At 45.8% G+C, this 129,946-nt stretch overlaps 3 protein-coding genes across 4 annotated transcripts in view; 1 reads left to right on the top strand and 2 right to left on the bottom strand.

The window, feature by feature from the left end:
• Positions 1-40,055, bottom strand: part of LOC311100941 (AT-rich interactive domain-containing protein 4B-like) — a 241,961-nt gene extending 201,906 nt beyond the window's left edge. The window contains exons 1-3 of the mRNA XM_084141917.1: positions 39,908-40,055; positions 32,339-32,398; positions 452-562 (exon numbers count right to left, since the gene is read on the bottom strand). Of these exons, the coding sequence (XP_083998043.1) occupies positions 452-562; positions 32,339-32,344 (117 nt within the window). The 5' untranslated portion in view covers positions 32,345-32,398; positions 39,908-40,055. The remainder of the gene's footprint in view (positions 1-451; positions 563-32,338; positions 32,399-39,907) is intronic.
• Positions 40,056-73,376: 33,321 nt separating this feature from the next.
• Positions 73,377-112,798, bottom strand: LOC311100663 (prolyl hydroxylase EGLN3-like). Its single transcript, XM_084141596.1, has 5 exons — positions 111,746-112,798; positions 90,054-90,173; positions 82,670-82,806; positions 77,937-78,004; positions 73,377-74,686 (listed from the first exon to the last, which is right to left on the bottom strand). The coding sequence occupies exons 1-5, from the start codon at positions 112,493-112,495 to the stop codon at positions 74,583-74,585; spliced, it is 1,179 nt and encodes a 392-aa protein (XP_083997722.1). The 5' UTR covers positions 112,496-112,798; the 3' UTR covers positions 73,377-74,582.
• A 14,725-nt stretch (positions 112,799-127,523) lies between these two features.
• The window catches only part of tsnax (translin-associated factor X), a 28,299-nt gene continuing 25,876 nt past the window's right edge, over positions 127,524-129,946 (top strand). The window contains exons 1-3 of one of the 2 annotated variants that reach the window (XM_084141707.1): positions 127,524-127,658; positions 129,399-129,491; positions 129,726-129,840. In XM_084141707.1, the coding sequence (XP_083997833.1) occupies positions 127,643-127,658; positions 129,399-129,491; positions 129,726-129,840 (224 nt within the window). In that variant the 5' untranslated portion in view covers positions 127,524-127,642. The remainder of the gene's footprint in view (positions 127,659-129,398; positions 129,492-129,725; positions 129,841-129,946) is intronic. The other variant, XM_084141708.1, reaches the window with a different exon arrangement.

Consider the following 129,946-nt stretch of genomic DNA (forward strand, 5'->3'; position numbering starts at 1 on the left):
GCCTGGTCCCACAACTAGCCTGGTCCCACAACTAGCCTGGTCCCACAACTAGCCTGGTCCCACAACTAGCCTGGTCCCACAACTAGCCTGGTCCCACAACTAGCCTTTTCCCACAACTAGCCTGGTCCCACAACTAGCCTGGTCCCACAACTAGCCTGGTCCCACAACTAGCCTGGTCCCACAACTAGCCTGGTCCCACAACTAGCCTGGTCCCACAACTAGCCTTTTCCCACAACTAGCCTGGTCCCACAACTAGCCTGGTCCCACAACTAGCCTGAACCCACAACTAGCCTGGTCCCACAACTAGCCTGGTCTTACAACTAGCCTGGTCTTACAACTATCCTGGTCCTAGAGCCATTTGTGCTCCATTGCCAATGTTATGGTCATTGTCATACCAAACGAAGACAGGACCAACTACAGCTCCTTATCATTAACAGTGTTGAACAGTTACCTTGGCCTTGACCAGTCTCCTGGCAGTCTTAATCTTGGCCTCACAGAAAGCCCCTCTGTACTTGGCGCTGACATCAGTGCCCACTGCCAGGTAGGGCGGCTCCTCCGGGGTCTGAAGAGAGAGAGAGGGAGGGGAGAATATGAGTGGAAGGGAGTCAATGATGGCATTCAGATTAGTGGAGATGAACAAGAGATGAGTACAGGGCAGTGAGAGAAGAGGCAGAGAGGGAATAATACCATCTGTCATGAGCAAGAGATGAACTAAACTTAGGGTTGTATTCATTAGTGCACAATGGAACAAAACTTAGGGTCGTATTCATTAGTGCACAATGGAACAAAACGTTTCGCAATGGAAAACATAAACAAGCATTTGATATTGGACAAAGTCATGTAGGCCCCTCCCTGTTTCAGCCCATTTGCTTCTGTTTGGCTCATACTAGTGTACACGGCCAAGGACTACAGGGCCAAGGACTACAGGGCCAAGGACTACAGGGCCAAGGACTACAGGGCCAAGGACTACACGGCCAAGGACTACACGGCCAAGGACTACAGGGCCAAGGACTACACAGCCAAGGACTACAGGGCCAAGGACTACAGGGCCAAGGACTACAAGGCCAAGGACTACAAGGCCAAGGACTACAGGGCCAAGGACTACAAGTCGGGACTGTCTGAGGGAAAGTGAACCCAGTCAGTACTATAGGAATCCCCAGGTATATCCCCAGGTGTGAAAGTGAACCCAGCCAGTACTATAGGAATCCCCAGGTATATCCCCAGGTGTGAAAGTGAATCCAGCCAGTATTATAGGAATCCCCAGGTTTATCCCCAGGTGTGAAAGTGACACCTAAAAGACTCTCAGACCATGAGAAACAAGATTCTCTGGTCTGATGAAACCAAGATTGAACTCTTTGCCCTGAATGCCAAGCGTCACGTCTGGAGGAAACCTGGCAACATCCCTACGGTGAAGCATGGTGGTGGCAGCATCATGCTGTGGGGATGTTTTTCAGCAGCAGGGACTGGGACACTAGTCAGGATCGAGGCAAAGATGAACGGAGCAAAGTACAGAGAGATTCTTGATGAAAACCTGCTCCAGTGCGCTCAGGACCTCAAACTGGGGCGAAGGTTCACCTTCCAACAGGACAACGACCCTAAGCACACAGCCAAGACAACGCAGGAGTGGCTTCGGGACAAGTCTCTGAATGTCCTTGAGTGGCCCAGCCAGAGCCCGGACTTGAATCTGATCGAACATCTGGGAGAAACTCCCCAAATACAGGTGTGCCAAGCTTGTAGATCATACCCAAGAAGACTCGAGGCTGTAATCACTGCTAAAGGTGCTTCAAAAAAATACTGGTTAAAGGGTCTGAATACTTATGCAAATGTGATATTACAGTTCTTTATTTTTTATAAATGTGCACAAATGTTTTTAACCTGTTTTTGCTTTGTCATTATGGGGTATTGTGTGTTGATTGATGAGGGAAGGAAAACAATTTAATCCATTTTAGAATAAGGCTGTAACGTAACAAAATGTGGAAAGAGTCAAGGGGTCTGAATGCTCTCCGAAGGCACTGTAAATGATTGGCATTCAAGCAGGCAGAAATCCGGCTGGTATGATGTAGCACCGTGATAAAGTCGCTCTCCCTACACTGGAAGTTAATAGGAATACGACTTTTAGATTTCAATACTGGCCGATGTCATAACTCGGGAGGATGTCTTCGCTCGAATTTGCAATTTATCATATTCTTTGCGATATTCCTACCTCGAGAAATGTGTAATTTAACCGAGGGTCTACCACATTTTTCCAATTGGTCTGCCTCTTTAGTCCAGGGTGCATTGCACGGTGCCGTTGACAGAGATTATAGAAAGGAAGCCAATAAATGAAGGAACGTATAAACGCCCCACCCAGCAGACTGTTGACCAATCACGTTGTCTTGCTGCGTCACGCGGTAGTTAAGCTAATTGTCACGCAATCCCTGCTCAAAGTCAGTGTGACGGAAACGTGCCTACAGACATGGCAGCTCTGCTTCTAGCTCCTAAGCAACTTTGCAGTATTCTGTTATTTGTGTTATTTCTTCCATTATTAGCCCAGAATGTTTTTTGTGTTATTACATACAGCCGGAAATAACTTTTGGATATCAGAGCGGTGACAACTCACCAGCATGCCTACCAGAAATACCACATTCCTGAATTGGATCATTTGTTTGTACGCCGCAAAGCAATTTAACTTATCCCAGAGGCTGCTTCAAGACGCCGCCGGCGGAGAAGAGGTATTCGGAGTGGACTTCTAGTCCGACTCAGGAGGCGTGCACAACATCCACTGCTTCCGAGTATATTACTCACAAATGTTCAGTCCCTGGACAATAAAGTAGACGAGCTCAGGGCGAAGATCTCATACCAGAGAGACATCAGGGACTGTAACATACTCTGTTTCACAGAATCATGGCTCTCTCCAGATATACTGTCCCCGTCCATACAGCCAGCTGGGTTCTCAGTACATCGCGCAGACAGGAATAAAGAACTCTCCAGGAAGAAGAAAGGCGGAGGTGTATGTTTTATGATTACCTAATCATGGTGTGATTGTCATAACGTGCAGGAACTCAAGTCCTTTTGTTCTCCCGACCTAGAATACCTCAATCAAACGTCAACCACATTACCTCACAAGAGAATTATCTTCAGTTATAGTCACAGCCGTGTATATTCCCACTCAAGGAACTACAATGGATTTTTGTGCAAACTGGAAGCAACATATCCTGAGGGCGCATTTATTGTAGCTGGGGATTTTAACAAAGCAAATTTGAGGAAAATGCTACCGAAGTTCTATCAACACATTGCCTGTAGTAATCATGCTTCAAACACTCTTCACCACTGTTACTCTCCCTTCCAGGATGGCTACAAGGCCCTCCCCTGCCCTCCCTTCGGCAAATCAGATCACGGCTCCATTCTGCTTCCTATAGTCAGAAACTCAAACAGGAAGTATTCGTGCTAAGGTCTATTCAACGCTGGTCTGACCAATCAGAATCCATGCTTCAAGATTGTTTCAATGACCTCTGAACTCTGTTTTGACTTTCTAGTGTGGCTTGATCATCCACACTGCTAATTCTAAAGGCATGAGATGAGTACTTTAAGATAGTTTATTTTACCGAGTTGAGGGTAATTTATAATACTGAAAATTGTGAAGAAGTTTATAATTTGGTAATAATATATGTGATTCGAACCATAAAATATCAAAAGATAGAGAGAGCTTTCCCTGAATGAGGGATACCTGTCCCTAGTCAATTGTACTAATCTTGGATTACTTTACGGGATAGAAGTAAGTTGAGGTATTATCAAATTATGTCATTTTAAATTTAGGCAATGGTGGTGTTTTGTTTTTGAAAGCATTAATCACGTTGTGACTCGTGTTCAGAAAAGGGAGTAGTAATGATGGTAAGAGGATTTATTGGTACATTTGCATATTGTAGTAAGAATATGAGCAGTAGTAATCAATGTGTTATGGGTTAGATTCAATGTTTTAGGTGAAAATGTATTTGTGGTATAAGGTAGAATGTAGTGGAGTCTATGGAAACTAGTGACTATAACAAGATGCAAGAATGTGCACTTCATAATCGAGGCTTTTAATGACTGATTGATAAGTAGACTGTGTAAAGCAGCATACTGTGTCTCAACTAACAATGTTATGCAGACTTTCTTTCAAAAAGGTGAAGGCAACTCTGCCAACATGAAAGGAGAATCCGGGAGACTGTGACAGTAGAGGACTACAGAGGGAATCTTGAATCCGTATTGGTACTACGTGGCAGTAGAGGACTACAGAGGGAATCTTGAATCCGTATTGGTACTACGTGGCAGTAGAGGACTACAGAAGGAATATTGAATCCGTATTGGTACTACGTGGCAGTAGAGGACTACAGAAGGAATCTTGAATCCGTATTGGTACTACGTGGCAGTAGAGGACTACAGAAGGAATCTTGAATCCGTATTGGTCCTACGTGGCAGTAGAGGGCTACAGAAGGAATCCTGAATCCGTATTGGTACTACGTGGCAGTAGAGGACTACAGAAGGAATCTTGAATCCGTATTGGTACTACGTGGCGGTAGAGGACTACAGAAGGAATCTTGAATCCGTATTGGTACTACGTGGCAGTAGAGGACTACAGAAGGAATCTTGAATCCGTATTGGTACTACGTGGCAGTAGAGGACTACAGAAGGAATCTTGAATCCGTATTGGTACTACGTGGCAGTAGAGGACTACAGAAGGAATCTTGAATCCGTATTGGTACTACGTGGCAGTAGAGGACTACAGAAGGAATCTTGAATCCGTATTGGTACTACGTGGCAGTAGAGGACTACAGAAGGAATCTTGAATCCGTATTGGTACTACGTGGCAGTAGAGGACTACAGAAGGAATCTTGAATCCGTATTGGTACTACGTGGCAGTAGAGGACTACAGAAGGAATCTTGAATCCGTATTGGTACTACGTGGCAGTAGAGGACTACAGAAGGAATCTTGAATCCGTATTGGTACTACGTGGCAGTAGAGGACTACAGAAGGAATCTTGAATCCGTATTGGTACTACGTGGCAGTAGAGGACTACAGAAGGAATCTTGAATCCGTATTGGTACTACGTGGCAGTAGAGGACTACAGAAGGAATCTTGAATCCGTATTGGTACTACGTGGCAGTAGAGGACTACAGAAGGAATCTTGAATCCGTATTGGTACTACGTGGCAGTAGAGGACTACAGAAGGAATCTTGAATCCGTATTGGTACTACGTGGCAGTAGAGGACTACAGAAGGAATATTGAATCCGTATTGGTACTACGTGGCAGTAGAGGACTACAGAAGGAATCTTGAATCCGTATTGGTACTACGTGGCAGTAGAGGACTACAGAAGGAATCTTGAATCCGTATTGGTACTACGTGGCAGTAGAGGACTACAGAAGGAATCTTGAATCCGTATTGGTACTACGTGGCAGTAGAGGACTACAGAGGGAATCTTGAATCCGTATTGGTACTACGTGGCAGTAGAGGACTACAGAGGGAATCTTGAATCCGTATTGGTACTACGTGGCAGTAGAGGACTACAGAGGGAATCTTGAATCCGTATTGGTACTACGTGGCAGTAGAGGACTACAGAAGGAATCTTGAATCCGTATTGGTACTACGTGGCAGTAGAGGACTACAGAAGGAATCTTGAATCCGTATTGGTACTACGTGGCAGTAGAGGACTACAGAAGGAATCTTGAATCCGTATTGGTACTACGTGGCAGTAGAGGACTACAGAAGGAATCTTGAATCCGTATTGGTACTACGTGGCAGTAGAGGACTACAGAAGGAATCTTGAATCCGTATTGGTACTACGTGGCAGTAGAGGACTACAGAAGGAATCTTGAATCCGTATTGGTACTACGTGGCAGTAGAGGACTACAGAAGGAATCTTGAATCCGTATTGGTACTACGTGGCAGTAGAGGACTACAGAGGGAATCTTGAATCCGTATTGGTACTACGTGGCAGTAGAGGACTACAGAGGGAATCTTGAATCCGTATTGGTACTACGTGGCAGTAGAGGACTACAGAAGGAATCTTGAATCCGTATTGGTACTACGTGGCAGTAGAGGACTACAGAAGGAATCTTGAATCCGTATTGGTACTACGTGGCAGTAGAGGACTACAGAAGGAATCTTGAATCCGTATTGGTACTACGTGGCAGTAGAGGACTACAGAAGGAATCTTGAATCCGTATTGGCACTACGTGGCAGTAGAGGACTACAGAAGGAATCTTGAATCCGTATTGGTACTACGTGGCAGTAGAGGACTACAGAAGGAATCTTGAATCCGTATTGGTACTACGTGGCAGTAGAGGACTACAGAAGGAATCTTGAATCCGTATTGGTACTACGTGGCAGTAGAGGACTACAGAAGGAATCTTGAATCCGTATTGGTACTACGTGGCAGTAGAGGACTACAGAAGGAATCTTGAATCCGTATTGGCACTACGTGGCAGTAGAGGACTACAGAAGGAATCTTGAATCCGTATTGGTACTACGTGGCAGTAGAGGACTACAGAAGGAATCTTGAATCCGTATTGGTACTACGTGGCAGTAGAGGACTACAGAAGGAATCTTGAATCCGTATTGGTACTACGTGGCAGTAGAGGACTACAGAGGGAATCTTGAATCCGTATTGGTACTACGTGGCAGTAGAGGACTACAGAGGGAATCTTGAATCCGTATTGGTACTACGTGGCAGTAGAGGACTACAGAGGGAATCTTGAATCTGTATTGGTACTACGTGGCAGTAGAGGACTACAGAAGGAATCTTGAATCCGTATTGGTACTACGTGGCAGTAGAGGACTACAGAAGGAATCTTGAATCCGTATTGGTACTACGTGGCAGTAGAGGACTACAGAAGGAATCTTGAATCCGTATTGGTACTACGTGGCAGTAGAGGACTACAGAAGGAATCTTGAATCTGTATTGGCACTACGTGGCAGTAGAGGACTACAGAAGGAATCTTGAATCCGTATTGGCACTACGTGGCAGTAGAGGACTACAGAAGGAATCTTGAATCCGTATTGGTACTACGTGGCAGTAGAGGACTACAGAAGGAATCTTGAATCCGTATTGGTACTACGTGGCAGTAGAGGACTACAGAAGGAATCTTGAATCCGTATTGGTACTACGTGGCAGTAGAGGACTACAGAAGGAATCTTGAATCCGTATTGGTACTACGTGGCAGTAGAGGACTACAGAAGGAATCTTGAATCCGTATTGGTACTACGTGGCAGTAGAGGACTACAGAAGGAATCTTGAATCCGTATTGGTACTACGTGGCAGTAGAGGACTACAGAAGGAATCTTGAATCCGTATTGGTACTACGTGGCAGTAGAGGACTACAGAAGGAATCTTGAATCCGTATTGGTACTACGTGGCAGTAGAGGACTACAGAAGGAATCTTGAATCCGTATTGGTACTACGTGGCAGTAGAGGACTACAGAAGGAATCTTGAATCCGTATTGGTACTACGTGGCAGTAGAGGACTACAGAAGGAATCTTGAATCCGTATTGGTACTACGTGGCAGTAGAGGACTACAGAAGGAATCTTGAATCCGTATTGGTACTACGTGGCAGTAGAGGACTACAGAGGGAATCTTGAATCCGTATTGGTACTACGTGGCAGTAGAGGACTACAGAAGGAATCTTGAATCCGTATTGGTACTACGTGGCAGTAGAGGACTACAGAAGGAATCTTGAATCCGTATTGGTACTACGTGGCAGTAGAGGACTACAGAAGGAATCTTGAATCCGTATTGGTACTACGTGGCAGTAGAGGACTACAGAAGGAATCTTGAATCCGTATTGGTACTACGTGGCAGTAGAGGACTACAGAAGGAATCTTGAATCCGTATTGGTACTACGTGGCAGTAGAGGACTACAGAAGGAATCTTGAATCCGTATTGGTACTACGTGGCAGTAGAGGACTACAGAGGGAATCTTGAATCCGTATTGGTACTACGTGGCAGTAGAGGACTACAGAAGGAATCTTGAATCCGTATTGGTACTACGTGGCAGTAGAGGACTACAGAAGGAATCTTGAATCCGTATTGGTACTACGTGGCAGTAGAGGACTACAGAAGGAATCTTGAATCCGTATTGGTACTACGTGGCAGTAGAGGACTACAGAAGGAATCTTGAATCCGTATTGGTACTACGTGGCAGTAGAGGACTACAGAAGGAATCTTGAATCCGTATTAGTACTACGTGGCAGTAGAGGACTACAGAAGGAATCTTGAATCCGTATTGGTACTACGTGGCAGTAGAGGACTACAGAAGGAATCTTGAATCCGTATTGGTACTACGTGGCAGTAGAGGACTACAGAAGGAATCTTGAATCCGTATTGGTACTACGTGGCAGTAGAGGACTACAGAGGGAATCTTGAATCTGTATTGGTACTACGTGGCAGTAGAGGACTACAGAAGGAATCTTGAATCCGTATTGGTACTACGTGGCAGTAGAGGACTACAGAAGGAATCTTGAATCCGTATTGGTGCGATGCAAGAAGGACGCTACACAGAGCGATGTGAACAGAAATTGGGAAGTATATTAGAAATTGGTATTAAGAATAATTGTTAAAACATAATGATTTGTCATATGGTCAATGTTTGTATGGATTTATTGGATTAGAAATGTAATCAATTAAACCGTTATGTTTGTCTTCTAGTGAGATAAATACAGATGCTGTCTTGATGCATGGCAGGGATAATTTGGACTAGCATGGTGTGAACCTAAATAAATACAAGTAACAAACTATGAACCGGCTGAAGATTAATATCAGAGGCGTTGAAGATATTTTTGTAAAATATCACTTCTACATGCAACTGGCCTACAACAAACAATCTAATTTAGGGATGTAATGATTTAACAGGGAGTGATAATAGTGTTATAATGTGTATCTATCTCAGGAATAATAGGAGAACAAAGTCAGAGTTGAACATTGTATCTTTTAACAATCATAAGGTTTTTAAGCAATTGGGTCTGAGATGTTACTCATTAGATCATATAAGTGATAATCACATAGCATTGCATGCTGTTATAGTAGATAAAGAGGGAATGTATGTGATTATATGGGGGATACATGTTGGCCATTAAGATTAGGAAGGTATTGGGAATTTAAATAAAGCTATGGGAAATATTAGAGACATACAGGAAGTATTAGGAGTATGAATAGAGATGCATCAGTCAATATAAATGCAAGGAGAGAAAGGATAAATTATTAATCTGTGTGTTATTCCAGTTTAGAGTCCATTAATAATGTTGATTGAGGAATGAGGAATGTTAAGTTGGAAATGTATAAAGTGGAATGAGGTTTACAGGATTGAAGATGTGGAAAGAAGACTGTCTCGGTAGATCAGATAGCGCCCCAAGTGACCAGTGACAAGCTTAGGGTTCATCTGAATGAAGAAGATTGAAGTTGTTTTATTTTAATATATTCATTTGAATATATTGTAATATCCATGGAACTTACAAAGTGTCATGTATCTTTGTATTTGTGGGGATGATGTCATGATGGTCACAATTTATTTCTATGGATGTTTTTCTTGGTAGCATGTCTAAGATGATGGGTCAGTTATCTAGCATAGTTAAGAATCTAATCATACAGTGAGGGAAAAAAGTATTTGATCCCATGCTGATTTTGTACGTTTGCCCACTGACAAAGACATGATCAGTCTATAATTGTAATGGTAGGTTTAATTGAACAGTGAGAGACAGAATAACAACAAAAAAATCCAGAAAAACACATGTCAAAAATGTTATCAATTGATTTGCCTCAGGCCTCTACTCTACTACTGCATACATAACACTAAATCCATGTATACGTGTGTGTATAGTGTGGATGTTATCGTGTGTGTGTATGCATGTGTCTATGTTTGTGTTGCTTCACAGTCCCCGTTGTTCCATAAGGTGTATTTTTACCTGTTTTTTAAATCTGATTCTACTGCTGGCATGAGTTACCTGATGTGGAATAGAGCTCCATGTAGTCATGGCTCTATGTAGTACTGTGCGCCTCCCATAGTCTGTTCTGGACTTGGGGACTCTTGTGGGGTATTTTACATTTTACGTCATTTAGCAGACGCTCTTATCCAGAGCGACTTACAGTTAGTGCATAAATTATTATTTTTTCTTCTTTTTTTTCGTACTGGCCTGGGTTTGAACCCACAACCCTGGCGTTGCAAAAGCCATGCTCTACCAACTGAGTTCCCTCCCCTACCCTGGACCAATTGTGCGCTGCCCCATTGGTCTCCCGGTTGCGGCCGGCTACAGCAGAGCCTGGATTCGAACCAGGATCTCTAGTGACACAGCTAGCACTGCGATGCAGTGCCTTAGACCACTGTGCCACTCGGGAGGCTTGGGTGTCTGAGCTGTGTGCCAGTAGTTCAAACAGACAGCTCGGTGCATTCAACATGTCAATACCTCTCACAAATACAAGTAGTGATGAAGTCAATCTCTCCTCCACTCTGAGCCAGGAGAGATTTACATGCATATTATTGTTAGCTCTATGTGTACATTTAAGGGCCAGTCATGCTGCCCTGTTCTGAGCCAATTGTAATTGAAAACAAGGACATTTCTAAGTGACCCCATCATTTTGGGGGATGGTAAACTTGACTAAAACCAGATAATGAAAATACAATGGAGCGCAGGGATTCTTGAAAGGGACCACTTCTTTCCCCCCACAAATATCTTTAATATTAACAAAATTTGAAATCTATATTTTGATAGACCAAAGTATCAGCTATCACCCCATGTAAAGCAACAATTTGTATATTTATTAAATGCAATAAACTGGATTTGTTAACTCTGTCAGATAAAATAAATTAGATTGACAATTATTGTCCAACAAAGTGGTTTAAAGACCTTGATTGTTTCATTCTAACATCAGATTATTCAAATATGTAACACCACCATCTGCAACCTTCTATTTGTTTTATAGCACTTATTTTGCTTCAGGGCTAATTTAAAACCATAAAATATTAATAATGTAAACATTATCCCTCAGGTCTAGCGCAGCAAATAATTCAATAGTTTAAGGCCACTGGTTCCCAAACTGTTGGGCGAGGGGTGGTTTAAAAAAGTTTAAGGAACTCAGTCCAGCTTTCAACTTACTCCTGAAAGTTGTAATAGTAGAATGCACAAGGTGCAATTTAGAAATTGTGTAGTGCATCATCAGTTTCTCTTGTCTTGTCAGTCATTGCAGACCTTAGAGAGCTACTAATGCTACTAATACTAGTGTAAAACTGGTCAGAAATGTCCAGATCAACTAGCCCATGTCAGCTAGCGTTTTTTAGCTGGGTTTTTTAACCCATAAACTGTTGTAATGTTTGAGTCACTTAAATATCACATGAAAACAAATCAGACATAGTGAAATGCATAGAATAGCAAGAAAAGCAGCTTTACATTTTATTTTAATCTGCACCTCATGACAAAATGTGTAGAATTGCAGGAAATAAGCTTTAAACCTGCTAGATTATCTCCACCAACAGGAGGGGTGGGAACAGTTTGTGTCATGAACAGTGCTTGGGCCCGTAGAGATAGACGTTGGCGTGGGATGGGAGGTGGGATGGTTCCCAACGCTGGAAGACGTTGGCGTGGGATGGGAGGTGGGATGGTTCCCAACGCTGGAAGACGTTGGCGTGGGATGGGAGGTGGGATGGTTCCCAACGCTGGAAGACGTTGGCGTGGGATGGGAGGTGGGATGGTTCCCAACGCTGGAAGACGTTGGCGTGGGATGGGAGGTGGGATGGTTCCCAACGCTGGAAGACGTTGGCGTGGGATGGGAGGTGGGATGTTTCCCAACGCTGGAAGACGTTGGCGTGGGATGGGAGGTGGGATGGTTCCCAACGCTGGAAGACGTTGGCGTGGGATGGGAGGTGGGATGGTTCCCAACGCTGGAAGACGTTGGCGTGGGATGGGAGGTGGGATGGTTCCCAACGCTGGAAGGGGGCCTGAGTTAGAACCCCTGCTTTAAGCATGTTGCAGAAGAGTGATTCAATTATTTATTCAGAATATTGACCTTTCTTCAGCTTTCTAACACACGCCTGAAGGTTTTGTGCCAAAATTGCCTGGTATTTGGAACTGTTCATTATTCCCTCCACCCTGACTAAGGCCCCGGTTCCAGCTGAAGAAAAACAGCCCCAAAGCATGATGCTGCCACCACCATGCTTCACTGTGGGTATGGTGTTCTTTGGGTGATGTGCAGTGTTGTTTTTGCGCCAAACATACCTTTTTCAATTATGGCCAAAAAGTTCAACCTTGGTTTCATCAGACCATAACACATTTTCCCACGTGCTTTTGGGGGACTTGATGTTTGTTTTTGCAAACTTCAGCCGGGCTTGGATGTTTTTCTTTGTAAGAAAAAGCTTCCGTCTTGCCACCCTACCCCATAGCCCATTCATATGAAGAATACGGGAGATTGTTGTCACATGTAGCACACAGCCAGTACTTGCCAGAAATTCCTGCAGTTCCTTTAATGTTGCTGTAGGCCTCTTGGAAGCCTCCCCGACCAGTTCCTTTAATGTTGCTGTAGGCCTCTTGGAAGCCTCCCCGACCAGTTCCTTTAATGTTGCTGTAGGCCTCTTGGAAGCCTCCCTGACCAGTTCCTTTAATGTTGCTGTAGGCCTCTTGGAAGCCTCCCTGACCAGTTCCTTTAATGTTGCTGTAGGCCTCTTGGAAGCCTCCCTGACCAGTTCCTTTAATGTTGTCATCCCCCCCAGTTTGTTTTTCAATTGAATTGTTCCCATTATAGGTCACATTAACAGAGGAAAAAGTTCTGACATGATTTATCTTTGTCTCATTCTTTTACATCACATAAACCTGGCATTTTAACAGGGGGGTGGAGACTTTTTATATCCACTGTATATGGAAAATTAGTCATTTGAAAATCCCCAATAAAAACAACTACTCCATCAGATCTTTCATCACTGATGGAGTTGACGTTAGACAAAAATCTGATGGAGTTGATGTTTTACTGAGTTGACCAATATATTTTTCTTAATTATTCAAGTGGTATAATTAGTAGCAATTTAGTTTCCTCAGTTTCTTTATGACTAAAACATTGTTAAAATAAATATATCTCAACCATAACTCATTCTCTTTACCTACAAGGTAGATGGAGTTGACAGGTTACGGTTGTGACCATGGTAATTTCAATATTGTTTGTTTAAATCTATCAAAAGGTTGAGGACTTTCAGGACCATGTGTTGTCTTGTTGCGTGTAATCAGGGCCATGTGTTGTCTTGTTGCGTGTAATCAGGACCATGTGTTGTCTTGTTGCGTGTAATCAGGACCATGTGTTGTCTTGTTGCGTGTAATCAGGACCATGTGTTGTCTTGTTGCGTGTAATCAGGACCATGTGTTGTCTTGTTGCGTGTAATCAGGACCATGTGTTGTCTTGTTGCGTGTAATCGGGACCATGTGTTGTCTTGTTGCGTGTAATCGGGACCATGTGTTGTCTTGTTGCGTGTAATCGGGACCATGTGTTGTCTTGTTGCGTGTAATCGGGACCATGTGTTGTCTTGTTGCGTGTAATCGGGACCATGTGTTGTCTTGTTGCGTGTAATCGGGACCATGTGTTGTCTTGTTGCGTGTAATCGGGACCATGTGTTGTCTTGTTGCGTGTAATCGGGACCATGTGTTGTCTTGTTGCGTGTAATCGGGACCATGTGTTGTCTTGTTGCGTGTAATCGGGACCATGTGTTGTCTTGTTGCGTGTAATCGGGACCATGTGTTGTCTTGTTGCGTGTAATCGGGACCATGTGTTGTCTTGTTGCGTGTAATCGGGACCATGTGTTGTCTTGTTGCGTGTAATCGGGACCATGTGTTGTCTTGTTGCGTGTAATCGGGACCATGTGTTGTCTTGTTGCGTGTAATCGGGACCCTGTGTTGTCTTGTTGCGTGTAATCGGGACCCTGTGTTGTCTTGTTGCCTGTAATCGGGACCCTGTGTTGTCTTGTTGCGTGTAATCGGGACCCTGTGTTGTCTTGTTGCCTGTAATCGGGACCCTGTGTTGTCTTGTTGCCTGTAATCGGGACCCTGTGTTGTCTTGTTGCCTGTAATCGGGACCCTGTGTTGTCTTGTTGCGTGTAATCCGGACCATGTGTTGTCTTGTTGCGTGTAATCCGGACCATGTGTTGTCTTGTTGCGTGTAATCCGGACCATGTGTTGTCTTGTTGCGTGTAATCCGGACCATGTGTTGTCTTGTTGCGTGTAATCCGGACCATGTGTTGTCTTGTTGCGTGTAATCCGGACCATGTGTTGTCTTGTTGCGTGTAATCCGGACCATGTGTTGTCTTGTTGCGTGTAATCCGGACCATGTGTTGTCTTGTTGCGTGTAATCCGGACCATGTGTTGTCTTGTTGCGTGTAATCCGGACCATGTGTTGTCTTGTTGCGTGTAATCCGGACCATGTGTTGTCTTGTTGCGTGTAATCCGGACCATGTGTTGTCTTGTTGCGTGTAATCAGGACCATGTGTTGTCTTGTTGCGTGTAATCCGGACCATGTGTTGTCTTGTTGCGTGTAATCCGGACCATGTGTTGTCTTGTTGCGTGTAATCCGGACCATGTGTTGTCTTGTTGCGTGAAATCCGGACCATGTGTTGTCTTGTTGCGTGTAATCCGGACCATGTGTTGTCTTGTTGCGTGTAATCCGGACCATGTGTTGTCTTGTTGCGTGTAATCCGGACCATGTGTTGTCTTGTTGCGTGTAATCGGGACCATGTGTTGTCTTGTTGCGTGTAATCGGGACCATGTGTTGTCTTGTTGCGTGTAATCGGGACCATGTGTTGTCTTGTTGCGTGTAATCGGGACCCTGTGTTGTCTTGTTGCCTGTAATCGGGACCCTGTGTTGTCTTGTTGCGTGTAATCGGGACCCTGTGTTGTCTTGTTGCCTGTAATCGGGACCCTGTGTTGTCTTGTTGCCTGTAATCGGGACCCTGTGTTGTCTTGTTGCGTGTAATCGGGACCCTGTGTTGTCTTGTTGCGTGTAATCGGGACCCTGTGTTGTCTTGTTGCGTGTAATCGGGACCCTGTGTTGTCTTGTTGCGTGTAATCCGGACCATGTGTTGTCTTGTTGCGTGTAATCCGGACCATGTGTTGTCTTGTTGCGTGTAATCCGGACCATGTGTTGTCTTGTTGCGTGTAATCCGGACCATGTGTTGTCTTGTTGCGTGTAATCCGGACCATGTGTTGTCTTGTTGCGTGTAATCCGGACCATGTGTTGTCTTGTTGCGTGTAATCCGGACCATCTTGTTGCGTGTAATCCGGACCATGTGTTGTCTTGTTGCGTGTAATCCGGACCATGTGTTGTCTTGTTGCGTGTAATCCGGACCATGTGTTGTCTTGTTGCGTGTAATCAGGACCATGTGTTGTCTTGTTGCGTGTAATCCGGACCATGTGTTGTCTTGTTGCGTGTAATCCGGACCATGTGTTGTCTTGTTGCGTGTAATCCGGACCATGTGTTGTCTTGTTGCGTGAAATCCGGACCATGTGTTGTCTTGTTGCGTGTAATCCGGACCATGTGTTGTCTTGTTGCGTGTAATCCGGACCATGTGTTGTCTTGTTGCGTGTAATCCGGACCATGTGTTGTCTTGTTGCGTGTAATCCGGACCATGTGTTGTCTTGTTGCGTGTAATCCGGACCATGTGTTGTCTTGTTGCGTGTAATCCGGACCATGTGTTGTCTTGTTGCGTGTAATCCGGACCATGTGTTGTCTTGTTGCGTGTAATCCGGACCATGTGTTGTCTTGTTGCGTGTAATCCGGACCATGTGTTGTCTTGTTGCGTGTAATCCGGACCATGTGTTGTCTTGTTGCGTGTAATCCGGACCCTGTGTTGTCTTGTTGCGTGTAATCCGGACCCTGTGTTGTCTTGTTGCGTGTAATCAGGACCCTGTGTTGTCTTGTTGCGTGTAATCAGGACCCTGTGTTGTCTTGTTGCGTGTAATCAGGACCCTGTGTTGTCTTGTTGCGTGTAATCAGGACCCTGTGTTGTCTTGTTGCGTGTAATCAGGACCCTGTGTTGTCTTGTTGCGTGTAATCCGGACCCTGTGTTGTCTTGTTGCGTGTAATCCGGACCCTGTGTTGTCTTGTTGCGTGTAATCCGGACCCTGTGTTGTCTTGTTGCGTGTAATCCGGACCCTGTGTTGTCTTGTTGCGTGTAATCCGGACCCTGTGTTGTCTTGTTGCGTGTAATCCGGACCCTGTGTTGTCTTGTTGCGTGTAATCCGGACCCTGTGTTGTCTTGTTGCGTGTAATCCGGACCATGTGTTGTCTTGTTGCGTGTAATCCGGACCATGTGTTGTCTTGTTGCGTGTAATCCGGACCATGTGTTGTCTTGTTGCGTGTAATCCGGACCATGTGTTGTCTTGTTGCGTGTAATCCGGACCATGTGTTGTCTTGTTGCGTGTAATCCGGACCATGTGTTGTCTTGTTGCGTGTAATCCGGACCATGTGTTGTCTTGTTGCGTGTAATCCGGACCATGTGTTGTCTTGTTGCGTGTAATCCGGACCATGTGTTGTCTTGTTGCGTGTAATCCGGACCATGTGTTGTCTTGTTGCGTGTAATCCGGACCATGTGTTGTCTTGTTGCGTGTAATCCGGACCATGTGTTGTCTTGTTGCGTGTAATCCGGACCATGTGTTGTCTTGTTGCGTGTAATCCGGACCATGTGTTGTCTTGTTGCGTGTAATCCGGACCATGTGTTGTCTTGTTGCGTGTAATCCGGACCATGTGTTGTCTTGTTGCGTGTAATCCGGACCATGTGTTGTCTTGTTGCGTGTAATCCGGACCATGTGTTGTCTTGTTGCGTGTAATCCGGACCATGTGTTGTCTTGTTGCGTGTAATCCGGACCATGTGTTGTCTTGTTGCGTGTAATCCGGACCATGTGTTGTCTTGTTGCGTGTAATCGGGACCATGTGTTGTCTTGTTGCGTGTAATCGGGACCATGTGTTGTCTTGTTGCGTGTAATCGGGACCATGTGTTGTCTTGTTGCGTGTAATCGGGACCATGTGTTGTCTTGTTGCGTGTAATCGGGACCATGTGTTGTCTTGTTGCGTGTAATCGGGACCATGTGTTGTCTTGTTGCGTGTAATCGGGACCATGTGTTGTCTTGTTGCGTGTAATCGGGACCATGTGTTGTCTTGTTGCGTGTAATCGGGACCATGTGTTGTCTTGTTGCGTGTAATCGGGACCATGTGTTGTCTTGTTGCGTGTAATCGGGACCATGTGTTGTCTTGTTGCGTGTAATCGGGACCATGTGTTGTCTTGTTGCGTGTAATCGGGACCATGTGTTGTCTTGTTGCGTGTAATCGGGACCATGTGTTGTCTTGTTGCGTGTAATCGGGACCATGTGTTGTCTTGTTGCGTGTAATCGGGACCATGTGTTGTCTTGTTGCGTGTAATCGGGACCATGTGTTGTCTTGTTGCGTGTAATCGGGACCATGTGTTGTCTTGTTGCGTGTAATCGGGACCATGTGTTGTCTTGTTGCGTGTAATCGGGACCATGTGTTGTCTTGTTGCGTGTAATCGGGACCATGTGTTGTCTTGTTGCGTGTAATCGGGACCATGTGTTGTCTTGTTGCGTGTAATCGGGACCATGTGTTGTCTTGTTGCGTGTAATCGGGACCATGTGTTGTCTTGTTGCGTGTAATCGGGACCATGTGTTGTCTTGTTGCGTGTAATCGGGACCATGTGTTGTCTTGTTGCGTGTAATCGGGACCATGTGTTGTCTTGTTGCGTGTAATCGGGACCATGTGTTGTCTTGTTGCGTGTAATCGGGACCATGTGTTGTCTTGTTGCGTGTAATCGGGACCATGTGTTGTCTTGTTGCGTGTAATCGGGACCATGTGTTGTCTTGTTGCGTGTAATCAGGACCATGTGTTGTCTTGTTGCGTGTAATCAGGACCATGTGTTGTCTTGTTGCGTGTAATCAGGACCATGTGTTGTCTTGTTGCGTGTAATCAGGACCATGTGTTGTCTTGTTGCGTGTAATCAGGACCATGTGTTGTCTTGTTGCGTGTAATCAGGACCATGTGTTGTCTTGTTGCGTGTAATCAGGACCATGTGTTGTCTTGTTGCGTGTAATCAGGACCATGTGTTGTCTTGTTGCGTGTAATCAGGACCATGTGTTGTCTTGTTGCGTGTAATCAGGACCATGTGTTGTCTTGTTGCGTGTAATCAGGACCATGTGTTGTCTTGTTGCGTGTAATCAGGACCATGTGTTGTCTTGTTGCGTGTAATCAGGACCATGTGTTGTCTTGTTGCGTGTAATCAGGACCATGTGTTGTCTTGTTGCGTGTAATCAGGACCATGTGTTGTCTTGTTGCGTGTAATCAGGACCATGTGTTGTCTTGTTGCGTGTAATCAGGACCATGTGTTGTCTTGTTGCGTGTAATCAGGACCATGTGTTGTCTTGTTGCGTGTAATCAGGACCATGTGTTGTCTTGTTGCGTGTAATCAGGACCATGTGTTGTCTTGTTGCGTGTAATCAGGAAATGAAGAAGGGGTTGTCATGGTATAGCTGACCCTGTTCATGTCTTTATACATTTTATTTAATGTCAGAGGACTGTTGCAAGAAACCACATTAGATCCTTTATCAGTTAGTTATTATTGACATTAATTTCTTTGTAAACACTTTTGGGGGAGTTTTAAATTGTGATCCTTTGCTCTAGACAAGGGCATTTCCTGGCACAGAGCCGACATAGAAATTAATAATATGTCGAAAATATCTAGAAAATTTAAATGTACAAAATCCCTTAAAAAAGTCCCCTAAATGAAAATTGTAATCTTAAATAAAGAATAAAAAAATACTAGGTATAAAATTCAAGTTCCCCTGCCGGACGAGGATTGTCTCGACTTGAAAATCCCTGAGCTATATCTTTTAAAATAAGATCTAGAGAATCTAAAATAGAGAATCTAAAATTCAAAAATTGTCATGGCATGTTACAATCTTTGAGTACTCCAATAGCATAAGAACACAGCATTAGCAATGGAAAAATTTGCAGAATTGCAGGAAATTAGCTTTAAAACTGCACTTCTCTCAGCCACGTGGCAAAATGTGTAGAATTGCAGGAAATTAGCTTTAACAGATAAAAAAAAATATCACTGCAGCCAAGAGGGCGGCTTCTAATAATTTAACTTGTAGGCCGGCGCCACACCCACTAACCCCGCCCCCCACGCCAACTTTGCCACCGCTGCTGAAAACAGTACTGCTGTTCCCTATATAGTGCACTACTTTAGACCAGGACCCATTGGCCAGAGCCCATTGACCAGGGCCCATTGGCCAGGGCCCATTGGCCAGGGCCCATTGACCAGGACCCATTGACCAGGGCCCATTGACCAGGGCCCATTGACCAGGGCCCATTGACCAGGGCCCATTGACCAGGGCCCATTGGCCAGGGCCCATAGGGTATAGGGTGCCAGGGCCCATTGACCAGGACCCATTGGCCAGGGCCCATTGACCAGGGCCCATAGGGTATAGGGTGCCAGGGCCCATTGACCAGGGCCCATTGGCCAGGGCCCATAGGGTATAGGGTGCCAGGGCCCATTGGCCAGGGCCCATAGGGTATAGGGTGCCAGGGCCCATTGGCCAGGGCCCATAGGGTATAGGGTGCCAGGGCCCATTGACCAGGGCCCATTGGCCAGGGCCCATAGGGTATAGGGTGCCAGGGCCCATTGGCCAGGGCCCATTGACCAGGGCCCATTGACCAGGGCCCATTGGCCAGGGCCCATTGGCCAGGGCCCATTGGCCAGGGCCCATAGGGTATAGGGCCATTTGGAACACAGCCAGTAATGGTAGTAAGGGACTGACTACAAGCCAACAACACAAATACAAGACACGTGTCACAGTGAGAGGAAACCCTGGTCAGCAGAGATGGTGGCCTGACCCTAACCCTAACCCTAACCTGACCAGGGTTTCCTCTGTGTTCATTGGTCAGCAGAGATGGTGGCCTGACCAGGGTTTCCTCTGTGTTCATTTAAGTGTTGCGCTGCGCCACGGCAGAATCATTGCCGCCACACCAAAATAAACATCCTATTTCTACCAAACATAGTTTCAATAAAGTTCTGTAAAGCACATTCGCTTTTCTTGGTATATAGATAACCTGTCTGGGTTCAACACGGTTCTGAAGGTTATGTAGCTCTGTGAGCTATGGCAGGCAGCCTGCAACTCAACAAACACAGCGCGCCAGTGACCATCGCTCCATACAGACGCTCTGCGAGCTATGGCAGGCAGCCTGCAACTCAACAAACACAGCGCGCCAGTGACCATCGCTCCATACAGACGCTCTGCGGAGCGAAACACAATTCACTTGAATCACCTCAGAGTGCTCCTGCGTGAGAAACTGCAAGAAAAGGTACGTTAAGCTTGTTTGTTTGACTAACGTTCGCTAGCCAGCTAGTTAACTACATAAGCTAGCTATAACATAAAAACTCTCCTAACATCATTTAGATCTATAATATTGCTGCCACAATTGTAAAGGCAATTATCTATCCAATATCCACAAGTATGTTGATGATAGTAACATGGTAACTAACGTTACTAGTCTAGCAAGTTAGCTAGTTAGATTGTTTGGAACTGTATTAAGAGCATTATTATACAGCTACATTTATCTGTCTTCGATTTTACAGAAGAGAAAGGGGGAGCAGGGACAAGAGTCAGGTAACGTTAACTTAGCTAGCTAACGTCAAATCAGACTGAATTAAATGAAACTTTCTTTAGTTAGCTAACTCTTTTTTATAACAAGTGTATGGCTTACTTTACTAGACAGAGAAGAGGCAGAATCTCGGGACAGAGAGACAGAATGGAGGAGAGGAGAGAGCCAGGAGGGGAGAGGAGAGGAGATGGGAGAGAAGGAGGGAGGAACAGAGGAGAGGAGAGTGGAACAGAGGAGAGGAGAAGAGAGGAGAGGAGAGGAGAGGAGATGGGAGAGAAGGAGAGAGGAACAGAGGAGAGGAGAGTGGAACAGAGGAGAGGAGAAGAGAGGAGAGGAGAGGAGAGGAGATGGGAGAGAAGGAGAGAGGAACAGAGGAGAGGAGAGAGGAACAGAGGAGAGGAGAGGAGAGGAGAGGAGAGGAGAGGAGAGGAGAGGAGAGGAGAGGAGAGGAGAGGAGAGGAGAGGAGAGGAGAGGAGAGGAGAGGAGAGGAGAGGAGAGGAGAGGAGAGGAGAGGAGAGGAGAGAGAAGGAGAGAGGAACAGAGGAGAGGAGAGTGGAACAGAGGAGAGGAGAGGAGAGTGGAACAGAGGAGAGGAGAGTGGAACAGAGGAAAGGAGAGAGGAGAGGAGAGAGAAGAAAGAGGAGTAGACAATAGGAGAGGAGAGGAGAAGGAGACAGGAGGAGAAGAGAGGAGGAGAAGAGAGGAGGAGGGAGGAATAGAGAGAAGGAGAGAGGAAGAGAGATGAAGATGAGAGAGTTGGAGAGAGAGGAGGAGAGGAGAGGAGGAGAAGAGAGGAGGAGGAGAGGAGGAGGAGAGAGGAGGAGAGAGGCGGAGAGAGTGGAGGAGAGAAAGGAGGAGGAGAGAGGAGGAGGAGAGAGGAGGAGGAGGGAGGAGGAGAGGAGGAAGAGAAAGGAGGAGGAGGAGAGAGGAGGAGAGAGTGGAGGAGAGAAAGGAGGAGGAGAGAGGAGGAGAGGGGAGGAGGAGAGGGGAGGAGGAGAGGAGGAAGAGGAGAAAGGAGAGGAGAGGAGAGAGGAGAGAGGGGAGAGGGGAGGAGAGGGGAGGAGGAGAGGGAGGAGGAGAGAGGAAGAGGAGAAAGGAGGAGGAGGAGAGAGGAGGAGAGGAGTAAGGCCACCAATCCAGATGGGACCCAAAGTGGCTTAAAATGGACAGACTGAAGCCCGTGGCTATATAATACACCCCATGTTAGTCAGATATAATACACCACATGGTTAGTCAAATTTCCTTGAATTAGGTTAAGGGCTACAAATGTTTGTGCATATTTAGTCTGTACTAGTCTACAGAATTATGTGTTTATTTCTGAGCCAACTCCACCAGGACCTCGATGACCCAATGGGTCTGGGCGCATTCAACATCAAGGAGGAGGAGGAGGAGGAGAGGGAGAGGGAGAGGCCAGCTGAAGAAGACCAAGACCAGGGAGCAGTTCTGGGCTCGGTTCAGAGAGGAAGTCAAAACATTTGTTTTCAAATGCTGTAATGAAACCAATGTTACATTATGTGGGTTGGATTAACTAAAACAAACAGCTATTAATGACTTATTTTCTGTTATATGCTGTAATTAGGTTATGGATCCATATCTTGTTGACCTCCAGGACAGCCTAGACTGGAGGTTTCAACACCTGGAGATTCTGGGGGCCTTCAGTGTGTTGGGACCTCAGGCTGCGTTCTCTAGTGAGAGGATGAACACCTTTAACCTTTAACCTTTAACCTGACCCTCCTCTCCAGGCGCCAGAGGCTGCTGTACCTCTTACAAGCAACATGCTAGTTGGAGCATTCAAGGTATGGCATGAGTGTGACAATCTTTTGAAGAGAACATTTTAGGCCAGTGTTGCCCAACCCTTTTTCCTGTTGAACTACCACTCTGTTGGCTCTTCTTTAATGTTGTACATCTTTTTGTTTAATCATGTATTTCAGGGATTGGACCAGCTGACGGCAATATAACAATGACAAAGCTGGCCTCTCAGGGGTTGGACCAGCTGACGGCAATGACAAAGCTGGCCTCTCAGTTTGATGAGTTGGGGCAGCTCTATCCCTGCCTTAGCCAGCTGGCAGCAATCGCACTGACTATCCCAGTGTCTTCCGTTAATTGTGAGAGGGACTTCTCTGCAATGAAACGAGTAAGAACATTTAAATGTGAAAGTAGATCCTCTTTGTCCCTCTCCCTTCTTTTATTATTATCTCTGTTACTGCAGGTCAGAACAGACTTCAGGAACAGACTGCAGGGAAAGCATCTAACCACCTGCATGCGGCTCGCCATCAACGCCCCCCCCCCCACCCCCATCAACGCCCCCCCCCCCCCCCCCCCCCCCCCCCCCCATCAACGCCCCCCCACCCCCATCAACGGCCCTCCCATCAAGGCGCTCAATTAAAGGAGGGCTTTGGAAATCTTTTTCCAAAAGCCCAGAATAATAAAATGCTCTGAAAGTTTACAGCGTATGTCAGAACTAGGTTATCAGAACCTGGAAAGAGATTTCCAACGCCCTCCTTTTGTGATGAACATTAATTAGTGGGCTCTAATTCATGTTCAGTAAAATGTTCCGCTGTTAATTTTGTCAAGATGAACTTTTTCAGAAAGGTCTCTGTTGTGTTTCTTTAGATAGCTGCAGCACTCAACCTTAAATTGCATCCTGTATAGTATAATCATTTTTACGTTATTGAGCTAATTTCTGGGGGTGGAAATTATATTTTAGATATTTTATTTGAGTTTTTTTCCCTTTTAAAAAGTCACCAGAAGCTTTTCAGTACTTATGCAGATACAGTTATATCTGTCTAATTATATAGCTGTCTAGTATATACAGTGAGGGAATACATGTAGGTAGAGGTGGTCTGTCTATACATGTACAGTGAGGGAAAAAAGTATTTGATCCCCTGCTGATTTTGTACGTTTGCCCACTGACAAAGAAATGATCAGTCTATAATTTTAATGCTAGGTTTATTTGAACAGTGAGAGACAGAATAACAACAACAAAATCCAGAAAGACGCATGTCAAAAATGTTATAAATTGATTTGCATTTTAATGAGGGAAATAAGTATTTGACCCCTCTGCAAAACATGACTTAGTACTTGGTGGCAAAACCCTTGTTGGCAATCACAGAGGTCAGACGTTTCTTGTAGTTGGCCACCAGGTTTGCACACATCTCAGGTGGGATTTTGTCCCACTCCTCTTTGCATATCTTCTCCAAGTCATTAAGGTTTTGAGCCTGACGTTTGGCAACTCAAACCTTCAGCTCCCTCCACAGATTTTCTATGGGATTAAGGTCTGGAGACTGGCTAGGCCACTCCAGGACCTTAATGTGCTTCTTCTTGAGCCACTCCTTTGTTGCCTTGGCCGTGTGTTTTGGGTCATTGTCATGCTGGAATACCCATCCACGACCCATTTTCAATGCCCTGGCTGAGGGAAGGAGGTTCTCACCCAAGATTTGACGGTACATGGCCCCGTCCATCGTCCCTTTGATGCGGTGAAGTTGTCCTGTCCCCTTAGCAGAAAAACACCCCCAAAGCATAATGTTTCCACCTCCATGTTTGACGGTGGGGATGGTGTTCTTGGGGTCATAGGCAGCATTCCTCCTCCTCCAAACACGGCGAGTTGAGTTGATGCCAAAGAGCTCGATTTTGGTCTCATCTGACCACAACACTTTTACCCAGTTCTCCTCTGAATCATTCAGATGTTCATTGGCAAACTTCAGACGGGCCTGTATATGTACTTTCTAGAGCAGGGGGACCTTGCGGGCGCTGCAGGATTTCAGTCCTTCACGGCGTAGTGTGTTACCAATTGTTTTCTTGGTGACTATGGTCCCAGCTGCCTTGAGATCATTGACAAGATCCTCCCGTGTAGTTCTGGGCTGATTCCTCACCGTTCTCATGATCATTGCAACTCCACGAGGTGAGATCTTGCATGGAGCCCCAGGCCGAGGGAGATTGACTCTGTTCAAACAAACCTACCATTAAAATTATAGACTGATCATTTCTTTGTCAGTGCGCTCCAAAAAAGGGGTGCTGTGAGTTACGGGGCATTTCTTGGAAGGTCCGACAGACAAACGCATGTATGGCATATTCATTCAACTAGTCCATCCAAAAACACTTCCCAGAAGCTGTCAACAAGCTGAAAAATACTTGGATCCTTGAGGAGAGGAGAGCTGCAGGGCCACCATGTTGTGCAACAATGAACAGCTTGTACGGCCAACAACGGAACATGCTGGAAAGAATTAACTTGCCTCCCAAACGGCACCCTTTTCCCTTAGTGGACTTTGACCAGAGCCCATAGTGGGGCCTGGTGGCTACGGTGGAGAGATGAAACCCACAGGGCTCTGGTCAAAAGTAGTGCACTATGTAGGGGATAGGGTGCCATTTGGGACGTGTAGAATAAAGCTCCCCCCCCCGTTGTAGAATAATCCTGCACTGAATCAGCACCTTGTCCACTATGTCAGGCTGGAGTCACTTCAATACCACTCACTACTACCATACCCACCAGGAGTCACCTCAATACCACTCACTACTACCATACCCACCAGGAGTCACCTTCAATACCACTCACTACTACCATACCCACCAGGAGTCACCTTCAATACCACTCACTACTACCATACCCACCAGGAGTCACCTTCAATACCACTCACTACTACCATACCCACCAGGGATCACCTTCAATACCACTCACTACTACCATACCCACCAGGAGTCACCTTCAATACCACTCACTACTACCATACCCACCAGGAGTCACCTTCAATACCACTCACTACTACCATACCCACCAGGAGTCACCTTCAATACCACTCACTACTACCATACCCACCAGGAGTCACCTTCAATACCACTCACTACTACCATACCCACCAGGAGTCACCTCAATACCACTCACTACTACCATACCCACCAGGAGTCACCTCAATACCACTCACTACTACCATACCCACCAAAAGTCACCTTCAATACCACTCACTACTACCATACCCACCAGGGATCACCTTCAATACCACTCACTACTACCATACCCACCAGGAGTCACCTTCAATACCACTCACTACTACCATACCCACCAGGAGTCACCTTCAATAACACTCACTACTACCATACCCACCAGGAGTCACCTTCAATACCACTCACTACTACCATACCCACCAGGAGTCACCTTCAATAACACTCACTACTACCATACCCACCAGGAGTCACCTTCAATACCACTCACTACTACCATACCCACCAGGAGTCACCTTCAATACCACTCACTACTACCATACCCACCAGGAGTCACCTTCAATACCACTCACTACTACCATACCCACCAGGAGTCACCTTCAATACCACTCACTACTACCATACCCACCAGGAGTCACCTTCAATACCACTCACTACTACCATATCCACCAGGAGTCACCTCAATACCACTCACTACTACCATACCCACCAGGAGTCACCTCAATACCACTCACTACTACCATACCCACCAGGAGTCACCTTCAATACCACTCACTACTACCATACCCACCAGGAGTCACCTCAATACCACTCACTACTACCATACCCACCAGGAGTCACCTTCAATACCACTCACTACTACCATACCCACCAGGAGTCACCTTCAATACCACTCACTACTACCATACCCACCAGGAGTCACCTTCAATACCACTCACTACTACCATACCCACCAGGAGTCACCTTCAATACCACTCACTACTACCATACCCACCAGGAGTCACCTTCAATACCACTCACTACTACCATACCCACCAGGAGTCACCTCAATACCACTCACTACTACCATACCCACCAGGAGTCACCTCAATACCACTCACTACTACCATACCCACCAGGAGTCACCTTCAATACCACTCACTACTACCATACCCACCAGGGGTCACCTACAATACCACTCACTACTACCATACCCACCAGGAGCCACCTTCAATACCACTCACTACTACCATACCCACCAGAAGTCACCTTCAATACCACTCACTACTACCATACCCACCAGGAGTCACCTTCAATACCACTCACTACTACCATACCCACCAGGGATCACCTTCAATACCACTCACTACTACCATACCCACCAGGGATCACCTTCAATACCACTCACTACTACCATACCCACCAGGGATCACCTACAATACCACTCACTACTACCATACCCACCAGGAGTCACCTTCAATACCACTCACTACTACCATACCCACCAGGGGTCACCTTCAATACCACTCACTACTACCATACCCACCAGGGGTCACCTCAATACCACTCACTACTACCATACCCACCAGGAGTCACCTCAATACCACTCACTACTACCATAGCCACCAGGAGTCACCTCAATACCACTCACTACTACCATACCCACCAGGAGTCACCTTCAATACCACTCACTACTACCATACCCACCAGGAGTCACCTTCAATACCACTCACTACTACCATACCCACCAGGAATCACCTTCAATACCACTCACTACTACCATACCCACCAGGAGTCACCTTCAATACCACTCACTACTACCATACCCACCAGGAGTCACCTTCAATACCACTCACTACTACCATACCCACCAGGAGTCACCTTCAATACCACTCACTACTACCATACCCACCAGGAGTCACCTCAATACCACTCACTACTACCATACCCACCAGGAGTCACCTTCAATACCACTCACTACTACCATACCCACCAGGAGTCACCTTCAATACCACTCACTACTACCATACCCACCAGGGATCACCTTCAATACCACTCACTACTACCATACCCACCAGGAGTCACCTCAATAACACTCACTACTACCATACCCACCAGGAGTCACCTTCAATACCACTCACTACTACCATACCCACCAGGAGTCACCTTCAATACCACTCACTACTACCATACCCACCAGGAGTCACCTTCAATACCACTCACTACTACCATACCCACCAGGAGTCACCTCAATACAACTCACTACTACCATACCCACCAGGAGTCACCTTCAATACCACTCACTACTACCATACCCACCAGGAGCCACCTTCAATACCACTCACTACTACCATACCCACCAGGAGTCACCTCAATACCACTCACTACTACCATACCCACCAGGAGTCACCTTCAATACCACTCACTACTACCATACCCACCAGGAGTCACCTTCAATACCACTCACTACTACCATACCCACCAGGGGTCACCTCAATACCACTCACTACTACCATACCCACCAGGAGTCACCTCAATACCACTCACTACTACCATACCCACCAGGAGTCACCTTCAATACCACTCACTACTACCATACCCACCAGGAGTCACCTTCAATACCACTCACTACTACCATACCCACCAGGAGTCACCTTCAATACCACTCACTACTACCATACCCACCAGGAGTCACCTTCAATACCACTCACTACTACCATACCCACCAGGGGTCACCTCAATACCACTCACTACTACCATACCCACCAGGAGTCACCTCAATACCACTCACTACTACCATACCCACCAGGGGTTACCTTCAATACCACTCACTACTACCATACCCACCAGGGGTTACCTTCAATACCACTCACTACTACCATACCCACCAGGGGTTACCTTCAATACCACTCACTACTACCATACCCACCAGGAGTCACCTTCAATAACACTCACTACTACCATACCCACCAGGAGTCACCTTCAATAACACTCACTACTACCATACCCACCAGGAGTCACCTCAATACCACTCACTACTACCATACCCACCAGGGGTTACCTTCAATACCACTCACTACTACCATACCCACCAGGAGCCACCTTCAATACCACTCACTACTACCATACCCACCAGGAGTCACCTTCAATACCACTCACTACTACCATACCCACCAGGGGTCACCTCAATACCACTCACTACTACCATACCCACCAGGGGCCACCTTCAATACCACTCACTACTACCATACCCACCAGGAGTCACCTTCAATACCACTCACTACTACCATACCCACCAGGGGCCACCTTCAATACCACTCACTACTACCATACCCACCAGGAGTCACCTTCAATACCACTCACTACTACCATACCCACCAGGAGTCACCTTCAATACCACTCACTACTACCATACCCACCAGGAGTCACCTTCAATACCACTCACTACTACCATACCCACCAGGAGTCACCTCAATACCACTCACTACTACCATACCCACCAGGGGTTACCTTGGCAATGACATGACTATGTTCCTACACTAGTTGGGCATGAGGGAAATTAATTCATCAACGCTAATATGTTGCTTGAAATGGGATACAATGAAAAGGTTACCAGTACCACTCTGCTTTCTGCTCCAATGTGAGAGCTGACAATCATACTTCCCAAAACAAACAATCTTTCACACTAAATCAGTACCTAAAGCGGTTGTACTCACAGTGTCTGATGCTTTCATCATGGATGACACACACTGTGTTGGACCCCAATCACATATCCAAATGTCAGACCCATCACTCAATGCCAATAAGCAAAACACTTGTAATAAAACTTGGTCCTCTGTAGCTCAGCTGGTAGAGCATGGCGCTTGTAACGCCAGGGTAGTGGGTTCGATCCCCGGGACCACCCATACACAAAAATGTATGTACACATGACTGTAAGTCGCTTTGGATAAAAGCGTCTGCTAAATGGCATATTATTATTAAAACCTATTCTTCAACCTCCTCTCCTCTGCTCACATCAGACACCAACAATAATATATGCCATTTAGCAGACGCTTTTATCCAAAGCAACTTAGTCATGAGTGCATACATTTTATGTATGGGTGGCCCCAGGAACAAGCAACTCTCTGGGTAAAACCCTGTAGATGGGCAACAATCTGCAGAGATGGTTACCATAGCAACAAGAGGAGAGGCTGTCACAACACAAAAGTCAAGGGAAACAGCGGCACAGCTTTGCTCCATTGAGACAAAGTGGAGAGAAATGCAGGGCAATTCCCCAAATCCTTCCCACAAATAGCACCGTTTTGGTTGTGTGGAGTGTTTGAAGTAGTTGCACAGAATAAATCAGCAAGCATGGAGTAGGGCAAATTATTAATATTAACAGCATAAATTCCCATACAGTGCAAAAAGGCTTTTACTTCATGAAAATCACTCATCCAGCGATGTACATCCCTGCATCAATTTCTAACTTCAAATATAGTCCAAGGGCCACCCACCCACCAATCATTTTATGAATATGAACACTGTGGTGCAAAACTTGTAAAAGTTACACATTAATTAAATATATATATTTTTTAAAAGGTACAATTTCAAAATCAATGCATTTTGGGTAATTTCCCCTAGCAACATTATGAGGTTTCCACGTTAGCCTAAATCATGGTTACAATTGCTACACACGTTCCATTGTCCATGTATGCAGAAAGCAACGTATGTATCAGACCGGAGGAATCCCCAAATAATACAAGAAGCTGTTTAAAAGGTGCTAAATGGATTGTTCTCAGATGCCAGAATGGAGCTTTACGTAGCTTGCAGAACCTTGAATGTTTTGAGAGCTGTGTTTTCTAGCAAACATTGTGCTGTCTTTAGTTTGGCTAGCAGGCAAAAGCAATGAGGCCCTTGTAGGCTAAATACAGCTGCCAAAAACGTCTTCTATTAACTGAGAAAACCACTGCACATGTTTAAAACATATTTCCTTGTTTCGGGGTTCATCTGGATCAGTGAAGGACCGGTAACGTGTTCCTTGAGCTTATGCAAGGGTGAACACCAAACGCACAAACAGTTCTGTGTGCGACAAAAGTAACCACCAGGAGTAACCAACGTGAAACAGCAACGGCGGAGCTAGGGCTGGCACAATTACCCTATAATCCTGTAGTTATGGATGAAGACCATCATGAAAATAAAATGTCATGGTTATGAATCAGCTCAAGCCCGAATTACGGTTGTAATTAAAATAAATAATAATAATAATAATAATAATAATAATGCAACGAACTGACTTAAGACGGGACGGTCGGTCATTCTTGTGGTTGAGTCAGACAGCATGACTCCTAATGTGATGAAACTGTTGCTAAGCTACCTGCGTCTTGCTGAAACCATAGAAATAGAATGAATAGAACAGGCTCGGAACCTCTAACCCTGACAATTAGACTGGTGAACTCGTAGGGACACTGGTAACGGCTGCCTGGTGTTTGACTGGTGAACTCGTAGGGACACTGGTAACGGCTGCCTGGTGTTTGACTGGTGAACTCGTAGGGACACTGGTAACGGCTGCCTGGTGTTTGACTGGTGAACTCGTAGGGACACTGGTAACGGCTGCCTGGTGTTTGACTGGTGAACTCGTAGGGACACTGGTAACGGCTGCCTGGTGTTTGACTGGTGAACTCGTAGGGACACTGGTAACGGCTGCCTGGTGTTTGACTGGTGAACTCGTAGGGACACTGGTAACGGCTGCCTGGTGTTTGACTGGTGAACTCGTAGGGACACTGGTAACGGCTGCCTGGTGTTTGACTGGTGAACTCGTAGGGACACTGGTAACGGCTGCCTGGTGTTTGACTGGTGAACTCGTAGGGACACTGGTAACGGCTGCCTGGTGTTTGACTGGTGAACTCGTAGGGACACTGGTAACGGCTGCCTGGTGTTTGACTGGTGAACTCGTAGGGACACTGGTAACGGCTGCCTGGTGTTTGACTGGTGAACTCGTAGGGACACTGGTAACGGCTGCCTGGTGTTTGACTGGTGAACTCGTAGGGACACTGGTAACGGCTGCCTGGTGTTGTGATGCAACAATTTCCATGGTAATGTTCATTCAAATGATGTTAACTGATGTGGCTCATGCAATGGAGTGTATTTTTTTGTAATGTCAGTTGAATCAACAAATCACAGCACATATTGATGGAACACTTCCTGCTTTGCTCCTATGGGTACACTTGCAATGGCCACCAGTCCAACAATTATTTCATAATTGACTTGAATGGGGACACCCGTTCTATTAATTATAAATTCTATGGCAGAACATGCAGCCAGGAGCGGACGTGAGGAGAAAGTGTCCACAAAAATAAAGTATAAAAAGGAGACCTTGTTGCCCTAGTCCGAACGTTGCTAGGGGAAATCACCCAAGATTTGCGGGGATTGATGCTAAACATCGTAACTTTGATCAAAGATTAAAAATGAACGTGCAACTTTTAAAAAGTTGAATCAGACAGTGTTCATGTTCATAACATTATCTATATAATGGCGTTAAATTTGGCAGTTTAGTTCCGTGTGATGGATGGGTGGCCCTTGGACTAATACAGATGGGTGGCCCTTGGACTAATACAGACGGGTGGCCCTTGGACTAATACAGACGGATGGCCCTTGGACTAATACAGATGGGTGGCCCTTGGACTAATACAGACGGGTGGCCCTTGGACTAATACAGACGGATGGCCCTTGGACTAATACAGACGGATGGCCCTTGGACTAATACAGACGGATGGCCCTTGGACTAATACAGACGGATGGCCCTTGGACTAATACAGTGTGATGGGTGGCCCTTGGACTAATACAGTGTGATGGGTGGCCCTTGGACTAATACAGTTTGATGGGTGGCCCTTGGACTAATACAGACAGACACAAAAGGTCCCTTTAGACATGAACATCTGGGAGGAAATGGCACATCTCAAAAGTAAATAGGAGTAGAAGTAACATTTAAATCATGTGTAAAGTACGGGAATGCATTACCTTCATCTCGATCCCAGTCCTCTAGGCTCCTCTTGAGTGACCAGCGTAACGATTCTGTGGCTGGAAATGAAGTTGTGAAACAATGTCAGTCAGGGCCTAATCGGAGGTCAGGCCTAATCGGAGGTCAGGCCTAATCGGAGGTCAGGCCTAATCGGAGGTCAGGCCTAATCGGAGGTCAGGCCTAATCGGAGGTCAGGCCTAATCGGAGGTCAGGCCTAATCGGAGGTCAGGCCTAATCGGAGGTCAGGCCTAATCGGAGGTCAGGCCTAATCGGAGGTCAGGCCTAATCGGAGGTCAGGCCTAATCGGAGGTCAGGCCTAATCGGAGGTCAGGCCTAATCGGAGGTCAGTTCATGGCACCATTTGGCCTGACTTCCATGACTCTGTACTAGTGCTGAGCGATTAACAGACATGTCGGTTATTTTTCATTTTTTAAACAACTAATTGACCGACGTCGGTTCAATTATTTAATAATAATAATAATAATAATAATAATATGCCATTTAGCAGACGCTTTTATCCAAAGCGACTTAGTCATGTGTGCATACATTTTTACGTATGGGTGGTCCCGGGGATCGAACCCACTACCCTGGTGTTACAAGCGCCATGCTCTACCAATTGAGCTACAGAGGACCACATAATTTTTAAAAAATCTGTGAGCTCAATGCAGTTTCTCTAGAGATGAATCAGCTCAAGCCTGAACTGGGTGATGTAGTAGGGAGTTGTAGTTTCCAACAGGCCAATATTCTACATAGTTTAGCGCATAAAACGTGGTAATTAGATACAATGACCATAATCCATTGTGTGCCTACTTATCCAGTCTACAGCACTGTGTGGGGCAGACAGAGAGAGGGATAGAGAGCAGTTGCTTCGCGAGGCATCGCTACCTGAAAATACATGATCCAAGTGATTGATAGTTGGCATTCAGCAGTCAAAAGTATGCCTTATTTACTTTGAATTACTAAAATAGTGATTTAGTCAGACAGCATAGGCAGCAGCTACAGTGGGGGAAAAAAGTATTTAGTCAGCCACCAATTGTGCAAGTTCTCCCACTTAAAAAGATGAGAGGCCTGTAATTTTCATCATAGGTACACGTCAACTATGACAGACAAAATGAGGGGAAAAAATCCAGAAAATCACATTGTAGGATTTTTAATGAATTTATTTGCAAATTATGGTGGAAAATAAGTATTTGGTCACCTACAAACAAGCAAGATTTCTGGCTCTCACAGACCTGTAACTTCTTCTTTAAGAGGCTCCTCTGTCCTCCACTCGTTACCTGTATTAATGGCACCTGTTTGAACTTGTTATCAGTATAAAAGACACCTGTCCACAACCTCAAACAGTCACACTCCAAACTCCACTATGGCCAAGACCAAAGAGCTGTCAAAGGACACCAGAAACAAAATTGTAGACCTGCACCAGGCTAGGAAGACTGAATCTGCAATAGGTAAGCAGCTTGGTTTGAAGAAATCAACTGTGGGAGCAATTATTAGGAAATGGAAGACATACAAGACCACTGATAATCTCCCTCGATCTGGGGCTCCACGCAAGATCTCACCCCGTGGGGTCAAAATGATCACAAGAACGGTGAGCAAAAATCCCAGAACCACACGGGGGGACCTAGTGAATGACCTGCAGAGAGCTGGGACCAAAGTAACAAAGCCTACCATCAGTAACACACTACGCCGCCAGGGACTCAAATCCTGCAGTGCCAGACGTGTCCCCCTGCTTAAGCCAGTACATGTCCAGGCCCGTCTGAAGTTTGCTAGAGTGCATTTGGATGATCCAGAAGAGGATTGGGAGAATGTCATATGGTCAGATGAAACCAAAATAGAACTTTTTGGTAAAAACTCAACTCGTCGTGTTTGGAGGACAAAGAATGCTGAGTTGCATCCAAAGAACACCATACCTACTGTGAAGCATGGGGGTGGAAACATCATGCTTTGGGGCTGTTTTTCTGCAAAGGGACCAGGACGACTGATCCGTGTAAAGGAAAGAATGAATGGGGCCATGTATCGTGAGATTTTGAGTGAAACCCTCCTTCCATCAGCAAGGGCATTGAAGATGAAACGTGGCTGGGTCTTTCAGCATGACAATGATCCCAAACACACCACCCGGGCAACGAAGGAGTGGCTTCGTAAGAAGCATTTCAAGGTCCTGGAGTGGCCTAGCCAGTCTCCAGATCTCAACCCCATAGAAAATCTTTGGAGGGAGTTGAAAGTCCGTGTTGCCCAACGACAGCCCCAAAACATCACTGCTCTAGAGGAGATCTGCATGGAGGAATGGGCCAAAATACCAGCAACAGTGTGTGAAAACCTTGTGAAGACTTACAGAAAACGTTTGACCTGTGTCATTGCCAACAAAGGGTATATAACAAAGTATTGAGAAACTTTTGTTATTGACCAAATACTTATTTTCCACCATAATTTGCAAATAAATTCATTAGAAATCCCACAATGTGGATTTTTTTTCTCATTTTGTCTGTCATAGTTGACGTGTACCTATGATGAAAATTACAGGCCTCTCTCATCTTTTTAAGTGGGAGAACTTGCACAATTGGTGGCTGACTAAATACTTTTTCCCCCCACTGTATATAGAGATGAGATGATGACTTGGAATAAAATAGACATTAAATAAAACAAATGTAATATACTCAACTGTAATATTTGATTAAAGTAAAGTGAATAACTGATGGTTAAGTGATACATTAGTCACGGGAAGTCACTGCCATCATGGGACTTATGGTTTTATTCTGTGTTTTTACAGCATCCAACCCACATAATGCATAGTGCATGTAATGTCTAAAACAATCATCAAAGCCAAAATCGAAAACAGTGATTTATTATTTTATAATAATCGAACAGAAACCGAACCGACCTCAAAAAGCACTAATCGCTCGGCACTATTGTGTACCCTAGCCTGAGTGCCAGTCTACGTGCCATCATGCCAAGTCCTTCACTTATTGTCATGCCAAATATTGTTTACATGATGGCACAAGCAGACTGGCACTCAGGCTAGTATACAAAATGCTTCTTACATCAACATTAGGGTGTACACAGTGGCGGTTTTACACGGAGGCCGGGGGAGGCCCGTGCCTCCCTGGAAATGTCCCTGGCCACCCCTGTGGCCCCCCCGTGCTGACCAAATAAAAAATTATGAATTTATAACTATTTTACACGCGAGCGCCAAAAGCGGAACTAATGCAACGCTCTACACGGCAACGTTCTACACGGGTAAATTAGAGTGGCGCACCCGAAGGTCGAAGGTAAGCAAAACGATTTAATATCATAAGTGACTTGTTGTTCTTGCACATAGCCTACATGTTCCTTTTGTTCCTCACACATAAATCAAATCAAGTTTTTAAATGTCTGGTCTCGATTTGTTTAGAAATGTAATCATATCTAAGCAAACTCATCGAAGCAGAAGCAAATATCCAAATGTTAGTAGGCTATCCTTGCTAGCTCTACACAATGTTGTGATGTTAACCACGTAACTTCATCCGTCTTGGCTGTTGCATCGCGATAACAAATACATTTTTAGTAAAGTAATCAACAGGTTATCTGCCAGTGTTAAGTAGGGAGGGATGGTTAGGTAACAAAATGTAATGCATGCCCCTACGTTTTTTCTTCTTCTAATAGTTATCATGAAACGAGGAAGGGACATAAAGTCATTTTTTGCCCCAGCAAACAAAAAAGTTAGATAGAGTTTATGATTTTATTCTTTTGAATTATCTCTGCCAAACATCTATCTACTACAAATCTTCAAGCTCCACAGATGTTTTATGGCATCCACTAAACCTCTTTAGATATTTGTAAATTATACAGTGTGATACCTTTCAACGAAAGTTTATTTTATTTTTTACCAACTATGATTTTTCCTTTTGAAAACAAGCAAAGCAAGAAAAAAAAGAAACAAAATCACTCCAATCATTGCACACTTGTGTCGTTCAGACTTTGCAGGTCCAGCTTTGACATGATGATCTAACTAACACTAATATTGTAACTAATATTGTAACTGAAATATGTATGATCCTATGATGAGCGATTGCTTACTTCCCTTTCACTCTTAAAAAATTACTGAAAAAAAACGTGTATAAAAAGGTATATGTAGTATATGTTTGTTTAGTGAGCATTCATGCTGTCATTTTTTCCTAATGTGAACTATGGTGGAAATGTGCTGTCCTAAATGGACTTGCCCATATATGTTGTAAAGCCTTTTTTTGTACACCTGCTCATCAACTGACAGTGAAGTACACAAAGACACAGACACACACACACACACACACAGACACCTGTAATATTCTTGTTTTCATGTTGTTGCTGATATCCATCAGTGTTGTTCATATTGCTACATTGTGTTGACATGATTGTTGCTTTTAAACGAATGTTAACTTAATGTTTATTGTCTGCATCCTATTGGACTACTGGATGTTAATGTGTAACACGTTTCCCTGTTTATGTGCTTTAGCAATACTGTATGTCAATATGGTCATGCTAGTAAAGCCTCTTTGAATTGAATTTCTTTTCTGATTTGGTTTATTTTACCTAAATGGATACAGGGTAGTGTGTTTTGTTTATAAATCACTCAGAAAGTTTTCTTTCTTAAAACAAAATGTGGAATCAACTGTCCACAGTAGTGGGGCTTCCATAAATAGGAAATGGCACATTGTTGTACCCTTTGTTGTATCCTGGAGTTTTGTTCACATTGAATATGAACCCTGTATTTGTACCCTGTACTTTTTATTTTATTTTTATTTTTTTATTTTTTCATTTTTATGGCACTATCTCTCTTGCATCTGCACTCTTGTACAAAATACGTGTTATAATAAATGTCATATGATTTTAAAGTAAAATAAAGTTTATAATCTTTGAATATCATGTGTTGCCAGTTTTTTTATGTGTGCCCCCCTGATTAAACACTGGCCCCTCCTTGGCCCCCCTAGTAAAATGTGTCTAGAACCGCCACTGGGTGTACATAACAATTATGAAGTTTTGAAAAATATCGTCATAACGGTCTTAATATATTCATTTTAGGAGAAGAGGGGTTTCAACTATAGTTTACCCAATAGCAGTTTAGCTTATCTTTATATTTTCAGCTGAAGTGGGTCAAGTTGGTAATCATTTTACCAGAACGACATGGTCGGGAGGAGAAGCATCATTTCCAAAAGTTCCCGGCGGTCAAATCCATTCATTTTTTAGACAGGGTTGTCACCAAAGCTGTGTTGTATTCATTAGGTATGTCGTGGCTAATTTTTTTAAATATATGTTTTATACACTACAAGGTCAAAACATTAACAAAAATGACAATTATGACAATAACGTGACTATTTGCATGACAATGATTCGTTACCCGAAATGCCATAATCATTACAACCCTAACAGTCACACAATCCACCTCCACATCAAGTCATCATACAGAGCTCTGGACTAGTCACAGGAGAGTCGCGATATCAGGGAATAGGGCGTCTCTGGACTAGTCACAGGAGGGTCGCGATATCAGGGAATAGGGCGTCTCTGGACTAGTCACAGGAGAGTCGCGATATCAGGGAATAGGGCGTCTCTGGACTAGTCACAGGAGGGTCGCGATATCAGGGAATAGGGCGTCTCTGGACTAGTCACAGGAGAGTCGCGATATCAGGGAATAGGGCGTCTCTGGACTAGTCACAGGAGGGTCGTGATATCAGGGAATAGGGCGTTTTAGGTCTTCAATGGGACAATGTTGGCACAGTTACTTTGAAGTCTTATTGTGAACCGTAGTAAGATGGTCGTTCCCATTAGAAGACGTTATAGACGTTTATGTAATGCCCTTGTCGAGTCTGCGTGTTTTCTATGGCGGCAGGCAGCCGACAGCATGACACCACACTAACCTCTCCCCTTATGGATGACAACAACACCCAACAGTCCCGACCGTTGAGGAAAAGTTACAAACGGTCGGAGAAGGAACTGGAAATCATGCAGTGAGGGATAAGTACAGTAACGTTGGGAGAACAGGTCAGCAGCAACGTCTCCTCTAGTCTGCTGTCTATCCTGGAATAACTACAGCGATATGACGCCATTTCTGTAGCCGCCAGCCCCGTCTGCCACACAGCACAAACACTTTCAACAGGCGACCCAAAACGTGCACAAATAATCACATTCGGAAATATATATATAAAAGTCGGAATTCACCTGTGCTTCTCCGAATCATCTCTCTTCGATGTGACATTGTTCTTGGACATCGGGAACAAACTGCTTGTTTACTAGACGTCATTATTCCAGTAAGTGTCTCTCTCCACCGAGTCTCCGTAGACAAATAGTGCGATAAAACAAAGGTCCAAACCCTGACCAAGAACTGACACGAATCATTCTACTTCCATGAGAGCAAAGCACGGTAAAGTTATAGAAAGTAACAGTGCTGCGGGACGATTGAAAACAGATTTATTCACTCAAGTCTGTGCGAGCAGGGATCTGTCGTGACGGTCGAGTACATCCGCTTGTGCCTCTCTGACAAAGAAACTAATTGACAACAAGGTCAAGCCCAATAAAGTAGTTTCAAACACTGAATTGTAAACAAATAATCCTCGCCAAGGAATAAATCATTGTTTAGGAGGCTGGATAGATTCATTCACCCCAGACAACACTGCTGGTCCAGTCATTGCCCCCACCAGCAAGCTGTCTCGACATGTCAATGCACAAATGAATAGCATGTCCAATATCTCCCTCGTCCTGCAACTTGCTGAACACTGCAGCTTGGATGGGTTAGTCTGTCGTTTCTGTTCTGCTCACTTCTTTTTGTCATTTTTGACAACGCAGGCAGGGGAAGGGTCTACCCGGAATTATCAGGCAACAAAAACGACGGAATCACGTCGCCGAGGTGGAACATCTCAATAACAATGTGTCAAGCAGCCACTACAACTAGCGACTTCTGATTCAACAGTCATTGTTTCTGAGCTAAAAAATAAATGTAGCCTAGCTCAGATTGGCAACAGACTTGTTGTGAAACTCCAGAGACGTATTGGTTAGTCGACGCAAAGGCGAGGAACAATTTATGAATCGAAAATCCTTCCATCACCATGAAGCCGTAGTCTTACGTAAGGACTAGCTCCGACTCCAAGCCAGCATTTTCTCCCAATATGTTACCTATTTGATGCCTACCAAGCAGCCACACCACCCGAAAGTGTTCGTGTTTTAAATCCCACCACAACAGTCGGTTTCTAGCCCGGTAGAAAGTGATCCTCTCAGTACGATTATGAAACAAGTCCGGTTACATGGCAGGTTACAGTGAATAACGTTAGCAAGCTGCATTGTTCAGCACGAAATAAAGTAAGAGATGTTGAAACGAGCAAATAGGTTACCTTAACTGTTACACTATTCATAAAATAAACTGATTCACCGGAGGAAATGTTATGTTAACTTGTGCATTTAAGAGTTACGATACCATGTTCATGATTGATGTTTCATTAATTACTCTAGCTTCATTTTGATCACAGTTCAATACGTGTTTTTCCTTCTTTCAGGCATCGAAATTCAATGTATTCAGTCGTTAAACGTTTCATCGTCCTAAGGCATGCAAAAGCACAATCCCTTACCTATGAAGTCAATTTGAGAATGTTTTCTTTCGACGAAGGAAATATTCAGATGGATCCATAAAAATCATTTAATCCTACAATTGTCCAGGTTTTGCGTTTGTCCGCTGACCCCTGTTCTGTTTGATGTTGGGATGTGAATTCGACCAAGTCTTCCACCGTATTCCGCTTTCTCTATGATGTTCTCTCCCCTTCTGAAAAGGACTGACGGATTCACCAAACCACCCACCGCCATCAATATGTTCGCTCATTGGACACCACATTGAGGTTGCCGCCCTTTAGCTTGTATGATTGGCTGGTTTTTTTATTCAATTTTTCCAATATATTTTAATGACGGCATTGGGTAGGTGGGATATGTAGTCATACAGGAGTTATTTACACCTGCATAGGCAAGGAGAGTGACAAGAAAAGGAACGATGCAAAAAACGACAGCTCCCACAATTCCCACCGAGGCGGACTCGAAAATAGGTTGTCGAGTGCCCCACCTACTCCTGTGTGTGCTCTGTGAAGGAGCCGTGGGGTTTATAGGCTTCCCTTGTTACAACAGCCACCTACTCCTGTGTGTGCTCTGTGAAGGAGCCGTGGGGTTTATAGGTTTCAACAGCCACCTACTCCTGTGTGTGCTCTGTGAAGGAGCCGTGGGGTTTATAGGCTTCCCTTGTTACAACAGCCACCTACTCCTGTGTGTGCTCTGTGAAGGAGCCGTGGGGTTTATAGGTTTCAACAGCCACCTACTCCTGTGTGTGCTCTGTGAGGAGCCGTGGGGTTTATAGGTTACAACAGCCACCTACTCCTGTGTGTGCTCTGTGAAGGAGCCATGGGGTTTATAGGTTACAACAGCCACCTACTCCTGTGTGTGCTCTGTGAAGGAGCCATGGGGTTTATAGGTTACAACAGCCACCTACTCCTGTGTGTGCTCTGTGAAGGAGCCATGGGGTTTATAGGTTACAACAGCCACCTACTCCTGTGTGTGCTCTGTGAAGGAGCCATGGGGTTTATAGGCTTCCCTTGTTACAACAGCCACCTACTCCTGTGTGTGCTCTGTGAAGGAGCCATGGGGTTTATAGGCTTCCCTTGTTACAACAGCCACCTACTCCTGTGTGTGCTCTGTGAAGGAGCCATGGGGTTTATAGGCTTCACTTGTTACAACAGCCACCTTCTCCTTAAATGAAGACCAAAAAGGTCATTGTTTAATAGCCATTTTTTACTTTGTGGCTGTGGTAACTAACTAGTGACGACACGGTAGTAGCGGGTTAGCAGATCATTTTTCCACCAAATCATCGGAGCTTCACAGCCTACTTTGCTCAGTGTATTGCAATCATGGTGTGGTTTGGAGAACTATATGACAATATTTGATGGTACAGTTTACTTTACGTCAATTCGTAAGTTCATACTGAACAATGATGATCTTCTGAATGTTTTTTGGATGATCTGGAAAAAGCTTGTTGACCTAATGTTAGTAAATTGTCTAGCTAAGAAAAGGGGCTGAAATGGGGAAGTTCACGGATACTGGCTGACAAGGAGGGTGGAGCGATGTATTTACTGCCTGGACAAAACCACACTTGTTTCTTATGACTGACTAGACAACAAAAGAAAGACTCGCAAATAAGTTAATATTTTTTTATATAGTTTCATGGATGTTTAGTGACTTGTGCGGTTGGCATTTCAGTTGGAGCTGACGTTATAAGCAGCACAATCATTCTTATTTGTATGCGCATTGAAGAATATTGGTTGCATTGTTGATTGTTGTGCCATCTACAGTTAGATTCTCAACTGACGCCATAATAATTAATCAGTTTGTCATTGTTTCACATCAAATTAGAATGAACAGTATTTTATTATTATAGCTAGCCATCCATGGTATTTCTACTGCAATGAAGGCATCGTGATTCTCTGCCTTCTATTTGAAGTGTTGGCGCTCTGAGAACAAGATCCTGACAACCGACTAACGTTAAAAGTGCATTTTAGCGCAACCCTGCACACTGTGTTCATATTACATTTGACTTACAGTATGTGAAACTACCAGTAAGGTCCAGACCCTAAAGTAGAAGAGCTCGTTGTGTAAATTGACCACCTGTAGGTAAATTGTTAACGTATAACATAAATAGCCTTTGTGTCATAATGTGAGTGTAGGTGGGGGTGAAGTCAGGGGCAGGACACCGAGGCTTAGTCCAAAACGTTTACTAAAGTCCACAATAATCAAAGTACAAAACACGATGTACGGCCACAAAACAAACAAGGTGGCTCAAAGCGCAATTACGCAAACCACGCGTAATTACCAAAATTACAAAACACGAAACGAACACAACACGACAGGAAAAACAACACACAACTAATCCATACAAACACAGGGAACTTATAGGACATGTAATCAACGTTAACCAGACACAGGTGAACAGGACAGACAAAAGCAATCATACATGAAACATCCAACGATGGCAGCTAGTACTCCGGGGACGGCGAACGCCCTTGCCTGCCCGAACCAGGAGGAGGAGCAGTCTCGGCCGAAACCGTGACAGTACCCCCCCCTTGACGCGCGGCTCCAGCCGTGCGCCGACCCCGGCCTCGGGGACGGCCAGGAGGACGCGGACCCGGGCGCGTGGGATGCCCATGGTGGAACTCAGTCAGGAGGGATGGATCAAGGATGTCCCTCCTGGGCACCCAGCACCGTTCCTCCGGACCGTACCCCTCCCACTCCACGAGATATTGGAGACCACTCCTCCGGCGCCTGGAGTCCAAAATGGTCCGGACCCTGTACGCCGGGACCCCCTCGATGTCCAAAGGGGGCGGAGGGGTCTCTCCTATCTCCTCTTCTTGGAGTGGGCCAGCTACCACCGGCCTGAGAAGAGACACATGGAACGAGGGGTTAATATTTTTATACTCAATAGGCAGTTGTAATCTGTAACACACCTCGTTCAATCTTCTCAGGACTTTGAAGGGCCCCACAAACCGCCGACCCAGCTTCCGGCAGGGCAGGCGGAGGGGCAGGTTTCGAGTCGAGAGCCAGACTCGATCTCCCGGTGCATACACCGGCCCCTCACTGCGGTGGCGATCGGCGCTCGCCTTGTGTTGACGGATGGCACGCTGCAGATGGACATGAGCAGCGTCCCACGTCTCCTCCGAGCGCCGAATCCACTCGTCCACCGCAGGGGCCTCGGTCTGGCTCTCGTGCCACGGTGCCAGGACCGGCTGATACCCTAAAATACACTGGAAAGGTGTTAATCCGGTGGAGAAGTGGCGGAGAGAGTTCCGAGCCATCTCTGCCCAGGGGATATACCTCGACCACTCCTCCGGCCGGTCCCGGCAATAGGACCTCAAAAACCTACCCACATCCTGGTTCACACATTCAACCTGCCCATTGCTCTCTGGGTGGTACCCCGAGGTAAGGCTAACCGAGACCCCCAGGCGTTCCATAAAAGCCCTCCAGACTCTGGAAGTGAACTGGGGACCTCGGTCGGACACAATATCCTCGGGGACCCCATAGTGCCGGAACACGTGGGTAAAGAGGGCCTCGGCGGTCTGCAGGGCAGTAGGGAGACCCGGCAGTGGGAGGAGACGACAGGCCTTAGAAAACCGATCCACAACGACCAAAATGGTGGTATTACCCTGGGAAGGGGGTAGATCGGTCACAAAATCCACCGAGAGGTGGGACCATGGTCGCTGTGGAACGGGCAGAGGATGTAACTTACCCCTGGGCAAATGTCTAGGTGCCTTACACTGGGCACACACCGAGCAGGAGGAGACATAAACCCTCACATCCCTGGCTAACGTTGGCCACCAGTATTTCACGCTAAGGCAGTGCACCGTCCGACCAATACCAGGATGTCCAGAGGAGGGTGATGTATGAGCCCAAGAAATAAGCCGATCACGAACCTCGAGCGGAACGTACGTCCGCCCCACAGGACACTCGGGGGGAGTAGGGTCGGTACGCAGCGCCCGCTCGATTTCCGCATCGACTTCCCATACTACCGGGGCCACCAGACAAGACTCCGGAAGTATGGAGGTGGGCTCAATGGACCTCTCCTCTGTGTCATACTGCCGGGACAGTGCGTCCGCCTTACCGTTCTGGGACCCAGGGATGTATGTGATCTTAAAAACAAACCGGGTCAGAAACATGTTCCACCTAGCCTGACGAGGGTTCAATCTCCTAGCTGCCCGGATGTACTCCAGGTTACGGTGATCAGTCAGAATGAGAAAAGGGTGTTGAGCCCCCTCAAGCCAATGCCTCCACACCTTTAGGGCCTGGACTACAGCTAACAACTCCCTGTCCCCAACGTCATAATTGCGCTCCGCCGAGCTGAGCTTCTTAGAGTAGAACGCACAGGGGCGGAGCTTAGGTGGCGTGCCGGACCGTTGTGATAGGACTGCCCCAATACCGGTCTCGGACGCGTCCACCTCTACTTGGAAAGGCAAAAAGCGAAAAGCAAAAAGCGAAAAGGTTCTTAAGCTTAACAAATGCCCTGTCCGCCTCAGCTGACCACTGCAAGCGCACCGGACCCCCCTTTAGCAGAGACGTAATGGGAGCTGCAACCTGTCCAAAGCCCCGGATAAACCTCCGGTAGTAATTAGCAAAACCCAAGAACCGCTGCACCTCTTTTACGGTGGTTGGAGTTTGCCAATTACGCACAGCCGATACCCGATCTACCTCTATCTCCACGCCAGACGCGGACAACCGATAACCCAAAAAAGAGACGGACTCTTGGAAAAACAAGCATTTCTCTGCCTTGACATATAAGTCATGCTCCAACAGTCGTCTCAATACTCGGCGCACCTGGGCTACATGCTCGGCTCGTGTAGAAGAATACACTAGAATGTCGTCAATGTACACCACTACACCCTGCCCATGCATGTCCCGGAAAATCTCATCAACAAAGGATTGGAAGACTGAAGGAGCATTCATTAACCCATACGGCATGACAAGATACTCGTAATGACCCGAGGTGGTGCTAAATGCTGTTTTCCATTCATCCCCCTCCCTAATGCGCACCAAATTGTACGCGCTCCTGAGATCCAACTTTGTGAAGAAACGCGCTCCGCGTAATGACTCCGTCATCGTCGCAATCAGTGGAAGTGGATAACTGTATTTTACAGTGATCTGATTGAGACTACGGTAATCAATACACGGGCGCAATCCCCCATCCTTTTTCTTCACAAAGAAGAAACTCGAGGAGACCGGAGAAGTAGAGGGCCGTATGTATCCCTGTGCCAAGGACTCGGCTATGTAAGTCTCCATAGCCGCAGTCTCCTCTTGAGACAGAGGATACACATGACTCCTGGGAAGAGCTGCTCCGGTCTGGAGATTTATCGCACAGTCCCCCTGTCTATGAGGCGGTAGCCGTGCTGCCCTAGCTTTGCTAAACGCTAATGCTAAATCCTCATACTCGGGGGGAATGCGCAGTGCGGGCACTTGGTTCGGACTCTCTACCGAGGTCGCCCCTATGGAAACACCTAGACATCTCCCTACACACTGGGCAGACCACTCCGTAAGAGCCCTCTGTTGCCACGCTATGGTAGGATCGTGGGTGCTTAACCAGGGAAGCCCCAACACCACTGGATACGCAGGAGAGTCAATCAGATAAAACTGAATGATTTCCTCATGACCCCCCTGCGTAGTCATCGTCAGCGGCGCTGTGACATCCCTGATCAGACCTGACCCCAACGGCCGGCTGTCTAAAGCATGGACAGGGAATGGAACTTCTACCGGCCGAAGGGGAATTCCTAACCTAGCACAAAATGCCCTATCAATAAAATTCCCAGCTGCGCCTGAATCTACTAGCGCCTTATGCTGGGAATGAGGTGCCACCTGTGGAAAACGCACAGGAATGCTCATGTGACCAACAGAGAGCTCTGGGTAAGTGGGGCGTCTACTCACCTGAAATGACTCCCCAGTGCGTGACCTGTTGTCCCCTCTCTCAGAAAACCTTCCCCAGCACCTGGCCGCGGTGTGTCCTCCACGGCCACAGTTGGTGCAGGGGTTGGCCCTCCTCGGGTTCTCCCTCCTCCTCTCTCTAGCGCCAGCACCCCCGAGCTCCATAGGAATTGGCTCAGAGGTGCTGGAGGATGGAATGGACGACCCCCACTCGGGACGTCCGCGGGTGGCCAGCAGGGTGTCAAGCCTGATGGAGATGTCCACCAGCTGGTCGAAGCATAGATTGGTGTCCCTGCAGGCCAGCTCACGACGGACGTCCTCTCGCAGGCTACACCGGTACTGGTCGATGAGGGCCCTCTCATTCCATCCCGAATCCGCAGCTAACGTCCGGAACTCCAGTGCGAACTCCTGTGCGCTCCTCTTCTCCTGTCGGAGGTAGAACAGACGCTCCCCCGCCGCCTTCCCCTCAGGTGGGTGATCGAAGACTGCCCGGAAGCGGCGGGAGAACTCAGCGTAGGTGATAGTAGCTGCGTCCATTCTCCTCCATTCAGCGTTGGCCCATTCCAACGCCTTGCCGGATAGACAGGAGATGAGGGCGGAGACGCTCTCGTATCCCGAGGGCGCTGGGTGTATAGTAGCCAGGTATAGTTCGATCTGCAGGAGGAACCCCTGACACCCGGCTGCAGAACCGTCATATGCCCCCGGGAGCGAGAGCCGAATGCCACTGGGTCCCGGTGTAGAGAGAGGAGGACTGGTCGTTGGTGATGGGATAGTGGGTGATGGCGTGAGCACTTCCCTAGTCGCCAAACGACACAGCTTGGTGGACACCTCGTCAAGGGCGGCCTCAAGTTGCTGGAATAAACTGTCTTGATAACGTAATTGTTCCTCCAGCAACCTGGGTGCCGCCTCTGCTCCTGCTGACTCCATAATGGTGTGTTGTTCTGTCATAATGTGAGTGTAGGTGGGGGTGAAGTCAGGCGCAGGACACCGAGGCTTAGTCCAAAACGTTTACTAAAGTCCACAATAATCAAAGTACAAAACACGATGTACGGCCACAAAACAAACAAGGTGGCTCAAAGCGCAATTACGCAAACCACGCGTAATTACCAAAATTACAAAACACGAAACGAACACAACACGACAGGAAAAACAACACACAACTAATCCATACAAACACAGGGAACTTATAGGACATGTAATCAACGTTAACCAGACACAGGTGAACAGGACAGACAAAAGCAATCATACATGAAACATCCAACGATGGCAGCTAGTACTCCGGGGACGGCGAACGCCCTTGCCTGCCCGAACCAGGAGGAGGAGCAGTCTCGGCCGAAACCGTGACAGTACCCCCCCCTTGACGCGCGGCTCCAGCCGTGCGCCGACCCCGGCCTCGGGGACGGCCAGGAGGACGCGGACCCGGGCGCGTGGGATGCCCATGGTGGAACTCAGTCAGGAGGGATGGATCAAGGATGTCCCTCCTGGGAACCCAGCATCGTTCCTCCGGACCGTACCCCTCCCACTCCACGAGATATTGGAGACCACTCCTCCGGCGCCTGGAGTCCAAAATGGTCCGGACCCTGTACGCCGGGACCCCCTCGATGTCCAAAGGGGGCGGAGGGGTCTCTCCTATCTCCTCTTCTTGGAGTGGGCCAGCTACCACCGGCCTGAGAAGAGACACATGGAACGAGGGGTTAATATTTTTATACTCAATAGGCAGTTGTAATCTGTAACACACCTCGTTCAATCTTCTCAGGACTTTGAAGGGCCCCACAAACCGCCGACCCAGCTTCCGGCAGGGCAGGCGGAGGGGCAGGTTTCGAGTCGAGAGCCAGACTCGATCTCCCGGTGCATACACCGGCCCCTCACTGCGGTGGCGATCGGCGCTCGCCTTGTGTTGACGGATGGCACGCTGCAGATGGACATGAGCAGCGTCCCACGTCTCCTCCGAGCGCCGAATCCACTCGTCCACCGCAGGGGCCTCGGTCTGGCTCTCGTGCCACGGTGCCAGGACCGGCTGATACCCTAAAATACACTGGAAAGGTGTTAATCCGGTGGAGAAGTGGCGGAGAGAGTTCCGAGCCATCTCTGCACAGGGGATATACCTCGACCACTCCTCCGGCCGGTCCCGGCAATAGGACCTCAAAAACCTACCCACATCCTGGTTCACACATTCAACCTGCCCATTGCTCTCTGGGTGGTACCCCGAGGTAAGGCTAACCGAGACCCCCAGGCGTTCCATAAAAGCCCTCCAGACTCTGGAAGTGAACTGGGGACCTCGGTCGGACACAATATCCTCGGGGACCCCATAGTGCCGGAACACGTGGGTAAAGAGGGCCTCGGCGGTCTGCAGGGCAGTAGGGAGACCCGGCAGTGGGAGGAGACGACAGGCCTTAGAAAACCGATCCACAACGACCAAAATGGTGGTATTACCCTGGGAAGGGGGTAGATCGGTCACAAAATCCACCGAGAGGTGGGACCATGGTCGCTGTGGAACGGGCAGAGGATGTAACTTACCCCTGGGCAAATGTCTAGGTGCCTTACACTGGGCACACACCGAGCAGGAGGAGACATAAACCCTCACATCCCTGGCTAACGTTGGCCACCAGTATTTCACGCTAAGGCAGTGCACCGTCCGACCAATACCAGGATGTCCAGAGGAGGGTGATGTATGAGCCCAAGAAATAAGCCGATCACGAACCTCGAGCGGAACGTACGTCCGCCCCACAGGACACTCGGGGGGAGTAGGGTCGGTACGCAGCGCCCGCTCGATTTCCGCATCGACTTCCCATACTACCGGGGCCACCAGACAAGACTCCGGAAGTATGGAGGTGGGCTCAATGGACCTCTCCTCTGTGTCATACTGCCGGGACAGTGCGTCCGCCTTACCGTTCTGGGACCCAGGGATGTATGTGATCTTAAAAACAAACCGGGTCAGAAACATGTTCCACCTAGCCTGACGAGGGTTCAATCTCCTAGCTGCCCGGATGTACTCCAGGTTACGGTGATCAGTCAGAATGAGAAAAGGGTGTTGAGCCCCCTCAAGCCAATGCCTCCACACCTTTAGGGCCTGGACTACAGCTAACAACTCCCTGTCCCCAACGTCATAATTGCGCTCCGCCGAGCTGAGCTTCTTAGAGTAGAACGCACAGGGGCGGAGCTTAGGTGGCGTGCCGGACCGTTGTGATAGGACTGCCCCAATACCGGTCTCGGACGCGTCCACCTCTACTTGGAAAGGCAAAAAGCGAAAAGCAAAAAGCGAAAAGGTTCTTAAGCTTAACAAATGCCCTGTCCGCCTCAGCTGACCACTGCAAGCGCACCGGACCCCCCTTTAGCAGAGACGTAATGGGAGCTGCAACCTGTCCAAAGCCCCGGATAAACCTCCGGTAGTAATTAGCAAAACCCAAGAACCGCTGCACCTCTTTTACGGTGGTTGGAGTTTGCCAATTACGCACAGCCGATACCCGATCTACCTCTATCTCCACGCCAGACGCGGACAACCGATAACCCAAAAAAGAGACGGACTCTTGGAAAAACAAGCATTTCTCTGCCTTGACATATAAGTCATGCTCCAACAGTCGTCTCAATACTCGGCGCACCTGGGCTACATGCTCGGCTCGTGTAGAAGAATACACTAGAATGTCGTCAATGTACACCACTACACCCTGCCCATGCATGTCCCGGAAAATCTCATCAACAAAGGATTGGAAGACTGAAGGAGCATTCATTAACCCATACGGCATGACAAGATACTCGTAATGACCCGAGGTGGTGCTAAATGCTGTTTTCCATTCATCCCCCTCCCTAATGCGCACCAAATTGTACGCGCTCCTGAGATCCAACTTTGTGAAGAAACGCGCTCCGCGTAATGACTCCGTCATCGTCGCAATCAGTGGAAGTGGATAACTGTATTTTACAGTGATCTGATTGAGACTACGGTAATCAATACACGGGCGCAATCCCCCATCCTTTTTCTTCACAAAGAAGAAACTCGAGGAGACCGGAGAAGTAGAGGGCCGTATGTATCCCTGTGCCAAGGACTCGGCTATGTAAGTCTCCATAGCCGCAGTCTCCTCTTGAGACAGAGGATACACATGACTCCTGGGAAGAGCTGCTCCGGTCTGGAGATTTATCGCACAGTCCCCCTGTCTATGAGGCGGTAGCCGTGCTGCCCTAGCTTTGCTAAACGCTAATGCTAAATCCTCATACTCGGGGGGAATGCGCAGTGCGGGCACTTGGTTCGGACTCTCTACCGAGGTCGCCCCTATGGAAACACCTAGACATCTCCCTACACACTGGGCAGACCACTCCGTAAGAGCCCTCTGTTGCCACGCTATGGTAGGATCGTGGGTGCTTAACCAGGGAAGCCCCAACACCACTGGATACGCAGGAGAGTCAATCAGATAAAACTGAATGATTTCCTCATGACCCCCCTGCGTAGTCATCGTCAGCGGCGCTGTGACATCCCTGATCAGACCTGACCCCAACGGCCGGCTGTCTAAAGCATGGACAGGGAATGGAACTTCTACCGGCCGAAGGGGAATTCCTAACCTAGCACAAAATGCCCTATCAATAAAATTCCCAGCTGCGCCTGAATCTACTAGCGCCTTATGCTGGGAATGAGGTGCCACCTGTGGAAAACGCACAGGAATGCTCATGTGACCAACAGAGAGCTCTGGGTAAGTGGGGCGTCTACTCACCTGAAATGACTCCCCAGTGCGTGACCTGTTGTCCCCTCTCTCAGAAAACCTTCCCCAGCACCTGGCCGCGGTGTGTCCTCCACGGCCACAGTTGGTGCAGGGGTTGGCCCTCCTCGGGTTCTCCCTCCTCCTCTCTCTAGCGCCAGCACCCCCGAGCTCCATAGGAATTGGCTCAGAGGTGCTGGAGGATGGAATGGACGACCCCCACTCGGGACGTCCGCGGGTGGCCAGCAGGGTGTCAAGCCTGATGGAGATGTCCACCAGCTGGTCGAAGCATAGATTGGTGTCCCTGCAGGCCAGCTCACGACGGACGTCCTCTCGCAGGCTACACCGGTACTGGTCGATGAGGGCCCTCTCATTCCATCCCGAATCCGCAGCTAACGTCCGGAACTCCAGTGCGAACTCCTGTGCGCTCCTCTTCTCCTGTCGGAGGTAGAACAGACGCTCCCCCGCCGCCTTCCCCTCAGGTGGGTGATCGAAGACTGCCCGGAAGCGGCGGGAGAACTCAGCGTAGGTGATAGTAGCTGCGTCCATTCTCCTCCATTCAGCGTTGGCCCATTCCAACGCCTTGCCGGATAGACAGGAGATGAGGGCGGAGACGCTCTCGTATCCCGAGGGCGCTGGGTGTATAGTAGCCAGGTATAGTTCGATCTGCAGGAGGAACCCCTGACACCCGGCTGCAGAACCGTCATATGCCCCCGGGAGCGAGAGCCGAATGCCACTGGGTCCCGGTGTAGAGAGAGGAGGACTGGTCGTTGGTGATGGGATAGTGGGTGATGGCGTGAGCACTTCCCTAGTCGCCAAACGACACAGCTTGGTGGACACCTCGTCAAGGGCGGCCTCAAGTTGCTGGAATAAACTGTCTTGATAACGTAATTGTTCCTCCAGCAACCTGGGTGCCGCCTCTGCTCCTGCTGACTCCATAATGGTGTGTTGTTCTGTCATAATGTGAGTGTAGGTGGGGGTGAAGTCAGGCGCAGGACACCGAGGCTTAGTCCAAAACGTTTACTAAAGTCCACAATAATCAAAGTACAAAACACGATGTACGGCCACAAAACAAACAAGGTGGCTCAAAGCGCAATTACGCAAACCACGCGTAATTACCAAAATTACAAAACACGAAACGAACACAACACGACAGGAAAAACAACACACAACTAATCCATACAAACACAGGGAACTTATAGGACATGTAATCAACGTTAACCAGACACAGGTGAACAGGACAGACAAAAGCAATCATACATGAAACATCCAACGATGGCAGCTAGTACTCCGGGGACGGCGAACGCCCTTGCCTGCCCGAACCAGGAGGAGGAGCAGTCTCGGCCGAAACCGTGACAGTACCCCCCCCTTGACGCGCGGCTCCAGCCGTGCGCCGACCCCGGCCTCGGGGACGGCCAGGAGGACGCGGACCCGGGCGCGTGGGATGCCCATGGTGGAACTCAGTCAGGAGGGATGGATCAAGGATGTCCCTCCTGGGCACCCAGCACCGTTCCTCCGGACCGTACCCCTCCCACTCCACGAGATATTGGAGACCACTCCTCCGGCGCCTGGAGTCCAAAATGGTCCGGACCCTGTACGCCGGGACCCCCTCGATGTCCAAAGGGGGCGGAGGGGTCTCTCCTATCTCCTCTTCTTGGAGTGGGCCAGCTACCACCGGCCTGAGAAGAGACACATGGAACGAGGGGTTAATATTTTTATACTCAATAGGCAGTTGTAATCTGTAACACACCTCGTTCAATCTTCTCAGGACTTTGAAGGAACCCACAAACCGCCGACCCAGCTTCCGGCAGGGCAGGCGGAGGGGCAGGTTTCGAGTCGAGAGCCAGACTCGATCTCCCGGTGCATACACCGTTCCCTCACTGCGGTGGCGATCGGCGCTCGCCTTGTGTTGACGGATGGCACGCTGCAGATGGACATGAGCAGCGTCCCACGTCTCCTCCGAGCGCCGAATCCACTCGTCCACCGCAGGGGCCTCGGTCTGGCTCTCGTGCCACGGTGCCAGGACCGGCTGATACCCTAAAATACACTGGAAAGGTGTTAATCCGGTGGAGAAGTGGCGGAGAGAGTTCCGAGCCATCTCTGCCCAGGGGATATACCTCGACCACTCCTCCGGCCGGTCCCGGCAATAGGACCTCAAAAACCTACCCACATCCTGGTTCACACGTTCAACCTGCCCATTGCTCTCTGGGTGGTACCCCGAGGTAAGGCTAACCGAGACCCCCAGGCGTTCCATAAAAGCCCTCCAGACTCTGGAAGTGAACTGGGGACCTCGGTCGGACACAATATCCTCGGGGACCCCATAGTGCCGGAACACGTGGGTAAAGAGGGCCTCGGCGGTCTGCAGGGCAGTAGGGAGACCCGGCAGTGGGAGGAGACGACAGGCCTTAGAAAACCGATCCACAACGACCAAAATGGTGGTATTACCCTGGGAAGGGGGTAGATCGGTCACAAAATCCACCGAGAGGTGGGACCATGGTCGCTGTGGAACGGGCAGAGGATGTAACTTACCCCTGGGCAAATGTCTAGGTGCCTTACACTGGGCACACACCGAGCAGGAGGAGACATAAACCCTCACATCCCTGGCTAACGTTGGCCACCAGTATTTCACGCTAAGGCAGTGCACCGTCCGACCAATACCAGGATGTCCAGAGGAGGGTGATGTATGAGCCCAAGAAATAAGCCGATCACGAACCTCGAGCGGAACGTACGTCCGCCCCACAGGACACTCGGGGGGAGTAGGGTCGGTACGCAGCGCCCGCTCGATTTCCGCATCGACTTCCCATACTACCGGGGCCACCAGACAAGACTCCGGAAGTATGGAGGTGGGCTCAATGGACCTCTCCTCTGTGTCATACTGCCGGGACAGTGCGTCCGCCTTACCGTTCTGGGACCCAGGGATGTATGTGATCTTAAAAACAAACCGGGTCAGAAACATGTTCCACCTAGCCTGACGAGGGTTCAATCTCCTAGCTGCCCGGATGTACTCCAGGTTACGGTGATCAGTCAGAATGAGAAAAGGGTGTTGAGCCCCCTCAAGCCAATGCCTCCACACCTTTAGGGCCTGGACTACAGCTAACAACTCCCTGTCCCCAACGTCATAATTGCGCTCCGCCGAGCTGAGCTTCTTAGAGTAGAACGCACAGGGGCGGAGCTTAGGTGGCGTGCCGGACCGTTGTGATAGGACTGCCCCAATACCGGTCTCGGACGCGTCCACCTCTACTTGGAAAGGCAAAGAGGGATCCGGATGCGCCAGCACCGGGGCCGAAGCGAAAAGGTTCTTAAGCTTAACAAATGCCCTGTCCGCCTCAGCTGACCACTGCAAGCGCACCGGACCCCCCTTTAGCAGAGACGTAATGGGAGCTGCAACCTGTCCAAAGCCCCGGATAAACCTCCGGTAGTAATTAGCAAAACCCAAGAACCGCTGCACCTCTTTTACGGTGGTTGGAGTTTGCCAATTACGCACAGCCGATACCCGATCTACCTCTATCTCCACGCCAGACGCGGACAACCGATAACCCAAAAAAGAGACGGACTCTTGGAAAAACAAGCATTTCTCTGCCTTGACATATAAGTCATGCTCCAACAGTCGTCTCAATACTCGGCGCACCTGGGCTACATGCTCGGCTCGTGTAGAAGAATACACTAGAATGTCGTCAATGTACACCACTACACCCTGCCCATGCATGTCCCGGAAAATCTCATCAACAAAGGATTGGAAGACTGAAGGAGCATTCATTAACCCATACGGCATGACAAGATACTCGTAATGACCCGAGGTGGTGCTAAATGCTGTTTTCCATTCATCCCCCTCCCTAATGCGCACCAAATTGTACGCGCTCCTGAGATCCAACTTTGTGAAGAAACGCGCTCCGCGTAATGACTCCGTCATCGTCGCAATCAGTGGAAGTGGATAACTGTATTTTACAGTGATCTGATTGAGACTACGGTAATCAATACACGGGCGCAATCCCCCATCCTTTTTCTTCACAAAGAAGAAACTCGAGGAGACCGGAGAAGTAGAGGGCCGTATGTATCCCTGTGCCAAGGACTCGGCTATGTAAGTCTCCATAGCCGCAGTCTCCTCTTGAGACAGAGGATACACATGACTCCTGGGAAGAGCTGCTCCGGTCTGGAGATTTATCGCACAGTCCCCCTGTCTATGAGGCGGTAGCCGTGCTGCCCTAGCTTTGCTAAACGCTAATGCTAAATCCTCATACTCGGGGGGAATGCGCAGTGCGGGCACTTGGTTCGGACTCTCTACCGAGGTCGCCCCTATGGAAACACCTAGACATCTCCCTACACACTGGGCAGACCACTCCGTAAGAGCCCTCTGTTGCCACGCTATGGTAGGATCGTGGGTGCTTAACCAGGGAAGCCCCAACACCACTGGATACGCAGGAGAGTCAATCAGATAAAACTGAATGATTTCCTCATGACCCCCCTGCGTAGTCATCGTCAGCGGCGCTGTGACATCCCTGATCAGACCTGACCCCAACGGCCGGCTGTCTAAAGCATGGACAGGGAATGGAACTTCTACCGGCCGAAGGGGAATTCCTAACCTAGCACAAAATGCCCTATCAATAAAATTCCCAGCTGCGCCTGAATCTACTAGCGCCTTATGCTGGGAATGAGGTGCCACCTGTGGAAAACGCACAGGAATGCTCATGTGACCAACAGAGAGCTCTGGGTAAGTGGGGCGTCTACTCACCTGAAATGACTCCCCAGTGCGTGACCTGTTGTCCCCTCTCTCAGAAAACCTTCCCCAGCACCTGGCCGCGGTGTGTCCTCCACGGCCACAGTTGGTGCAGGGGTTGGCCCTCCTCGGGTTCTCCCTCCTCCTCTCTCTAGCGCCAGCACCCCCGAGCTCCATAGGAATTGGCTCAGAGGTGCTGGAGGATGGAATGGACGACCCCCACTCGGGACGTCCGCGGGTGGCCAGCAGGGTGTCAAGCCTGATGGAGATGTCCACCAGCTGGTCGAAGCATAGATTGGTGTCCCTGCAGGCCAGCTCACGACGGACGTCCTCTCGCAGGCTACACCGGTACTGGTCGATGAGGGCCCTCTCATTCCATCCCGAATCCGCAGCTAACGTCCGGAACTCCAGTGCGAACTCCTGTGCGCTCCTCTTCTCCTGTCGGAGGTAGAACAGACGCTCCCCCGCCACCTTCCCCTCAGGTGGGTGATCGAAGACTGCCCGGAAGCGGCGGGAGAACTCAGCGTAGGTGATAGTAGCTGCGTCCATTCTCCTCCATTCAGCGTTGGCCCATTCCAACGCCTTGCCGGATAGACAGGAGATGAGGGCGGAGACGCTCTCGTATCCCGAGGGCGCTGGGTGTATAGTAGCCAGGTATAGTTCGATCTGCAGGAGGAACCCCTGACACCCGGCTGCAGAACCGTCATATGCCCCCGGGAGCGAGAGCCGAATGCCACTGGGTTCCGGTGTAGAGAGAGGAGGACTGGTCGTTGGTGATGGGATAGTGGGTGATGGCGTGAGCACTTCCCTAGTCGCCAAACGACACAGCTTGGTGGACACCTCGTCAAGGGCGGCCTCAAGTTGCTGGAATAAACTGTCTTGATAACGTAATTGTTCCTCCAGCAACCTGGGTGCCGCCTCTGCTCCTGCTGACTCCATAATGGTGTGTTGTTCTGTCATAATGTGAGTGTAGGTGGGGGTGAAGTCAGGCGCAGGACACCGAGGCTTAGTCCAAAACGTTTACTAAAGTCCACAATAATCAAAGTACAAAACACGATGTACGGCCACAAAACAAACAAGGTGGCTCAAAGCGCAATTACGCAAACCACGCGTAATTACCAAAATTACAAAACACGAAACGAACACAACACGACAGGAAAAACAACACACAACTAATCCATACAAACACAGGGAACTTATAGGACATGTAATCAACGTTAACCAGACACAGGTGAACAGGACAGACAAAAGCAATCATACATGAAACATCCAACGATGGCAGCTAGTACTCCGGGGACGGCGAACGCCCTTGCCTGCCCGAACCAGGAGGAGGAGCAGTCTCGGCCGAAACCGTGACACTTTGGTAGTCTGCCCCTTGGGTTGTTGCGTTGACAGAACCAGTGAAGATTACAGTCGCTAGTTTTGCTATGAGCTGGAGGAGCCTCAATTTAGAATCTCCATAGACAGAAAACGTTCTTGAAAATCCACTGTACTTAAAAAGCATTGTGTGCAATATGGTGCCTGCCTAGTGCCTAACTTAAGGTTACTGATGAATTGTCCCTTCCTTGGAAATTGTGTATGATGTACACCATTCTATCCTGTTTTATGAGAAATTGTGGTCTCTGTTGCTATGATAATTTATTCTGGCATTTGTGCCTTGAGTAATCCATGTGAGGAATTGGAATGGTGGACCTTGATTGATCATAAAAGCACCGGGCACATGCTAGTGAATTAAATAAGAAGTCTGAATGACAGGTGAATTTGTTTATCCACCTGTGACCTGCCAGGCACAACAATGGTTGGAGCCAAACTGTCAGCGCAGATTTAACACATCTAATATCAGGTGGCTAGCTAACTAAACTCAGCCAGTATCTCTGGCTAGCTAGCTAACTAAACTCAGCCAGTATCTCTGGCTAGCTAGCTAACTAAACTCAGCCAGTATCTCTGGCTAGTTAGCTAACTAAACTCAGCCAGTATCTCTGGCTAGCTAGCTAACTAAACTCAGCCAGTATCTCTGGCTAGCTAGCTAACTAAACTCAGCCAGTATATCTGGCTAGCTAGCTAACTAAACTCAGCCAGTTTCTCTGGCTAGCTAGCTAACTAAACTCAGCCAGTTTCTCTGGCTAGCTAGCTAACTAAACTCAGCCAGTTTCTCTGGCTAGTGTTAAGTTGTGTCAATTCAAATCTGGTATTAGGAACAAAAGAGGTCAATACACGTCTTCTAAAATAGACTAGTATTTTAATTAATGCAAACCACTTCAATGGTAAATACTGAAATACCACGCAGGGCACTCGGAGAACTGATCCATTGTTCTAAGTTCTTCTTCAAATACTCTGACAGAGATAGTTCCCACTCTCTGCTGGCCAATCAGAGTAGAGACTGAGCGTGGTTTAGACTTACTCAGCCTATCGTTGGCGCACAGGCTGGTCCCAGCCCCTTGGCGCTTCACTGTTGCACACTGTTGCCAGGCATAAGTTGTTATCATCACAACTTGTAGAGTCAGCACCTTTTTGCAGTACACGTCCTTGAGCGCGGTTTAACAAAGAGGCAGTGTGTATGTGTCTGTGAGAAATACAAGTCTGTCTCACCCTACTCCCTAACATTCCTCACATGAATCACAGCTTGTTATGTTAAACAATTCATATCAGTACAGTACAAACCTATTATGTTTAATCATTAATGCATTCTTTCTAAGCTAGGCATCACATCCAGTTATAAGAAAATAGAACCCCACAATCCCCCTTTTCACACCCACTGGGTGTGAACCCAAAACAAGAAAACCCAAAATAAGAAATTTCAGGGAAATTCAGGAATCCCCCTTTTGACACCCACTAGGGTGTCACTCATTAAAATACAATACAAACAAAAAGAATCACACTTTTATTAATAGGCAATAATGATAATAAAAAGGCCTTCAGTCCTACCATCTACACCCAACTTGTCCTAGGTTGGCTACCAGCCACCCAGGAACTTCAAACCTTCACATAAGGAAAGATAAACATTCACAATGGTTAACTTGATTAATAAAGCATAAAACACAGGATTAATAGAACACAAAACACAAGATTATTAAAACATAAAACACAAACAGGGAAGTACATTTTGACCCCCTTTATACACCCTCTAGGGTGTCACTCCACAAAGCCTGGTAGGTCATATCCTTCATTCCTAAGGTCGGAGTCCGGGGTTGGGCCGTATCTCACCATCTGTTGGGAAACCGCCTTCTCCATCGTCTTGCTCCTCGGACACAGGGAATAAGACAACATCCACAAAGAACAAGTATACCCATAGAAGCTATAACTTCTCCCAGAATAGTTACAACAATAGTTTTCCATTTACCAAATATGTTATCAAACCAACCGTTTAGGGAGCTATCAATACCAGAGTTCTCAGCCAGTTCGTTCGCCAGCGTGGTCAGTCCCTGAAGCGCTTTGGTCACGGACCCGTCCGGTGCTGTATTGTTGGGGATGAAAGTACAGCACATAGATCCAAACAGAACACAAACTCCGCCCCGCTCAGCCAAAAGCTATTCTATTCTGCCATGCCATTAAGCTAGTTGCCGCTGTCTGCTCAGCCAAGCCCTTTATTGCATCACAAGTGTGGTTTATAAATCTTTGCTGGTTATAGTAAATATAATTTATCCAATCTACGTTTTTATTAATTGTTGACCACCAGAAAAGACTTGATTCAAACCCAGCTGCGACCTGATTCCTAGCTTTGAATTGTTCTGGAACCCCTCGAGGTACTCCTATCCCATCAATATATATATCCTTTCATCAAAGGATCCCGGGAGGAGGTTCTACTTTCTACGTGACAACTCACCAGTCTCTGACACGTTTGATTGTTTGCGTATGTAGGTGAGTTCACAATCTGTTATCACCACACAACCATCAGATGTCAGCACGGGCCTGGTTTTGGTTCCTAAAATCCTCTGGCTGCAACAAAGAGGAGAGATTAGTCATGGTCTCTTTAGTTGTGACATTCTCTGTGTGGGAGCAGGAGCTAAGATGCCCTACCCTGTATCCTATCTTATTAGTCCTAGAAAAACAATAATAAGAATCCCCTGAGACTTCAAACGGAGGCAACCTAGGTCGGGGTGACTTTGTTATCGGGGGATACAGATAGTGCAAGTAACTACAAGACTCCTTCACCACATTCCCAGGTGGCTTGAACAATTTAATAATGGAGGATAAACCTGACAGAGAATTAAAGCCTGTCAAGGGGAACGGAGTAGTTGTTAACCTTGGTTTGGCTGTCCCACAGGCATAACAGTCCTCTTTAGACATAGTTCTTGCCGTATACTGAATCCATTCCAACCACAGGTTAAGATTTCCACACCCCGTCCTACCTGTCCTACTTTCTTCAGGTCTATAGTTTGCACTATCTTCACCACAGCCCCGGTCTCACTACCTCCCTCAGAGAGGTTTACTCTATAGGGTGCCCCAGTTGAAGAGGATATCTCACTTGTTCAGGTCTGTAACCTGTTTTAGCGTAATTCAGACTTTCAGACAGTACCTACCCTTATATGGGTCGCACTGCCATTTCTGGTAATTCCCTACTTTCACAATACTACACCTGTCCTTAAACTGTGTATGGAGATTGACATATCCCCCCCCCCCCCGCTTGGTATGAGCAACTACATAGTCCCAGGATGTACATGGTGACATACATATGGTGATGTCCTTCCCTAAAGTCCCTAGTACTTCCCCTTTCCCTACGTCTAGCTGTCTCCTATGCCTTCGTAGACTGTGCTCAGGTATTATTTTATCAACTTGTGTTAGGTTAACTACTACTTCTGGCTGATCAGGAGGGTTTGAGTGTGTTAGGAATATGGCCCCCACAATCAGACAGCTACCTACCGTCGGGAGACCTGTGAATCCCCACCCTCGCCCTGAGAACATGTCAGACGCCAGAGACCAACCCATTGCTTTACCTTCTATCGAACTCACACAGGGATGATCAGACAGGGTAAGGGAATCTTCGTTAAGGAGCCAACCCCCGAGCCCTAGTGGTGATCGGTTTTTTCTCCTAACTCTGTGTTTGTTCATCAGGTGTAACTGGGTTTACCTTTTTGCAGTGTGTGACATGCACCCAGGTGGATCTAATAGGACTTGGTAGGGCCCTTCCCAACAGGCCTGCTTCCAGTTTTTCTTCTTTTAGGGACTGGATCCACACCCAGTCTCCTGGTTAGATAGAGTGGGTCACCTTCTCCTTTAGTTCACCTGTGAGCACAAAACCTCGGACATACGGGTGTGGTTAATAAACTATCTTCACACATACATGTTCAGCTCTCAATTTCTATTGTTGTTGTTTTTTTGTTTTTTAAAAGTATTTTGTCATCTCCTTCGTATATATTTATTATTTAATCCTACCATCTCCTACCATCCATCCCCCATTTGACACATGATTTGCCCATGTGTCAATATTACCACCTATCCAAACAATCACTTAGGTAATATTGGTAATTCATTATCCAATTGCCATCCCTCCACTCTCTCTTCTGTTATTTTATGGTTTAAATCATATATATTATTACCAAATTATAATCTTCTTCACACTTTTTCATAAATGTTAGTTATCCCAAGTGTTCATTAAGTCCTCATGACATTCATTCTCATAAGAAATCATATATACCCCAAACTCAGCCAAAACCTAAAAAACTCCATAAAATTCACTGTGTGCTCCTCTAAGACCTATCACCCTTGACCTGCTGAAAACCCCCCAAAATTGAAACAACAAGGCTTTATAAACATCATACTAGGTGTGTTGTTTTTTGTTTAAAAAACCCAATTTGAAAAACAACAACCACAAATAGCCAGGCCTCACTTAATTTGGTAGCTCACTTTTATGACCTAAATACTGCCTAACTTCACTACTGCTTCCCCCTAGCCCTGGGCAACATTCCAATGAGATTAGCTAATCTCTTTCTCCTGGTTATAATCTAAAGATGGTAGTACACACAAAACATGATACAGATATCCCCAGTCTTAACCCATCAATAATTGTTTGTATCAATCTAATTCCTCATAACTAATCCATAAAACCACTCAAAATTCCCAGAGTATACAATGATTATTTAATTGATTACCCTAAATCTGCTACATGTGATCTCATCTCAAATGATCCATTATCAATTATTTGTTCAACCCCCTAGGAAAATCTGTCTCCCCTTCTATTGTTCCTGTCCCCCCTGTAAATGTCATATTTCAGTTTTTAGCCAATACAATCACGGTTACATCAAATGTTCCCTCAGTTAATGGTATTTTCTTCCTAATATAACTTCCCTAAATGAGATTTAATCCCCTGCCTTTACTCTACTGTCCTTCTATCATTACTGGATCAATGATAATAACTGTAATAACTATCAATAATAATTGTAATAACTATTTCACATTAAATTGTGCCTTTTTTCTGATAATGTTATAATTGTAGCCTATTCCATCACTTTAGTTTAAAATATAAGTTTGTTTATGTAACAAATCCAGAACCCACCACAGGCTGGCGCTATTCCCCCAGCACAACAGCCAATGCCACTTGCATCCCCGTAACCAAAATAAATTATCGTTCTAAAATGTACCAACTATTTATATTTTCCCGCTAACCCATTTCAATTCGCTATTCAATTTCTTTAACTGTTCTCTCTGATTAGGCCCTAATTAATAAAACAAATACTTGCTATCGTTGATAAGCATACATTTAATGATGTTCCTATCATTTGAACTATCTCTCACCCCTCCCCTTGCTCCTTCGGGGAAAGCGCATGGGGACCTTATAACATATTTTCATAGACCTTTCTAGAATACTTCTACTTAAGCTATCTAATTCAACCTTTCACATTTCTCAATCCACATAGTAATCTAGGTCTATAGCCCCAATGCGAAAGCTTTACCCACTGTCCCTACCTGTGTTCGAACCAGGGACCCTCTACATACATCGCCAGTCACTCCACACCATCTCCGATTCTCTCAAAGTAAATACTTTCATGTCGCACATCCAGCCACGTCATCCCTCCCCGTCTAGCCAGCCCTTCCGTCTCAAACTCCCTAGTAGCAAAAATAAAACACACTCTCTAACAGCGTTCTGCATTTACCTCTATCATCGGGTTTAAAAACTAACGTAACAACATTAACCATCCTCTATTGCTGTAGTAACGTCTTGTTTGGTTCAGTTTATTTATTACGGAGTGTCCATAATACTATAATAATACATAATCGAATTCCCCTCATGCATACAGATTTCACCTTATGCCATTGAAATGCCAAATAAACCATAATAGTTCAATGGAGCCCCCTATTGGCTCTCCCCTACCTATACATTACTTCCATAACCACATTAGTTATGGTCCGATTACCATTAAACCTTATCACATGATCAAACAACGCCACAACCTTAAACTCATATGGGGCGGCAGGCAGCTTAGTGACCAATAGCGCCGCGCCAACAACCGAGAGGTCGCCGGTTCCAATCCCCGAGCCGACCAGGTGAAAAATCTGCCGATGTGCCCTCGAGCAAGGCACTCAACCCCAATTGCTCCCATAAGTCGCTCTGGACAAGAGCGTCTGCCAAATTACCAAAAATGCAAATGTAAATATTCTCTACTTGCTCACCCATGATGTACGTCTACGTTCGGGTGAGCAAGTTCATACATATATATCGTCAGAAACCCACAGGCACCTCTCAAACAATGCCCCGTGGTGTTCCCAGCCAACTCCGAGTCTATCATGGCTCCAAAAGCCACACTTTCGCTGTCTCCAGCCCCTCCCCTCGCAACTCTACTTTCCGTGTCCAGTGGGAGTAGGCTCTTTTCCATGTCCAGTGGGAGTAGGCTCTTTTCCGTGTCCAGTGGGAGTAGGCTCTTTTCCATGTCCAGTGGGAGTAGGCTCTTTTCCGTGTCCAGTGGGAGTAGGCTCTTTTCCGTGTCCAGTGGGAGTAGGCTCTTTTCCGTGTCCAGTGGGAGTAGGCTCTTTTCCATGTCCAGTGGGAGTAGGCTCTTTTGAGGAGCTGTTTTTTGTTTTAGTGTTTTCAATATTCTGCCGTTAATTAAGGTACTTTAGTCTATTTATTTAAATCAAATCATTCCCACCTAATTAGTTAAAGTTGGTGCATGTTTATATTTCAACGATAAACCGAATTATTTCAGTCTAATTGTTTAACCAGTATTTTGCAGGGTCAAACATCAAACGTTACATCAAATAATCAACCAAAAAGCCTCAACCCAAGCACCTAAAACCAGTATTATGCTATGTCTAACATCAAACGTTACAGTTCAATTATATCAGTTCAAACGTTTCAGTTTAGTCATACTAGTTATTCATTATTTTACCTTTATGTTCCCAATTGTTATTAACGGGTTATACGGTTTAAGCAACCACAAACCCAACAGTTATTCACAAATTATACAGTTTGGACAGCCACAGACGTCTTTAATTCCTAATTAGTTTTCTATCAAGGTATACAGGTTTATTAATTTTAATAACCCCAATTCACTCTTTTATTTCATTTGTGATCATTTGCGCACTCATGCATACAACAACACCCAGTGTCCCCCTGATCCTAGCCGTATCTAGCCTTCTGATACGTGTCAATAGCCCAACACTTTTAAGACAATAATTCCCTACGCCTCCAGTTCTCACCACTTGTGATCCTAGCCTGGAGTCGACAAAAATTTAAGTGCCCGTTATGATCCTAGCCGTATCTAGCCTTCTGATACGTGTCAATAGCGCAACACTATTAAACCAATCATTCCCTACGCCTCCAGTTCTCACCACTTGTGATCCTAGCCTGGAGTCGACTAAAATTTAAGTGCCCGTTATGATCCTAGCCGTATCTCAGTGGATATGTGCCACAACGTTACACTTTGATCAATTAATCCCTGTATCTCACAGTTCCACAATTGGTGGTCCAGAGACTTCAGTATGCTCCTTGATCCTAGCCATATCTCTCTGAATATGTGTCAAAGGAACAATACTCAACAAAAATGTTGCCGCTCCTCTGATCCTAGCCATATCTCGATGAATATGTGTCTGTAGCCAACGCCCTTGGCCAATATTTCCCTGTGTCCCCAGTTCTCACCCCCGGTGATCCTAGCCTGGGGACTTCAGTATTTTCTCCGAACCTAGCCATATCTCTCTGGATATGTGTTGGTAGAACAATACTCAACTCTAAAATGTTAAATGTCGCTCAACATTTTTATCAATTAGTCCCTGTATCCCCAGTTCCCACCTCTTGTGGTACCTAGCCTGGGGATTTCAGTATTTTCCCTGAACCTAGCCGTATTTCAGCGAATACGTGTCAGTGGAACAATACTCTATGGTACCAAGGTTTAACATCACATTCACCACAGGTTTACATATCACAATATGGTGCTTATCTACTCATAATAGTTTCATAATTTAGTTCACTTACATCAAACAGGTGTTTCACAAAATTAATTTGGATAAAGCCAATGTGCAGAACTTTAGTTATATAACAATAGGTGTCTGCTTACCTGTTTTAGTAGTCCGGACTCTTTGTGAAACACACCGTCCAATGACAGAGATGTCCAAATGGGCCGGACAATACCCAGCGAAGTCCCTTCTACCAGATCAGTCGGTGGTCACCAATTGTTAAGTTGCATCAATTCAAATCTGGTATTAGGAACAAAAGAGGTCAACACGACTTCTAAGATATACTACTATTTTAATTAATGCAAAACCTTCAATGGTAAATATGATGCTCGTATATACGGGTCCACTGAAATACCACGCAGGGCACTCGGAGAACTGATCCATTGTTACAGGTTCTTCTTCAAATACTCTGACAGAGATATTTCCCGCTCCCTGCTGGCCAATCAGAGTAGAGACTGAGCGTGGTTTAGACTTACTCAGCCAATCCGTTGGCGCACAGGCTGGTCCAAGACCCTTGGCGCATCCCTGTTGCCAGGCATAAGTTTTTATCATAACAACCTGTGGAGTCAGCACCCAAAAGACTGTACGTACCTACGTCTAAGGACGGTTCACAGACAACGGTTCACAGACAACAAAGAGGCAGTGTTCGTATCTGTAAGAAATACAAGTCTTATCTGTCCTTCCCCCTAACGTTCCTTACATGAATCACAGCCTGTTATGTGAAACAATTTATATCAGTATAGTACAAACCTATGCTTATCATTAATGCATTCCTTCTAAGCTATTCATCACATACAGATCCAATTATGAGAAAATAGAACCCCACACTAAGTTGTTGGACAAGTGGAAAACATTTATGTTGTTTATGAACAATTACAGAAAATGTTGTTGATGCTGTTACTAAAACAGATGTCACTTTTTATCGGAATAATATATTTTCGTTCCGAGTTCTGAGTTGAAAAGCAGAGAAGTAGAGGAAGATGTCATATGCTCTAGCTTTTTGTCTAAGTTGTTGGCAAAGTTGTAAAAGTAGCTGATTTGTGTCAAAAGGTGCATTGTTGCGTTTACAGTGAATGGAATGTTGGAAGTGAAGATGTAACAATTGGGCTCTTTAGAATGTTGAAAAAAGTCCAATGATAGTGAATGAATATGGACAACAAAAAGTAGAAAATATATCAAAAAATGGTATACAACCAACTCAATCCAGACCAGCAGAGAAGGAAAGGAAGATTTCATACCCCCTCTAACTTTTTGTCTAACTTGTTCGAAAGTGGTCAAAAAGGCAGTTGTTTCAAAAAATATATTTCTGTTCCGATTCCAGATGTGAATAGCAGAGAAGTAGACCAAGATGTCATACATATACCTAACCCTAACCCTAACCCTAACCCTAACCCTAACCCTAACCCTAACCCTAACCCTCTTAACCTTCTGTCTAACCTGTTCGGAATGTGGCCAAAACGGCAGTTGTTTAAAAATAATTGATGAAAATGTGTTGATGCGGTTTCTAAAACATCTGTATCGTTAGCTAGATTGGTACAGGATATTCCGATTCCGATTCCAGATTTAAATACAGTTAGGGAAAAAAGTATTTGATCCCCTGCTGATTTTGTACGTTTGCCCACTGACAAAGAAATGATCAGTCTGTCATTTTAATGGTATGTTTATTTGAACAGTGAGAGACAGAATAACAACAAAAAAATCCAGAAAAACTCATGTCATAAATGTTATACATTTATTCCCAGATCCTCAAAAAGTTCTACAGCTGCACCATCGAGAGCATCCTGACCGGTTGCATCACCGCCTGGTATGGCAACTGCTCGGCATCCGACCGTAAGGCGCTACAGAGGGTAGCTGGGGCCAAGCTTCCTGCCATCCAGGATCTATATACCAGGCAGTATCAGAGGAAGGCCCAACATTTTTTCAAAACTCCAGCCACCCTAGTCATAGACTGTTCTCTCTGCTACCGCACGGCAAGCGGTACCGGAGCACCAAGTCTAGGTCCAAAAGGCTCCTTAACAGCTTCTACCCCCAAACCATAAGACTGCTGAACAATTAATAAAATGACACCCCCCCCCCCCCTTTGTTTTTACACTGCTGCTACTCGCTGTTTATTATCTATGCATAGTCACTTTACCCCTACCTATATGTACAAATTACCTTGACTAACCTGTACCCCCGCACATTGACTCGGTACCGGTACCCCCTGTATATAGCCTCGCTGTTATTTTGTGTTACTTTTTATTTAATTTTTTTACTTTAGTTTATTTAGTAAATATTTTCTTAACTCTATTTCTTGAACTGCATTGTTGGTTAAGGGCTTGTAAATAAGCATTTCACGGTAAGGTCTACACCTGTTGTATTCGGCGCATGTGACAAATAAAATGTTATTTTACAGTGGGGGAAAAAAGTATTTAGTCAGCCACCAATTGTGCAAGTTCTCCCACTTAAAAAGATGAGAGAGGCCTGGAATTTTCATCATAGGTACACGTCAACTATGACAGACAAAATGAGATTTTTTTTCTCCAGAAAATCACATTGTAGGATTTTTTATGAATTTATTTGCAAATTATGGTGGAAAATAAGTATTTGGTCAATAACAAAAGTTTCTCAATACTTTGTTATATACCCTTTGTTGCCAATGACACAGGTCAAACGTTTTGTGTAAGTCTTCACAAGGTTTTCACACACTGTTGCTGGTATTTTGGCCCATTCCTCCATGCAGATCTCCTCTAGAGCAGTGATGTTTTGGGGCTGTCGCTGGGCAACACGGACTTTCAACTCCCTCCAAAGATTTTCTATGGGGTTGAGATCTGGAGACTGGCTAGGCCACTCGAGGACCTTGAAATGCTTCTTACGAAGCCACTCCTTCGTTGCCCGGGCGGTGTGTTTGGGATCATTGTCATGCTGAAAGACCCAGCCACGTTTCATCTTCAATGCCCTTGCTGATGGAAGGAGGTTTTCACTCAAAATCTCACGATACATGGCCCCATTCATTCTTTCCTTTACACGGATCAGTCTTCCTGGTCCCTTTGCAGAAAAACAGCCCCAAAGCATGATGTTTCCACCCCCATGCTTCACAGTAGGTATGGTGTTCTTTGGATGCAACTCAGCATTCTTTGTCCTCCAAACACGACGAGTTGAGTTTTTACCAAAAAGTTCTATTTTGGTTTCATCTGACCACATGACATTCTCCCAATCCTCTTCTGGATCATCCAAATGCACTCTAGCAAACTTCAGACGGGCCTGGACATGTACTGTCTTAAGCAGGGGGACACGTCTGGCACTGCAGGATTTGAGTCCCTGGCGGCGTAGTGTGTTACTGATGGTAGGCTTTGTTACTTTGGTCCCAGCTCTCTGCAGGTCATTCACTAGGTCTCCCCGTATGGTTCTGGGATTTTTGCTCACCGTTCTTGTGATCATTTTGACCCCACGGGGTGAGATCTTGCGTGGAGCCCCAGATCGAGGGAGATTATCAGTGGTCTTGTATGTCTTCCATTTCCTAATAATTGCTCCCACAGTTGATTTCTTCAAACCAAGCTGCTTACCTATTGCAGATTCAGTCTTCCCAGCCTGGTGCAGGTCTACAATTTTGTTTCTGGTGTCCTTTGACAGCTCTTTGGTCTTGGCCATAGTGGAGTTTGGAGTGTGACTGTTTGAGGTTGTGGACAGGTGTCTTTTATACTGATAACAAGTTCAAACAGGTGCCATTAATACAGGTAACGAGTGGAGGACAGAGGAGCCTCTTAAAGAAGAAGTTACAGGTCTGTGAGAGCCAGAAATCTTGCTTGTTTGTAGGTGACCAAATACTTATTTTCCACCATAATTTGCAAATAAATTCATAAAAAATCCTACAATGTGATTTTCTGGATTTTTTTTCCTCAATTTGTCTGTCATAGTTGACGTGTACCTATGATGAAAATTACAGGCCTCTCTCATCTTTTTAAGTGCGAGAACTTGCACAATTGGTGGCTGACTACATACTTTTTTCCCCCACTGTATTTGATGTAGCACACGCTTTTATCCAAAGCGACTTACAAGCAGGGGACCAGGGAGCTGACTTCTGGGGTATGCCTGACCCCCTGGTCTGCTGGGCCTCTATGTGTGGGACCTGGGTCTCCTCCACAGGGCTGACCCAGCTAGTGGTCAACGACCAGCCCAGCGCCAGGAAGGTCCTTCAGCAGGGAGCCGCTCCATCTCAGGGAACTCTGCCTCGGTTCCCAATAGACAAGCTGCAGTCAAAATGTACCATATCGTAAAATGTATGAAAACAAACATTTGCTTTTTGGTCTTCATTTAAGGTTATCCAGGCTCTGTCGCAGCCGGCCGCGACCGGGAGACCCATGGGGCGGCACACAATTGGCCCAGCGTCGTCCAGGGTAGGGGAGGGAATGGCCAGCAGGGATGTAGCTCAGTTGGTAGAGCATGGCGTTTGCAACGCCAGGGTTGTGGGTTCGATTCCCACGGGGGGGGCAGTATGAAAAATATAAAAATTAATGTATGCACTCACAAACTGTAAGTCGCTCTGGATAAGAGTGTCTGCTAAATGACTAAAATGTAAAATGTTATGATTAGGCATAAGGAAAGCAGTGTGGTTAATGTTAGGGTTCAAATCAGATTTTAAGAAGATCAAATGTAGTAGTAGTAGGTGGGGTTTCCAACTTGGCCAGATATCCTGCTGGAAAAACAGGAAAAAGAAGAAAAAACTCTTTAAACCATTTGTTAACATTTTGAATGTACTGTACATCTCTCTAATTACAAATGGTTTCATATGATTTATTTCTCACCAAGTGATTTCTGACAAAAAAAGAGTAGATATTACTACTGAGGTGCTCTATAGGCACTCTTAGTTGTCATTAGCAGGGCTGTGGCGGTCATGGGGAACTGGATTAGTAGGGCTGTGGCGGTCATGGGGAACTGGATTAGCAGGGCTGTGGCGGTCATGGGGAACTGGATTAGCAGGGCTGTGGCGGTCATGGGGAACTGGATTAGCAGGGCTGTGGCGGTCATGGGGAACTGGATTAGCAGGGCTGTGGCGGTCATGGGGAACTGGATTAGCAGGGCTGTGGCGGTCATGGGGAACTGGATTAGCAGGGCTGTGGCGGTCATGGGGAACTGGATTAGCAGGGCTGTGGCGGTCATGGGGAACTGGATTAGCAGGGCTGTGGCGGTCATGGGGAACTGGATTAGCAGGGCTGTGGCGGTCATGGGGAACTGGATTAGCAGGGCTGTGGCGGTCATGGGGAACTGGATTAGCAGGGCTGTGGCGGTCATGGGGAACTGGATTAGCAGGGCTGTGGCGGTCATGGGGAACTGGATTAGCAGGGCTGTGGCGGTCATGGGGAACTGGATTAGCAGGGCTGTGGCGGTCATGGGGAACTGGATTAGCAGGGCTGTGGCGGTCATGGGGAACTGGATTAGCAGGGCTGTGGCGGTCATGGGGAACTGGATTAGCAGGGCTGTGGCGGTCATGGGGAACTGGATTAGCAGGGCTGTGGCGGTCATGGGGAACTGGATTAGCAGGGCTGTGGCGGTCATGGGGAACTGGATTAGCAGGGCTGTGGCGGTCATGGGGAACTGGATTAGCAGGGCTGTGGCGGTCATGGGGAACTGGATTAGCAGGGCTGTGGCGGTCATGGGGAACTGGATTAGCAGGGCTGTGGCGGTCATGGGGAACTGGATTAGCAGGGCTGTGGCGGTCATGGGGAACTGGATTAGCAGGGCTGTGGCGGTCATGGGGAACTGGATTAGCAGGGCTGTGGCGGTCATGGGGAACTGGATTAGCAGGGCTGTGGCGGTCATGGGGAACTGGATTAGCAGGGCTGTGGCGGTCATGGGGAACTGGATTAGCAGGGCTGTGGCGGTCATGGGGAACTGGATTAGCAGGGCTGTGGCGGTCATGGGGAACTGGATTAGCAGGGCTGTGGCGGTCATGGGGAACTGGATTAGCAGGGCTGTGGCGGTCATGGGGAACTGGATTAGCAGGGCTGTGGCGGTCATGGGGAACTGGATTAGCAGGGCTGTGGCGGTCATGGGGAACTGGATTAGCAGGGCTGTGGCGGTCATGGGGAACTGGATTAGCAGGGCTGTGGCGGTCATGGGGAACTGGATTAGCAGGGCTGTGGCGGTCATGGGGAACTGGATTAGCAGGGCTGTGGCGGTCATGGGGAACTGGATTAGCAGGGCTGTGGCGGTCATGGGGAACTGGATTAGCAGGGCTGTGGCGGTCATGGGGAACTGGATTAGCAGGGCTGTGGCGGTCATGGGGAACTGGATTAGCAGGGCTGTGGCGGTCATGGGGAACTGGATTAGCAGGGCTGTGGCGGTCATGGGGAACTGGATTAGCAGGGCTGTGGCGGTCATGGGGAACTGGATTAGCAGGGCTGTGGCGGTCATGGGGAACTGGATTAGCAGGGCTGTGGCGGTCATGGGGAACTGGATTAGCAGGGCTGTGGCGGTCATGGGGAACTGGATTAGCAGGGCTGTGGCGGTCATGGGGAACTGGATTAGCAGGGCTGTGGCGGTCATGGGGAACTGGATTAGCAGGGCTGTGGCGGTCATGGGGAACTGGATTAGCAGGGCTGTGGCGGTCATGGGGAACTGGATTAGCAGGGCTGTGGCGGTCATGGGGAACTGGATTAGCAGGGCTGTGGCGGTCATGGGGAACTGGATTAGCAGGGCTGTGGCGGTCATGGGGAACTGGATTAGCAGGGCTGTGGCGGTCATGGGGAACTGGATTAGCAGGGCTGTGGCGGTCATGGGGAACTGGATTAGCAGGGCTGTGGCGGTCATGGGGAACTGGATTAGTAGGGCTGTGGCGGTCATGGGGAACTGGATTAGTAGGGCTGTGGCGGTCATGGGGAACTGGATTAGAAGGGCTGTGGCGGTCATGGGGAACTGGATTAGTTCTCATTAAAACAAATATTTTCATCCCTCTAAATGAATGCCATCTTTCATTTAATGAGATTACACAGTACAGCAGTGGTGGAAAACTCCTGGAAGGCTGAGTGGAGGGCTGAGTGGATGGCTGAGTGTCCGTGGATTAACTCCAGGAGGGCTGAGTGTCTGTGGATTAACTCCAGGAGGGCTGAGTGTCTGTGGGTTAACTCCAGGAGGGTTGAATGTCTGTGGATTAACTCCAGGAGGGCTGAGTGTCTGTGGGTTAACTCCAGGAGGGCTGAGTGTCTGTGGGTTAACTCCAGGAGGGCTGAGTGTCTGTGGATTAACTCCAGGAGGGCTGAGTGTCTGCAGGTTAACTCCAGGAGGGCTGAGTGTCTGTGGGTTAACTCCAGGAGGGCTGAGTGTCTGCAGGTTAACCCCAGGAGGGCAGAGTGTCTGCAGGTTAACCCCAGGAGGGCAGAGTGTCTGCAGGTTAACCCCAGGAGGGCAGAGTGTCTGCAGGTTAACCCCAGGAGGGCAGAGTGTCTGCAGGTTAACCCCAGGAGGGCCGAGTGTCTGCAGGTTAACCCCAGGAGGGCAGAGTGTCTGCAGGTTAACCCCAGGAGGGCAGAGTGTCTGCAGGTTAACCACAGGAGGGCAGAGTGTCTGCAGGTTAACCCCAGGAGGGCAGAGTGTCTGCAGGTTAACCACAGGAGGGCAGAGTGTCTGCAGGTTAACCCCAGGAGGGCAGAGTGTCTGCAGGTTAACCCCAGGAGGGCAGAGTGTCTGCAGGTTAACCCCAGGAGGGCAGAGTGTCTGCAGGTTAACCCCAGGAGGGCAGAGTGTCTGCAGGTTAACCCCAGGAGGGCAGAGTGTCTGCAGGTTAACCCCAGGAGGGCAGAGTGTCTGCAGGTTAACCCCAGGAGGGCAGAGTGTCTGCAGGTTAACCCCAGGAGGGCAGAGTGTCTGCAGGTTAACCCCAGGAGGGCAGAGTGTCTGCAGGTTAACCCCAGGAGGGCAGAGTGTCTGCAGGTTAACCCCAGGAGGGCAGAGTGTCTGCAGGTTTTCACTCATCCTTTGCACTTGATTGATCATTTAAGGTCATTGATTAGTTAGGAACTCCCCTCAACTAGTTGTCTAGGTCTTCATTAGACATGAATTGAAAGGAGAAAAAGCAGACAAATCCCTCTACCAACTGAGTTTGATACTCCTACACTACAGTTTGTTCCCAGACAGGTTTGATTCTACCAGTAGGATGCAGTATGGGACAACAAACTAAAGGAACTCTTATGTCAGGGGTCCCCAACTGGTGGCCCGTGGGCCGAATTCGGCCCGCAGGTGGTTTTATTTGGCCACCCATATACATGGGGAAGAGGTGATGCCGAGCCCTGTGTGTTTGGACCATGTTAAGTCCTTAGTGATATGGACTCCAAGGAATCAACCAAGCATCATTTATTATTACATATTTCACATTTAAACATTTGCGTCATTTAGCAGATGCTCTTATCCAGAGCCACTTACAGCAATCACGGTTAAGTGCCTTGCTCGAGAGCACAAAGACAACATGTTCGGTTATTGGCCCAACGCTCTTAACCGCTAGGCTACCTGCCACCCAAATACAGACAGTTAGAGAGAGAGAGAGAGAGAGAGAGTGAGCGAGAGACAGACAGAGAGAGAGAGACGAGTGAGCGAGACAGAAAAAGAGAAGAGTGAGCGAGTCAGAGAGAGAGAAGAGTGAGAGAGAGAGACAGAGAGAGAGACGAGTGAGCGAGACAGAGAGAGAGAGAGAGCGAAGAGTGAGTGAGACAGAGAGAGAAGAGTGAGAGACAGAGAGAGAGAAGAGCTTGCGAGAGAGACAGAGATGAGTGAGCGAGACAGAGAGAGACAGAGACGAGTGACAGAGACAGCACAGTGACTGAAGACTAAATAAAACCAGAGAACTGTCAATGTGTTGTATTTATTCAGATCGTCATGTTATCCCAGAACATCATTTAGCAAACAGCTTTGAACAGCTCATTCCATGTGAAACGCATCAACACAACAAGCGTCTGCAAAACACTGTGGGAGACATTATCAATGTATTCAATTACCATAAACCTCTGGCACTGTAATCTGTAACCGTGATTTCATTTGAAACTTTTTCTTCAACAATGTGCGCTATAAGGAAGTAATTATTTAACTAGAGTTTAGTAAACTGAGCATTAAATAAATAGCTGCCGCTTTACAATGCATATTGCTGTAGAAAAGTCTCAAATTAACATTTTTTTTACATTTAGCAGATGCTCTTATCCAGAGCGACTTACAGTAGTGAGTGCATACATTTTCATACTTTTTTTTCGTACCGTTTTTTTTTTTTAAATAATCATGCTGCTCGATTAAAATGAGGTTTATGGTAAATGTTGCACATAACAAACTGCCTTTGCTCTACGGAAATGTCCCCCTGTAACGTTAAGGAATCAACTGCAAAACTAGAACATGTTAAAAGACAACAGAAGAACAGTCTCTCAGGGGTCGGTTGGTTCCTGATGCTCGAAGCGTTCTCTAAATGTCAGCTTCTTTTGTCTCAGTATTCCGTCTTCACCAAAAAGCCATAGTCTTCATTCCAAATGGTACTCTATTCCCACATGGTACACTACTGTTGACCAGGGCCCATAGCCTAGTCCTGGAATAAAATGCTATTTTAATTCTCCATTGAGCACTCTGGCACACTACGTAGAGAATAGGATCCCATTTGGGCCACAGCCAGAGGAGGAAGAGAATCTCTCCTTCCAGTACTGTGATATCATCAGGACATTTAAGGTCAGTTGAGGAGTCAGTAGAGCTCCAGGGGAAGTGAAGAGGAAATCACTTTCCTTTCTCCATCATCTTCCATCCACACACATCATGGCTAGCCCTGGGCCCTGCCCTGCCCTGCCCTCTCCTCTCCTCTCCTCTCCTCTCCTCTCCTCTCCTCTCCTCTCCTCTCCTCTCCTCTCCTCTCCTCTCCTCTCCTCTCCTCTCCTCTCTCAGGGCAGGACATCATGGCTAGCCCTGGGCCCTCTCCTCTCCTCTCCTCTCCTCTCCTCTCCTCTCCTCTCCTCTCCTCTCCTCTCCTCTCCTCTCCTCTCCTCTCCTCTCCTCTCCTCTCCTCTCCTCTCCTCTCCTCTCTCAGGGCAGGACATCATGTCTAGCAGTGGGCCCTCCCCCCCATCCCCTCTCACTAGGGTCTGATGGTTTGTTCAGTTCAACCTTCACTCCTTTCTCTCCAGCTCCTGGAAACAGAGACACAGACTTAGAGTAGAGGACTGACAGTGAGATGATTCTCCTAGAACCTTGTGGTTTACTGTAAAACTTCCATTAAACCCAGAGTCTCAAATAGCCGCATGTCCGTTTTAGTATCCAGGCATCAGCACACCTGATTCCAATAGACACCGGGTCTAAATTCATTATTTACACATCTCTGATATTCCCACGGTCATGTGCATTAAAAACATTAGTAAAACATTTCTACAGTGTCTCATTATTCAAGTGTGTTAATGTGTATGCAACATGAGTGTGGAGCTAACATGATGCAAACCAGACTCCCAGTACAGGCTTGCAATGAGTAAAAGCTCAGACATGCTAGTAGGATTGTCAAACGTTTGCCTGACGACAGTACTTCGGCACCTCTGAACAGAGTCGGTAGTCAATCTCTATTATGTTCACACAGCAAAGACCTTTAAGTGATCAGTTACTCAGCCTTGATAAAATACTCCAAACCAGAAGGTGGCAGTAGCGTTGTTTGGCAATGCATGCATGTCCGTGTATGTTGGTTATGGTCTAGATCACTGAGGTGTAATATGAACTGGAGACTGCATCCAAGATGTCCGACTGTTGTTTTCAAGGTAATCTACTCACGTTCGCATACGTCGATTCACGGACGTCTATATCCGGGTTGCATCCGGTTTATTCGGACATCAAATGCACACTAGCACTCAGTGCACACAGGACGCAGCGCGATCAGTGACGAGGTCATCCAAAAACATTGGATGAATATAAAAATGTTAATATCTTCAGCTGTGAGTGATACAATTTTAAAACAAATCTGCCTCAGCAACAAACTTTTGAATAATTCAATGGATGTTTTTCATCAATGGTGATGACTAAAGTGTCTTGAGAATGTTCTAATCTGGCTTCTCTGTGGCCTGTATGGAGATGGGAAACTCCATGGTGATGTAATGTGATGGCTTCTCTGTGGCCTGTATGGAGATGGGAAACTCCATGGTGATGTAATGTGATGGCTTCTCTGTGGCCTGTATGGAGATGGGAAACTCCATGGTGATGTAATGTGATGGCTTCTCTGTGGCCTGTATGGAGATGGGAAACTCCATGGTGATGTAATGTGATGGCTTCTCTGTGGCCTGTATGGAGATGGGAAACTCCATGGTGATGTAATGTGATGGCTTCTCTGTGGCCTGTATGGAGATGGGAAACTCCATGGTGATGTAATGTGATGGCTTCTCTGTGGCCTGTATGGAGATGGGAAACTCCATGGTGATGTAATGTGATGGCTTCTCTGTGGCCTGTATGGAGATGGGAAACTCCATGGTGATGTAATGTGATGGCTTCTCTGTGGCCTGTATGGAGATGGGAAACTCCATGGTGATGTAATGTGATGGCTTCTCTGTGGCCTGTATGGAGATGGGAAACTCCATGGTGATGTAATGTGATGGCTTCTCTGTGGCCTGTATGGAGATGGGAAACTCCATGGTGATGTAATGTGATGGCTTCTCTGTGGCCTGTATGGAGATGGGAAACTCCATGGTGATGTAATGTGATGGCGGTTAGTGTTGTGTGACTGGCTCATCCGCGGATCAGAGAAAATGGCCTCTTTTCCTTTTTGTTGTCACTCCTGTTGGCTCCGTCACGTGGGGGTTCGGGCTCTCTGATTGGCTTAAAGTCAAGTACAAACGGTAGGTTGGTCGCTATCGGGTCGCCACGCAACAGCTACAACAATTGTTCTAGTAAGAGAAGGACCGGCCTCCCGCAGTGATAAGAACCAATCGGCAGTCTGAGTGGAGCACAGCTACTATGATGTTTAATAAACACTACTACTATGATGTTTAATAAACACTACTACTATGATGTTTAATAAACACTACTACTATGATGTTTAATAAACTCTACTACTATGATGTTTAATAAACACTACTACTATGATGTTTAATAAACACTACTACTATGATGTTTAATAAACACTACTACTATGATGTTTAATAAACACTACTACTATGATGTTTAATAAACACTACTACTATGATGTTTAATAAACACTACTACTATGATGTTTAATAAACACTACTACTATGATGTTTAATAAACACTACTACTATAATGTTTAATAAACAATACTACTATGATGTTTAATAAACACTACTACTATGATGTTTAATAAACTCTACTACTATGATGTTTAATAAACACTACTACTATGATGTTTAATAAACACTACTACTATGATGTTTAATAAACACTACTACTATGATGTTTAATAAACACTACTACTATGATGTTTAATAAACTCTACTACTATGATGTTTAATAAACACTACTACTATGATGTTTAATAAACACTACTACTATGATGTTTAATAAACACTACTACTATGATGTTTAATAAACACTACTACTATGATGTTTAATAAACACTACTACTATGTTTAATAAACACTACTACTATGATGTTTAATAAACTCTACTACTATGATGTGTAATAAACACTACTACTATGATGTTTAATAAACTCTACTACTATGATGTTTAATAAACTCTACTACTATGATGTTTAATAAACTCTACTACTATGATGTTTAATAAACACTACTACTATGATGTTTAATAAACACTACTACTATGATGTTTAATAAACACTACTACTATGATGTTTAATAAACAATACTACTATGATGTTTAATAAACACTACTACTATGATGTTTAATAAACACTACTACTATGATGTTTAATAAACACTACTACTATGATGTTTAATAAACACTACTACTATGATGTTTAATAAACAATACTACTATGATGTTTAATAAACACTACTACTATGATGTTTAATAAACACTACTACTATGATGTTTAATAAACTCTACTACTATGATGTTTAATAAACATTACTACTATGATGTTTAATAAACACTACTACTATGATGTTTAATAAAAACTACTACTATGATGTTTAATAAACACTACTACTATGATGTTTAATAAACACTACTACTATGATGTTTAATAAACACTACTACTATGATGTTTAATAAACAATACTACTATAATGTTTAATAAACACTACTACTATGATGTTTAATAAACACTACTACATTAGTTTGGGTATAGCGTGGTAGTGTTCATCATTTTATTGAACAAAAGCATTAAGGAAATAGACGCCTGTCTCTAATACCGGCGGTCGTGTTCAGTGATTAAAGCAAATACGTTTTACGGTATATACATTGATATCCTCATAGTAAGAGATTTACCTGTTAGATATTTCTCTTTAGCCCTGGCTCGTTCATCAGCATCAAAATACCACACTGTGATGGCATACCTGGACAGAGGAGAGGCAGGGAGAGACCAGAGATCAGAGACAGAGTTCTGGACAGGTGGGACAGGTGGGACAGGTGGGACAGAGGAGGGTGTGTTATAAGGGTCTGTTACTAGATGTGGTATAAGATGCATTAAAGGAGTGTTATAAGATGTGTTATATAGGTATCTTATAAGATGTTAAAGATGTTATTAGGCGTTAAAGGCATGTTATAAAGATGTTATAAGATGTGTTATAAGGTGTGTTATATAGGTATCTTATAAGATGTTAAAGATGTTATTAGGCGTTAAAGGCATGTTATAAAGATGTTATAAGATGTGTTATAAGGTGTGTTATATAGGTATCTTATAAGATGTTAAAGATGTTATTAGGCGTTAAAGGCATGTTATAAAGATGTTATAAGATGTGTTATAAGGTGTGTTAGATGTTAAAGGTGTGTTAGATGTTATAAAGGTGTGTTAGATGTTATAAAGGTGTGTTAGATGTTATAAAGGTGTGTTAGATGTTATAAAGGTGTGTTAGATGTTAAAGGTGTGTTAGATGTTATAAAGGTGTGTTAGATGTTATAAAGGTGTGTTAGATGTTATAAAGGTGTGTTAGATGTTAAAGGTGTGTTAGATGTTATAAAGGTGTGTTAGATGTTAAAGGTGTGTTAGATGTTATAAAGGTGTGTTAGATGTTAAAGGTGTGTTAGATGTTAAAGGTGTGTTAGATGTTATAAAGGTGTGTTAGATGTTAAAGGTGTGTTAGATGTTAAAGGTGTGTTAGATGTTATAAAGGTGTGTTATATGTTAAAGGTGTGTTAGATGTTAAAGGTGTGTTAGATGTTAAAGGTGTGTTAGATGTTAAAGGTGTGTTAGATGTTATAAAGGTGTGTTAGATGTTATAAAGGTGTGTTAGATGTTAAAGGTGTGTTAGATGTTATAAAGGTGTGTTATATGTTAAAGGTGTGTTAGATGTTAAAGGTGTGTTAGATGTTAAAGGTGTGTTAGATGTTAAAGGTGTGTTAGATGTTATAAAGGTGTGTTAGATGTTATAAAGGTGTGTTAGATGTTAAAGGTGTGTTAGATGTTATAAAGGTGTGTTAGATGTTATAAAGGTGTGTTAGATGTTATAAAGGTGTGTTAGATGTTAAAGGTGTGTTAGATGTTAAAGGTGTGTTATATGTTATAAAGGTGTGTTAGATGTTAAAGGTGTGTTAGATGTTATAAAGGTGTGTTAGATGTTAAAGGTGTGTTAGATGTTAAAGGTGTGTTAGATGTTATAAAGGTGTGTTAGATGTTAAAGGTGTGTTAGATGTTAAAGGTGTGTTAGATGTTATAAAGGTGTGTTAGATGTTATAAAGGTGTGTTAGATGTTAAAGGTGTGTTAGATGTTATAAAGGTGTGTTAGATGTTAAAGGTGTGTTAGATGTTAAAGGTGTGTTATATGTTATAAAGGTGTGTTAGATGTTAAAGGTGTGTTAGATGTTATAAAGGTGTGTTAGATGTTAAAGGTGTGTTAGATGTTATAAAGGTGTGTTAGATGTTAAAGGTGTGTTAGATGTTAAAGGTGTGTTAGATGTTAAAGGTGTGTTAGATGTTAAAGGTGTGTTAGATGTTAAAGGTGTGTTAGATGTTATAAAGGTGTGTTATTAGATGTGTTATAAGGATGTGTTAAAGGTGTGTTACAATATGTTTTAAATGTGTGTTATATAAGTGTTAAAATATGTGTTATAAGGGTGTTATAAAGATGTGCTATAAGGTGTGTTAAAGAGATGTTATCAGGTGTGTTATAAATAATTGTTATAAGGTGTATTAGATGTGTTATAAGGTGTGTTATAAAGGTGTGTTAGATGTTATAAGGTGTGTTAGATGTTAAAGGTGTGTTAGGATGTTATAAAGGTGTGTTAGATGTTAAAGGTGTGTTATAAGATGCGTTAAAGGTGTTGTGTTATAAGGTGCTATAAAGATGTTATAAGGTGTGTTAAAAGGCGTTATAAGGTATCTTATACGATGTTAAAGGTGTTATCATAAAGGTGTTATAAAAGTGTTAAGGTGTGTTATAAGATGTGTTATAAGGTGTGTTATAAGATGTGTTATAAAGGTGTGTTTTAAAGGTGTTATATAAGTGTTATAAGGGGGTGTTATAAAGTCCCTCAGTGGAGGTGTCATAGAGGTGTCATAATACCCATAAAACCTAGCGGATAAACAGAGAAATGGTTCAAAAAAAAATCCAACATTTATTTTTCCCATAGGGGATTTTAGAAACACTTAAAATAAGGGCTGTGTTTCCACTGGCGTGAAGTTTTGATAACCATTTAAATCTCTTTCGGACAAGGTGACTTATCAATATATTCGGTTTTATTTACTCTCAGATTCAAAAATGCTAATTAGCATCAAAGCAGTCAAAACTGTTCGCAAAAGATTCTTACCTTTGCCTTGATTCGGCAGTCTCATCAACATCATCATGGCATTTGTAGTTCTTTATGATAGCCACATTAGCAGCGAATTAACATTTAATTTTGGGGGAATAAATATATTGATAAGTCACCTTATCCTAGAGAGATTTAGATGGTTATCAAAACGTCAAGCCAGGGTAAGCCTACACGAAACACAGCCCTTAATTGATTTGTTTCTAAAATCCCCCTGTGGGAAAAATAAATGGTGGAAAAACTATTGGAACCATTTTCCTGGTTGACTGCTAGGTTTTATGGGTATTATGACTCATCCTGTGCAACAAGGTGTTATATAGGTGTGTTAATTGGGGGTGTTATATGGGTGTGTTAATTGGGGGTGTTATATGGGTGTCATAAAGGGTGACATTTTACATTTGTTTTACATTTTAGTCATTTAGCAGATGCTCTTATCCAGAGCGACTTACAGTTAGTGCATACATTATTATTTTTCATACCCCCTGTGGGAATCGAACCCACAACCCTGGCGTTGCAAACGCCATGCTCTACCAACTGAGCTACATCCCTGTAGGGTTGAGGGCTTCTGTTCTGGACAGGTGTTCTAAGTCTGTAAGGTACTGACCTAGTAGCGTGGGCCGGCTGGACCTCGTGTGTTCTGGACAGGTGTTCTAAGTCTGTAAGGTACTAACCTAGTAGCGTGGGCCGGCTGGACCTCGTGTGTTCTGGACAGGTGTTCTAAGTCTGTAAGGTACTAACCTAGTAGCGTGGGCCAGCTGGACCTCGTGTGTTCTGGACAGGTGTTCTAAGTCTGTAAGTAGCGTGGGCCGGCTGGACCTCGTGTGTTCTGGACAGGTGTTCTAAGTCTGTAAGGTACTAACCTAGTAGCGTGGGCCAGCTGGACCTCGTGTGTTCTGGACAGGTGTTCTAAGTCTGTAAGGTACTGACCTAGTAGCGTGGGCCGGCTGGACCTCGTGTGTTCTGGACAGGTGTTCTAAGTCTGTAAGGTACTAACCTAGTAGCGTGGGCCAGCTGGACCTCGTGTGTTCTGGACAGGTGTTCTAAGTCTGTAAGGTACTGACCTAGTAGCGTGGGCCGGCTGGACCTCTTCTGTTCTGGACAGGTGTTCTAAGTCTGTAAGGTACTAACCTAGTAGCGTGGGCCAGCTGGACCTCGTGTGTTCTGGACAGGTGTTCTAAGTCTGTAAGGTACTGACCTAGTAGCGTGGGCCGGCTGGACCTCTTCTGTTCTGGACAGGTGTTCTAAGTCTGTAAGGTACTGACCTAGTAGCGTGGGCCGGCTGGACCTCGTGTGTTCTGGACAGGTGTTCTAAGTCTGTAAGGTACTGACCTAGTAGCGTGGGCCGGCTGGACCTCTTCTGTTCTGGACAGGTGTTCTAAGTCTGTAAGGTACTAACCTAGTAGCGTGGGCCGGCTGGACCTCGTGTGTTCTGGACAGGTGTTCTAAGTCTGTAAGGTACTAACCTAGTAGCGTGGGCCAGCTGGACCTCGTGTGTTCTGGACAGGTGTTCTAAGTCTGTAAGTAGCGTGGGCCGGCTGGACCTCGTGTGTTCTGGACAGGTGTTCTAAGTCTGTAAGGTACTAACCTAGTAGCGTGGGCCAGCTGGACCTCGTGTGTTCTGGACAGGTGTTCTAAGTCTGTAAGGTACTGACCTAGTAGCGTGGGCCGGCTGGACCTCTTCTGTTCTGGACAGGTGTTCTAAGTCTGTAAGGTACTGACCTAGTAGCGTGGGCCGGCTGGACCTCGTGTGTTCTGGACAGGTGTTCTAAGTCTGTAAGGTACTGACCTAGTAGCGTGGGCCGGCTGGACCTCTTCTGTTCTGGACAGGTGTTCTAAGTCTGTAAGGTACTAACCTAGTAGCGTGGGCCGGCTGGACCTCGTGTGTTCTGGACAGGTGTTCTAAGTCTGTAAGGTACTAACCTAGTAGCGTGGGCCGGCTGGACCTCGTGTGTTCTGGACAGGTGTTCTAAGTCTGTAAGGTACTAACCTAGTAGCGTGGGCCGGCTGGACCTCGTGTGTTCTGGACAGGTGTTCTAAGTCTGTAAGGTACCGACCTAGTAGCGTGGGCCGGCTGGACCTCGTGTGTTCTGGACAGGTGTTCTAAGTCTGTAAGGTACTAACCTAGTAGCGTGGGCCGGCTGGACCTCGTGTGTTCTGGACAGGTGTTCTAAGTCTGTAAGGTACTAACCTAGTAGCGTGGGCCAGCTGGACCTCGTGTGTTCTGGACAGGTGTTCTAAGTCTGTAAGGTACTAACCTAGTAGCGTGGGCCGGCTGGACCTCGTGTGGGTTCCGTCTGTCTGACCAGAAGAACAGCAACCGGTCAAACTTAGGCTCGATGTCGGCGAACTGAGCTTTACCCTCTGGGAAGATACGCAGAACACCACCATGCTCCTGGAAAAACAGAACAATCAATTAATCAATCAATTATTCAATCAATCAGAATATCCCAATGTTCCTAGAAAAAACAGATCAATAAATCAATCAATTATTCAATCAGAATATCCCCATGTTCCTAGAAAAACAGATCAATAAATCAATCAATTATTCAATCAGATTATCCCCATGTTCCTAGAATAGAACCAAACAACACAAGCAGAGATGAGAACAGACCACAACAATAGAATGACAGATGACAGCCACAGCTATTTGAGGAAGAAAGGGGTTTGACAAAAAGGCCAACAGATCAATCACAGCAGCATTGAGAGCAACAACAGATTGAAATCACAATCCGTTACAAACATGAAACTGGAAAATCAGAAAAGAAACATTGTTGCCTCTTCAGGGCAGCGTTCCACATGGCTCTTTGTCCCTTTATAGTGCACTACGTTTGACCAAGGCCCATAAGGAGCTGGTCAAAACAAGTGCACTGTATAGAAAATAGGGAGCTATTTGGGAAACACAAACTAAGTCTAGGAGACCTAGTGGAGTAACACACTAAGTCTAGGAGACCTAGGGGAGTAACACACTAAGTCTAGGAGACCTAGGGGAGTAACACACTAAGTCTAGGAGACCTAGGGGAGTAACACACTAAGTCTAGGAGACCTAGTAGAGTAACACACTAAGTCTAGGAGACCTAGGAGAGTAACACACTAAGTCTAGGAGACCTAGGAGAGTAACACACTAAGTCTAGCAGACCTAGGATACCTAGTGGAGTAACACACTAAGTCTAGGAGACCTAGGGGAGTAACACACTAAGTCTAGGAGACCTAGGAGAGTAACACACTAAGTCTAGGAGACCTAGGGGAGTAACACACTAAGTCTAGGAGACCTAGGGGAGTAACACACTAAGTCTAGGAGACCTAGGAGACCTAGGAGACTAACACACTAAGTCTAGGAGACCTAGGAGAGTAACGCACTAAGTCTAGGAGACCTAGGAGAGTAACACACTAAGTCTAGGAGACCTAGGAGAGTAACACACTAAGTCTAGGAGACCTAGGGGAGTAACACACTAAGTCTAGGAGACCTAGGAGAGTAACACACTAAGTCTAGGAGACCTAGGGGAGTAACACACCAAGTCTAGGAGACCTAGGAGAGTAACACACTAAGTCTAGGAGACCTAGGAGAGTAACACACTAAGTCTAGGAGACCTAGGAGAGTAACACACTAAGTCTAGGAGACCTAGGAGACCTAGTGGAGTAACACACTAAGTCTAGGAGACCTAGGAGACCTAGTGGAGTAACACACTAAGTCTAGGAGACCTAGGAGAGTAACACACTAAGTCTAGGAGACCTAGGAGAGTAACACACTAAGTCTAGGAGACCTAGGAGAGTAACACACTAAGTCTAGGAGACCTAGGAGAGTAACACACTAAGTCTAGGAGACCTAGTGGAGTAACACACTAAGTCTAGGAGACCTAGGAGACCTAGTGGAGTAACACACTAAGTCTAGGAGACCTAGGAGAGTAACACACTAAGTCTAGGAGACCTAGGAGAGTAACACACTAAGTCTAGGAGACCTAGGAGACCTAGTGGAGTAACACACTAAGTCTAGGAGACCTAGGAGACCTAGTGGAGTAACACACTAAGTCTAGGAGACCTAGGAGAGTAACACACTAAGTCTAGGAGACCTAGGAGAGTAACACACTAAGTCTAGGAGACCTAGGAGAGTAACACACTAAGTCTAGGAGACCTAGTGGAGTAACACACTAAGTCTAGGAGACCTAGGAGAGTAACACACTAAGTCTAGGAGACCTAGTGGAGTAACACACTAAGTCTAGGAGACCTAGGAGAGTAACACACTAAGTCTAGGAGACCTAGTGGAGTAACACACTAAGTCTAGGAGACCTAGGGGAGTAACACACTAAGTCTAGGAGACCTAGTGGAGTAACACACTAAGTCTAGGAGACCTAGGAGAGTAACACACTAAGTCTAGGAGACCTAGTGGAGTAACACACTAAGTCTAGGAGACCTAGGAGACTAACACACTAAGTCTAGGAGACCTAGGAGAGTAACACACTAAGTCTAGGAGACCTAGGAGAGTAACACACTAAGTCTAGGAGACCTAGGAGAGTAACACACTAAGTCTAGGAGACCTAGGAGAGTAACACACTAAGTCTAGGAGACCTAGGAGACCTAGGAGACCTAGGAGAGTAACACACTAAGTCTAGGAGACCTAGTGGAGTAACACACTAAGTCTAGGAGACCTAGGAGAGTAACACACTAAGTCTAGGAGACCTAGGAGAGTAACACACTAAGTCTAGGAGACCTAGGAGAGTAACACACTAAGTCTAGGAGACCTAGGAGAGTAACACACTAAGTCTAGGAGACCTAGGAGAGTAACACACTAAGTCTAGGAGACCTAGGAGAGTAACACACTAAGTCTAGGAGACCTAGGAGACCTAGTGGAGTAACACACTAAGTCTAGGAGACCTAGGAGAGTAACACACTAAGTCTAGGAGACCTAGGAGAGTAACACACTAAGTCTAGGAGACCTAGGAGACCTAGTGGAGTAACACACTAAGTCTAGGAGACCTAGGAGACCTAGTGGAGTAACACACTAAGTCTAGGAGACCTAGGAGAGTAACACACTAAGTCTAGGAGACCTAGGAGAGTAACACACTAAGTCTAGGAGACCTAGGAGAGTAACACACTAAGTCTAGGAGACCTAGGAGAGTAACACACTAAGTCTAGGAGACCTAGTGGAGTAACACACTAAGTCTAGGAGACCTAGGAGACCTAGTGGAGTAACACACTAAGTCTAGGAGACCTAGGAGACTAACACACTAAGTCTAGGAGACCTAGGAGAGTAACACACTAAGTCTAGGAGACCTAGGAGACCTAGTGGAGTAACACACTAAGTCTAGGAGACCTAGGAGAGTAACACACTAAGTCTAGGAGACCTAGGAGACTAACACACTAAGTCTAGGAGACCTAGGAGACCTAGTGGAGTAACACACTAAGTCTAGGAGACCTAGGAGAGTAACACACTAAGTCTAGGAGACCTAGGAGAGTAACACACTAAGTCTAGGAGACCTAGGAGAGTAACACACTAAGTCTAGGAGACCTAGGAGAGTAACACACTAAGTCTAGGAGACCTAGGAGAGTAACACACTAAGTCTAGGAGACCTAGGAGACCTAGGAGACCTAGGAGAGTAACACACTAAGTCTAGGAGACCTAGTGGAGTAACACACTAAGTCTAGGAGACCTAGGAGACCTAGTGGAGTAACACACTAAGTCTAGGAGACCTAGGAGAGTAACACACTAAGTCTAGGAGACCTAGGAGAGTAACACACTAAGTCTAGGAGACCTAGGGGAGTAACACACTAAGTCTAGGAGACCTAGGAGAGTAACACACTAAGTCTAGGAGACCTAGTGGAGTAACACACTAAGTCTAGGAGACCTAGGAGAGTAACACACTAAGTCTAGGAGACCTAGGAGAGTAACACACTAAGTCTAGGAGACCTAGGAGAGTAACACACTAAGTCTAGGAGACCTAGGAGACCTAGGAGAGTAACACACTAAGTCTAGGAGACCTAGGGGAGTAACACACTAAGTCTAGGAGACCTAGGAGACCTAGGAGAGTAACACACTAAGTCTAGGAGACCTAATGGAGTAACACACTAAGTCTAGGAGACCTAGGAGACCTAGTGGAGTAACACACTAAGTCTAGGAGACCTAGGAGAGTAACACACTAAGTCTAGGAGACCTAGGAGAGTAACACACTAAGTCTAGGAGACCTAGGGGAGTAACACACTAAGTCTAGGAGACCTAGGAGAGTAACACACTAAGTCTAGAAGACCTAGTGGAGTAACACACTAAGTCTAGGAGACCTAGGAGAGTAACACACTAAGTCTAGGAGACCTAGGAGAGTAACACACTAAGTCTAGGAGACCTAGGAGAGTAACACACTAAGTCTAGGAGACCTAGGAGACCTAGGAGAGTAACACACTAAGTCTAGGAGACCTAGGGGAGTAACACACTAAGTCTAGGAGACCTAGGAGACCTAGGAGAGTAACACACTAAGTCTAGGAGACCTAGGAGAGTAACACACTAAGTCTAGGAGACCTAGTGGAGTAACACACTAAGTCTAGGAGACCTAGGAGACCTAGTGGAGTAACACACTAAGTCTAGGAGACCTAGGAGAGTAACACACTAAGTCTAGGAGACCTAGGAGAGTAACACACTAAGTCTAGGAGACCTAGGAGAGTAACACACTAAGTCTAGGAGACCTAGGGGAGTAACACACTAAGTCTAGGAGACCTAGGAGAGTAACACACTAAGTCTAGGAGACCTAGGAGAGTAACACACTAAGTCTAGGAGACCTAGGAGAGTAACACACTAAGTCTAGGAGACCTAGGAGACCTAGGAGAGTAACACACTAAGTCTAGGAGACCTAGGGGAGTAACACACTAAGTCTAGGAGACCTAGGAGACCTAGGAGAGTAACACACTAAGTCTAGGAGACCTAGGAGAGTAACACACTAAGTCTAGGAGACCTAGTGGAGTAACACACTAAGTCTAGGAGACCTAGGAGACCTAGTGGAGTAACACACTAAGTCTAGGAGACCTAGGAGAGTAACACACTAAGTCTAGGAGACCTAGGAGAGTAACACACTAAGTCTAGGAGACCTAGGAGAGTAACACACTAAGTCTAGGAGACCTAGGGGAGTAACACACTAAGTCTAGGAGACCTAGGAGAGTAACACACTAAGTCTAGAAGACCTAGGAGAGTAACACACTAAGTCTAGGAGACCTAGGAGAGTAACACACTAAGTCTAGGAGACCTAGGAGAGTAACACACTAAGTCTAGGAGACCTAGGAGAGTAACACACTAAGTCTAGCAGACCTAGGAGACCTAGGAGAGTAACACACTAAGTCTAGGAGACCTAGGATACCTAGGAGAGTAACACACTAAGTCAAGGAGACCTAGGAGAGTAACACACTAAGTCTAGGAGACCTAGGAGACCTAGTGGAGTAACACACTAAGTCTAGGAGACCTAGGAGAGTAACACACTAAGTCTAGGAGACCTAGTGGAGTAACACACTAAGTCTAGGAGACCTAGGAGAGTAACACACTAAGTCTAGGAGACCTAGGAGAGTAACACACTAAGTCTAGGAGACCTAGGAGAGTAACACACTAAGTCTAGGAGACCTAGGGGAGTAACACACTAAGTCTAGGAGACCTAGGAGACCTAGGAGAGTAACACACTAAGTCTAGGAGACCTAGGGGAGTAACACACTAAGTCTAGGAGACCTAGGAGACCTAGGAGAGTAACACACTAAGTCTAGGAGACCTAGTGGAGTAACACACTAAGTCTAGGAGACCTAGGAGACCTAGTGGAGTAACACACTAAGTCTAGGAGACCTAGGAGAGTAACACACTAAGTCTAGGAGACCTAGGAGAGTAACACACTAAGTCTAGGAGACCTAGGAGAGTAACACACTAAGTCTAGGAGACCTAGGGGAGTAACACACTAAGTCTAGGAGACCTAGGAGACCTAGGAGAGTAACACACTAAGTCTAGGAGACCTAGGGGAGTAACACACTAAGTCTAGGAGACCTAGGAGACCTAGGAGAGTAACACACTAAGTCTAGGAGACCTAGGGGAGTAACACACTAAGTCTAGGAGACCTAGGAGAGTAACACACTAAGTCTAGGAGACCTAGGGGAGTAACACACTAAGTCTAGGAGACCTAGGAGAGTAACACACTATGTCTAGGAGACCTAGGAGAGTAACACACTAAGTCTAGGAGACCTAGGAGAGTAACACACTAAGTCTAGGAGACCTAGGAGAGTAACACACTAAGTCTAGGAGACCTAGGAGAGTAACACACTAAGTCTAGCAGACCTAGGAGAGTAACACACTAAGTCTAGGAGACCTAGGAGAGTAACACACTAAGTCTAGGAGACCTAGGAGAGTAACACACTAAGTCTAGCAGACCTAGGAGAGTAACACACTAAGTCTAGGAGACCTAGGAGAGTAACACACTGTGTGTCAGATATTACTTGAGATTGGTTATTGAACTACAGTAAGAGAAGTGGATCAACACCCGGTAATGGAAATACAGTAACAGAATTACATCATGGATCCTTGATCTGTATGCATAACTATGGATATGTAATTTTAAATGTAATTCTCATGTTTTACAAGTTTGGACAGCGCAGCACAGCAGAGTAGAGTTCAGTACAATACAATACAGCAGAGCAGAGTAGAGTTTAATACAGTACACTACACTACAATACAGTACAACAGACTACGGTTCAGTACAGAAGAGTCATGTTCAGTACAATACAGCACAGCAGACTAGGGTTCAGTACAATACAACACAGTACAGTAGAGCAGAGTTCAGTACAATACAGTACAGCAGCGTAGAGTTCAGTTCAGTACATTACAGCAGAGTAGAGTTCAGTACAATACAGTACAGCAGAGCAGAGTAGAGTTTAATACAGTACACTACACTACAATACAGCACAGCAGACTAGGGTTCAGTACAATACAACACAGTACAGTAGAGTAGAGTTCAGTACAATACAATACAGCAGAGTAGAGTTCAGTACAATACAGTACAGCAGAGCAGAGTAGAGTTTAATACAGTACACTACACTACAATACAGTACAACAGACTACGGTTCAGTACAGAAGAGTCATGTTCAGTACAATACAGTACAGCAGAGTAGAGTTCAGTAAAATACAGTACAGCAGAGTAGAGTTCAGTACAATACAGCAGAGTTCAGAACAATACAGCACAATAGACTAGGGTACAATACAATACAGTACAGCAGAGTGTAGTTCAGTACAATAGAGTAGCGCAGAGTTCAGTACAGTAGAGTTCAGTACAATACAGTATAGCAGAGTAGAGTTCAGTACAGAACAATACAGTCCAGCAGAGTAGAGTTCAGTACAATACAAAACAGCAGAGTAGAGTTCAGTACAGTAGAGTTCAGTACAGTAGAGTTCAGTACAATACAGTCCAGCAGAGTAGAGTTCAGAACAATACAGTCCAGCAGAGTTCAGTACTACACTGTACTATACTGTACTGTACTACTGTATTATACTGTACTACTGTATTGTCCTGTACTAAAGTATTGTACTACTGTAGTGTACTGTATTGTATTATGTACTACTGTATCCTACTGTACTGTACTACTGAACTACTGTAAGGTATTGTACTACTGTAGACAGTAATAATAGTAATATACCTTGGCGTCCCAGTCTTTATTTAGGTAGTAGATACAGGTGACACATCGCCCGTCTCCGTTCGGGTTGTCCACGTGGCGTACGTATCCGGTCCCGTTGCCTGGGTAACACGCAACCATCGCCTAGACAACAGAACAGAAACAGAAAGATGATTAGAAGGAGAAGATTAGTCCTGACTCTTCTAAATAACACATGGATGCAATGCAATGCGCTTCACAGGAAAACACTCATAAAAAAACAAGGAAAATGCAAACCAAAATATTTACTAGACAACAAACATAAGAGCATTAAAACAAAAGAATATAGAATAACAACTGAAGGACTAAAAGCCTCCTGAGGAAAAGCAACGCTAAAAAATGTGTGTTTTAAGATCTCTTTTAAACATGTCCACAGTTTCATCCCCCCTCAGGTTCTCTGGCAGGCTATTCCAGAGGCTGGGGGCATAGTAACTAAAGGCTGCCTCTCCATGCCTCTTGGTCCAGTTTCATCCCCCCTCAGGTTCTCTGGTAGGCTATTCCAGAGGCTGGGGGCATAGTAACTAAAGGCTGCCTCTCCATGCCTCTTGGTCCAGTTTCAGCCCCCCTCAGGTTCTCTGGTAGGCTATTCCAGAGGCTGGGGGCATAGTAACTAAAGGCTGCCTCCCCATGCCTCTTGGTCCTGGGCTTTGGGGTAGTTAAAAGGCCAGTGCCAGAGGACCTGAGGGACCTACTGGGTACATAACTTAAAAGCATGTCTGACATGTATTGGGGTGCACAATCATGGATTGATTTAAAAACCAATATAATAATTAATTCTAAAACTCACAGGCAGCCAGTGCAGAGACCTTAAAACCGGTGTAATGTGTGCTCTCTGTCTGGACTTGGTCAGTACCCGTGCTGCAGCATTCTGTATGTTTTGCAGTTGACCAATGGCTTTCTTGGGTAGACCAGACAGGAGAGCATTACAGTAGCCTGCTTGTAATAAAAGCATGGATGAGTCTCTCTGTATCAGCCTGAGAGAGTCTCTCTGTATCAGCCTGAGGGAGTCTCTCTGTATCAGCCTGAGGGAGTCTCTCTGTATCAGCCTGAGGGAGTCTCTCTGTATCAGCCTGAGGGAGTCTCTCTGTATCAGCCTGAGGGAGTCTCTCTGTATCAGCCTGAGGGAGTCTCTCTGTATCCGCCTGAGAGAGTCTCTCTGTATCAGCCTGAGAGAGTCTCTCTGTATCAGCCTGAGGGAGTCTCTCTGTATCAGCCTGAGGGAGTCTCTCTGTATCAGCCTGAGGGAGTCTCTCTGTATCCGCCTGAGGGAGTCTCTCTGTATCCGCCTGAGAGAGTCTCTCTGTATCAGCCTGAGAGAGTCTCTCTGTATCAGCCTGAGGGAGTCTCTCTGTATCAGCCTGAGGGAGTCTCTCTGTATCAGCCTGAGAGAGTCTCTCTGTATCAGCCTGAGAGAGAAACGGACTCACCTTGGCAATGTTCCTCAGGTGGTAAAAAGCTGTTTTGGTCACATTCCTGATGTGTGATTCGAAATAGAGTTCAGAATCTAAAATAACACCTGGGTTTTTTACCTGGTGTTTTATCTCTATTGCCTGTGAATTAAAATGTGCGTCCAGATTCTCTCTCTGTGCTTTGGCTCCAACAATAAGTACCTCGGTCTTGTCTTGATTTAGCTGGAGGAAGTTGTGAGCCATCCAAGTATTTAAATCACTAATACAGTCTAACAATTTATCCGTGAAGCTAAAATCCTCTGGAGACACCGAAATGTAAAGTTGTGTATCGTCTGCGTAGCAGTGAAAATCAATGGCGTGCTTTCTGATAACGCTGCCAAGGGGTAACATACATAAACTAACAACATTAACTAGTCTAACTGTCATGATTAATCTAGGAGAAGATTAGTCCTGACTCTCCTAAGTAACGTGAGAACAGAATAACTCAAAACAACATTAACTGGACTGACTGTCATGAGACAGCCTCCCTCACACTGCAGCACACTCTGCACGGCACGTAGCAGATCCATTAAAACATACTCCCTCTGGAGAGGGGCCAGAGTCCGAGTTTACCCCCGTTTACTCCCTCTGGAGAGGGGCCAGAGTCCGAGTTTACCCCCGTTTACTCCCTCTGGAGAGGGGCCAGAGTCCGAGTTTACCCCCGTTTACTCCCTCTGGAGAGGGGCCAGAGTCCGAGTTTACCCCAGTTTACTCCCTCTGGAGAGGGGCCAGAGTCCGAGTTTACCCCAGTTTACTCCCTCTGGAGAGGGGCCAGAGTCCGAGTTTACCCCAGTTTAGTCCCTCTGGAGAGGGGCCAGAGTTCCAGTTTACCCCCGTTTACTCCCTCTGGAGAGGGGCCAGAGTCCGAGTTTACCCCAGTTTACTCCCTCTGGAGAGGGGCCAGAGTCCGAGTTTACCCCAGTTTACTCCCTCTGGAGAGGGGCCAGAGTCCGAGTTTACCCCAGTTTACTCCCTCTGGAGAGGGGCCAGAGTCCGAGTTTACTCCCTCTGGAGTGGGGCCAGAGTCCGAGTTTACTCCCTCTGGAGAGGGGCCAGAGTCTGAGTTTACCCCAGTTTACTCCCTCTGGAGAGGGGCCAGAGTTCCAGTTTACCCCCGTTTACTCCCTCTGGAGAGGGGCCAGAGTCCGAGTTTACCCCAGTTTACTCCCTCTGGAGAGGGGCCAGAGTCCGAGTTTACTCCCTCTGGAGTGGGGCCAGAGTCCGAGTTTACTCCCTCTGGAGAGGGGCCAGAGTCCGAGTTTACCCCAGTTTACTCCCTCTGGAGAGGGGCCAGAGTCCGAGTTTACCCCAGTTTACTCCCTCTGGAGAGGGGCCAGAGTCAGAGTTTACCCCAGTTTACTCCCTCTGGAGAGGGGCCAGAGTCCGAATTTACCCCAGTTTACTCCCTCTGGAGAGGGGCCAGAGTCCGAATTTACTCCCTCTGGAGTGGGGCCAGAGTCCGAGTTTACCCCAGTTTACTCCCTCTGGAGAGGGGCCAGAGTCCGAATTTACCCCAGTTTACTCCCTCTGGAGAGGGGCCAGAGTCCTAGTTTACCCCCTCTGGAGAGGGGCCAGAGTCCGAGTTTACCCCAGTTTACTCCCTCTGGAGAGGGGCCAGAGTCCGAGTTTACCCCAGTTTACTCCCTCTGGAGAGGGGCCAGAGTCCGAGTTTACCCCAGGTTACTCCCTCTGGAGAGGGGCCAGAGTCCCAGTTTACCCCAGTTTACTCCCTCTGGAGAGGGGCCAGAGTCCCAGTTTACCCCAGTTTACTCCCTCTGGAGAGGGGCCAGAGTCCGAGTTTACCCCAGTTTACTCCCTCTGGAGAGGGGCCAGAGTCCGAGTTTACCCCAGTTTACTCCCTCTGGAGAGGGGCCAGAGTCCCAGTTTACCCCAGTTTACTCCCTCTGGAGAGGGGCCAGAGTCCCAGTTTACCCCAGTTTACTCCCTCTGGAGAGGGGCCAGAGTCCGAGTTTACCCCAGTTTACTCCCTCTGGAGAGGGGCCAGAGTCCGAGTTTACCCCAGTTTACTCCCTCTGGAGAGGGGCCAGAGTCCGAGTTTACCCCAGTTTACTCCCTCTGGAGAGGGGCCAGAGTCCGAGTTTACCCCAGTTTAACCCCTCTGGAGAGGGGCCAGAGTCCGAGTTTACCCCAGTTTACTCCCTCTGGAGAGGGGCCAGAGTCCGAGTTTACCCCAGTTTACCCCCTCTGGAGAGGGGCCAGAGTCCGAGTTTACCCCAGTTTACTCCCTCTGGAGAGGGGCCAGAGTCCGAGTTTACCCCAGTTTACTCCCTCTGGAGAGGGGCCAGAGTCAGAGTTTACCCCAGTTTACTCCCTCTGGAGAGGGGCCAGAGTCCCAGTTTACCCCAGTTTACTCCCTCTGGAGAGGGGCCAGAGTCCGAGTTTACCCCAGTTTACCCCAGGGAGAGGGGCCAGAGCCCGAGTTTACCCCAGTTTACTCCCTCTGGAGAGGGGCCAGAGCCCGTAGAACCCCTCCCGTGGGTCTATTGTAGACTGCTTTAAGGGTGAGACACACCCTCTTCTTCTGCAGACAGCTTTAAACACACTGATAGAGGCCGTATGTCCCTCTGTCCTACACCAGCCGTATGTCCCTCTGTCCTACACCAGCCGTATGTCCCTCTGTCCTACACCAGCCGTATGTCCCTCTGTCCTACACCAGCCGTATGTCCCTCTGTCCTACACCAGCTGTACGTCCCTCTGTCCTACACCAGCCGTGTGTCCCTCTGTCCTACACCAGCTGTGTGTCCCTCTGTCCTACACCAGCTGTGTGTCCCTCTGTCCTACACCAGCCGTATGTCCCTCTGTCCTACACCAGCCGTATGTCCCTCTGTCCTACACCAGCCGTATGTCCCTCTGTCCTACACTAGCTGTGTGTCCCTCTGTCCTACACCAGCCGTATGTCCCTCTGTCCTACACCAGCCGTATGTCCCTCTGTCCTACACCAGCCGTATGTCCCTCTGTCCTACACCAGCTGTATGTCCCTCTGTCCTACACCAGCTGTACGTCCCTCTGTCCTACACCAGCCGTATGTCCCTCTGTCCTACACCAGCTGTGTGTCCCTCTGTCCTACACCAGCTGTGTGTCCCTCTGTCCTACACCAGCCGTATGTCCCTCTGTCCTACACCAGCCGTATGTCCCTCTGTCCTACACCAGCCGTATGTCCCTCTGTCCTACACCAGCCGTATGTCCCTCTGTCCTACACCAGCTGTGTGTCCCTCTGTCCTACACCAGCCGTATGTCCCTCTGTCCTACACCAGCCGTATGTCCCTCTGTCCTACACTAGCTGTGTGTCCCTCTGTCCTACACCAGCCGTATGTCCCTCTGTCCTACACCAGCCGTATGTCCCTCTGTCCTACACTAGCTGTGTGTCCCTCTGTCCTACACTAGCTGTGTGTCCCTCTGTCCTACACTAGCTGTGTGTCCCTCTGTCCTACACTAGCTGTGTGTCCCTCTGTCCTACACCAGCTGTATGTCCCTCTGTCCTACACTAGCTGTGTGTCCCTCTGTCCTACACTAGCTGTGTGTCCCTCTGTCCTACACTAGCTGTGTGTCCCTCTGTCCTACACCAGCTGTATTGCTGGAAAGGTGCAAAGCAAAACATGGAGTGACTGACGCAAGCCACTGGAGATACATATGCATACGTACATAAGCCACTAGAATGAGTTGTACATGTGAGATGTGCAGAGCTGTTCTTTCCATGGAGAACTGGTTGTCTTGGTTACCTGAGCAAAATAAGCTCTGGTTTGTGTCTCCCAAACACACCAGCCAGGTTACAACAACAGAGTGGTGACAAACACCCACAGGCGGGTCCAGACCCACCCACCCACAGGCGGGTCCAGACCCACCCACCCACAGGAGGGTCCAGACCCACCCACCCACAGGCGGGTCCAGACCCACCCACCCACAGGCGGGTCCAGACCCACCCACCCACCCACAGGCGGGTCCAGACCCACCCACCCACCCACAGGCGGGTCCAGACCCACCCACCCACAGGCGGGTCCAGACCCACCCACCCACAGGCGGGTCCAGACCCACCCACCCACAGGAGGGTCCAGACCCACCCACCCACAGGCGGGTCCAGACCCACCCACCCACAGGCGGGTCCAGACCCACCCACCCACAGGCGGGTCCAGACCCACCCACCCACAGGCGGGTCCAGAGTCAATACATCACTAGGTCTAGACTACATCTAGCCTTGTTCAACAGATGGGATAGGATCGCTTTACAGATATGGAACAGACAAGATTTACCACCCAAACCCACTCCCGTTTTCCTAAATAAATAGTGACAAACCAATAAATGATTTATATGAACAGCATGGCGTGAAATGGAACTGTTAAATTATATGCAATGTCTAAACCAAGTCTTCTCTATGACCTTCTCTGCTCTGCGATCGGCATGATTCATCATCAACGCTCAGGGTCACACAACGCATATCAATATGGAGTTCAATTGGTTTAGACTGTTTGGAAGTTGACAGACTTCGACCATGCAGTGTGGTTGGTTAAAGTGATTTCTGTCCTCATCATGAAATTATCAACTTTACCCTTTATATCTACTGATTGTTTCAAGCAAAACTACCAAGACTATTTCTGATGGTGAACCTGAACAATAACATCTAACGCCCCGTTTAGCACGTAACCTACCTTCAGCCAGATGAGCGTCCAGCGGTAGCTTAGCTTAAATGGTAAGACACCATTTTCAACAGCATTTGATAAGAATAACCAAAGCAAATTACATTGGTTGTCACTCAACTAATAAAGCCTAATATTTTACAAACATTTGAATGCTAAAAGGTGATGTGCAGATGTGCCAGATCAGGAATAGGCCTACCTCTCATTGGTCAGCGTGCGAATCTGCGCATAGATGGCGCCGGAGAAGATGGCTGCCGTTTTACAGCCCTCTAACCAATTGTACTATTATGTGTGTTTTTTCGCGTTATTTGTAATTTATTCTGTACATAATGTTTCTGCCATCGTCTCTTATAACCAAAAAGAGCTTCTGGATATCAGGACAGCGATTACTCACCTCGTATTGGACAAAGATTCTTCAACAAGTCGGACGCAAAGGATATCCTACAGACACCCGACAAGGCCCAAATCCCCGTCATTCGCATGAGAAAGAGACTGAGATATTGTGGACATAGGTCGGGGTGCCTTGTAAGGATCCGACGGCGAGCAAGTAAACTGCCTCTTCCATCAATCCTATTAGCCAATCTTCAATCATTTGAGAACAAATTGGACGACCTAAGATTGCGGTTATCCTACCAACGGGACATTACAAATTGTAATATCTTATGTTTCACCGAGTCGTGGCTGAACGACGACATGGATAACATACAGCTAACGGGCTATACGCTACATCGGCAGGATAGAACGGCTGACTCCGGTAAGACAAGGGGTGGCGGTCTGTGTATATTTGTAAACAACAGCTGGTGCACAAAATCAAATACTAAGGAAGTCTCGAGGTTTTGCTCGCCTGAGGTAGAGTATCTTATGATAAGCTGTAGACCACACTATTTACCAAGAGAGTTCTCATCTATATTTTTCATAGCTGTCTATTTACCACCACAAACCAATGCTGGCATTAAGATTGCACTCAATGAGCTGTATAAGGCCATAAGTAAACAGGAAAACGCTCATCCAGAGGCAGCGCTCCTAGTGGCCGGGGACTTTAATGCAGAGAAACTTAAATCCGTTCTACCTAATTTCTACCAGCATGTTAAATGTGCAACCAGAGGAAAAAAAACTCTAGACCACCTTTACTCCACACACAGAGGCGCATACAAAGCTCTCCCTCGCCATCCATTTGGCAAATCTGACCATAACTCTATCCTCCTGATTCCTGCTTATAAGCAAAAACTAAAGCAGGAAGTACCAGTGACTCGGTCAATAAAAAAAGTGGTCAGATGACTCAGATGCTAAGCTACAGGACTGTTTTGCTAGCACAGACTGGAACATGTTCCGGGATTCTTCCGATAGCATTGAGGAGTACACCACATCAGTCACTGGCTTCATCAATAAGTGCATCGATGACGTCGTCCCCACAGTGACCGTACGTACATACCCCAACCAGAAGCCATGGATTACAGGCAACATCCGCACTGAGCTAAAGAGTAGAGCTGCCACTTTCAAGGAGCGGGACTCTAACCCGGACGCTTATAAGAAATCCCGCTATGCCCTCCGATGAACCATCAAACAGGCAAAGAGTCAATACCGGACTAAGATTGAATCCTACTACACCAGCTCTGATGCTCGTCGGATGTGGCAGGGCTTGAAAACTACGGCCGCGACCGGGAGACCCATGGGGCGGCGCACAATTAGCCAGCGTCGTCCAGGGTAGGGGAGGGAATGGCCGGCAGGGATGTAGCTCAGTTGGTAGAGCATGGCGTTTGCAACGCCAAGGTTGTGGGTTCGATTCCCACAGGGGGCCAGTATGAAAATGTATGCACTCACTTAACTGTAAGTCGCTCTGGATAAGAGCGTCTGCTAAATGACTAAAATGTAAAATGTAAATGTTTCAAGCGGACCATCTTAGTGCCCAAGGACACTTAGATAACCTGCCTAAATGACTACCGACCCGAAGCACTGACGTCTGTAGCCATGAAGTGCTTTGAAAGGCTGGTCATGGCTCACATCAACACCATTATCCCAGAAACCCTAGACCCACTCCAATTTGCATACCGCCCCAACAGATCCACAGATGATGCAATCTCTATTGCACTCCACACTGCCCTTTCCCACCTGGACAAGAGGAACACCTACGTGAGAATGCTATTCATTGACTACAGCTCAGCGTTCAACACCATAGTGCCCTCAAAGCTCATCACTAAGCTAAGGATCCTGGAACTAAACACCTCCCTTTGCAACTGGATCCTGGACTTCCTGACGGGCCGCCCCCAGGTGGTAAGGGTAGGTAACAACACATCTGCCACGCTGATCCTCAACACGGGGGCCCCTCAGGGGTGTGTGCTCAGTCCCCTCCTGTACTCTCTGTTCACCCATGACTGCATGGCCAGGCACGACTCCAACACCATCATTAAGTTTGCCGACGACACAACAGTGGTAGTCCTGATCACCGACAACAATGAGACAGCCTATACGGAGGAGCTCAGAGACCTGGCCGTGTGGTGCCAGGATAACAACCTCTCCCTCAACGTGACCAAGACAAAGGAGATGATTGTGGACTACAGGAAAGAAGAAAAAAAAGAGGACTGAGCACGCCCCCATTCTCATCGACGGGGCTGTAGTGGAACAGGTTGAGAGCTTCAAGTTCCTTGGTGTCAACAGTTAAATAGGTTTCGTTGTCCTTATTACATTTACATTTATATCATTTAGTGGGAGACCCCGAACCTGGAGAGGGGCTGACGTCTGGGTCTGGACTGAAGCCGCTGACCAGAGCTGGACCGGGCACCGGTGGAGCGGACTGCTCAGGCTCCGGACTGGAGCCGCTGACCGGAGCTGGACTGGACCCCGGTGGAGCGGACTGCTCTGGCTCCGGAGTGGAGCAGCTGACCGGAGCTGAACTGGGCACCGGTGGAGCGGACTGCTCTGGCTCCGGAGTGGAGCAGCTGACCGGTGCCGGACTGGACACACGCACTACTGGCTTGGTGCGAGGAGCAGGAACAGGCCGGACCGGACTGGCGACGCGCACCACTGGCCTGGTGCGAGGGACAGGAACAGGCCGGACCGGGCTGGCGACGCGCACCACTGGCTTGGTGCGAGGGGCAGGAACAGGCCGGGCCGGGCTGGCGACGCGCACCACTGGCTTGGTGCGAGGGGCAGGAACAGGCCGGGCCGGGCTGGCGACGCACACCACTGGCTTGGTGCGAGGAGCAGGAACGGGCCGGACCGGACTGGCGACACGCACGACTGCCTAACCAGCTCCTCTCGCCGTGCCTCTACACTTTCCTTCTCCCTTTTAGCCTCCTGTAGCGCCTCCCTCTGACCGAATAACTCCTGCTCCCTCTGAACCAATAGCCCCGTAACATGGTGGCCTCCTCTCCTAACCTGCAGATTCGCCCTTCCACGGCCTCCTGCTGCCTCGTCATTCTCACCGTGTGCCCCCCCAAATTTTTTTTATTGGGGTTGCCTCTCGGGTCTCCGTCGTCGGCACTCCTCTTCCCGTGAGGACTCCTCCGGGAGCCCCCACGAGTTAGGGAACAGAAACTCGTCGTCGTCGTCATCCTCCGACTCCTCAGTATAATACTGTTCCCAATCCTCTTCCCATGGTCGTAGGGACCCAATCTGAAAACCAACCGGGTGCAGTGGTCGGTGCTCTTCTCTCTCGCTCCCCGAACACCCCTTTAGCCCCCCCCCCAAAAAAAAATATTGGGGCTGCTTCTCGGGCCTCCTCTCCTGCCTGGGCTTCCTTCTTCGCCCAGGGTCCTTTTCCCGAAAATATCTCCTCCCATGACCACCAATTGCCCACCTGTGACATGGCTACTCTCTCCGCCTGGGCACGCTGCTTGGTCCTCGTTTGGTTTCTGCTCGTTCATAGACCAAGGCGCAGCGTGATATGCTGATATTTAAACGAATAAACAACGACAAAACAATAAACGAACCGAAACGTGAAGTCCAAGGTAGACACAACTAGTGCCAATAGGCTGCCTAAGTATGGGCCCCAATCAGAGACAACGAGCGACAGCTGCCTCTGATTAGGAACCACACCGGCCAACATAGATCTAGACATACTAGATCCAAACATAGAAAATACAACATAGAAAATCACACCCTGACTCAACAAATAAGAGTCCCCAGAGTCAGGGCGTGACAGCTAGCTAACGTGTCCGCTAATATCGGTGATACAACGTCACTGCCCACCTGTGTAATGATCATGCTGATTAAAAATCTTCTTGATATGCCACACCTGTCAGGTGGATGGATTATCTTGGCAGAGGAGAAATACTCACTAACAGGGATGTAAACACATTTGTGCACAACATTTGAGAGAAATGAGCTTTTTGTGCGTATGGAACATTTCTGGGATCTTATATTTCAGCTCATGAAACATGGGATCAACCCTTTACATGCTGCGTTTATATTTTTGTTCAGTGTACAGTTGAAGTCGGAAGTTTACATACACTTAGGTTGGAGTCATTAAAACTTGTTTTTCAACCACTCCACAAATTTCTTGTTAACAAACTATAGTTTTGGCAAGTTGGTTAGGACATCTACTTTGTGCATGACACAAGTAATTTTTCCAACAACTGTTTACAGACAGATTATTTCACTTATAATTCACTGTATCACAATTCCAGTGGGTCAGAAGTTTACATACACTAAATTGACTGTGCCTTTAAACAGCTTGGAAAATTCCAGAAAATGATGTCACGGCTTTAGAAGCTTCTGATAGGCTAATTGACATAATTTGAGTCAATTGGAGGTGTACCTGTGGATGTATTTCAAGGCCTACCTTCAAACTCAGTGCCTCTTTGCCTTACATCATGGGAAAATCAAAAGAAATCAGCCAAGACCTCAGAAAAAAAATTGTAGACCTCCACAAGCCTGGTTCATCCTTGGGAGCAATTTCCAAACGCCTGAAGGTACCACGTTCATCTGTATAAACAATAGTACGCAAGTATAAACACCATGGGACCACGCAGCCGTCATACCGCTCAGGAAGGAGACGCGTTCTGTCTCCTAGAGATGAACGTACTTTGGTGCGAAAAGTGCAAATCAATCCCAGAACAACAGCAAAGGACCTTGTGAAGATGCTGGAGGAAACAGGTACAAAAGTATCTATATCCACAGTAAAACGAGTCCTATATCGACATAACCTGAAAGGCCACTCAGCAAGGAAGATTCCACTGCTCCAAAACCGCCATTAAAAAGCCAGACTACGGTTTGCAACTGCATATGGGGACAAAGATCGTACTTTTTGGAGAAATGTCCTCTGGTCTGATGAAACTAAAAAAGAACTGTTTGGCCATAATGACCATCGTTATGTTTGGAGGAAAAAGGGGGTTGCTTGCAAGCCGAAGAACACCATCCCAACCGTGAAGCACGGGGGTGGCAGCATCATGCTGTGGGGGTGCTTTGCTGCAGGAGGGACTGGTGCACTTCACAAAATAGATGGCATCATGAGGAAGGAAAATTATGTGGATATATTGAAGCAACATCTCAAGATATAAGTCAGGAAGTTAAAGCTTGGTGGCAAATGGGTATTCCATATGGACAATGACCCCAAGCATACTTCCAAAGTTGTGGCAAAATGGCTTAAGGACAACAAAGTCAAGGTATTGGAGTGGCCATCACAAAGCCCTGACCTCAATCCTATAGAAAATGTGTGGGCAGAACTGAAAAGGCGTGTGCGAGCAAGGAGGCCCACAAACCTGACTCAGTTACACCAGCTCTGTCAGGAGGAATGGGCCAAAATTCACCCAATTTATTGTGGGAAGCTTGTGGAAGGCTACCCAAAATGTTTGACCCAAGTTAAACAATTTAAAGGCAATGCTACCAAATACTAATTGAGTGTATGTAAACTTCTGACCCACTGGGAATGTAATTAATGAAATTAAAGCTGAAATAAATAATTATCTCTACTATTATTCTGACATTTCACATTCTTAAAATAAAGTGGTGATCCTAACTGACCTAAGGCAGGGAATTTTTACTAGGATTAAATGTCAGGAATTGTGAAAAACAGAGTTTAAATGTATTTGGCTAAGGTGTATGTAAACTTCCGACTTCAACTGTATATACAGTGCCTTGCAAAATTATTCAGACCCTTTGGATTTCTTCACATTGTGTTAAAAAGAAGGATTAAAATGGTATGTGGGAAAGGATGCATACATAAAATATAATAATTACATAAGTATTCAGCTCCCCGTGTCAATCGATGTTAGAAAAACCTGGGCATCGATTACCCAAGGAGACTCACAGCTGTAAGCTTTGCACACCTGGATTGGGCAATATTTGGCTATTTATTTTTGTATTCTCATCAGGATGTTAGACAGCAACTTTCAAGTCCTAAAGCAGGCTGAACAGCACCATTGATCTCTAACCAGGCTGAACAGCACCATCTATCTTAACCCAGGCTAAACAGCACCATCTATCTTAACCCAGGCTAAACAGCACCATCTATTTTAAACCAGGCTAAACAGCACCATCTATTTTAAACCAGGCTGAACAGCACCATCCATCTTAACCCAGGCTGAACAGCACCATCTATTTTAAACCAGGCTGAACAGCACCATCTATTTTAAACCAGGCTGAACAGCACCATCTATTTTAAACCAGGCTGAACAGCACCATCTATTTTAACCCAGGCTGAACAGCACCATCTATCTTAACCCAGGCTAAACAGCACCATCTATCTTAACCCAGGCTAAACAGCACCATCTATCTTAATAACAGATTAACTCAGAACAGAAGCATGTGAGATCATTTCAGGTATAGAGAAAGTTGCTGGGAAACTTCTTAGTTGTGTCCCAAATAGCACCCTATTTCCTAACCTATTCTGGCCTACTACACCCACAGGGCCCTGGTCTAAAGTAGTGCACTATATAGTACCATTGTTGGTCGGCAATTATCTGTAAATCATCAGTGGTATATTGACCCACGGGTATTATAGTTATGTGTGGTCCTCTGTAGCTCAGCTGGTAGAGCACGGCGCTTGTAACGCCAAGGTAGTGGGTTCGATCCCCGGGACCACCCATACCCAAAAAAAAAAATGTATGCACGCATGACTGTAAGTCGCTTTGGATAAAAGCGTCTGCTAAATGGCATATTATATATTATATGTGTAACACCTTTATTTAATGCGCAATATAGCTGTGGTAGGCATGAACTCTTCCTATGGTATATCCTCCTGGTTAAATTCATGTATGGACCTGTTGCCAGTGTAAGGTGGTTGTCATTTATCCATGTTTCTATACTATAGTGTATGGTATTGGCTATATGATGTCAGGAAACATGATGTATACAGGCTACAGTGAGGGAAAAAAGTATTTGATCCCCTGCTGATTTTGTACATTTGCCCACTGACAAAGACATGATCAGTCTATAATTTTAATGGTAGGTTTATTTGAACAGTGAGAGACAGAATAACAACAACAAAATCCAGAAAAACGCATGTCAAAAATTGTATACATTGATTTGCATTTTAATGAAGGAAATAAGTATTTGACCCCCTCTCAATCAGAAAGATTTCTGGCTTCCAGGTGTCTTTTATACAGGTAACGAGCTGAGATTAGGAGCACACTCTTAAAGGGAGTGCTCCTAATCTCAGTTTGTTACCTGTATAAAAGACACCTGTCCACAGAAGCAATCAATCAATCAGATTCCAAACTCTCCACCATGGCCAAGACCAAAGTGCTCTCCCAAGGATGTCAGGGACAAGATTGTAGACCTACACAAGGCTGGAATGGGCTACAAGACCATCGCCAAGCAGCTTGGTAAGAAGGTGACAACAGTTGGTGCGATTATTCGCAAATGGAAGAAACACAAAATAGCTGTCAATCTCCCTCGGCCTGGGGCTCCATGCAAGATCTCACCTCGTGGAGTTGCAATGATCATGAGAACGGTGAGGAATCAGCCCAGAACTACACGGGAGGATCTTGTCAATGATCTCAAGGCAGCTGGGACCATAGACACCAAGAAAACTATTGGTAACACACTACGCCGTGAAGGACTGAAATCCTGCAGCACCCGCAAGGTCCTCCTGCTCAAGAAAGCACATATACAGGGCCGTCTGAAGTTTGCCAATGAACATCTGAATGATTCAGAGGAGAACTGGGTGAAAGTGTTGTGGTCAGATGAGACCAAAATGGAGCTCTTTGGCATCAACTCAACTCGCCGTGTTTGGAGGAGGAGGAATGCTGCCTATGACCCCAAGAACACCATCCCCACCGTCAAACATGGAGGTGGAAACATTATGCTTTGGGGGTGTTTTTCTACTAAGGGGACAGGACAACTTCACCGCATCAAAGGGATGATGGACGGGCCATGTACCGTCAAATCTTGGGTGAGAACCTTAATCCCATAGAAAATCTGTAGAGGGAGCTGAAGGTTCGAGTTGCCAAATGTCAGCCTCGAAACCTTAATGACTTGGAGAAGATCTGCAAAGAGGAGTGGGACAAAATCCCTCCTGAGATGTGTGCAAACCTGGTGGCCAACTACAAGAAACGTCTGACCTCTGTGATTGCCAACAAGGGTTTTGCCACCAAGTACTAAGTCATGTTTTGCAGAGGGGTCAAATACTTATTTCCCTCATTAAAATGCAAATCAATTCATAACATTTTTGACATGCATTTTTTGTAGTTATTCTGTCTCTCACTGTTCAAATAAACCTACCATTAAAATTATAGACTGATCATGTCTTTGTCAGTGGGCAAATGTACAAAATCAGTAGGGGATCAAATACTTTTTTCCCTCACTGTATATGATGTCAGGAAACATGATGTATACAGGCTAGATGATGTCAGGAAACATTGTGTAGTAGGCTATATGATGTCAGGAAACATTGTGTAGTAGGCTATATGATGTCAGGAAACATTGTGTAGTAGGCTATATGATGTCAGGAAACATTGTGTAGTAGGCTATATGATGTCAGGAAACATTGTGTAGTAGGCTATATGATGTCAGGAAACATTGTGTAGTAGGCTATATGATGTCAGGAAACATTGTGTAGTAGGCTATATGATGTCAGGAAACATTGTGTAGTAGGCTATATGATGTCAGGAAACATTGTGTAGTAGGCTAGATGATGTCAGGAAACATTGTGTAGTAGGCTATATGATGTCAGGAAACATTGTGTAGTAGGCTATATGATGTCAGGAAACATTGTGTAGTAGGCTATATGATGTCAGGAAACATTGTGTAGTAGGCTATATGATGTCAGGAAACATGATGTATACAGGCTATATGATGTCAGGAAACATTGTGTAGTAGGCTATATGATGTCAGGAAACATTGTGTAGTAGGCTAGATGATGTCAGGAAACATTGTGTAGTAGGCTATATGATGTCAGGAAACATTGTGTAGTAGGCTATATGATGTCAGGAAACATTGTGTAGTAGGCTATATGATGTCAGGAAACATTGTGTAGTAGGCTAGATGATGTCAGGAAACATGATGTATACAGGCTAGATGATGTCAGGAAACATTGTGTAGTAGGCTATATGATGTCAGGAAACATGATGTATACAGGCTATATGATGTCAGGAAACATTGTGTAGTAGGCTAGATGATGTCAGGAAACATTGTGTAGTAGGCTATATGATGTCAGGAAACATGATGTATACAGGCTATATGATGTCAGGAAACATGATGTATACAGGCTAGATGATGTCAGGAAACATTGTGTAGTAGGCTATATGATGTCAGGAAACATTGTGTAGTAGGCTATATGATGTCAGGAAACATTGTGTAGTAGGCTATATGATGTCAGGAAACATTGTGTAGTAGGCTATATGATGTCAGGAAACATGATGTATACAGGCTAGATGATGTCAGGAAACATTGTGTAGTAGGCTATATGATGTCAGGAAACATTGTGTAGTAGGCTATATGATGTCAGGAAACATTGTGTAGTAGGCTATATGATGTCAGGAAACATTGTGTAGTAGGCTATATGATGTCAGGAAACATTGTGTAGTAGGCTATATGATGTCAGGAAACATTGTGTAGTAGGCTATATGATGTCAGGAAACATTGTGTAGTAGGCTATATGATGTCAGGAAACATTGTGTAGTAGGCTATATGATGTCAGGAAACATTGTGTAGTAGGCTAGATGATGTCAGGAAACATTGTGTAGTAGGCTATATGATGTCAGGAAACATGATGTATACAGGCTATATGATGTCAGGAAACATTGTGTAGTAGGCTATATGATGTCAGGAAACATGATGTATACAGGCTAGATGATGTCAGGAAACATTGTGTAGTAGGCTATATGATGTCAGGAAACATTGTGTAGTAGGCTATATGATGTCAGGGAACATTGTGTAGTAGGCTATATGATGTCAGGAAACATTGTGTAGTAGGCTAGATGATGTCAGGAAACATTGTGTAGTAGGCTATATGATGTCAGGAAACATTGTGTAGTAGGCTATATGATGTCAGGAAACATTGTGTAGTAGGCTATATGATGTCAGGAAACATGATGTATACAGGCTAGATGATGTCAGGAAACATGATGTATACAGGTTAGATGATGTCAGGAAACATTGTGTAGTAGGCTATATGATGTCAGGAAACATTGTGTAGTAGGCTATATGATGTCAGGAAACATTGTGTAGTAGGCTATATGATGTCAGGAAACATTGTGTAGTAGGCTATATGATGTCAGGAAACATGATGTATACAGGCTATATGATGTCAGGAAACATTGTGTAGTAGGCTATATGATGTCAGGAAACATTGTGTAGTAGGCTATATGATGTCAGGAAACATTGTGTAGTAGGCTATATGATGTCAGGAAACATTGTGTAGTAGGCTATATGATGTCAGGAAACATTGTGTAGTAGGCTAGATGATGTCAGGAAACATTGTGTAGTAGGCTAGATGATGTCAGGAAACATTGTGTAGTAGGCTATATGATGTCAGGAAACATTGTGTAGTAGGCTATATGATGTCAGGAAACATTGTGTAGTAGGCTAGATGATGTCAGGAAACATTGTGTAGTAGGCTATATGATGTCAGGAAACATGATGTATACAGGCTAGATGATGTCAGGAAACATTGTGTAGTAGGCTATATGATGTCAGGAAACATTGTGTAGTAGGCTATATGATGTCAGGAAACATTGTGTAGTAGGCTATATGATGTCAGGAAACATTGTGTAGTAGGCTATATGATGTCAGGAAACATTGTGTAGTAGGCTATATGATGTCAGGAAACATGATGTATACAGGTTAGATGATGTCAGGAAACATTGTGTAGTAGGCTATATGATGTCAGGAAACATGATGTATACAGGCTATATGATGTCAGGAAACATGATGTATACAGGCTATATGATGTCAGGAAACATGATGTATACAGGCTAGATGATGTCAGGAAACATTGTGTAGTAGGCTATATGATGTCAGGAAACATTGTGTAGTAGGCTATATGATGTCAGGAAACATGATGTATACAGGCTAGATGATGTCAGGAAACATTGTGTAGTAGGCTAGATGATGTCAGGAAACATTGTGTAGTAGGCTATATGATGTCAGGAAACATTGTGTAGTAGGCTATATGATGTCAGGAAACATTGTGTAGTAGGCTATATGATGTCAGGAAACATTGTGTAGTAGGCTATATGATGTCAGGAAACATTGTGTAGTAGGCTATATGATGTCAGGAAACATGATGTATACAGGCTAGATGATGTCAGGAAACATTGTGTAGTAGGCTATATGATGTCAGGAAACATTGTGTAGTAGGCTATATGATGTCAGGAAACATGATGTATACAGGTTAGATGATGTCAGGAAACATGATGTATACAGGCTATATGATGTCAGGAAACATTGTGTAGTAGGCTAGATGATGTCAGGAAACATTGTTTAGTAGGCTATATGATGTCAGGAAACATGATGTATACAGGCTATATGATGTCAGGAAACATTGTGTAGTAGGCTATATGATGTCAGGAAACATTGTGTAGTAGGCTATATGATGTCAGGAAACATTGTGTAGTAGGCTATATGATGTCAGGAAACATTGTGTAGTAGGCTATATGATGTCAGGAAACATTGTGTAGTAGGCTATATGATGTCAGGAAACATGATGTATACAGGCTAGATGATGTCAGGAAACATTGTGTAGTAGGCTATATGATGTCAGGAAACATGATGTATACAGGCTAGATGATGTCAGGAAACATTGTGTAGTAGGCTATATGATGTCAGGAAACATTGTGTAGTAGGCTAGATGATGTCAGGAAACATGATGTATACAGGCTATATGATGTCAGGAAACATTGTGTAGTAGGCTATATGATGTCAGGAAACATGATGTATACAGGCTAGATGATGTCAGGAAACATTGTGTAGTAGGCTATATGATGTCAGGAAACATGATGTATACAGGCTAGATGATGTCAGGAAACATTGTGTAGTAGGCTATATGATGTCAGGAAACATGATGTATACAGGCTATATGATGTCAGGAAACATTGTGTAGTAGGCTAGATGATGTCAGGAAACATGATGTATACAGGCTAGATGATGTCAGGAAACATTGTGTAGTAGGCTATATGATGTCAGGAAACATTGTGTAGTAGGCTATATGATGTCAGGAAACATTGTGTAGTAGGCTAGATGATGTCAGGAAACATGATGTATACAGGTTAGATGATGTCAGGAAACATTGTGTAGTAGGCTATATGATGTCAGGAAACATGATGTATACAGGCTAGATGATGTCAGGAAACATGATGTATACAGGCTAGATTATGTCAGGAAACATTGTGTAGTAGGCTATATGATGTCAGGAAACATTGTGTAGTAGGCTATATGATGTCAGGAAACATGATGTATACAGGCTATATGATGTCAGGAAACATTGTGTAGTAGGCTAGATGATGTCAGGAAACATTGTGTAGTAGGCTATATGATGTCAGGAAACATTGTGTAGTAGGCTATATGATGTCAGGAAACATGATGTATACAGGCTAGATGATGTCAGGAAACATGATGTATACAGGCTATATGATGTCAGGAAACATTGTGTAGTAGGCTAGATGATGTCAGGAAACATTGTGTAGTAGGCTATATGATGTCAGGAAACATTGTGTAGTAGGCTATATGATGTCAGGAAACATTGTGTAGTAGGCTATATGATGTCAGGAAACATTGTGTAGTAGGCTATATGATGTCAGGAAACATTGTGTAGTAGGCTATATGATGTCAGGAAACATTGTGTAGTAGGCTAGATTATGTCAGGAAACATTGTGTAGTAGGCTATATGATGTCAGGAAACATTGTGTAGTAGGCTATATGATGTCAGGAAACATGATGTATACAGGCTATATGATGTCAGGAAACATGATGTATACAGGCTAGATGATGTCAGGAAACATTGTGTAGTAGGCTATATGATGTCAGGAAACATTGTGTAGTAGGCTAGATGATGTCAGGAAACATTGTGTAGTAGGCTATATGATGTCAGGAAACATTGTGTAGTAGGCTATATGATGTCAGGAAACATTGTGTAGTAGGCTAGATGATGTCAGGAAACATTGTGTAGTAGGCTATATGATGTCAGGAAACATTGTGTAGTAGGCTATATGATGTCAGGGAACATTGTGTAGTAGGCTATATGATGTCAGGAAACATTGTGTAGTAGGCTAGATGATGTCAGGAAACATTGTGTAGTAGGCTATATGATGTCAGGAAACATTGTGTAGTAGGCTATATGATGTCAGGAAACATGATGTATACAGGCTAGATGATGTCAGGAAACATGATGTATACAGGTTAGATGATGTCAGGAAACATTGTGTAGTAGGCTATATGATGTCAGGAAACATTGTGTAGTAGGCTATATGATGTCAGGAAACATTGTGTAGTAGGCTATATGATGTCAGGAAACATTGTGTAGTAGGCTATATGATGTCAGGAAACATGATGTATACAGGCTATATGATGTCAGGAAACATTGTGTAGTAGGCTATATGATGTCAGGAAACATTGTGTAGTAGGCTATATGATGTCAGGAAACATTGTGTAGTAGGCTATATGATGTCAGGAAACATTGTGTAGTAGGCTATATGATGTCAGGAAACATGATGTATACAGGCTAGATGATGTCAGGAAACATTGTGTAGTAGGCTATATGATGTCAGGAAACATTGTGTAGTAGGCTATATGATGTCAGGAAACATTGTGTAGTAGGCTAGATTATGTCAGGAAACATTGTGTAGTAGGCTATATGATGTCAGGAAACATTGTGTAGTAGGCTAGATGATGTCAGGAAACATTGTGTAGTAGGCTATATGATGTCAGGAAACATGATGTATACAGGCTATATGATGTCAGGAAACATGATGTATACAGGCTAGATGATGTCAGGAAACATTGTGTAGTAGGCTATATGATGTCAGGAAACATTGTGTAGTAGGCTAGATGATGTCAGGAAACATTGTGTAGTAGGCTATATGATGTCAGGAAACATTGTGTAGTAGGCTAGATGATGTCAGGAAACATTGTGTAGTAGGCTATATGATGTCAGGAAACATTGTGTAGTAGGCTATATGATGTCAGGAAACATTGTGTAGTAGGCTATATGATGTCAGGAAACATGATGTATACAGGCTATATGATGTCAGGAAACATTGTGTAGTAGGCTATATGATGTCAGGAAACATTGTGTAGTAGGCTATATGATGTCAGGAAACATGATGTATACAGGCTATATGATGTCAGGAAACATTGTGTAGTAGGCTATATGATGTCAGGAAACATTGTGTAGTAGGCTATATGATGTCAGGAAACATTGTGTAGTAGGCTATATGATGTCAGGAAACATGATGTATACAGGCTATATGATGTCAGGAAACATTGTGTAGTAGGCTATATGATGTCAGGAAACATTGTGTAGTAGGCTATATGATGTCAGGGAACATTGTGTAGTAGGCTATATGATGTCAGGAAACATGATGTATACAGGCTAGATGATGTCAGGAAACATTGTGTAGTAGGCTATATGATGTCAGGAAACATTGTGTAGTAGGCTATATGATGTCAGGAAACATTGTGTAGTAGGCTATATGATGTCAGGAAACATGATGTATACAGGTTAGATGATGTCAGGAAACATGATGTATACAGGCTAGATGATGTCAGGAAACATGATGTATACAGGCTATATGATGTCAGGAAACATTGTGTAGTAGGCTATATGATGTCAGGAAACATTGTGTAGTAGGCTATATGATGTCAGGAAACATTGTGTAGTAGGCTAGATGATGTCAGGAAACATTGTGTAGTAGGCTAGATGATGTCAGGAAACATTGTGTAGTAGGTCTATGGAAAGCCCCTCTACATTCAACAGGAGAAATGTTTCTGACATGATGAGGTGTAATATGTCATCTCACAGTCATGCTGTTTTACCACACCTGTTATCATACCAAATGGCACCCTATTCTCTAGTGGACTAGTTTGGACCAGGGTCCATGGGACAGGGTGCCATTTGGGACAGTCTTGTCTATTGGATTTCATATGGCCCAAGATAACAAGGATTATACCCAAGTTTAATTAATTTAACCTGGCTACTTACTTTGGTCCTTCCATTTATTGTAAAGTTTCCCAGCTGACCGTTACAATGTCTGGCCAGATCATCCATACGGCTCATGAGGAAGCGGATCTTCTCACAGCCGGCCTCTCGGCCCTCGATCCATGTGATCTTATCCCCCCTAATGTCTTTAGTGGAGTCACTTTTCTGACTGACCAACTGACCGTCGGTAAACTTCCCGGTTTTATGCAGCACCTTGACATCCTCCAGGATGGCCAGCCCCGTTTCCCCGCCGAGGAAGTTGTCAACTACACAGATCCCATGCTTAGTCATACACGGGACTATGTACTCCATGGCGAGTTTCTGAGGCGTGGACCGGGTGGTGGTTTGTCCGTTGGGTTTGGTTTTGTTATTAGACCCGCCTGGCTGGTGGTCCAAGGACACCGGGCACTCTGCGTTAGTTATGAAGCCTTTCATTCTGGTCTCTCCACTCGGAGATGCAGCGCGGGTCTTTTGTCCTTTTTGTGGCGGTAGTGTCTGTCCTTCTGTCCCCCCATCCCCAGACGGTACCCGACGTTCAGCAGGCTTCTGGTTTGAAACCTGCGACTTCGCCTCAGTTTCTTTGCAGATGAGCTTGTGGGTTTTCCAGTGCTGCTTCTGGTGTTCCTTGCTGCAGTAGAAGGAGTTCCGACACCGGCCGCACTTCAGGAGATTCTCCATTTTCCCACAAAGTTCACAATACTGTCTTTCTCTTTCCCGGTCCGAGTCCAGAGCCGTCTGGGCTGCGGTCTCCATGTGTGCAGTTGGACGTAACGTTAGCTAGCTAATGTTAACTAATGTTAGGCTCTTCAAATCCAACCCTTTACACGCGTCCTTCTACTGATAAGTTTGGAAGTAATACACACCGAGTGAAACTGAAAACCAGCTCCCGACGACATAACACCCGATAATTTCATCATACGCATTCAGTTGTTTACATCATATTACACGTTAATAGGAAATTCGGTGCGTTCGAGCCCAACATTTCGATAAGTCCAGTCTTCCGGACGTCTTGTCGGTGCAAGTCAACCGTTCCGCATGGCGCCCTTCTCGGTGTGCGCCGTCGGTGCTCTGCGCCAATGACTGTCTAGCTATATTAAGGTATACGCCCTCCCTCTCTCTGGGGCCTCTTTATTACGCCGATTCCGTTGCAAAACGTTTCTTAAACGGAAGCAAACGGAAAGAAACGGAGCGGCACCTATCTGAATTTGTCCAATAGAAACTCTCGTTTTAGTTGCAAAACGTTGGACTATGCAAAGAATATGGATGTACTGACCAGATCCATGTCTCTCAGACCTAACAACGTGAGTCGTTGTCCACTAAGCGGCACGGCGGGCTGTCAGCTCCCGCCTATCCTTTCTTTGGATTGGTGGAGACATCTCATTATTGTAATCCTTTTTTGAATATTTGATTCGGGTTGTTGACGTCATCCGCCTGTATTCAATGTAGAGAAACTCTAGTCTCATGTCATGAACAGGGACGGCTTGTTCAATAGGGCGATATGGGCGACGCACTGCCAAACGGGAAAAGGAAGGGATTTTTTTTCTAATCAATTATAAAAATAAAAAATAAAAAAATATATAATTTTTTTTTATAAATTTATAAAAAATTATATCACGGCAACAGCAGTTATCAGTGTTCACGTCTGATCTGCCAGCCACTAAATGTCAAATCAGGCTAAAGTCGTGCTTCAAATGGCCCCGCCCGTTTTTTGGGCGATTTCAGTCAGGTTGAAAATCGCCCAGAAGTCTGTCGTAGACTCCCATGTAAAATCTATTTTTTTCACATTTCAAAGCTTTCAATACATTCTCTATGGGTGTCTGTGGGCATGCACTTACGCGCTTTCGTCATACATAACGTAACCACGAATGAACGTAACTAAGAAAAGACCAGGTAGCAGCCTCAATCAATTCACTACTACTATCAAAATGGCTAGGCTTCAGTCCAACTCGATTGTGTCTTTGAAAGAAGTTCCTTTTTGTCGGCGAACAAATGAAGATAAATTGGCAACGAAACAATTAGGACCTCCCAGACCAAATTTAATAATTCAACAGGTGTCTACTAAAGGGGGAAAGTCCTACACCCGAGGATTTTCAAAAAATTGGTATGAACGGAAAACCTGGCTAGCAGGCTGCGATGTAGCTAATGCAGTTTTTTGCTACCCCTGCTTACTCTTCCACCCTAAAGGCGCCACAGCAGACAGCACCGCTTGGACAGCGACTGGTGTAACCGACATGCACCATCTTTCAGAAAAGATAAAGAAACATGAGCTGTCAAAGACCCACATGGATAGCTGTTTGAGATTGTCATCTTTGGGAAGAGTGAATATTGCCACTCAACTGGATGAGGGATACAGGCTAGCTGTCCGCCGCCACAACGATGAGGTTAGCAAGAACCGCCATATCCTCAGCCGGCTAATCCAGTGTGTTAAGTTTTGCGGAGTGTTTGAGTTAGCTTTGCGAGGCAAAGATGAAACTGAGGGCTCCACCAACCCTGGTATTTTTCTTGGACTTGTCAACTTTGTGGCACAATTAGATGAGGTGTTTGATGACCATCTTAAAAATGCTAAAGTTTTCAAGGGCACATCAAAGACCATTCAAAACGAGCTACTGGAGTGTATGCTAGCGGTCACGAGGGAACATATTGTGGAGGAGGTGAAGTCTGCGAACTTCGTAGCTATCCAAGCTGACGAGACCACGGATGTTTCTACGCAGACACAGTTGGTGCTTGTGCTGAGGTACATAGATAGCAAGCACAAAGTGCAGGAGCGCTTTTTTGAGTTCCATCTCGGAATCAACCTCAGCCTCAATCGCCAGTGTACTTTTGGAGAGACTGAACGGTCTTTTTGCCGATGACGAGAAAGTCAAACTCATTGCGCAAGCTTACGATGGAGCCAGTGTGATGAGGGGAGAGAAGGCAGGTGTGCAGCAGAAGGTGCGTGAGCATTTCAAGAATGCCCATTACGTGCATTGCTATGCGCATCAGCTGAATTTGATCATGCATCAAGCTACTTCTCGCATCAAAAAAGTGAACATTTTCTTTTCCGATCTGAGCGGGATTACAACGTTTTTTTCCCGGTCACCCAAACGCACCAGCATTCTTGACCAGACTGTTGCACGAAGACTGCCCAGACCTTCATCCACACGGTGGAACTTCAACAGCAGAGTCGTGAACACTGTCTACGAGAATCGAGACGACCTCATAGAATGTTTTGAAGCCATCCGGACGGGTTCATTGGGTTCATTTGACCAGCTTACTGTGAGAGAGGCATCTGGTTACGTGAGGATGCTACATGATGAAGATTTTATTTTTTTCCTGCGGCTTTTTCACAAAATCATGCCCCACGTCGACATTCTGTACCAGAAGCTACAGAAGAAGGACATCGATGCTGTCTTTATCAAACGTGCCCTCGACAGCTTCACAAGCAGTGGGCCATAAGGTAAGATTAAACAATATCATTCGATCTTTCTCAAAGCAGAGCTTTATTTGAAAATGTATGCATGAAAGGAGACTGCATTTGTGTTTGAAATCACATTATTCTCATTATATATGGCCAGTGGTGTAATCTATCTTATTTTATATACTATGTGTACTGTGCAGTGGTGCTCATAAGCTTATGATCCCATGCTAAAGTTGACTAAAAAGAGGAATAAAAAAATAAAAAAATCATCTTTTGGAAATTGATCTTAATGACTTAATTAAAAAAGTTGGAAAATCCAACCTTTAAGGACACCAATTTTCTTTTCTTTTTTATTCCTCTTTTTAGTCAACTTTAGCATGGGATCATAAGCTTATGAGCACCACTGTATACTGTGCTGAACATCCAGGCTATGTGAGACACAAAGGCTAACTTAAACACTAAAGACTTTATGCATCCCTGCCCATTTTAAGTGGAACTGAAGTATTTGTACTATACATGGATACATTGCATATACCTGTGCATCACATAGACAACAATACTGTACAAAGCCAACAAACACATTGGTCTGTTTGCCTTCAGGGACTCCTCTCAACAGCAGCTGCAAGAAGCAACAGGAGCCAAAAGACCCAGAACAGCTTTGAGAGAAGAGGAGAAGCAGAGGCTGTCTGAAGAGGTCTGCAACACCATCCTGGATCACACCAAAGAAAGGTTCTCTTTCTCTGGCCACCTTGTGAGTGCTACCTTACTGCAAGCAGACATGTTTGAAAGGTACTGCCATTCATTTCCTGATGAGGCTCTGAATGCCACTGTGAATGCATACCCCATGCTGAGCAAGGCAAAGCTCAAGACAGAACTATCTCGGATCTATGAGAATCCTGAATTCAAGGGAGGCTGTGGTGCACTGGCACTGTACCAGGTTCTCATGAGCTACAACCTCCAGGAGACGTTCTCTGAGACTGTGACTCTGTTGAACATCCTCATAACTACTCCCATGACAACAGCTGAAGCTGAGAGATGTTTCTCAACTTTGACACGAGTTAAGACATTCCTGCGAAATTCAATGGGCCAGGAACGTCTGAATGCACTGGCCATGCTTTCCATGGAGAGGGAACTAGTCCTCAGCATGCCTGATTTCAATGAGAAAGTCATTGAACGCTTTGCTGTATTGAAACAGAGAAGAGAACAGTTTCAGTACAAGTAATGTAGCCTCTCTCTCTCTTTGTCCCTCCCTGTCTGTCTCTTTAACACACACACGCCCAAATCAGTTCACAGTTGATGTTGTTTAAAATAGTTTTTTTTCATTTTAAAAAAAGTAATAAAAATAAAAATCTGTTCATGTTCATTTTTACAAATCTATACAATTGGCCAGAATATGGTTGTTCATATTTACAAATCTATACAATTGGCCAGAATATGGTTGTTCATTTTTACAAAGCCATACAGATAGCTGTGTTTACCTTTTCTAGAAATTACTTTCAAATTCTGTTTTCATTCTTATTTCATTTGTTTATGGAAATGCATATTGTTTATGCAGTGTTGAGGAATGTGAAAGAACACCCTTGATTATTTTTACTGTGATAACTTATTTTGATTTTGTAAGCCAACACTTTTGAGATCAGTCAATAAATGCTTCTGGTATTGACTTATATGCTGCCCCTGTCTTCATGTTGTTGCTGGACATATCTTTTTTTAAATGTGTGTAGGTCACCTTAATCATCAGAAAAATTGCCCCTCCTGAGAATTTTTTCAGGAGCCGCCACTGGTCATGAATATGCATAGCCATCTCCGGACTCCGATATAAAGTTTATTTTTTTCTCAAAGTTGCCGGGATGTCACTTGTCCTACTTATATCAGTACACTCCTAACAACTTAAGCATTAGAAACTTCTAATCGATCAAATAAATCTCACATAGCAAATAAGCCATTCATTTCTTTGTTGACCAAATTGTGGTCCTCTGTAGCTTAATTGGTAGAGCATGGCGCTTGCAACGCCAGGGTAGTGGGTTCGATCCCCGGGACCACCCATACGTGAAAATTTATGCACACATGACTGTAAGTCGCTTTGGATAAAAGCGTCTGCAAAATGGCATATTATTATTGACCAAATTCGACACTCTCATTGACCTGCGTACAAAACCTCCTTACCTGGCGGGTGAAACAACAAGAAAACGCCACCTGCTGGAGGGAGACAGCTTTTTCCTCGAGTTGGGCCTCCCTCTTCTGTCCTGGACTAAGGCGGAGAATACAAAATTGTATGTACATGTACTTACCTGGATGACCAGAGGGTGGCGCTGTTACTAATTACTACATGTGATCATCTGTACTTGCACTTGACATCTGATAAACGTGGTTGTGTTGTACCCAGTGTTCGCGGGGATTTTGACGATGATGTAGATGACTTGGATGTATTAAAATAGCTTTTCCAAACATACTGTGAGCCAAGAACAAATCTGACGTACCTGAGGCGTATCTTTTTTACGAGAGTGCAAGGACAAACAGAGCCAATTGATGCATATTTGACTGATCTAGAAAATAAAGCAAAAGACTGAGTTTCAACAACTTACCAAGTCACTGATACGAGACAGAATTGTGTGTGGAATCACAAATGACCAAGTGCGAGGCAGATTACTCAGAGAACCAGATCTCCTGCTAGCTAGAGCAAAATATATTTGCCCTGAAGTGAGCCAGAGCCAGCTGAAAAATGCATCATGATGAAGTCGAGGTTCACAAGGGGCATAAGCAAAAGAAAACACAGAAATGGCAAAAAGACAAAGACCGTGGCCAGCTAGTAAAAGACAGATCGCAGGAAATGAGGACATGTTCATTGGGACAATTTAAGTGAAACAGAGTGAAGTGCAATGCGTAGCTCAGCTATGAGAAAGAGCAGTGGACAGAAACACTGAAAATAAACAACCACAAACTTACTGTTCAGCTGGATACAGGAGCTGAGCGTAGAGTCCTGTTCTGTGAGAGACTTGAAAACGCTGAAAGTGAAAGTGAGTGGCGAGTCCGTGCAAAAATCCAACTGCAAGCTAGTGACGTATTCTGGCCACCAGATGGAGCCAAAAGGCAAGAAAACACTCAAACGTCAATACAAAGAGAAAGTGTTTGAACTGGAATTTCAAGTGATAGAACAAGATGCACCTGCAATACTTGGAAGATCAGCTTGTCTGCAAATGGGCTTAATACAGAGAATATTCAAGCTTGAACAAAGGAGAGAGACTGATATTTTGAGTGAATATGAAGATTAATTCACATGACTTGGATGTGTTCCAGGAGTTCAGCACATACAAATAGACCCAGAAGTCACACCAGTGGTTCACTCACCCAGAAACGTGCCTGTAGCACTAAAATAAACACTTGAAAAGGAACTGAACCGCATGGAAAACATGGACGTCGTCGTCAGGCAGACTGAGCCTACTGAATGGGTAAACAACTTGGTGACAATCGTGAAGCCAAACAAAATACGGGTATGCATGGACCCACAGGATCTAAACAAAGCCATCAAGAGATAACATTATCCTTTACGTACCATTGAAGAGGTAGTTGCTGAAAGGCCTAACGCCAATGTATTTTCTGTAGTTGATGCAAACCAAGGATTCTGGCAAATCCAACTGGATGAAGAGAGCTCCCGACTCTGCATGTTCAATACGCCTTTTGGGAGGTGTTCATTCAAGAGACTGCCGTTGGGAATCGCGTCCGCGTTCCAGAGGTGCCTCGCCCAGCATTTGGAAGGTCTGGAAGGTGTCGTAAACATCATGGATGACATTCTTGTCTGGGGTGAAGACACAGAGCAGCACGACTGGAGACAGAGACAGCTACTAGACAGACTGAGAAGCATCAACTTGAAACTGAATAAGGACAAGTGCAAAATCAGAATGACTTAAATTCGCTACATTGGACATCTGTTAAGCAAAGAAGGCCTGAAACCAGACTCCGAAAAAAGGTCAGAGCAATACAAGAAATGCCAGACCCAGAGGACAAAGCAGCGCTTCAGAGGTTCATGGGAATGTTGCAGTATTTCGAAAAGTTCATCACAAATCTCTCAGATGTCAGCGCACCACTGAGACTACTGCTGGAAGGAGACGTGGCCCTGGGAGTCTTCACAGGAACAGAGCTTCAAAAGCTTGAAAACACTTGTCAGCAATGTGCCATTGTTAAAGTATAATAATGTACACAAAAACACGGACACTATCTGTGGATGGGAGCTGGGATCCTGCAAGATGGTCAGGCAATCGCATACGGGTCAAGATCCCTCACAAAATGTCAAAAGAGATATGCTCAAATTGGAAAAAGAGCTACTTGCGATAGTGTATGGCTGCGAGAGGTTTCATTAATACCTGTATGGAAAACAGATCCAGGTGGAGTCAGACCACAAGCCCTACGAAACAATCTTCAACAAGTCGCTCTAGAAAGCACCAGCCAGACTGCAGAGAATGCTGATGAGACTACAGAGATACAGTCTACAAACCAGGAAAGGAGATGCACATCGCTGATGCACTGAGCCGAGCATACCTGAAGGAACAGAGAGAGATGCACATCGCTGATGCACTGAGCCGAGCCTGAACCCGACCTGAAGGAACAGAGAGAGATGCTGGATGGTGAGCTGGCTGTAAACCACATCGCTCATCAACTTCCTGTTTCAGAAGAGAAACTGCAGCAATTCAAAACAGCAACAGCGGATGATGAAGAGTTAAGACTGGTCACAGAAACAGTTAAAAAAGGATGGCCAGACACGAGAGGGAAAAGGATGGCCAGACACGAGAGGGAAAAGGATGGCCAGACACGAGAGGGAAAAGGATGGCCAGACACGAGAGGGAAAAGGATGGCCAGACACGAGAGGGAAAAGGATGGCCAGACACGAGAGGGAAAAGGATGGCCAGACACGAGAGGGAACGCTGCAAAGAAAACACAGCACTACTGGACCTTCACAGAGGACTTGACATATTCAGCTGTTCAAAAGTTCTAAACTTGTCGTTCCTCAGAAAATGAGAGAAGAAATTATGGAAAAAATCCATGAAGCACACATGTGAATGTAAGGAACAAGCTGAACGGGATGTTCTGTTCTGGCCGGGCATGGCTAAACAGACTGAAGACTGAACGGGATGTTCTGTTCTGGCCGGGCATGGCTAAACAGACTGAAGACTGAACGGGATGTTCTGTTCTGGCCGGGCATGGCTAAACAGACTGAAGATGTTGTAACAAAATGTGCAGTCTGCAACACACACAAAAACAACAACCAAAGAGAGCCACTCATGTCTCATCCAGTCCCAGTGAGAGCTTGGGCCAAAGTTGGAGGGGACCTCTTCCAATACGATGACACATTACTACTCAAAATACCCAGAAATCTCCAAGCTCAGTGGGACAACAAGTAAACACATCATTACAGCACTAAAGTCGATCTTGGCAAGGCATGGGCTGCCCGACGTTTTGTGCTCCGACAGTGGAAGACAGTTGGTGAGTCAAGAAATGTCAGAGTTCTCTACCAGCTGGGAGTTCAAACATGTCACGTGGAGACCTAGATTTCCACAGTCAAGCGGCCAAGCTGAGAGAGCTGTTCAGACTGTGAAGAACCTGTTGAAAAAAAGCACAAGACAGCAACGGAGATCCTTACATAGCTCTCCTTGAGTACAGAAACACACCCCTGGATGGAGTAGGGCTCTCACCTGCACAACTACTAATGGGAAGAAGGCTGAAGACAAAGATTCCAACATCAAAGAGATTGTTAACGCCAGGACTCTATCAGCACGTCAGGAGCCGTCTCACAAACGGACAACAGAGACAAAAACACTACTTTGACCAAGGCAGAATGAGTCAGATCAGACAAGACAACAAATGGCAACCAGCAATTGTACTTGGACTACATGACCAGCCAAGGTCATAAATTACATAGTACAAACACCAAACGAGTGAATCTACAGAAGGAACCAGAGACACCTGTTAAAAACACATGAAACAACACACCCAGAGAGACACTCAGAAACCATAATGGACTTACCTTATCCTGTGGAAAGAGAACCTGAAACAAGTGTCAGCCTGGAAGAAAACTACTCACCTGTGAGTTCTCCAGCACCAACAACAACAAAACAACTTCTATGCTTGCTTCGAGGCAAGCAACACTGAAGCATGCATGAGAGCATCAGCTGTTCCGGATGACTATGTGATCACACTCTCCGTAGCCGCTGTAAGACCTTTAAGCAGGTCAACATTCACAAGGTTGCAGGGCCAGACGGATTACCAGGACGTGTACTCTGAGCATGCGCTGACCAACTGGCAAGTGTCTTCACTGACATTTTCTTCACTAAGTCTGTAATACCAATATGTTTCAAGCAGACCACCATAGTCCCTGTGCCCAAGAACACTAAGGTAACCTGCCTAAATGACTACCAACCTGTAGCACTCACGTCTGTAGCCATGAAGTGCTTTGAAAGGCTGGTCATGGCTCACATCAACACCATTATCCCAGAAACCCTAGACCCACTCCAATTTGCATACTGCCCCAACAGATCCACAGATGATGCAATCTCTATTGCACTCCACACTGCCCTTTCCCACCTGGACAAAAGGAACACCTACGTGAGAATGCTATTCATTTACCACAGCTCAGCGTTCAACACCATAGTGCCCTCAAAGCTCATCACTAAGCTAAGGACCCTGGGACTTAACACCTCCCTCTGCAACTGGATGCTGGACTTCCTGATGGGCCGCCCCCAGGTGGTAAGGGTAGGTAACAATACATCTTCCATGCTGATCCTCAACACGGGGGCCCCTCAGGGGTGCGTGCTCAGTCCCCTCCTGTACTCCCTGTTCACCCATGACTGCATGGCTAGGCACGACTCCAACACCATCATTAAGTTTGCCGACGTCACAACAGTGGTAGGCCTGATCACCGACAACGAGGAGACAGCCTATAGGAAGGAGGTCAGAGACCTGGCAGTGTGGTGCCAGGATAACAACCTCTCCCTCATCGTGATCAAGACAAAGGAGATAATTGTGGACTACAGGAAAAGGAGGACCGAGCACACCCCCATTCTCATCGACGGCGCTGTAGTGGAGCATGTTGAGAGCTTCAAGTTCCTTGTTGTCCACATCACCAACAAACTATCATGGTCCAAACACACCAAGACAGTCGTGAAGAGGGCACGACAAAGCCTATTCCCCCTCAGGAGACTGAAAAGATTTGGCATTGGTCCTCAAGTTATACAGCTGCACCATCAAGAGCATCCTGACTGGTTGCATCACTGCCTGGTATGGAAACTGCTCGGCCTCCGACCGCAAGGCGCTACAGAGGGTAGTGTGTATGGCCCTTTCCCTCTCTCCCTCCCCTCCCGGAGGACCTGAGCCCTAGGACCATGCCTCAGGACTACCTGGCCTGATGACTCCTTGCTGTCCCCAGTCCACCTGGTCGTGCTGCTGCTCCAGTTTCCACTCTTCTGCCTGCGGCTATGGAACCCTGACCTGTTCACCGGACGTGCTACCTTGTCCCGGACCTGCTGTTTTCAACTCTCTCTCTCTACCGCACCTGCTATTTCAACCTCTAAATGCCCGGCTATGAAAAGCCAAGTGACATTTACTCCTGATGTACTGACCTGTTGCAACCTCTACAACCACTGTGATTATTATTTGACCCTGCTGGTCATCTATGAACTTTGAACATCTTGGGAGAAAAATCTGGCCTTAATGGCCATGTACTGTTATAATCTCCACAAGGCACAGCCAGAAGGGGACTGGCCACCCCTCAGAGCCTGGTTCCTCTCTAAGTTTCTTCCTAGGTTCCTGCCTTTCTAGGGTGTTTTTCCTAGCCACCGTGCTTCTACATCTGCATTGCTTGCTGTTTGGGGTTTTAGGCTGGGTTTCTGTATAGCATTTTGTGACATCTGCTGATGTAAAAAGGGCTTTATAAATAAATGATTGATTGACTGATTGATACATCACTGGGGCCAAGCTTTCTGCCATCCAGGACCTCTATACCAGGCGGTGTCAGAGGAAGGCCCTAAAAATTGTCAAAGACTCCAGCCACCCTAGTCATAGACTGTTCTCTCTACTACCGCACGGCAAGCGGTACCGGAGCGCCAAGTCTAGGTCTAAAAGGCTTCTTAACAGCTTCTACCCCCAAGCCATAAGACTACTGAACAGCTAATCAAATGGCTATCTGGACTGTTTGCATTTTTTACTTAACACTTATTTTTCTTATAACGGCATTGTTGGTTAAGGGCTTGTAAGTAAGCGTTTCAGTGTAAGGTCTTCAGCTGTTGTATTCGGTGCATTTGAGAAATACAATTTGATTTGATTTGAACAAACAGTGGAAAGCAACAATGTAAACACTGACACACCAGGTGACATCAACTCGTTATGGAAGACCAGGTGACATCAACTCGTTATGGAAGACCAGGTGACATCAACTCGTTATGGAAGACCAGGTGACATCAACTCGTTATGGAAGACCAGGTGACATCAACTCGTTATGGAAGACCAGGTGACATCAACTCGTTATGGAAGACCAGGTGACATCAACTCGTTATGGAAGACCAGGTGACATCAACTCGTTATGGAAGACCTATCAGAATGCCAAAACGCTACCAGTACTGAAAAGATTATACTGAAAAGACTGTTGAAAATAATAAATAAAACATTGAAAATACATTAATAATAACAATTTTATGACAATTGTGATATCTATGTTATGTTGTGAAAAAAATGTGTTTATTGTTTGCAATGTGAAACACTGAGTTGAAAGAAAAAATTGTTTTTAGAAAAAAAAAAAGTAATGTATGTACAAGTACTTCCTGGAGGACCAGAGTGTGGCGCTGTTACTAATTACTACATGTGATCATCTGTACTTGCACTTGATCCATGACAACTGATAAACGTGGTTCTTCTACCCGCATCCCTGCCTCAGTGTGCTAATATATTACAGAAATAATCTAATTATCTCCTCAAAATCTCCTCTCAGTTTTTATAGGCCTACATTCTGTATTAAAATGTGCATAACATAATTTGACATTTTGTTCATAGAAAAAATAAAGCCTTCTGTGCACCATGTTAAATGAAAGTAAATGCACTTCATGCATTGCCATAACTGAACTGGCATCTACTCTGCATCTGTGTTCACTATTCAGTGCAGCCCACGAGGAGGCACGGCTCCAAGATGGCACCAGGCAGGAGGCACAGCTCCAAGATGGCACCAGGCAGATGGCACCAGGCAGGAGGCACGGCTCCAAGATGGCACCAGGCAGATGGCACCAGGCAGGAGGCACCAGGCAGGAGGCACGGCTCCAAGATGGCACCAGGCAGGTGGCACCAGGCAGATGGCACCAGGCAGGAGGCACGGCTCCAAGATGGCACCAGGCAGATGGCACCAGGCAGGAGGCACCAGGCAGGAGGCACCAGGCAGGAGGCACGGCTCCAAGATGGCACCAGGCAGGTGGCACCAGGCAGATGGCACCAGGCAGGAGGCACGGCTCCAAGATGGCACCAGGCAGATGGCACCAGGCAGGAGGCCACAGGCAGGAGGCACGGCTCCAAGATGGCACCAGGCAGGTGGCACCAGGCAGGTGGCCGGGTTTCCTCGGGACTGAGCTGCACTTCCTAACCTCCTGCCAAATGTATGACCATATTAGAGACAGATATTTCCCTCAGATTACACAGACCCACAAACAATTCGAAAACAAACCCAATTTTGATAAACTCCCATATCTATTGGGTGAAATACCACAGTGTGCCATCACAGCAGCAAGATTTGTGACCTGTTGCTACAAGAAAAGGGCAACCAGTGAAGAACAAACACCATTGTAAATACAACCCATATGTATGTTTATTGATTTTCCCTTTTGTACTTTAACTATTTGCACATCGTTACAACACTGTATATATACATAATATGACATTTGAAATGTCTTTATTCTTTTGAAACTTTTGTGAGTGTAATGTTGACTGTTCATTTTTTATTGTTTATTTCGCTTTAGTTTATTATCTATTTCACTTGCTTTGGCAAATGTAAACATATGTTTCCCATGCCAATAAAGCCCTTCAATTGAAATTGAATTGAGAGAGAGTAGAGAGAGAGAGCGAGATAATCTGATCTGTCCAATAATAGAGGTTACAAAGTCCCAGTTTCGTTATTTAAGTCTACTAACTATTTAACAGATGTAGACTAAAATAGATTTGGAAATAAAATACAAACATTACAAAATAAAGGATTATTTTTTATTTCTGGCCTATTATTACTGTGTCTGTAAATTTCGTGCTCTGTAGTCTGAACCTAAGTATTACAAGGCCGGGAAACTTGTGAATATAGGCTGATTTATTACATACAGCCACCAATTGTGCTAATATATATATATATATATATACAGTGGGGAAAAAAAGTATTTAGTCAGCCACCAATTGTGCAAGTTCTCCCACTTAAAAAGATGAGAGAGGCCTGTAATTTTCATCATAGGTACATGTCAACTATGACAGACAAAATGAGAAAAAAAATCCAGAAAATCACATTGTAGGATTTTTAATGAATTTATTTGCAAATTATGGTGGAAAATAAGTATTTGGTCAATAACAAAAGTTTCTCAATACTTTGTTATATACCCTTTGTTGGCAATGACACAGGTCAAACGTTTTCTGTAAGTCTTCACAAGGTTTTCACACACTGTTGCTGGTATTTTGGCCCATTCCTCCATGCAGATCTCCTCTAGAGCAGTGATGTTTTGGGGTTGTCGCTGGGCAACACAGACTTTCAACTCCCTCCAAAGATCTTCTATGGGGTTGAGATCTGGAGACTGGCTAGGCCACTCCAGGACCTTGAAATGCTTCTTACGAAGCCACTCCTTCGTTGCCCGGGCGGTGTGTTTGGGATCATTGTCATGCTGAAAGACCCAGCCACGTTTCATCTTCAATGCCTTTGCTGATGGAAGGAGGTTTTCACTCAAAATGTCACGATACATGGCCCCATTCATTCTTTCCTTTACACGGATCAGTCGTCCTGGTCCCTTTGCAGAAAAACAGCCCCAAAACATTATGTTTCCACCCCCATGCTTCACAGTAGGTATGGTGTTCTTTGGATGCAACTCAGCATTCTTTGTCCTCCAAACACGACGAGTTGAGTTTTTACCAAAAAGTTCTATTTTGGTTTCATCTGACCATATGACATTCTCCCAATCCTCTTCTGGATCATCCAAATGCACTCTAGCAAACTTCAGACGGGCCTGGACATGTACTGGCTTAAGCAGGGGGACACGTCTCACACTGCAGGATTTGAGTCCCTGGCGGCGTAGTGTGTTACTGATGGTAGGCTTTGTTACTTTGGTCCCAGCTCTCTGCAGGTCATTCACTAGGTCCCCCCGTGTGGTTCTGGGATTTTTGCTCACCGTTCTTGTGATCATTTTGACCCCACGGGGTGAGATCTTGCGTGGAGCCCCAGATCGAGGGAGATTATCAGTGGTCTTGTATGTCTTCCATTTCCTCCCACAGTTGATTTCTTCAAACCAAGCTGCTTACCTATTGCAGATTCAGTCTTCCCAGCCTGGTGCAGGTCTACAATTTTGTTTCTGGTGTCCTTTGACAGCTCTTTGGTCTTGGCCATAGTGGAGTTTGGAGTGTGACTGTTTGAGGTTGTGGACAGGTGTCTTTTATACTGATAACAAGTTCAAACAGGTGCCATTAATACAGGTAACGAGTGGAGGACAGAGGAGCCTCTTAAAGAAGAAGTTACAGGTCTGTGAGAGCCAGAAATCTTGCTTGTTTGTAGGTGACCAAATACTTATTTTCCACCATAATTTGCAAATAAATTCATAAAAAATCCTACAATGTGATTTTCTGGATTTTTTTCTCTCAATTTGTCTGTCATAGTTGACGTGTACCTATGATGAAAATGACAGGCCTCTCTCATCTTTTTAAGTGGGAGAACTTGCACAATTGGTGGCTGACTAAATACTTTTTTCCCCACTGTAGGCTATAGGCAAATGGAAATGATGCTTATGCTATCTATTTTGAACAAAAGTTGACAAATACATTTTTATTAATTGGAATCCAGCATGTTTAGCATATACAATTACTTACAGACTAGAACCATTGAATGAATTATTTTAATGTTTGATCAAAAACCTGATCAAAACGGACACCACGTCTCTTCCACTAGAAACTACATTTCCCAAAATCCATCGTCCCAACAGAATGGGGTGCCCCTAGGAATGCCGGAACATTTCAATACACCAAAGCTTTGTGTTTACTATTCTACATTATATAAAATAATGCAGACATTGTATATGGGTTTTCAGTCAGCTTCTCGTATCCTTCTGTTCTTCGGAAAATATATTTTATGACTCAAAATAACTCTAATGATTAAGGCAATTGACATGTGTATCATGCCTCTTCAACTTGGACGCAATCACAAGTAAACAGTCGCTTCAGGTTGTAGTCAAATGCTGCTAGCTAGGTAACTGTAAAATAACAACATTCCTGTACGATAATAAGATTATATAGAAGTTATGAGCAAGCGCGAAGGTAATCAAATTAATTATTAACATTATGTATGATGTGTAAAATCGCTATGCTCTGGATTTGAAGCGGGGCATAAATGTGGAATTCACATAGCTAGCTAGCTAATCATGTTTGTCCCATAAAGCCTACACTAGCTATATTTAAGCAATAAGCCCCGAGGGGGTGTGGTAGATGGACAATATACCACGGCTAAGGGATGTTCTCAGTATGACGCAACGCGGAGTGCCTGGATATATCCCTTAGCCGAGGAATATTGGTCAAATACCACAAACCCCCGAGGTGCCTTATTGCTATTATAAACTGGTTACCAACGTAATTAGAGCAGTAAAAAGACATGTTTTGTAATACCGTTTATAATGTAAATTAGAAACTGTGTGGTTTGAGCTCTGAATGCTGATTGGCTGACAGCCGTGGTATATTTAAGCAATAAGGCACGAGGGGGTATGGTATATGGCCAATATACCATGGCTAAGGGCAGGGCTGTTCTTATGCACAACGCAACGCGGAGTGCCTGGATACAGCCCTTAGCCGTGGTATATTGGCCATATACCACAAACCCCTGAGGTGCCTTATTGCTATAATAAACTGGTTAACAACGTCATTAGAGCAGTAAAAACTAATGTTTTGTCATACCCATGGTATACGGTCTGATATACCACAGCTGTCAGCCAATCAGTATTCAGGGCTTGAACCACCCAGTTTATCACAGACCATATACCATGGGTATGACAAAACATTTATTTTTACTCTTCTAATTACGTTGGTAACCAGTTTATAATAGCAATAAGGCACCTCAGGGGTTTGTGGTATATGGCCAATATACCACAGCTAAGGGCTGTGCCCAGGCACTCCGTGTTGCATCGTGCGAAAGAACAGCCCTTCGCCGTGGTATGTTGGCCATATACCACACCCCCTCGGGCCTTAATGCTTAAATATAATATGAATCTTTCATCTGTAATCTCCGTGTCTCTCTCCTCAGGTGAAGGGTATCCTCATCTGTAATCTCCCTGTCTCTCTCCTCAGGTGAAGGGGTGACCTCATCTGGAATCTCCCTGTCTCTCTCCTCAGGTGAAGGGGTGACCTCATCTGGAATCTCCGTGTCTCTCTCCTCAGGTGAAGGGGTGACCTCATCTGGAATCTCCCTGTCTCTCTCCTCAGGTGAATGGGTGACCTCATCTGGAATCTCCCTGTCTCTCTCCTCAGGTGAAGGGGTGACCTCATCTGGAATCTCCCTGTCTCTCTCCTCAGGTGAAGGGGTGACCTCATCTGTAATCTCAGTGTCTCTCTCCTCAGGTGAAGGGGTGACCTCATCTGTAATCTCCCTGTCTCTCTCCTCAGGTGAAGGGGTGACCTCATCTGTAATCTCCGTGTCTCTCTCCTCAGGTGAAGGGGTGACCTCATCTGTAATCTCCGTGTCTCTCTCCTCAGGTGAAGGGGTGACCTCATCTGGAATCTCCCTGTCTCTCTCCTCAGGTGAAGGGGTGACCTCATTTGTAATCTCCCTGTCTCTCTCCTCAGGTGAAGGGGTGACCTCATCTGTAATCTCCGTGTCTCTCTCCTCAGGTGAAGGGGTGACCTCATTTGTAATCTCCCTGTCTCTCTCCTCAGGTGAAGGGGTGACCTCATTTGTAATCTCCCTGTCTCTCTCCTCAGGTGAAGAGGTGACCTCATCTGGAATCTCTGTGTCTCTCTCCTCAGGTGAAGGGGTTGCCTCATTTGTAATCTCCCTGTCTCTCTCCTCAGGTGAAGGGTGTCCTCGGATGAAGACAACTCAGAAAACAGATGACCGCGACACAGGAGCTAACCTGACATCACCTGTGATAGCTGCATTCAAAGGTATCTACTAGATAACTTTCTGTGGTACCTTCGGTTACACTGATTGATGTGAGAAAGAATTTAGAATCAGCCCAGAGTTCACTCCTCCTTCTCCCACCCCCGTCTCCACCTCCTCCTCTCTCCTCTTGCTGTATGCTTAAAAATGGACTTTACGTTTTAATTTGCTTCATGATAACATATAGTTATGGTAGAAAGAGAATGAGATGCAGCCTACTAATCAGATATTTCTACCAGTGTTCCAGCAGGACCTAGACACCAAGCATGACAAGCATGAGCGCCTGGTCAAACTCAGCAGAGACATCACCATCGAAAGCAAGAGGACAATATTTCTACTGCACAGAGTCACCAGGTAAATTGTCTGAACTACAAACTGGGGTCTGCCAGGGTCCTTAGGGGGTCCTCAGCAGCAAGGGGAAAGGAAAAAGTCTGTATAAGAAAAATATAATATCATATAG

The sequence above is a fragment of the Coregonus lavaretus genome (genome assembly GCF_964263955.1).
Source record: "Coregonus lavaretus genome assembly, chromosome: 25".
Lineage (NCBI taxonomy): Eukaryota > Metazoa > Chordata > Actinopteri > Salmoniformes > Salmonidae > Coregonus > Coregonus lavaretus.

Coding starts and splice junctions, on each gene's coding strand:
- LOC311100663 (XM_084141596.1), bottom strand. CDS start 112,495: ATGGAGACCGCAGCCCAGACGGCTCTGGACTCGGACCGGGAAAGAGAA. Junction 78,005..82,669: donor CAGCCGGCCCACGCTACTAG/GTTAGTACCTTA, acceptor TCCTCTGTCCAG/GTATGCCATCACAGTGTGGT. Junction 74,687..77,936: donor TAAAGAGAAATATCTAACAG/GTAAATCTCTTA, acceptor CTCTGTTTCCAG/GAGCTGGAGAGAAAGGAGTG.